Here is a 131,115-nt window from a genome sequence, read left to right as displayed (position 1 = left end):
TCAGTCAAAGCCGTCCTAAACCAGCGGCCTGAGACACATGAGAAGAGTTCAGCCAAGAGGTGCAGAGCCACCCATCCGGACCCACAGATCCACCCCTCTGGACCCGCCAATCCACCCCTCCGGACCTGCAGATCCACCCCTCCGGACCCGCCGATCCACCCCTCCGGACCCGCCGATCCACCCCTCCGGACCCTCAGATCCACCCCTCCGGACCCGCTGATCCACCCCTCCGGACCCGCTGATCCACCCCTCCGGACCCGCAGATCCACCCCTCCGGACCCGCTGATCCACCCCTCAGGACCCGCTGATCCACCCCTCTGGACCCGCAGTTCCACCTGTCCAGACCCGCCGATCCACCCATCCAGACCCACAGCTGGCTGTAGATGCATGAGTCCTGAAGAACCATCCGGCCAATGCACAGGTTGGTGAACTAGCTAAATGCTGATGGTTTGACACTGCTGAGTTTGGGGTGGCTATAGACAACTGACGCTCCATGCCTTCCAGCATCCCTCCTGCCTCAGCTCAGGCCCCCTCCTCCTCCTGGGCCTGCAGCAATGTCTGTTTCAGCCAGGATAGGCTAGTCTATATACTAAAACAGACATCCCCAAACCGAAGTGGCTCAAGGCAACCAAGTTTATTTTGGCACTTGCTCCATATGTAGTTTCATGGACAGAGGTCCCTGCTCCCTGTGGTTCCTCATGAACACAGACTGAAGCTCCACTGTCTTCTGTGGCCCCTTTTGAACACAGAGGACACAAGCCAGGGGAATTGTATCCTGGTTCTGAAATGCTTCCACTAGAAATGACACCTGTCTGCCCATTTTTCATTGGCTACGATTAGTCACACAGGTCAGCTGCGATGGTTCACACCTGTAAACCCAGCATTTTAGGAGGCCAAGGCAGGAGTATCGCTTGAGGCCAGGAGTTGGAGAACAACATAGTGAGACCCTGTCTCTACAAAAAATTAAAAAATTAACTGGGTAAGGTGGTGCGTGCCTGTAGTCCCAGCTACTTGGGAGGCTGAGGCAGGAGGATTGCTGGAGTTGGAGGCTGCAATGAGCATTGAGCTGTTATCACACTACTGCCCTCCAGCCTGGGCAGCAGAGTGACACCTCATCTCAAAAAAAAAAAAAAAAAAAAAAAGGCCAGGTGTGGTGGCTCATGCCTGTAATCCCAGCACTTTGGGAGGCTGAGGCGAGTGGATCACCTGAGGTCAGGAGTTCAAGACCAGCATGACCAACAGGGTGAAACTCCATCTCTATTAAAAATAGCAAAAATTAGCTGGGCACAGAGGTGCGTGCCTATAATCCCAGCTACTTGGGAGGCTGAGGCAAGAGAATTGCTTGAACCTGGGAGGCGGAGGTTGCAATGAGCCAAGATCCGCCACTGCACTCCAGCCTGGGCAAAAAGAGCAAAACTCTGTTTCAAAAGAAAGAAAGAAAGAAAAAGCCACATGGTCGTGCCTAAAAAAGTATAGGAAGTACAGTTTTATATGACTGGAAGTGAAGGAAAACCAGATATCCGGGATCACAGTGATGTCTCCCACAGTTCCCTGAATTGTTTCTCAGTCTTAACATTCTTTCCCGATGCAAATCAGACCAAGTCACTCTGCTGCTCATAAACCATCAATGGCTCCCTGTGGCCCACAGGATAAGGCCCAGTTTTCACATGGTGTTCAGTGGCCTCCTTGACTCATTTTGACCCTTCCAGCCTGAGTGTCACGGAGAATACCGAGTCTACTCACTAAACAGCTGGCCTTTGCCCAGGCACCCTAGTTCATTGCCGTCACTCACACAGGCCTTTCTGCCAGGAATGGCCATTGCCTATCCCTCGCCTACCTGGCTTTGGCCCAGTCCTCTGTGACAGGCCAAGTCTCAGCAGCATCTCCCCACGGAGGCCATTCCTGGCCCGTGGAACTGAACACAGTGCGTTCCAGAAGTCTGAGCACGGTTTTCCATTCTAACAACTTCCAAAGTATGAATGCCATAAACTTAACAAAAATTAGCATTTGAAATTTTGTGTGATTTTCCTTTACACTTAACTTAGTTCTGTGATTTTGAAAGACTAGATTTTAAATTTAAATTTTTTTATTTCAGTCCCTCTGACTGAAGATGGTGAATAATGACTAAAACAAAACGAAAGTTGAATTTACAAAGCTAAGTTAGTGCCAAGGGTTTAAATAGTTAGGCTTCAAAATAATTTTAAAAATAAATTAGTAAAACTATAAAGTTGGAAGATCAGGGTTGCTAGGAGTTTGGTGGGTGGGAGGGGAAAAGGGGTCAACGGGAGTCTGGGGGCACTTTTAGGGCAGGGAAGCTACAGTGTGACACTGTAATGGTGGATGCATGCCGTTATACATTCGTCAAATCCCACAGAACCTCTCACACCAAGAGTGAGCCCTAATATAAACCATGGCCTTTATTTAATAATAACGTGTCAATATTGGTTCAGCAACTGTGACAAATGTATCACACTAATGCAAGATGATAAAAATGGGGGAAACTGGCCAGGTGTGGTGCCTCATGCCTGTAATCCCAGCACTTTAGGAGCCCGAGGTGGGTGGATCACCTGAGATCATAAGTTTGAGACCCGCCTGGCCAACATGGTGAAATCCCATCTGTAGTAAACATATAAAAAATTAGTCGGGTGTGGTGGTGGGCACCTGGAGTCCCATCTACTTGGAAGGCTGCAAGGTGGGAGAATTGCTTGAGCCTGGGAGGCGATCTCACTACTGCCCTCCAGCCAGGGCGACACAGCGAGAATCTGTCTCACCAAAAAAAAAAGAAAAAAAAAGATCAGTGAGTGAAACAAGACTGAAACCTGGTTAAAGCGGCTAAAAAGTTAGTTGTTGATTTCAGCCAGACAGGGCCACTTTAAATATTCAAACGAGGTCAGCGAGCGCCCTTAGAAAACATAGGAAGTGCCTGCGGTTCCTTAGTTACACCAGCAGGTGGAACTCTCCCCCCATCTATGATCAAGGTACTCAGGCAATGGAAACAAATTTAGGTTTAGGTATAGACAATATTCTACTTCTTCCCTGGGATCCGGCAAATATAACAAGGGGCTGTATACACACCAGGTGCTCAACACATAATTGAGTCGAGAAACAAGGCTCAGATGCATTATATAGAGAGAAACTGGAAAGGACATGGATCCTTGAATGCCAGGTGTTCATGTTCATGCTCCCTGTTTCCTTCTCTGAAAAATGTCAATGATAATATTCAAAGATTTATTACTGGGAAGATTAAACAAGTTAATGAGTAAAAGAGTTTTTTAGAGTGTCTGGCACATTTAAACACTATATAGGTGTTAGTAATTATCAGTTTGTTTATTTCTTTTTAATGAGACAGAGTCTCACTGTGTCCCAGGCTGGAGCAGTGGCGCGATCTCAGCTCACTGCAAACTCTGCCTCCCAGGTTCAAGCGATTCTCCTGTGTCAGCCTCCCTGGGATTACAGGCGTGTGTCACCACACCCGACTAATTTTTGTATTTTAGTAGAGACGGGGTTTCACTGTGTTGACAAGGCTGATCTCAAACTCCTGACCTCAAGTGAAATGCCTACCTCAGCTTCCAAAGTGCTGGGTTACAGGCGTGAGCCCCTGCACCCGGCCTGAACATCTTTTCATGAGTTCACTTGACATTACATATTTTTTGTTGAAAGTGTTCATTCAAACCTTCCAGCCCACTTTATAAAATTTGGTGGTTTGTTTTATTATTGAGTTTTGATAATATTATGCATATATTCTGGATGGAAGTCTTTTAAAAATTTTTTTAATTTTTTTTTTCCAAGAGAGTCTCACTCTGTTGCCCAGGCTGGAGTGCAAGGGCACGATTCGGCTCACTGCAATCTCTGCCTCCCCAGTTCAAGCAACTTGACTACCTCAGCCTCCCAAACAGCTAGGACCACAGGCGCATGCCACCATGCCTGGCTAATTTTTGTATTTTTAGTAGAGATGGGGTTTCACTATGTTGTCCAGGCTGGTCTCGAACTCCTGACCTCAGGTGATCCAACTGCCTCAGCCTCCCAAAGTACTGGGATTACAGACGTGAGCCACCGCACCCAGCCGGAAGTCCTTTATCAAGTATGTGTTTGGCAAATGTTTTTTCCTAGACTGTAGCTAGTCGTTTTATTCTCTTAAAAGTTTATTTTGAAGAGTCATTCTTAATTTTGATGAGGTTTTATAGTTCATTTTTTTCTTTTATGTATTCTGTTTTTGATGTTATATCTAAGAAAGAGTTAACCAAATGCAATGTCAGAAAGATTTTCTCCTGTTTTTCCTTCTAGACATATTATAGTTTTAGACTTTACATTGAGGTCTCTGATCCATTTGGAGTACATTTTTGTAGGTAATTTTGGTATGTGGTGTGAAATATGGGTTGAAGTTCATTTTTTACTGTTTGGATATCCAATTGTTTCAACACCATTGGTTGAAAAGGCTAGCCTTTCTCCACAAAATTAACTTTGTGCCTTCATTGGAAAATAAATGGACCATTTCTGGACTCCCTCTCTCTCTATATAGATATATATTGAGCCAAGCTCTCACTATGTTGCCCAGGCTGGTCTTGAACTTTTAGGCTCAAGCAGTCAGCCTGCTTCAGCCTCCTAAAGTTCTGGGATTACAGGTGCGAGCCCCTGCGCTTGGCCTGGACTCTTTATTCTGTCCATTGATCTATTTGTCTGTCTTTATGCCAGCACCATACTGTAGTTTTATAATAAGGCTTGACCATGATCATAACACTGCATTACAGCCTGGGCAACAGAGTAAGACCCTGTCTCAAAAAAAAAATAATAAAAATAGAATAAAAATATATAAAGCTTGAAGTCAGAGAGCCTAAGTCCTCCAACTTTTTCTTTCCAAAGTTGTTTTCGGCTGTTCTAGGTCTTTGAATTGTCATACAAATATTAGAATTAGTTTATTAATTTGTACCAAAAAAGCCTACTAGAATTTTGAATGGGTTTAAGTCTGTCCATTAATTTAGGAAGAATTGACATCATAACCATATGAAGCCTTCTGGTCCACACATATGACAGATCTTTCTATTTAAATTTCTATTTTGTCTATTTTAAAATTTCTCTCAGCAATAGTAGTTTTTTTCCCGTCTTTTTTTTTTTTTCTCTTTGTTTTATTTTGGATACTTTCTGTTGCCATGTCTTCAACTTCACTAATGTTTTCTTCTACAGGGCCTAATTTGCTTTGTTATGAATGGAATGTTTGTGTCCCCCTCAAATTCATGTGTTGAAGCCCTAACCAAATACCAATGTGGTGATATTTGGGAATGGGGACTTTGGGAGGTAAGTAGAGCTAGATGAGGTCATGAGGATGGGGTCTTCATAATAAACTTTGTGTCTTTATAATAACAGACACCAGAGAGCTTGTGCCGTGTCTCTCTCCATATGTACACACCAAGGAAAGGCCATGTGTAGGCAGAGCCAGAAGCCAGTCTGCAAGCCAGGAAGATAGTCCTCACCAGAACCCAACCATGCTGGTGCCTGGTCTTGGACTTCCAGCCTCCAGAACTGTGAGAAAGTAAGTGTGTAAGCCGCCCAGAGTATTATTTTGTTATGGCAGCCTGAGCTAAGACATGTTCTTAATCCCATCTTGCATCAAGATGGATCAATATTTTGCATCTCAGACATTATAGTTTTCATCTCTAGAAGTTCAGCTTAGGTTTTTGTTGTCGTTGTTGTTTGTTTTTAAGTATCATTTATGTCTCGACTAAATGTGCTGAATCTTTTTTCTAGTTTCTTGAGCACATAGAATACAGTTATAATAACTTAAAATATCCTAATCCACTAATTCCATTATCTGTGTTATTTCTGGTTTGGTTTCAATTGATTGATTGCTCCCCTTCATTTTGGATCATATTTTCCTGTCTCTGCATGGATACTGCCTCCTTCTTTTCTTCTTCTTCTTTTTTTTTTTTAATTGCGTGCCAGAGTGCTATTTGTGCTTTTACAAATATTCTTGATTTTTTTTTCTAGGACACAGCTAATTTACTTAGAAATATTTTTATCATTTTGAGACTTCCTTTTAAGCTTTGCTAGATGGGGCTGGGCGCGGTGGCTCATGCCTGTAATCCCAACACTTTGGTAGGCTGAAGTGGGTGGATCGCTTGAGGCCAGGAGTTTGAGACCAGCCTGGACAACATGGTGAAAACCTGGTCTCTACTAATAATACAAAAATTAGCCAGGCATGGTGGCACACGCCTCTAATCCCAGCTACTTGGGAGGTTGAGGTGGGAGAATTGCTTGAACCAGGAAGCGGAGGTTTCAGTGAGCTGAGATCATGACACTGCACTCCAGCCTGGGCAACAGAGAGAGACCCTGTCTCAAAGGAAAAAAAAAAAAAAAGTTTTGTTAGATGGGACCAGAGTGGTGTAAGTCCAGAGCTCCTTTTGCCCTAATACTGAGGTAAAACCCTTCTGGGATCTGACTTGATGCTACATGAATTATGAAATTTTCTATTGCATCTGTTGGGATCAGGAACTACCCAGCCTTGCATGAGCTCTGGAAATTGTTCCCTTTAATCCTTTTGGGTGGTTCTTTCCCTGGCCTGGGGTTGTTTGCTTGCATGCACACGCTCAGCTGAAGACTTAAGGCAGCCCTCTGCACGTCTCAGGGCACTCTTTGCATGGCCTTCTGCTGCCTGTGCTCCATCCTTCACACTCTAGCCACATCGGCACCCCTCCTTCCCAGCTCCATCTCTTGAAGGTCAATGGACTCCCTTTGCCGGACTGTTCGTGTGCCAATGCCTGGAAACTTTCTCCAGGCAGTCAGCTGGGCAATTATAGGACACACTTCATCTCTTTCCCACAGCATGGGGATCGCTGTCCTTCAAGACCTGATAGCCAGTGTCTGGAACACCATTGCTTTATGGATTTTGAGTGTTTTTGGAGTCATTTCAGGTAAGAGGGTAAGATCAATCTGTGTTTACTCAATCTTGTCTAGAAGGTGAAATCTATTAGATTTTTATGGATACACATATATATGTATATTTATATTTAAACACATATATATGTTATATATATGTTTGCTTTTACGTTTTTGAGGAATAAATGTATATATAAATAATGGTATGGAAGGGCTTGATTGAAAAGTAGAAGTCTTCTTCTGTGCCCCATTCCCCTACTCCACACCTGCCTGACCCCCAAAGGTTTCTCACTCTGGCGCTGTTTGTTGTGTACCCTCCCAGAAGTGTTTGGGTGTACAATTCCACATATATCTGCTTAGGTGGTATCACACTTGGTTTCTTGGTTTCTTCACTTTATGTATCTTTTTTTGTTTGGTTGGCTTTTTTTTTTTTTTTTTTGAGACAAGGTCTTGGTTTGTCACCTGGGCTGGAGTGCAGTGGTATGATCATGGCTCATTGTAGCCTTCACTTCCTTTGCAGCCTCCACTTCCTGGGCTCAAGTGATCCTCCTACCTCAGCCTCCCAAGTAGTTGGGACTATAGGCGTGCACCACCACGCCTGGCTACATTTTTTATTTTTTGTAGAGGTGGAGTCTCACTATGTTGTCTCAAACTTTTGGCCTTAAGTGATCCTCCCACCTCAGCCTCCCAAAATATGTGAGCCACTGTGCCCAGCCACCTAATACAAAAGCTTTCCTTATCAGCCAATACTGGTCTGACTTACTGTTTTTTTTTTTGTTATTGTTTTTGTTTGTTTGTTTTTTTGTTTTGAGATAGAGTCTCTCTCTGTTGCTCAGGCTGGAGTGCAATGGTGCGACCTGAGCGTAATGTAACCTCAGCCTGCCGGGTTCAAGCAATTCTCCTGCCTCAGCCTCCCGAGTAGCTGGAATAATGGGTGCATGCCACCACAACTGTCTAACTTTTGTATTTTTGGTAGAGACGGGGTGTTGACATGTTGGCCAGGCTGGTCTCGAACTCCTGGCCTCAAGTGATCCACCCGCCTCGACCTCCCAAAGTGCTGGATTACAGGCGTGAGTCACTGTGCCTGGCCACTTAATACGAAAGCTTTCCTTATCAGCCAATACTGGTCTGCCTTACTCTTTCTGTGTTGCTGAGCTTTCTGTAGAATGGGTGTTCTATATTTTGTTTAGCTGTCTCTTACTTGGGGATATTTGGTCAGTTCTACTTTTTCACTGCTTGCAGTCAATGCAGCAATGAACGCGGTTCTGCGTGTGTTTTTAGCACACGTGCGTGTGTCTGCAGGTAGATTTCCTGAAAGATTATTGGATCACTGGATGCCAACCAGGGCCAGTGCTCTAAACACCAAAAAGATTTCTTCTGAAATTGAAAGTGAAAAACAAAATGCTTTGCTATAAATTACATTTTAGGTTTCGAAGGGTACAAATTGATAGCTGGGCGTGGTGGCAGGCGCCTGTAGTCCCAGCTACTGGGGAGGCTGAGGCATGAGAATCACTTAAACCTGGGAGGCACAGGTTGCAGTGAGCCGAGATTGCGCCACTGCACTCCAGCCTGGGTGACAGAGCGAGACTCTGTCTCAAAAAAAAAAAAAAAAAAAAAAAAGATGATACAGATTGAGATGGATGCTGAATTGTAAGCAGAGCAGGTTCTTTCTGGGTTTTCTCTGTCTGTTTGTGTATTTGTGTGTGTGTGTGTGTATGTGTGTGTGTGTGTCCGCATTTTCCCGGTGTTTAGAGCCACGTCCAGTCACAAATTTTGGCTTCGAGGAAGGCAAAAGTTAGACAAGATTCCTGCCTGCCATAGGGTGCACCAGTGGAACACCTGTTGTCTTGAGTGGCACTGACGACCCATTTGATCTGAGGGATTCTCCCTTTCTTCCCCTCCTCCTCCTCCATGGAGTCTCATGTTGCCTCCAGCACTTGCGGGGATCTGGGGCTAGGTGAACAGGGACGAGGGAGGCTGTGTAGCTGCTCCTGGGCTGGTTGGAGGGTGCTGAGTGCCCACTGCAGGCAGGCCCTGAGTTGGGGCCAGGTGGGGATATGGCCGGGGGATGACACCATGAAGTTCTCAACTCAAGAGACTCTGCCATGACAGGGGCTCAAAACCCAACAGATGCCATTGCTGCCGCTACCACCTTCTATGCTGAGCCCTTAGGAAACATTTCTCTAAGCACAGCCAGTCCCCTGAGTCAAACGTCAGCAAATTAAGTTTCCACCATCCTATTGTGTGGTTCTTGCTGAGGGGTTTCCTTTCCCCCTCCCACGCCGGGTTGAGCTCTCCAAGGTCGGAGTTTGTGTCTCATCTGTCTTTCCCTTTCTCGATGACTCCCATGCCTGATCTTACACACAGTGCACACACACGCACCCCGTCTGACACACAGCCTCACACCTCTCCAGGCTCACTCTCACACAACTCATTCAAACACTCTCACGCTCACCTGTATACATGCACACACGTACTCTTACACTGTCACACACACCTATCCCCACTCACACCCATACTCAGCCACACACACACTCACACACTCACATTTGCTATTTCTCACACTCACTGCGCATTCTCCCACTGATTCTTTTACAGACTCACGCATCCACACTCACATTTACACACACACACTCTCCTCTCACACACCCATCCTCTAACCTACGCACACACAATTGGCATTTGCATATACACACACTCATATCTACTCACACACGCACACAGTCATTCTCACTCCCGTTCTTATACACTCAACACACCCACACTCACAGTCACACTCCCATTTTATCACAGCTATCTGCATGCACACTGTGGCCACATCCCCTGACCCGAGACATATACTATATGCTATAATATACCCACGTAGCATATAATACACCCATATGCTGTAATAATGCCCAGCTATATTCTGCTCCTCCCCTGCAGCCATTTAGCAATACCTTTCAATGGGCTAATATTTGGAATTAGTAATACATTACCATGGTTCAAAATACAAAACGTACAAAAGAGCACACCTGGAAACTCTCCTTCTTGCCCTCTGCCAACTCCTCTGCTGTCCTCAGTCCTTCCGGTGCGATGTGTGCCTCTGCAAAGACCGCCCTCCACCCCCGTTTTCAGCCACATGACAGCGGATTGGACCCTTGCCTCTCCGTGCACCTCATGCATCCATCTGCACGGTTACCCCACATTAGCACACATAGATTTTCCAGCCCCGTGCTGTCCAGCATGATAGCCACTGGCCGCATGTGGCGATTTACATTTCAATTAAGAGTTGACTCACCCCATTTCAAGTGCTCAGTAGCCACATGTGGTTAGCACGGAACAGTACATTTCCATTGCTGCAGGAACTTCGGTCAGACAGCGCTGTGCCAGCTGTCACCTAAGACGGTCTCCAGTGTGTTCCTTCAGCAGGCAGATGGGATTCACATCAGGTTCACAGATGCGGCGTGGTTCCCTTCCAGCCCGTGGAGCTCGAGCAGCTGTCTCAAAACAATATGGGCAGGTTCCAGGCAGAGATGGCAGGAAAATGACCCGGCATCCTTGACCTGGAGCATCCAAAGTGCAGGAGGCCCAGGCTGGGGCGCAGGATCGGGAATCCTGCCCCTGGGGACAGTGAGGTCCCTGCCTCTCCCACCTCACCCACCCTCCTCCTCCACTGCCCACACAGGGTAGGATTCTGCTGGCCATCTGGCATTTCAGAAAGAGAATGTCTTTCCCATGAATATGGTTTAAGAGAGATTAATAACAATCTTTTGGTGATGGGCGAGAGGCCTCTAAGCCGTGGTGTAGCTAGGGTATTTGCATTGGAGTACATCATTTTTTAAAATGCTTTCTTTCACTGTACAACATTTTCAGTGATAGTTATGTTTTTGGTTAGTTTTATGGTTTTGTAGCAATTAAATAAAAGGAGAATATAATTCAACTTTCGTGTTTTTTTTTTTTTTTTTTTTGAGACAGAGTCTTGCTCTATCATCCAGACTAGAGTGCAGTGGTGAGATCATGGCTTATCACAGCCTCAGCCTCCTGGGCTCAAGTGATCCTCTCACCTCAGACTCCCCGAATATCTGGGACTACAGGCGCACACCACCATGCCCGGCTAATTAATTTTTTTTTTTTTTTAAGAAATGGGGTCTCGCCACATTGCCCAGGCTCGTCTGGAACTCCTGGGGTCAAGCGATCCTCCTCTCCTCCCAAAGTGCTGGGATTATAGGCATGAGCCATCATGCCTGGCCAGTGTTAAAGACATTGTTTGGAATCGGTAAAAGATTTCATGGAGGAACTAAAAATGTCACTTTCCAAACAAAAATATTACACCTTGCAAGCTGCACTCTGCTTTACTGTTGGACTCTTGACATAGGTTCTTATCTGTCTTTACAGCAGGGAAAAATGTGCATGGGTTATACACACATGCACACACGGAAGTAGAGATCATATTTTGTCCATATATATTATATATGCAAAGTCAAATATCAGAAATTTGAGATTCTTTCCTTCAAGGAGCCCCACCTTGCTTAGGAAGATCAAGCAAGAGCCCCAAGTGGATGGCAGACTTTCATGGGGTCTATCCTCACTCGACTCCCCAAATCACTCAAGCCGCTGACCTGGAGCCCAGATGAGCAAGGTCCCAGACACTTCCAGCCTGCAGAGAGCAGTCCACCCTGGAAATTAGCAAGGGACATTTTTTGGCCTCTTGCTGTCTTTTTCTAAGGTTCTGCCTTCCCCTCCACAGCAGCCCTGTCACTGGCATCAGTTTGGGGGAATCTTGGGAAGCTCCTTTCTGGCTTTGGTGTTCATGCCTGAGCTCCCCCACACCCAGAGCACCGTGATCCCAACCAACTCAAACAAGCAGGAGCCACCACACCTGAGTGGGATCTGTTGGCATCTGAGCCAGGGCCCAAGGAGAACCCTGTACGCTCCCCACAGAGACCGTTAGAGCAGGATATATGCGCTTACAAAGTGCATAGTAATGAAGTGTATAACAGGAGGTCCGCAGGAGCGAGAAATCATCAAGATGATGTATAATGGGGCCGGGCGCGGTGGCTCACGCCTGTAATGCCAGCACTTTGGGAGGCTGAGGGTGGTGGATCACTTGAGGCTAGGAGTTCAAGACCAGCCTGACCAACATGGTGATTCCCCGTCTCTACAAAAAATACAAAAATTAGCTGGGTGTGCTGGCATGCACCTGTAGTCCCAGTTACTTGGGAGGCTGAGGTAGGAGAATCACTTCAACCCGGGAGGTGGAGGTTGCCGTGAGCCGAGATCACACCACTGCACTCCAGCCTGGGCGACAGAGTGAGAGACTCTGTTTGAAAAAAAAAAAAAAGATGATCTATAACCAGTAAAAAATACACATGCTCTTCAATCCTGCAGCTTCTTCTGAAGTTCTCTCACATATGCCCAGAAGCGTATATGGAAGGATATTTATTGCTTTTCACATTATGCTAAATGAGAGTGCTAGACTCAAAAGACTGCATCTTGTATTATTCCTTTTAGGTGACATTTGTGGGGACCAAGGGCCCTATTAGTGGCAGGGGGAAGGGACAAGGAGACTTCCTTGGGTGATGGAAATGCTCTAATCTTGGTTGTGAGTGGGGGCATGCCTGCATGACTTATTCAGGGCTCAGGAGCTGTGTGCTGAAGAAGGAGAATTTCACTGTGTGAACATCGTACCTCGATAAACTTGACTTAAAGAAATCGCACGTGGAAAGATATTTATTGCAGCAATGCTGGTAGTAGCAGAAGTCAGGGAGCAACTCAAATGCCCAGCCATAGAGAATGGTCAAATAAATAACGGTATATCTGTACAATGGAGTACTACGCAGCACTAAAAAGGAAGAGAGAGATGTTTATAACTCGAAGTGGTATGGTCTCCAAGAGCATTTGTTATGTGGAAAATGGTTTGTATGGTATTAACCATTTATTTTATATATATATATATACACACACACACACACATATATATATACAGATATCATAGATGATATTCTTCATATCATAGTGTGTTAACAGTAGGGATATTATAAATATCATAGAAATGATATTCTATTAATACCATTGTGTGTTAACACTAGAGATATTATAAATATGATAGAGACAATATCCTATTAATATCATCGTGTGCTAACAACACTGGAAATATTATAAATATTAGAGAGATGATATTCTATTAATATCATCATGTGTTAACACTAGAGATTTTATAAATATACAGACAATATTCTATTAATATCATCTTGTGTTAACAACAGTAGAGATATTATAAATATCATAGAGATGATATTTTATAAATTTCATGTGTTGAACTAGGCACTATAAATATTCAGATGATGTTCTATCAACACTGTGTTAACACTAGACATAAATATTATGTAGATAATATTTTATTAATATAGTGATTTAACACTAGACATTATAAATATGTGGATGATATTTTATTAATATTATAGTATATTAACACTGTGTTAACACTAGACATTATAAATATAATATAGATTATATTTTATTAATATTGTAGTGAGTTAACACTAGACATTATATTTTCTAGATATTTTATTACTATCATAGTGTGATACACTAGACATTATAAATATCTAGATATTTTATTAATATAGTGTGTTAACACTAGACATTACAAATATAATATGGATGATATTTTATTAATATAGTGTGTTAATACTGTGTGTTAACACTAGACATGATAAAATCAGATATATTTTATTAATATGGTGTGTTAACACTAGACATTATAAATATCATCTAGATGATATTTTATTAATATCATAGTGTGTTAACACTGTGTGTTAACATGACATTGTAAATATCTAGATAATATTTTATTACTGTCAGTGTGTTAACACTAAACATTATAAATATCATCTAGATGATGTTTTATTAATATCATAGTGTGTTAATACTGCATGTTAACAGTAGACATTATAAATAGGTGATATTTTATTAATATAGTGTGTTAACAATATACATTTTGAATATAATATAGATATTTTATTAATATGTGTTAACACTAGACAGTGTAAATAGATGATATTTTATTCATATCATGGTGCATTAACACTGTGTGCTAAAATTAGGCATAAATATCTTATAGATGATATTTTATAAACATCATAGTGTGTTAACACTGGATATTATATAGATTATATTTTATTATTAGAGTGTGTTAATACTAGATATTATAAATATATAGATGATATTTTATTAATATAGTGTGTTAACACTGTGTGTTAACACTTGGTATTATAAATATCACATGGATATTTTAATATAGTGTGTTAACACTTATAAATATCATGTAGATATTTAATATAGTGTGTTAATATTTGATATTATAAATATCATTTACGTGATATTTTGTTAATATAGTGTGTTAACACTAGATATTGTAAGTATCGTGTAGATGATATTTTATTAATGTCATGGTGTGTTAACACTAGATATTATAAATATCATGTAGATGATATCCTATTAATATTATAGTGTGTTAACACTATGTGTTAATACTAAATACTGCAAATATCATACAGGTAATATATATATATTTTTTGAAACAGAGTTTCACTCTTTTTGCCCAGGCTGGAGTACAATGGTGCAATCTTGGCTCACTGCAAACTCCGCCTCCTGGATTCAAGTGATTCTCAGGCGTCAGCCTCCCAAGTAGCTGGGACTGCAGGCACACACCACCATGCATGGCTAATTTTTGTATTTTTAGTAGAGAGAGGGTTTCACCATGTTGACCAGGCTGGTCTCAAACTCCTGACCTCAGGAGATCTGCCCACCTCAGCCTCCCAAAGTGTTGGGATTACAGGCATGAGCCACTATACCCAGCTGTTAACACTGTGTTAACACTAGATATTAGAAATATCATCTAGATGATATTTTATAAATATCATAAAGTGTTAACACTAGATGTTATAAATATCATCTAGATATTTTATCAATATCATAGTGTGTTAACACTAGATGTTATAAATATGTAGCTAATATTTCATGGATATCATTGTGCGTTAACACTAGATATTATAAATATATAGATGATATTAACATCCTAGTATGTTAACACTAGATATTGTAAATATATAGATGATATTTTATTAAAATCACAGTGGTTTGACACTAGAGAAGATATAATAAATATCATAGCAATATTTCATTAATACCATAGTGTGTTGACGTTAGATATGATATGACGAATATCACAACAACATTTCATTAATACTATAATGCATTGACACTAGATATAAATATTACAGCAAAATTTTATTAATACCGTAGTTCGTTGACACTAGATATGATATCACAGCGATATTTCGTTAATACCATGGTGTGTTGACAATAAATATGATAAATGTCACAGTGATATTTCGTTAATGCCATAGTTCATTGACACTAGGTATGATATATGTGACAGTGATATTTCATTAATATCATAGTGCATTGACACTAGATATGTTATGATAAATGCCACAGAGGTATTTCATTAATATCATAGTACGTTGACACTACATATGATCAGATAAATGTCATGGCGATATTTCACTCATACCATAGTGCATTGACACTACATATGACAGTATAAATATCACAGCGATATTTCATTAATAAGATAGTGTTGACACTAGATATGAGAAATACCACAGCGATATTTAATTAATACCATAGTGCATTGTCACTAGGTATGATAAATAATCACAGCAATATTCCATGAATACTATAATGTGTTGACTTAGATATGATAACTACCATGGCGATATTTCATTAGTACCGTGGTGCATCAACACTAGATATGATACATATCACAGAGATATTTACTTAATACAACAGTGCATTGACACTAGATATGATAAATATCACAATATTTCACTAATTTCATTAATAATATAGTGCGTTGACACTACGTATGATAAATATCACAGTGATATTTCATTAATACCATAGTACATTGACACTAGATATGATGAATACCATGGCGGTATATCATTAACGCCATAGTGCATTGACACTAAATATTGTAAGTATCACAGCGATATTTCACTAATATCACAAGGTGTAAACACTGTGTGTAAACACTGGTTACTATAAATATCAGAACGATATTTCATTAATATCACAGTGTGTCACTGGATATTATCAATATCAGAGCAATATTTTATTAATATTACAGTGTGTAAACACTGGATATTGTAAATATCACAGCAATATTTCTTTTTCTTTCTTTCTTTCTTTTTTTTTTTTTTCCGAGACGGAATTTTTGCTCTTATTGCCTAGGCTCGAGTGCAGTGGTGCAATCTCGGCTCACTGCAGCCTTTGCCTTCTTTCAAGCAATTCTCCTGCCTGAGCCTCCCAAGTCGCTGGGATTACAGGCACGTGCCACCATGCCCAGCTAATTTTTTTGTATTTTTAGTAGAGACAGGGTTTCACCATGTTGGTCAGGCTGGTCTCGATCTGCTGACCTCGTGATCCACCCGCCTTGGCCTCCCAAAGTGCTGGGATTACAGGCGTGAGCCGCCACGCCGGGCCCTTCACAGCAATATTTCATTAATATTACAGTGTGTAGACATTGGATATTATAAATATCAGCGATATTTCGTGAATATCACAGTGTGTAAGTACTGGATATTATAAATATCAGAGCGATATTTCATTATTATCACAGTGTGTAAGTACTGGATATTATAAATATCAGAGCGATATTTCATTAGTATCACAGTGTGCAAACACTGGATATTATAAATATCAGAGCGATATTTCATTAATATCACAGTGTGTAAATACTGGATATTATAAATAACAGAGCTATATTTCATTAATATCACAGTGTGTAAATACTGGACATTATAAATATCAGAGCACCATTTCATTAATATCACAGTGTGTAAACACTGGATATTATAAATATAAGAAAGATATTTATATCACAGTGTGTAAACAGTAGATATTATAAATGTCAGACTGATATTTCAATATTATCACAGTGTGTAAACACGGGGTATTATAAATGCCAGAGTGGTATTTCAGTAATATCACAGTGTGTAAACAATGCATATTATAAATATCAGAGCAATGTTTCATAAGTATCACGGTGTGTAAACACTGGATAATATAAACAGAGTGATATTTCATTAATATCACAATATGTAAACACTAGATATGTATATATGAGCAATATTTCATTAAAATCACAATGTGTAAACACTAGATATTATAAATATCAAAGCAATATTTCATTAATATCATAGCATGTAATTATTGGATATTATAAATATCAGAGTGATATTTCATTAATATCACAGTGTATAAATATCCTTGAGATATTGCTGCTCATATCATAGTGGGTGTAATCCTCTGTTATGCATAATTCCTTGAGATATTACTGTTAGTATCACCATGGGTGTACACACTGTGATATTATGCATAGTGTCCTTAAGATATTACTGATAATATTACCGTGGGTTTACACACTGTGATATTATGCATAATATATCCTTGAGACATTACTGGTAATATAAAAGGGAATGTACACCCTGTGTGTGTACACCTGCTGTGATATTATGCATAACATATCCTTGAGATGTTACTGTTAAGATCAGAGAAAGAGTATACCCTGTTTGTGTACAACCCCTGTGATATTATGCATAATATATCTTTGAGGAATTATTGCTAATATCATAGGGGGAGTACACCCTGTGTGTACACCCCCAGTGATAGTATACATAAGATATCCTCGACACGTTACTGGTAATATCACAGAGGTGTGTACACCCTGTGTGTGTAAACCCCTGTGATGTTATGCATAGTATATGCTCAAGACATTAAGGCTAATATCACATGGGGTGTAAACGCTGTGTTATTATGCATAACATATTCTCGAAATATTACTGCTAATATCACAGGAGGAGTACCCCCTGTAATATTATTCAAAATATTGTAGAAAGATATTACTTCTAATATCACAGTGGGTGTATACCCTGTGATATTATTTGTCATATTTTACGGCGATATTACTCATATATCACAGAGGGTGTACACCGTGTATACACCCAGTGATATTATTTATAATATCAAAAACAGATATGACTCTTAATATCATAATGGGTGTACACCCTGTGATATTATTTGTAACATCATAAGGAGATACTACTCCTAATATCACGGTGTACACCCTGTGATATTATTCATAATATTGTAGAGAGATATTATTCCTGATATCACTGTGGGTGTACACCCTGTGTTATTCATAATATCAAAGAAAGATATTACTCCTAATATCACACTGGGTGTACATAATATGTGTATATCTTGTTACCCTTCAAACAAACAACCTAACACTAATAATTAGTACAGCCCTTATATTCGTTATCATTTTAATCCTAGGCTTAATTTATGAATGAACCCAAAAAGGATTAGATTGAGCTGAATTGATAAATAGTTGAAGTTAAAATAAATGATTTTGACTCATTAGATTATGATAGACCATATTTACCAAATGCCCTTTATTTATATTAACATATTAGCATATACCATAGCACTGCTCTGGGAATATTAATCTATTGATCCCACCTAATATCATCCCTATTATGCTTAGAAGGCATAATGTTATCAATATTTATCATAAGTACTCTTATAACTTTAAATGTACATTTTATTCTAGCATCCATAATGCCCATTATCCTCCTAGTATTTGCTGCCTTATGAGTGGGCCTCGCCTTACCGGTTTCAATCTCCAACACATATGGCCTAGATTACATACAAAATTTAAATTTACTCCAATGCTAAAAGTTATTATTCCGACAATTACACTGTTAACCAATAACATGACTCTCAAAAAACTCTATAATCTGAATTAATGTAACTATTCACAGCACATTCATCGGCCTCATTACTCTACTATTTTTTAACCAGTTAAATGATAATTCATCTAATTTCTCATTAACCTTCTCTCCTGATCCGCTAACGTCACCCCTTCTAATCTTAACAGCCTGATTACTACCTCTTATAATTCTAGCAAGCCAACATCACCTGTCCAATGAATCACTTCTACGAAAAAATCTCTACATTTCCATATTAATCTCCCTATAAATTTTTTAATTATAGTATTCACAGCCACAGAACTAATTGTATTTTATATCCTCTTTGAAACTACACTTATTTCTACCCTAATTATCATCACCTGCTGAGGTAACCAAACAGAGTGCTTCAATGCAAGCTCATATTTCTTACTCTATACACTAGTGGGATCCCTTCCCCTTCTTGTCACACTTATCTATACTCAAAATGTCTCAGGTTCACTAAGTATGCTAATAATGATGTTTACCACTGAAGAACTATTAAACACGTGATCTAATAACATTATATGACTAGCATGTATCTTGGCTTTTATAGTAAAAATACCTCTATATGGACTTCACCTATGACTTCCCAAAGCCCACGCAGAAGCCCCTATTGCTGGCTCAATAATACTTGCAGCGGTACTCCTAAAACTAGGCAGCTACAGTATCATATGGCTTACCCTTATCCTTAGCCCGCTAACAGAATATATAGCCTACCCTGTCCTCATATTATCCTTATGAGGGATAGTCATGACAAGCTCAATTTGTCTACCACAAACCGATTTAAAATCACTTATCACTTACTCCTCCGTAAGCCATATAGCACTTGTTATTATGGCTATCCTCATCCAAACCTCTTGAACCTTTACAGGCGCAGTCACCCTTATAATTGCCCATGGATTCACTTCATCCTTACTATTCTACCTAGCAAATTGGAACTATGAACGAGTCCATAGCCGAATTATACTACTTACCCAAGGCCTTCAAACATTGCTCCCACTAATAGCCTCCTGATGACTTCTAGCAAATCTTACTAACCTTGCCTTACCCCCGACTATAAATCTAGTAGGAGAACTCTTCATTACTATGGTTTCATTCTCCTGATCAAACATCACCATTATGCTTATAGGACTTAATATGCTAATCACAGCCCTTTTACTCCCTGTGTATGCTAACCACGACACAATGAGGGACACTTGCATATTACGTTAACAGTATTAAACCCTCCTTTACATGAGAAAATACACTAATACTTATACACCTTGCACCTATTTTCCTATTATCCTTAAACTCTAAAATTATTATGGGATTTGCATGCTGTAAATATAGTTTAACCAAAACATTAGACTATGAATCTAACAATAGAAATCCGCGACTTCTTATCTACCGAGAAAGTATTCAAGAACTGCTAACTCATGCCCTTGTGTCTAACAAAATGGCTTTCTCAACTTTTAAAGGATAAGAGTTATCCATTGGTCTCAGGAACCAAAAACATTGGTGCAACTCCAAATAAAAGTAATAAACGTGTACTTTTCCACTACTATAACAGTTCTAATTCCCTTAATCTTACCAGTTTTTATTACCTTGGCCAACTCCTGCAAAAAATATTCATACCCATACTATGTTAAAAATATCTATTGCAGGCGTCTTCATTGTTAGCCTCATCTCTACGGCAATATTTATATATACAGACCAAGAAGTAATTATCTCAAACTGACATTGATTAACAATCCAAACTCTTAAACTCTCACTAAGCTTTAAACTAGGTTACTTCTCCACAGTATTTTCCCGGTAGCACTACTTGTTTCTTGATCTATCGTAGATTTCTCAATATGATAAACTCAGGCCCTAACATTAATCAATTTTTCAAATACTCATTTTCCTCATCACAATATTAATTCAAGTTACTGCCAATAACCTCTTTCAACTTTTTATCGGATGAGAAGGCGTAGGAATCATGTCCTTCTTATTAACTGGCTGATGATATGGCCGAGCGGATGCTAATACAGCAACCCTCCAAGCGATTCTGTGACCGCATCGGCGACATTGGCTTCATTTTAGCTGTAGCATGATTCCTCTTGTCCTCCAACACATGGGAGCTTCAACAAGCATTTATTATAGATTCTGCCTCCAATTCCCTTCCGTTAATTAGTCTTCTCCTAGCAGCGGTAGGAAAGTCAATTCAGCCTCCATCCCTGACTTCCTTCCACCATAAAAGGCTCAACCCCAGTCTCAGCTCTACCCCACTACAGCCCCGTAGTGTAGCCGGAGTTTCCCTGCTCATCCACTTCTACCCTTTAATAGAAAATAAACTCTTAGTTCAAAGCTTTACATTGTGCTTAGGGGCTATGACCACCTTATTTACAGCAATCTGTGCTCTAACACAAAAGGGCATCAAAAAAAATCGTAGCTTTCTCCACCTCCAGCCAACTAGGCCTTATAATAGTCACAACTGGCATGAATCAACCACACCTAGCATTTCTTCACGTCTGCACCCATGCCTTTTTTTTTTTAAAGCTGTGTTATTTATATGTTCAGGATCCATGATCCATAACCTCAGTGATGAACAGGACATCCAAAAAACCGGAGATCTATTCAGGACTTTACTCCTCACTTCCTCCTCCCTAATTATTGGTAGCTTCACACTTACAGGTATGCCTTTCCTCACAGGCTTTTATTCTAAAGATCTTATTATCGAAACCATAAACACATCATATACCAACAGCCGAGCCCTCTCTATTACTCTTATTGCAACCTCCCTAAGAGCTGTCTATAGTATCCGAATTATTTTCTTCGCTCTGATAGGACAACCCCGCTTTGCAACCCTGATCACTATTAACAAAAATAACCCCTTCCTAATTAACTCAGTTAAATGCCTAATAACTGGCAGTATTTTCTCTGGATTCCTTATCACCAACAGTATTATTCCTATGTCATCCCCCCAGACAGCTATACCGCGTCACCTAAAACTAACAGCCCTAGCTGTAACCACCCAAATAAATTAAAAACACTATTAACCCCACGAAAGTTCAACACAATACCACAATCTACAGCACCACTAACAATTAACCCTAAGTGTCTATAAATAGGAGACGATTTCAAAGAAAAACGTACAAACCTTATAACCAAAAGAATACTTAATAAAAATAAAGCATATGCCATTATTCCTACATGGACTATAACGATGACTAATGGTATGAAAAACCATCATTGGACTTCAACTATAAGAACACTAATGACCAAAATACACAAAACACACCCACTAATAAAAATTAATTCATTGATTTCCCCACGCCTTCCAACATTTCCACGTGATGAAACTTGGACTCACTTCTTAGTGCCTGCCAAATTCTTCAGATTATCATAGGATTATTTCTCGCCATACGTTATACATCAGATACATCAGCTGCTTTCTCTTGAGTCACCCACATCAGCCGAGATGTAAATTATGGCTGAATAATCCACTATTTTCATGCTGACGGTGCCTCAATATTCTTCATCTACCTCTTCCTACACATTGACCGAGGCTTATACTACTGGTCATTTATATTTCTAGAAAACTGAAATACTGGTGTTATTCTCCTACTCACAACCATAGCAACAGCATTTATAAGCTACGTACTTCCATGAGGCCAAATATCATTCTGAGGTGCTACAGTAATTACAAACCTATTATCAGCCATTCCATATATTGGAACTGACCTCGTACAATGAATCTGAAGTGGATTCTCAGTTGACAAAGCCACCGTTACACGATTTTTCACCTTCCATTGCATCTTACCTTTCATCATTACAGCTCTAGTAACTGTTTACCATTTATTCTTATACGAAACAGGATCTGACAACCCTTCAGGAGTCTCATCAGACCCAGATAGAATCACCTTCCACCCCTACTGCATGATCAAAGATATTCTAGGTTTAATTTTTCTCCTCCTCCTAACAACTCTAACACTATTGTCACCTGACCTTCTAAGCAATCCAGATTATTACACTTTGGCCAGCCCCCTAAATGCCCCACCCCACATTAAGCCAGAGTGATATTTTTTGTTTGCATATGCAATTCTACGATCCATCCCTAACAAACTAGGTGGTGTACTAGCCTTTATATCCTGCTTTCTCTTTCTAGCGATTATCCCATACTTCACATGTCTAAACAACAAAGCATAATATTTCTTCCATTAAGTCGATACCTATTCTGAATCTTAGTAGCTGACTTGCTCACACTCACATGAATCGGAGGACAGCCTGTCTACTACCCTTTCATTATTATTGGACAAACAGCATCCATTATGTATTTCTCCACTATCCTCACCCTTATGCCACTCACTGCCCTAATTGAAAAATAAGCTAGTTAAACTATCCTTGTAGTATAATTCAATACTCTGGTCTTGTAAACCAGAAATGGAGAATTCCCTCCCCAGGACAACTCAGGGAAAAAGCATTCCCACTTCACCGTCAATACCCAAAGCTGAAATTCTAATTAAACTATTCCATGTACTTTTCTCAGCACACATTTTAACTACCACGTCAGTATTAATAAACTAACACTAATACATTAGTGCTTCTGTGTACTTCGTGCATTACTGTTAGTCCCCAGGAATAATATATTGTACTATATATGCTTAATCGCACATAGTGCATTCATATATTAAAGTACATAAAAAAGTTAGCCCACACACATATAAGGACGTATCAAAATTTCTTAATTAACTATAGAACATATACTATTATTAACTGGTCAGTAAAATCTAGCCAACACGAATATTCAACCATATGAAGAACCCTTAATATTACATAGGAATATTACCCCACAATATAGTTTGCAATATCCTGGGGGGAAGATGGGGGTGATATTACTCTTCATATCGGGGGAGGTGTTCACCCACCCACGATATGGTTCATAATATCCAGAGGGGGAGGTGGGGTGATATTACTCCCCATATCACGGGGAGGGGGGTGTGATATGGTTCATAATATCCAAGGGGGGACAGGGAGGTGATATTACTCCCCATATTGCAAGAAGTGCTCACCCTCCTGTGATATGGTTCATAATATCCAGGGGGGAAGATGGAGGTGTTATAACTCCCCATATTGTGGGGGTTGTGATAAAATTCGTAATATCCAAGGGCAGAGAGGCGGGTGATATTACTCTCCATATCGTGGGGGGTGTGATATAGTTCGTAACATCCAGCGGGGAGAGGGTGGTAATATTACTCCCTACGTCGCGGGGGGTGTTCTCACCCTTCCGCGATATGGTTGGTAATATCCAGGATGGTAGAGGGGGAGATATTACTCCCCACATCGCAGGAAGTGTTCACCCCTCTGCGATGTGGTTGGTAATATCCAGGGGGGAGAGGGCGGTGACGTTATTCCCCATATCGCGGGGGCTGTTGACGCCACTGCAATGTGCTTCATAATATACCGTACTGCATGGTGTATACCTTCATATGATATTGTTCATAATATCCAGGGTGGAGAGGATGACGTTGCTACCCATATTACAGGGGGTGTAACCTCCTTGCGATATTGTCGGTAATATTCAGGGGTGGAGAGGACGACGCTACTCCCCACATCGCAGTGGGTGTACAACACCCTGCGATAATATCCTTAATATCCAGGGGATAGAGAATGATGTTACTTACCATATTGTAGGAGGTGTACACCCCCCTGTGATATTGTCTGTAATATCCAGGGTGGAAGAGGATGATATTACTCCCAATATCACAGAAAGTATACACCCCCTTGTGATATATTTCATAATATCCAGGAGTGAAGAGAATATTAATCCCCATACTACAGGGAATGTCCACCTCCCTGTACCATTGTTCATAACATCCAGGGAGGGAGAGGATGATATTACACCCAATATCGCAGAAAGTATATGCCTTGTTATGACATATTTCCTAATATCCAGGGATGAAGAAGATGATATTACTCCCCCTACCTCAGGGGGCATACAGCCCCCCGTTTTATTTTTCATAATGTCCAGGGAGGGAGAGGGTGATGAGGGTGATATTATTCCCAATATCGCAGGGAATGTACCGAAGACGATATTGCTCCCCATATCGCAGTAGGTGAACACCCCCTTGTGATATTGTTCATAATATCCAGGGGGTGAGAGGATGATGTTACTCTGCATATCGCAGGGCTTGTACACCCCCCTGAGATATTGTCCAGAGTATCCTGGTGAAGAAAGGATAATGTTACTTCCCATATCACAGGGGGTGTATATAGTCCCTAATATCCAGCGGGAAAAAGGATGATATTACACCCCATATCGCAGGGAAATATTATTCTCCTAATATCACAGTGGGTGTACACACCATGTGTACACCCAGAAATATCCGTAATATCCTAAGGATATATTACTCTCCTAATAACCCAGTGGGTGTACACCACATGTGTACACTTTAAGATTATATTCATAATATTCTGAGGAAATATTACACTTCTAATATCACAGTGAGTGTATGCCATGTTTGCTCACCCTGTGATATTACTTGTGATATCCTGGGGAAATACTTCTCTTTGAAAATCACAGTGGGTGTACCCCACGTGTGTGCACCCTGTGATATTATTCATAATATCTGAGGGAGATATTATTCATAATATCATAGGGAGATATTACTGCTAATATCACAGTAAATATACCCATGTGTGTACACCCTGTGATATTATTAATAATATCCTAGGGAAATATTACTCCTAATGGCACAGGGTGTGTACACCATGTGTGTACAGCCTGTGATGTTATTTGTAATATCCTAGAGAGGTATTTCTCCTAATAGCACAGTATGCGCACCCCTTGTGATAATATTTGTAATATCCTAGGGAGATATTACTCCTAATGTCTCATTGAGTGTACGTCCTGTGACGTTATTCATAATATCTTTGGAATATATTACTTCTAATATCACAGTGAGTGTACACCTTGTGATATTATTTGTAATATCCTCTGGAGATATCACTTTTATATCACAGTGAGTGTACACACATGGTGTGTACTTTGATATTTGGTGTAATATCTTTGGAGGATATGTCCTCCAAAGATATTACACCAAATATCAAAGTAGGTGTGCACCATGTGTGTATACTCTGAGATATTATTTGTAATATCCTCGGGAGATTTTTTTTAATATCACAGTGGGTGTACACCGTGTGTATACACTCTGTGCTATTATTCATAATATTCTTGAGAGATGTTATTCCTAATATTGCAATGGGTGTAAACCATGTGTGTACACCGTGGGATACTATTTGTAATATCCTTGAAAGATATTACTCCTAATATCAAAGTGTGTGTTCAACCTGTGTGTACCCCCTGGGATTGAATTTGTAATATGATGCAGAGATACTACTTACAGTATCACAGCAGGTGTACAACATGTGTGTACACCCTGGGATAGCATTGGTAATATCCTGGAAAATATTACTGCTAATATCGCAGTGACTTGGGGAGATATTACTCCTAATATCACAGTGCATGTACTCCATGTGTGTACACACTGGTATAGTATTCATAACATCCTGGGAGATATTACCCTTAATATCACAGTGGGTGTACACCATGTGTATATATCCTATTATTGTATTCTTAATATTTTGGGGAGACATTACTCCAAATATCACAGTGGTTGTACATCATTTGTGTACACCCTGTGATAGTATTCATAATATCCTAAGAAGATATTTCTCCTAATATCACGGTGGGTGTACACGATGTGTGGGATAGTATTTGTAATATTTTCTGGAGATATTACTGTTAATATCACTGTGGCTGTACACCATGTGTACACACCCTGGGATAGTATTTGTAATATTTTGGGGAAATATTACTTTTAATATCATGGGGTATTATTCGTAAACTCCTGGGGAGATATTGCTCCTAATGTCACTGTGGATGTACACCGTGTATTTAAACCCTGAGATAGTATTCATAACATCCTGCAGAGATATTAGTCCTAATATCACAGTGTATGCACACCATGTGTGCACACCCTAGGGAAGTGTTTGTAATGTCTTGGAGCGATATTTCTCCTAAAATCACAGTGAGTGTACACCATGTGTGTACACCCTGGGATAGTATAGTATTTGTAATATCCTGGGGAGCTATTACTTCTAATGTCACGGTGGGTGTACATCATGTGTGTACACCCTTGGATAGTGTTTTTAATAAAGTGAAGAGATATTACTCCTAATATCACAGTAGTTGTACACTATATATGTAGAGCCTGGTATAGCATTCGTAATAACATTGGATGGTATTACTGGTGATATCACAGTAGTTGCGCACTATGTGTGTACATCCTGAGATAGTATTCATAATATTCTGAGGAAATATACTCCTAATATCACACACATGGTGTACACCCTGCGACAGTATCCATAATATCCTAAGTGGATATTACCCCTAATATTATGGTGGGTGTAAACCATGTGTGTGCACCCTGGGATAGTATTCATAATATCCTGGAAAGATATTACTCCTAGTATCACAGTGGGTGTACACCAGATGTGTACACCCTGGGATAGTGTTCACAATATTCTGGGGATATGTTACTCATAATATCACAGTGGTTTATGCTATGTGTGTACACCTTCAGGTAGTATTCATAGTATTCTTGGGTGATATTTCTTCTAATATCACAGGGGGTGTACACTATATGTGTACAGCAGGCATAGTATTCTTAATATCCTTGGGAGCTATTGCTCCTAATATCACAGTGGTTGTACACCATGTGTGTACACCCTGTTATAGTATCTGTAATATTTTGGGGAGATACTCCTCCTAATATCACAGTGGGTGTACATCATGTGTGTACACCCTGTACACCCTCGTATAGTATTCATAATATCCTGGGAAGATATTACTCCTAATATCATGGTGGGTGTACACGACATGTTGGATAGTACTCGAAATGTCCTCAAGAGAGATTACTCCTAATATCACAGTGGGTGTACACCAAGTGTCTATACCCTGTAATAGTATTCATAATATCCTTGGGAGATATTACCCAAAATATCACAGTGGCTGTACCCCATGTGGGTACACCCTGGGAGAGTACTTGTAATATCCTGGGAAAATATTACACTTAATATCACAGTGGGTGTACACCATGTGCGTACACCCTAGGATAGTATTAGCAGTATCCTGGGGAGATATTACCCCTAATATCTCAGTGGGTATACACACATGGTGTGTACATTATTTGTAATATGCTGGGCAGATATTTCTCCTGATATCACAGTTGGTTGACACGATGTGTGTACACCCTGGGACATTATTCATAATATCCTAAAAAGATGTTACTCCTAATATCACAGTTGTTGTGCACCACATGTGTACACCCTGGGACATTATTTGTAATATCCTGGGGAGATATTACTCCTAATATCACAGTGGGTGTACCCCGTGTCTGTACACCCTAGGACATTGTTGTAATATCCTGGGAAGACATTACTCCTAATATCAAAGTGGGGGTAGGTACACCATGTGTGTACACCCTGGTATATTATTAGTAATATCTGGGGTGATATTACTCCTAATACCACAGTGGATGTACACCATGTGTCTATATCCTGGGATAGTAATCATAATATCCTGGAGAGATACTACTTATAATATCACAGTTGGTGTACACCATGTGTGTACACACTGGTATAGTATTCGTAACATCCTGAGGAGACATTACTCCTAATATTACAGTGGATTTACACAATGTGTGTACACCCTGGGATACTATTCGTAATATCCTGGGGAGGTACTACTTTTAATATCACAGTGTGTGTACACACTGGTATAACATTTGTAATGTCTTGGGGAGATATAACTCCTACTATCACAATGCTTTGACACCATGTATGTACACCCTGGAATAGTATTAGCAATATCCTGGCAATATATTACTCCTAATATCACAGTGGGTGTACACCATGTGTGTATACCCTGAGATAGGATTCATAATTTCTGGGGAGATATTACTTTTAATATCACAGATGGGGTACACCATGTGTGAACACATTGGGATATTATTTGTAGTATCCTGAGGATATATTACTTCTAATATCACAGTGGATGGACACTCTGGGATATTATTTGTAGTATCCTGCAGAGATATTACTCTTAATATCACAGAAGAGTGTACACCATGTGTGTACACCCACTGTGATATTATTTGTAATATTTTAGGGAGATATTACTCCTAATACCATAGTGGGTGAATGCCCTGTGATATTATTCATAATATCCTAGAAAGATATTACTGTTCATATCACAGAGAGTGTATACCCTGTGATAATATTCGTAATATCCTAGAGATATATTACTTCTAATATCACAGTGGGTGTACACCCTGTTGTATGATTCATAATAGCTGAAGGAGATATTACTCCTAATATCCCAGTGGGTATAAACTCTGTGATATTATTTGTAGTATTTTAGGGAGCTATTACTTTTAATATCACAGTGGGTGTACACCTTGTGATATTATTAATAATATCCCAGGGAGATATTACTCCTAATATCACAGTAGATGTACACCCTGTGATAATGTTCTTAATATTCTGGGGAGATATTACTCCTAATATCAAAGTGGGCATAAAACTTGTGATATCATTTGTAATATCCTAGGGTGATATTACTCTATTCTTAATATGACAGTGGGCATACACCGTGTGGTATTATTCATAATATATTAGAGAGATAGTACTCCTAATATCACAGTGGGTGTACACCCTGTGATATTATTCATAATTTATTAGAGAGATGTTACTCCTAATATCACAGTGGGTGTACACCCTGTGATATTGGTCATACATCCTAGGGAGATATTACTGCTAATATTACAGTGGGTGTACACCCTGTGATATTGATCATAACATCCTAGGGAGATATTACTGCTAATATCACAGTAGGTGTACACCCACTGCGATATTATTTGTAATATCCTATTGAGATATTACTTCTAATATCACAGTGTGTGTACACCATGTGTTTACACCCTCTGATATTATTCATAATATCCTAAGGAGATATTACTTCTTATATCACAGTGGGTGTACATCCTGTGATATTATTAGTAATATTCTAGGGAGATATTACTCTTAATATCACAGTGGTTGTACACTCCGTGATATTATCTGTAATATCCTTGGAAGATATTACTCCTAATATCTAGGTAGATTTCCACTCTGTGATATAATTCATAATATCTTAGCGAGATATTACTCCTAATATCACAATGGGTGTATACCCTGTGATATTATTTGTAATATCCTACTGAGAGGTTACTCCTAATATCACAGTGGGTGTACACTCTGTGATATTATTCCTAATATCCTAGGAAGATGTTACTGTTAATTTCACATAATATCCTAGGGAAGTATTACTCCTAATATCACAGTGGGTGTACACCCTGTGATATTATTCATAATATCCTACAAAGATATTACTTTTAATATCACAGTGTGTGTACACCATGTGGGTACACCCTGTGATATTATTCATAATATCCTAGGTAGATATTACTCCTAATATCACAGTGGGTGTACACTCTATGATTATGATATTATTCATATTAACCTAGGTAGATATTACTCCTTTTGTCACAGTGGGTGTACACCCTGTGATATTTTTTGTAATATCCTAGGAGGATGTTATTTCTAATGTCACAGGTTGTGTACCCCCTTTTGATACCATCAGTAACATTTTAGGGATATGTTACTCCTAATGTCACATGGGGTGTACACTCTGTTATATTATTTGTAATATTTTAGGATGATGTTACTCCTAATGTCGCAGGGGGTGTATACCCTGTGATATTATTCATAATGTTACAGGGGAATTTTAGTCCTAATATTACAGGGGGTATACACCCTGTGATATTATTTGTAATCTCCTAGGGGGATGTTACTCCTAACATCACAGGATGTATAAAGCCTGTGATGTTGTTCGTAATATCTTAAGGGGATGTTAGTTCTAATGTCACAGGGGATGTACACCCTGTCGTATTATTCCTAATATTCTAAAGGGATGTTATTCCTAATATCACAGGGGGTGTCCACCATGTGTGTACACCCTGTGATGTTATTCATCTTATCCTAGGAGGACGTTACACCTAATGTCACTATGGGTGTACACCATGTGTGTACATTCCCTGTGATATTATTCCTAATATCCTATGGGGATTTTACTCCTAGGATGTTACTCACAGGATGTACACTCTGTGATATTATTAATCATATTCTAGAGAAGTGTTACCCCTAATGTCACAGTGGTTGTACACCATGTGTGTACATCTTGTGATGTTATTCGGCATGTCCTAGGGGGATGTTACTTCTAATGTCACAGTGGGTGTACACCACATGTGTACTTCTTGTGATCGTATTCATAATATCCTAGGGTAATATTACTCCTCTGGTCACAGTGGGAGTACACCATATGATATTATTCATAATATCTTAGGGGGATATTAATCCTAATTTCACAGTGGATGTACATCCTGTTATATTATTTTTAATATCTTAGGGGGATATTACTTCTAATGTCACAGTGGGTGTACACCCTGTGATATTTTTCATAATATCCTAGAAGGGTATTAATCCTAATATCACAGGAGGTGTACACACTGTGATATCATTCGTAATATTATAGGGGATATTACTTCTGTAATATTATAGGGGATTACACCTTGTGATATTATTCATAATGTCCTAGGAAAATATTACTCCTAATGTCACAGGGAGTATACACACTGTGATATTATTCATAATATCCTATGGAGATATTACTCCTAATCACAGAGGGTGTGCACCATGTGTGTACACCCTTCGATATTATTTGGAATATTCTAGGGAGATATTACTCCTAATGTCACAGAAAGTGTACACCATGTGTACACCCTGTGATATTATTCCTAATATCCTAGGGAGATATTACTGCTAATGTCAAAGGAGGTTTACACCGTGTGTGTACACCCTGTGCTATTATTTGTAATATCCTAGTGAGATATTACTCCTAATGTCACCGGAGGTATACACCGTGTGTGGACACTCTGTGACATTACCCGTAATATCCAAGGGAGACATTGCTTCTAATGTCACAGAGGTGTACATCATGTGTGGGCACCCTGTAACATTATTCATAATATCCTAGGGAGATATTACTCCTAATGTCACAGGGAGTGAGATATTATGAATATTTCATTAATATCCTAGTGTGTTAACACTAGATATTATAAATATCGTGGATACTTTCTTAATGGCATAGTGTGTTAGCACCCTGTGATAACATTAGCTATTATGAATATCATAGATATATTATTAGTATCACATGTGTTAATACTAGATAGTATAAATATCGTGGATATTTTATTAATACCATAGTGTGTTAATACTGGGTATTTTATTAATATCATAGTGTGTTAACACTAGATATTATAAATATCATGGAAATTTTATTAATGTCATAGTGTGTTAACACTTGATAATATAAATATCACATATATTTTATTAATATCATACTGTGTTAACACTAAATATTACAAATGTCATAGGTATTTTATTAATAGCATAGTGTGTTAACCCTGTGTGTTAAGGCTATATATTATAAATCTCATAGATATTTTATATCATAGTGTGCTAACAATGTGTATTAACCCTAGCTACTATAAATATGATAGATATTTTATTAATATCTTAGTGTGTTTTAACACTAGATAGTTTCAATATCATAGATACTTTTAATATTATAGTGTGTTAAAACTGTGTGGTAACACTAGATATTATAAATATCATAGATATTTTATTAATATCATTGTATGTTTACACTAGTTATTATAAATAGCATAGATATTTTATGAATATCATAGTGTGTTAACACAGTGTGCTAACTTTAGATATTATAAATATCATAGATATTTTATTAGTATCATAATGTATTAACCCTGTGTGTTAACACTAGATATTACATTTATCACAGATATTTTATGAATATTATAGTGTGTTTACACTGTATGTTAACATAAGGTCGTGTAAATATCACACATATTTTCTTAATACCATAGTGTGTTATGACTAGATATGATAAATATAAAGTTTTTTTTTTTTTTTTTTTGAGACAGAGTCTCTCTCTGTCTCCCAGGCTGGGGTGCAGTGGCCGGATCTCAGCTCACTGCAAGCTCCGCCTCCCGAGTTTAGGCCATTCTCCTGCCTCAGCCTCCCGAGTAGCTGGGACTACAGGCGCCCGCCACCTCGCCCGGCTAGTTTTTTGTATTTTTTTAGTAGAGACGGGATTTCACCGTGTTAGCCAGGATGGTCTCGATTTCCTGACCTTGTGGTCTGCCCGTCTTGGCCTCCCAAAGTGCTGGGATTACAGGCTTGAGCCACCGCACCCAGCCAAGATATTTTCTTAATATCACAGTGTGTTAACACTATAAACGTCAGATATTATAAATATCATAGTTTGTTAATATCATCATGTGTTAACACTAGATATTATAAATATCATATTTTGCTGATATCATAGTGTGTTAACACTAGATATAAATACAGAGATTTTATTAGTATCATTGTGTGTTAACACCATGTGTTAGCACTAGATTTTATAAATATAGATATTTGATTAGTATCACAGTGTGTTAACACTAGAATTTGTAGATGTGTTAGTTTACTAATATCACTTTGTGTTAACACTAGATATGATAAATATCAATATTTTATTAACATCATAGTGTGGTAACACTGTGTGTTAACACTTGATATTATTATAAATATTTTAGATATTTTATTAACATCATAGTGTGTTATATATGATATCATCTATATGTATGCGACATGTGTATGAATTATCTCTGGAAAAATCTGATAATATTAGTTATGTCTGGAGAGGCTACAAGAAGCCAAGGATGATGAGAAACCCTAAATTTCACTTTATACTTGTTGATGTAACACAAAAGACCTTTTTTCCCCTTGCCTCCCCCACACTTCCCTCCAAAATAATACTTTACCATAACCATTTAGTGCTTAAAAAAATACCTGAATCTTTCTCATCAATTTCTTGGCTGCCTTCTGTGTGCAGGCCTCTCCCGTACGTGACTCTTAGAAGATCCTGAGAGGTAAGGGTTGTGAACATCAGGAGGACCAGGGCCCACTTCATTTCTGATCCCACACTAGAAGATGTGGGTGTGAAGCCTTCCTTAGAGGTTTTCTGTGGGAATGAAATAAATGAGTCTATGTAAAGTGCAAGAGCATTGAAGGTTCTTACTAAATGTTATTTATCTTCACTTTCGCTGCCTTGGTCCTCTCATACCCACTCCTGATTTTAGGCGATTGGGGGAAGATTGCCATTGAACATCATACTCTACTAACAAAGACCATTTGACAGTTAGATTCATCTCTTTCCCATTTCAACAGCATGAAGAAGCCCCACAAATCAAGCAGTCCTCTTGTTCTATACCTTGTCACTTTGTTGCTACTCCCACTGGCCAAAGAGGGAGCAAAGTTTCTTGGTGTACTTAAAATATTGTTATAGGCTGGGTGGTGGTGGTGGGGTTGGGGTGGAGGGCTCATGCCCTTCCGTCTTGGTGGAGGCCAAGACGGAAGGATCACTTGAGGCCAGGAGTTTGAGACCAGGCTGGGCAACATAGTGAGACCCCCATCTCTACAAAAAAAAAAAAAAATTAGCCAGGCATGATGGCATGCATCTGTAGTCCCAGTTACTTGGGAGGCTGAGGGAGAAGGATCACTTGAGCCCAAAGGTTTCAGGCTGCGGTAAGCTACGATCATGCAACTGCACTCCAGCCTAGGCAACAGAGCAACACTGTCTTTCTGAAAACAAAAAAAATTGTTACAGAATATAGAGTTAATAACTTCTCTGGAACAAGAAAGCTCTTATTTTAGATACCCATCCATTCACTTATTCAATAGTGTTCTGGATGCCAGGAATTTAGTGGTGAGCAAAATAGACATGGTCTCTGCCTCCTGATGCTCAAGATCCCTCCCTCTATTTTTAGAAACCAAGTTTATTGAAGTATAATTGATGTACAGTAAAATTTACTCTTTTTAGTGGAAACTTCAATGGGTTTCAGCAAATGTGTAACCAACACAATTAAGATCTAGAACATACTGTCTTGCTCTTCCCAATTTTCTTGTGCTCCTTTGGAGTTAGCAACTCTACCCCAACCTCTAGACCCTGGCAGCCACTGATCTGTCCTCTGTCCGTATGGATTTGTCTTTTCGAGAATGCCATATACATGAACTAATACACAATGTCATCTTTTGAGCCTAGCTGCTTCCACATAGCTTAACATTTGAGATTCATTCGTGCTCTTTTGAGTAGTATTGCTGAGTGGTATCCCATGGTACCAATGGTCCTTCTTTTTTCTTGGAGAAAGTCTTGCTCTGTCACCCAGGCTGGAGTGCAGTTGGAGCAATCACAGCTCACTGCCGCTTCCACCTCCTGGACTCAAGTGATCCTCCTGTCTCAGCCTCCTGAGTAGCTGGGACTGCAGGCACCAGCCACTGTGCCCAGCTCATTTTAAAATTCTTTTGTAGAGATGGGGTCTCAATATGTTGCCCAGGCCAGTCTCCCATACTAGTAACTCCTGTACTTGAGCGATCCTCCTGCTGCAGCCTCCCAAAGTGCTGAGGTGACAGGCAAGAGCCACCATGCCTCACCTCAGATGGACCATTTTGATGCCATGTTGGGGACAAAGAAAGAAAGAAAGAAAACAACTTGCTTTGACCAAATTGGCCCTAGCTGATTGAATTCACTGGCTAGACTACATTAATTTTCCCCCCATGGGGCCCAGTTAGGTCTGGGAACACAGTTCCGTTCTAATAGGAAGATAAAATGTCACTTCTTGCAACCGAATCTGTGGATTACGAAACTCACATTCACTTTGCCGATCATTGTTTTGTCTTTTTGTTTTGGACAATATGGCCCCAGCTGGCCTGTAAGTGAGCAAAGGCCCCGCTAAGAGTCCCTCTCCCCAGGCTTTATGACACCAGTGCTGAGTCATAGAGGTTCTGCCAGTCCCCAGGAGAAGCACTTTCCCCTTTCCTGGTGATGACTTTGGATCCTTGAGCAGAGTTTTGCTCGAGGGGGGCTCATGGGGGAACATGGAGTTTCTTGGGACCACTCAGACTGCCAGTTACTGTGGCCCCAAGAAATGCTGTGGCTTGACCTCACTGCCAGCTGTACAGGCTCCAGTGATCCAGGAGTGCTATCAGCCCTACTACCTGCCCGGGTACCGCTACCTCAATTCATGGAGGCCTAGCCTCTTCTACAAGATATCCAACGTCCAGACCTGCCCGGACGAGAGCTCCAGCACCCTGCGGCCGCCCACCACCCTGCCCGCGCTGCGCTCAGCGCTCTTCTCTCGCTATAGCCCCCATGACTGGGACCAGTCCAACCAGCTGCAGGTGCGTGGGGCAGAGGCCTCCCGGCTGTGGGCCAGCCGGCTGACGGACGACTCCGTGAGGCTCTTGCAGGACAAGGACCAGTTGACGCAGCAGATGCAGCAGGGCACCACCCGGAACCTGGGCCAGAGACTGTCAGACATCGGTTTCTGGAAGTCGGAGCTGAGCTATGAGCTGGACAGACTTCTGACTGAGAACCAGAACTTGGAGACAGTCAAGAGGCGGCTGGAGTGCGCGGCCAATGAGGTGAACTGCCCGTTGCAGGTGAGTACAGGGTTGGGGACAGGGCTGTGGCCATGTGTTGGGGATACTGCACACTCATTCCACTTCCCTCGACTGAAGATCAAGGTGGCAGGCGCCTTGCAGATCGGTTTGAGCTGCACCACCGAATGTGATCAGTAATACAATCTTAGTCAATTCAGGATAATCCCAGTCAAATCAGGGTTTCTTGGACTCAATAGAATTTCCTTTTCTCCTTGAAGCTACATCAAAGTTGCAGGGGTTTCATGAAGATATTGTGTGCATACATATGCATGCCTGAGCATGTGTGTGTTCTGGTCCTTAAAGCACATACTTAAAATAACTGACCTATTTATTTATTTATTTATTTATTACACAGAGTCTCCCTCTGTCACCCAGGCTGGAGTGCAGTGGCTCAATCTTGGCTCACTGCAACCTCTGCTTCCTGGGTTCAAGCGACTCTCGTGCCCCAGCCTCCCGAGGAGCTGGGATTACAGGCGCCCGCCACCATGGCCAGCTAATTTTTGTATTTTTAGTAAAGACAGGGTTTTGCTATGTTAGCCAGGCTGGTCTCGATCTGATCTGCCTGCCTCTACCTACCAGAGTGCTGGGATTACAGGCGTGAGCCACTGCACCTGGCCCATAACTGCCTTATTTTTCCCCGTAATACTTATCCTCTAACATGATGTATACTTGATTGAATATTAGAATATAGGATCGTCTTCATCAAGGCAGAGACTTTTGCCTGTGTTGTCACTGATGTATTCAAGACCTGTATGTCTGTGTGGGTCCGTAATGACCAATATCGGTGCTGATTGATGTTGTTTACACTAACGTTTTGATTGTATTCCCAGCCTAGGACAGGGCGAAGCACAGAGTAGGCATGCAATAAATACATGCTGAATAAATGAGTAAATATCTAAATGTGACTGGGCGCAGTGGCTCACGCCTGGGTCTGGATACAAAGGGGTCTGGATAAGTGAATGTTTCTCACAGCACCCAGGAGAAAGTGATGGAAGGGGTTGAGTGGACACTGGGTAAGGAACCAGCAGCACCTATGGGAACTGACTTTGACCACACAGGAAGATGACTGGCTGCTCCCTGGAGTGTGTGGGGAACTCAGGACCTCTTGCCTGGAAGCCTCCTGCAGCTTCAGGGGCTTCTGTAGGAGAGATCCTGCCTCCGGATCCTCCTGGGAGACATGGCATAGGTTTCCATCACTCTGAGATGTTCAAACCCATGGAATGCAGGGAGCAGATTCCATACAATCCCAGATTCTCCCTGGGAAGGAGGATGGGCAGGGCTGCTTTTCAGAGCCCTACAGCAGCATCCCAAACCTACTGCTCTCCCTCCCACTCTCTTCTCACTCCCCCATCCTGTCTAGAAAGTCCAGCTCTGCCTGGTCACATCTGGCTTTCTCTGATCAGCCACATGGTGGCAGGGGGACCATCAACATCTCAATTCCATCTCCTGGGCTGCCCCCACAGTCCAGGCAGCCTCTCCCTGCACAATGTCAACCACCTCCTTCCTGGTCTCCCAATTCCTGCTCCCTTCCAACCCATTGTCCTCACAGCAGCCACTGATTGCCTTGATGGCCTCCCAGAAATTAACATCTTAATTCCTGAATTCCTCCATTCCTCCCCATAACCCCTGTCCCCGCTGTTGCTCCAGTCTCACTTCCTCTAATTCAGTGCCAATGGCTTCCTGTCTGTTTCTCTGCTGACCTCAGGGCCTTTGCACCTGCTGTTTTCCCTTCTAGTGCATTTCTATCCAGGTCTGCATCTCTGCTTCTCATGACGCAGTCCTTCTCCTCCTTAGAGAATTCCTCCCTGACCACTCTGCTGGTTACTCCTCACCCACTCACATCACCCTGAATATTTTCATCCTGGCCCTTCACACAGTTGGAAATGATTGAGTTCCTGGTTTGTTGTTGTTTGAGACAAGGTCTTGCTCTGTTGTCCAGGCTGGAGTGCAGTGGCATGATTTTGGCTCATTGCTTGACCTCCTGGAGTCAAGAGATCCTCCAACCTCAGCCTCCCGAGGAGCCGGGACTATAGACACGCACCACCACGCCTGGTTAATTTTAAAATTTTTTGTAGAGATGGGGTCTTGCTATGCTGCCCAGGCTGGTCTCTAACTCCTGAGCTCAAGTGATCCTCCCACCTTGGCTTCCCAAAGCGTTGAGATTACAGGCGTGAAGGAGGCACTGTGCCCAACCTGATTTTCTTATGGGAGTTGTCTCCCCTAGTAGAACACAGGCTGCGTGAGAGCAGGGACTCTCAGCCTGGTTCATTGTGCTATCCCCAGCACCTTAGCAGAGCACGACTCACAGAAGGGGTTCCGGAAATCCTTGTGGCACGGGTCAGTGACCGCCTCCCGTTTCTGAGTTCTCACATACATTTGCATCATGACATCCAGACCTTGATGTCCTGCTTCCTTCTGCTCCTGGGCCCTTTGTGACATCACGGGCTAGTATGCCAATCGCTGCTGTTCGTCAGCTTCCTATCATAGAGCACCCCTGAAAAGCCCCCTTTCCTGTCCTCTCTTCGGCTCTGCCCAGGTCTGCATGAGAGTTGTAAGACCCAGGGCTGTGTGGCAGGGTTGTCCTGACCACTTCCCCAAACTGTGCCTCCACTGGGAGATCTGCAAAGAGGGATTTTCATGCGTATTCACGGGTAATATTTATGGGCAATGTTCTCAGTGATTTACACTTGTCAAGTCGACTTCACCTGCACAATGGACCTGCGAGATAGGCACCAATGTGGCACCCATCAGCATAGGAGGAAACCAGCAGAGAGGTTAAGCAATTTGCCCAAATGCACAAAATAGGAAGTGGCCAAGCCCTGAATGAAGTCAGAAGAGAAGCTACATGGAGGATGGCAGCCAACACCATCTTATCTGAAATTATTATGAAGTTTTACTCTATGTATTATTGTATTTGGGGAAGGCTTGGGGCTGCTGATGCAATTATGGGAATCCAAATTGGTTCTTGAGATGCTACCTTGTCCTGCCTTCTCTACATGGGCCTTGCATCTCCAGATGTATTGGTCCTGTGGCAATCCACAGCTCTCATCCGGTGAGAAGGGGAGGCAGAAGCCCATCCAATGCACAGTAATGAGGTCACATGAGGCACCCAGGTTTCCGGGAGAAAGGAACAGATTGTGGCAAGGGTGGATGTGAGTGCCTTCTGCTCAGGGTCTGCATACAGCTGCAGGAAGAATAAGCTCGTCATGCTGCTTCCCACAGGTGGCCTTGGAGTGTCTGTACCATCGAGAGAAGAGGATTGGGATTGATTTGGTCCATGACAACGTGGAGAAAAACCTTATCCGGGTAAGGTATCTCTTAGGTCTGCCCAGCCCCTGGAAGGAGGTGGGACGGCCAGCAGGTCAGAGAAATTACTGAGCTACCTGTCAGGAGCAGAAGCCACATGTGTCACCCTGTGGAAAGCTAGGGCTCAGGAAGCATGGGTGGAGGCCTAGTTTGCAATTTAGGAACAGGGAGAAATGGAGTTATTTGACTCTCAGTCTTTTCATCTCCAAAATAGGCATGATAATAATATACCAATAACAATAATAAAAACTAGTGTTTATTGAGCACCTACTATATGTCATAGGCTATACCACTTCATATGCATTATTTAATGTAATGATAAAATAATCTATAAGTGAGTGCTTGGCACATAAAGTAGGTGCTAAATTTTCTTTTTTTCTGGGAGTCTATAAAAAGAAAGTAGAGCAAAAAAAAAGAAAAAAAATGGTGGAGCCTCCATAATCAACCCTTAGCTGCCTGGCCCTGGGGTCACGTGGATTGAGGCAGGGGCCCCAAATGACATTTCACCTCCTGGGGTGGAGGGTGGTCAGTGAGAGGGGAGGGGAGAAGTGAGGGCTGTGGCTTGAGAGACAAGACAGGTTCTAAGAGGCACCACTCTTTCTGACATTTTTCATTTCAGGAAGTAGATTTGCTAAAATGTTGCCAACAACAGATGAGAAAATTAGCTCAAAGGATTGATCTCCAGATGCGGTAAGGGTTTGTTTGTTTGTTTGTTTGTTTTTAATTCCCTCTCCTTGGGGTTTGTTTTGGGACTCCCAGGTTTCTGGGGGACAAGCCAGAGGGGCCCACTTGTCTCTGTGTGGTTCTTTTGGTCAGTGGTGTGCTGGTAAATGTTCAACAACCAGCTTTCTGGGGGAAAAAAAAGAGTCCTGAACGTAGGGTCAGCCAGTTTGGGTGGTGTAAATGCTACCACAATGGCTGATTTTAAGCTGCTAATATGATGTTACTGAGATGTGCACAATTGACTCTCACAAGCCGGTGCGTCACTTGTTACTCTTGTTTACAACGAGAGCCCTGGCAAGAGGCAGCTGGCCTCCTTGAGGCCCCTCTTAGCCTGTGGTTTCCCCATTTGAGTTCTAAACCTTGGGAGATGACAGAGGGTGGGTGGTATTAGGTAGCAAGGCCAGGGGCTGGGCACCTCTGCAAGGGAGCTGGTGGACGCATTGAGCCAGAAGTCTTCAAAAGAAATCAGCTTTTTGTTCTTACAAGATTATGTAACCAGTATCCCGACAAGCCTGGGGCCCCCCCTCATAATTAAAGGGAGACAAGTTTTACGGGGCTTGGGGCCCATAGCTAAGCCCTTGGCACCAACTGCCCCTGAAAGCAGCTGCCTCACCTCCACCTGTATCTGGCACTCACCTTTAACTCTTTCAGGGCACGCTGCTCTGCTGGTTTTTCCACTTCATTCACTCTTGACACAGAGACACAGAAAGCACGGGACAGGCTGGCAACCTGGCAGTGGCTGTCCGTCCCGCTGCCTGGTGCACATGGGCGGCTGGGGTGGATGCAGAGGGACCGGGCAGCTTCCAAAGCAGCCCTGGGAGCACACGTCTTGGTTTGCTGTACCCCAGAACCCACCTCCTCCTCTAGGAGCCCTCGGAGCCCCCGAAGTGGTTAGTGCTGGATGTTAGGAAGAAAGACATCACAAGCAAGTTACCCTTAGAGCAAAGAGCTTGGTCAGGGACAGACACATTGGAGACCCCTAGAAAGACATCAGGGGTGGAGGTGTATAGAGAAGATGCAAATATAGCAGGAGGGATGATGGCTGAAAGGACAAAAACAGAGTTGAAGTTCGATGGTTTGTGTGCCCCTGTCGTAATTTCTCACAATTCCACCTGTCATTGGGACTACTGTTACCTATAGTTTGTCTATAAATTGATTTGCTTAAAAAAACCTTAAGCACACCAGGGTGACTACAGTCAACAGTAATTTATTGCACATTTAAAAATAGCTAAAAGAGTATAAATGGGAATGTTTGTAACACAAAGAAATGATAAATGCTGGAGGGGATGGATACCCCAGTTACCTTAATGTGATTGTTACAAATTGCACGCCTGTATCAAAATACCTCCCACAAATATATACACCTACTGTGTACCCGCAAAAGTTCAAAATAAATAAATAATCAATTCAGTAAACAAAATTCCTTAAATATTCATATTTATTTGTTTGTTTGTTTGTTTGAGATGAAGTCTCACTCTGCTGTCCAGGCTGGAGTGCAGTTGTGCGGACTCAGCTCACTGCAACCTCCACCTCCAAGATTCATGAGTATCTCTGGCCTCAGCCTCCTGAGTAGCTGGGATTACAGGCCCATGCCACCACACCTAGCTATTTTTTTGTATTTTTAGTAGAGACAGTGTTTCACCATGTTGGCCAGGCTGGTCTCAAACTCCTGACCTCAGGTGATCTGCCCACCTCGGGCTGCCAAAGTGCTGAGATTATAGGCGTGAGTCACTGCGCTCGGCCTAAATACTCTTATTTAAACAGGCAAACTTTAACAAAGGGAGAATTGGGACAGGCCAGTGTCTTTGTTTTATTGCATTTTTCTCAGACTTTTTAAAAAATTACTTATTCATTTTTAATTGACAAAAGTGGTATATGCTGTATCATATAAAACATGATGCTTTGAAATTACGTGTATGTTTCAAAACATTGAAGTAATTTGAACTACTTAACATGTATGTTACCTCCCATACTTATTTTTTGTGGTGAGAACAGTTAAAATCTCAGTGATTTTCAAGTACACAGTACATTGTTATTAACTATGGTCACCATGTCTCTGGAACTTATTCCCCCTGACAAACTGAAATTTGTACTCTTTGACCAACATCTCCTCAATCCCCCACCCCCAGCCTCTGGTAACCACCATTCTACTCTGGGCTTTTATTAGTTCGATTGTTTTAGATTCCACATATATGGGGAGATCATGAGATATTTGTCTTTCTGTGCCTGACTTATTTCACTTTACATTATGTCCTATAGGCTCATCCATGTTGTCGCAAATAACAGGATTTCCTTCTTTTTCAAGGCTGAGTAGTATTCTGTCGTGTATACATGCCACATTTTCTTCATCCATTCATCTATTATGAGACACCTAGGGTGATTTCATGTCCTGGCTATCGTAAATTGTGCCGCAATAACTGCCCATTTTAAAGCTAGGTTGTTTTCTTGCTATTGAGTTCCTTATATATTTTGCATAGTAACCCCTTATCAGAGGTATAGTTTGCAAATATTTTCTCCCATTTCTTAGGTTGTCTCTTCACTCTCTTGATTGTTTTGTTTGCTGTGCAGAAGCTTTTTAGTTTGATGTAATCTCATTTGTCTATTTTTGCTTTGATTTCCTGTGCTACTGGGGTCATTGTCCAGACCAATATCATGGAACTTTTCCCCTATGTTTTCTTCTAGTAGTTTTACCGTTTCAGGTGTTACATTTTAGTCTTTAATCTATTTTTTTTTTTTTTTTGAGATGGAGTCTTCCTCTGTCACCCAGGCTGGAGTGCAGTGGTGCAATCTCGGTTCACTGCAACCTCCTCCTCCCAGGTTCAAGTGATTCTTCTGCCTCGGCCTCCTGAGTAGCAGGGGTTACATGTGCCCGCCACCATGCCTGGCTAATCTTTAATCTATTTTGAGTAGATTTTTGTCTATGGTGTGAGATAGAGCTCTAACTTATTCTTCGGTATGTACATTTCCACTTGTATCAATACCATTTTTACATGATATTGGGAAAGAAAGAAAGGAAGAAGCTGTCCTTTCACCATTGTGTGTTCTTGGCATCTTTGCTGAAAATCCATTGACTGTAAATGCCTGGATTTATTTCTGGGCTCTCTATTCTTTCTTCCAGTTATTTTTGTGATCTTCTATTTATGGCAAGAGAGAGTGGTTTTCCATTTGTAACTGCCATGGGATGTGACAAACCATGGCGCTGGTGGGGACAGGAGGGCTGACGTTTGGGAAGTGTTGTAGTTTGAGCTGGCAGAGTGAACCAATCACAGATTTGAAGTGGGGAGCTGGACCTCAGAGGAGAAATCCTGAGACTGGGGTCAGGAGGCTGCTTGTGCAACCCCAGATGGTGCAAGCAGAGGCTGGGGGAGCTGGGAGAACCAGGGAGACTGAGACAGATGCAGACAGTCCCAGAGACTGAGAGACACACAGAGAGAGATGAGCACTGCCATCAAAAGAGACAGACATGAAGAGATAAACAGAGACAGGGATGGGGAGTAGGGAGACAGAGGGACAGAGAGGCACAGAGTCAGATATGCCAGAAAGCGAAATCAAGAGACGAGATAGAGACAGAGAAAGGCAAAGAGATGAGGAGAGACAGATATGGAGAAAGAGGACAAGAGACCGGGTACAGTGGCTCACGCCTGTAATTCCAGCTTTGGGAGGCTGAGGTGGGTGGATCACTTGCGGTCAGGAGTTCGAGACCAGCCTGGCCAAAATGGTGAAACCCCGTCTCTACTAAAAACACAAAATTAGCTGGGCGGTGACGCATGTCTCTAATCCTAGCTACTCGGGGGGCTGAGGCAGGAGAATGGCTTGAACCCAGGAGGCGGAGGTTGTAGTGAGCCAAGATCACGCCACTGCACTCCAGCCTAGGCCACAGAGCAAGACTGTCTGAGAGAGAGAGAGAGAGAGAGAGAGATGTTTGAGCTTGGATAGAGACCGAGAGAGATGAGAGCAACGGAGACAGACAGCAAGAGCAAGAGAGAGAGAAAGCAAGCACAGAGTGAGTGAGGGAGAGGATGAGAGCAGGTGAGGGCAGCATTTCGCTTTGTGGAGACTGGAGGCTGAGCCACCCTGGATGGAGACTGTTTGTCGCTGGGCAGTGGCTGTGTGTCAGATGACTCCTGCCATCTCACAGGAGGCAGCTTGTGCTGCCAGAGGGATTGGGATTATACTGATTCACTGAGAGCTGGCCAGAGCCTCATCAGCCAGGCAGAGTCCGGTGTGTCCTCACGCGCTTGGGGAAGCTCTGCCGCTGAACTGCTCAGGTGGCCAACACCAGGCTGCTGGCTCATGGTTTTCTGTGAAGCCTGAGGCCTGCATCTAGGCAGGGTGGTGTCCTTGCCGCACCAGGTGAGAAAAGGCTCTTCCTGACAGAGGAAGTCACGTTTGGGCTTTTCCTGGTGGGCTGACAGCAGGGTGAGCTTGGCACTGGTCCGGCCCTTGGTTGTGGGCCAAGTAGGGAGGACAGGACTGCCTCATCTATCCCCAGGCCTCATGACAAGGGCCAGGCAGCTGGACACGCTGGACTCTGAGGCCCCCAGGTTTCCCTCTAATTCTCTGACATGTTTGCTTTCCACATCCTGGCCTCGCTTCACATTCCAGCTCATTCGGCAGGACAGGGCCCCATTTCTCCAGGGCTCTGCCAATTTGGAAACCCCAAGGGCCCCGGGTCAGGGGTTCCTCCTGCTCCGACGTGACCCGTGCTTCCTGATAGGTGGGAATCCCCACTACTGTCAGAATTTCACTTCCTGGCTCCTGGCCTGCTGGAAATCCCTCACCCGCAACCAACATCCATAAAAGAAAAAAAAAAAAAAGATATAGATGGAGGAGAGGGAGGGAGACACCCAGAGAGGCACACAGAGGCTGAGACAGAGAGAAACCAAGAAAGAGACAAAGGTTGGAGAGACAGAGACATAGACACAAGAAGGCAGGGAGAGAGAGAGAGACAGAGAACAGAGACACTCAGTTTAGCTGGTGTCTGACATACTCTCACTTAATGGAAGTTATTCCCTTCTCTACTCTTACAATTCTTCTAAACACTCCAAGGCAAAGTTTCAGCTGCCGCTTATGTGTCTCTAACATCAACTGATCTCTCTTATTTTAGCCAACAGGGAAACAGAAAAAGGACCAGGCTTAGAACCTTCTGGAGGAAGTAGATTCTAGCTAGGATTTAGTAAGTGCCTACTTAGTATTAATATTTATTATTTAGTGAGTGCCTACTTAGTATTAATATTTAGGTCTGAGGTGATCTTCTATCAGTGGAAAGGGTGATGGGTTTTTCTTTAAAGACAGGGATGTAAAATTTCCTTTTATCATACATTTATTTACATTTTAAAAGTGATTTTAGGCCAAATGCGGTGGCTCACGCCTATAATCCTAGCACTTTGGGAGACTAAGGCGGGCGGATTGCCTGAGGTCAGGAGTTCAAGACCAACCTGGCCAACATGATGAAACCCCGTCTCTACTAAAAAAATACAAAAATCAGCCAGAAGTGGTGGTGGGTGCCTGTAATCCCAGCTGCTAGGGAGAATGAGGTAGGAGAACCCCTTGAACCCAGGAGGCGGAGGTTTCAGTGAGCTGAGATCCTGCCACTGCACTCCAGCCTAAGCGACAAGAGGGAAACTCCGTCTCAAAAAAATTAATTAATTAAATAAAAGTGATTTTAAAAAGGAAAAATAAGTAGAGTTTGGTATTTGACAAGAATCATGGAAGTGGTTCTCAAATGTCTGGAATTTGGCAGTAATCGTTAAGTCTAAGTTTCTTAGCCAAGATACCAACCATCCCTCCTGGCTTAAGCCCTGGCCCTGATCCATTGTCCTCTCTTTACCTCGGCCCAGTCTCTGACCCCGCCCAGCCCCAACCCTACCCAATTCCTGTCTTCACCTAGCCCCCGACCCCGCCCAGTCCCTGAACCCACCCAATCCCTGTCTTCACCCAGTCACTGACTCCACCTAGTCCCTGACCCCACCCAATCCCTGTCCTAACCTAGCCCCTGACTCCGCCCAGTTCCTGATCCCGAGGTCTCTAAACACCTGGTGTTTCTAGCTTCTCTGCGTTGGCACCTGTGATGTTCTCGGCTTGGAATTCTCATTCCCCCAGCAGCAATTCACCCATAATGGCTACTCCAATTTATTGTGAAAACCCAGCTCAGACACCTCCTTGGAAAGCCTTCCCTGACCACCCTCTCATCCTCAATTAACGGTTTCCTCCTCTGTGTTTTTTATATTTTCAAACCTGCACAATGCCCTTACCATTCTGTTCTGTGTGTATATATACACACATATATAGTATTTGTATATATATATACAAATATATAGTATTTGTTCACACAAACCTGTGAGCAACTTGAAGGCAGTGACTGTGTCATCTTATTCATGTCTCATCCCTTGGTGCCCGGCATAGGGTCAGACACAATGATGGATTTACGAAGTGATTTGACTTGCATCAGACTTTGTCCAAAGTATGGGTTGATATCTTCTAAATTAGGTCAGCAAGCTACAGCTGGAGGGACAAATCTGGCCCACAATCTGTTTTTGTAAATAAAGTTTTATTGAGATGAAGCTGCAACCATTTTTACATATCTGTGACTGCTTCTGTGCACAGTTCAGTAGTTGCAACAGAGACCATATGACCCACAAAGCCTAAAATATTTATCATGCAACCCTTTACAGTAAATGCCTACCCATCCTTCTTCTAAAGGACAACAGGGGCCAGGTGTGGTGGCTTACGCCTGTAATCTCAACACTTTGGGAAACTGAGGCAGGAGGATCACTTGAGCCTAGGAGTTCAAGACCAGCCTGCACAACACAGCAAGACCGTGTCTACAAAATATTTAAAAAGTTAATCTGTCTGGTGACTGCACGCCTGTAGTCCCAGCTACTCAGGAGACTGAGGTGGGAAGAGTGCTTGAGCCTGGGAGCTCAAGGCTGCAGTAAACCATGACTGCACCACTGCACTCCAACCCGGTTGACAGTGAGACTCCGGAAAAAAAAAAAAAGAATAAAGGGCAAATCTGTTTGGACTGGAGGGAGCCTCTGGGTATGTGGTGGGGCATTGAGGTGGGAAAAGGACTGAGAAGCTACTGGGGGGCTTCTTGGGGGGCCAGGGCTTGTAACACACACCTGCCGTGTGGCCCAGGCTGGGAATTCTGGGCAGGTGCACAATCCAGGAATGACTCCTCCCTCCCTGCAGGGATAACCGAGATGCTCAGCACGCCCTGGAGAGGGACCTTGAGGACAAAAGCTCGGCGCAGTGCATCGATGAGAAGTGCTTTAACCTGAGAAATACGTCAGACTGCATCAGCTTCTTCCACGGCATGGAGAAAATTGATGGCACGTAAGTATTAGACACCCCCTCCCCATCCCTGGTGTGTTCAACTGGAGTGAGGGCTTCTGCTCCTGCCAACGAATGGCGAAGGGGCATCGTGCGCCAGCTAAGTGGGAAGTAGTGTGGTCGAACGGGGATCCTCCAGTGCAGGTGGCAGAATCCAAGTTGGGTTACCTAAAGACAAAATGGAATTTACCCGAGGGGTTATGGGGGAGCCACGAACTCAAGGGGAAGGCTGGAGAGAAAGGTCCTGGCAGGGGGAGCTGTGTGGTCAGAGTGCGTTCATCTTTCCATCCTTGCCCCACTGTTCAAGATCCAAATTTCGAGAGAGCATGCCATTGGCTTAGTGAGGGTCGCACAGCCATTGCAGCTCAGCAGTTTCACCAAAAAAGAAATTCCCAAATAAGTGACAAGCTTGGCAGGGAGGCCACCTGGGGTCAGCTGGTGCTGATAGTGGTTTAAGAGAGTGAATTCTTGCCTGGCCAGGTGTGGTGGCTTACCCCTGTAGTCGCAGCCCTTTGGGAGGCCGAGGCTGGAGAATTGCTTGAGGCCAGGAGTTCCAGGAGTTTTCCAGACCAGCCAGAGAGAGAGAGAGAGAGAGAGAGAGAGAGAGAAAGAGAGAGAGAGAGAGTGGAGTCTGGAGCCAGGTTGTCTGGCTTCAAATCCCAGCCTCTACACTAACACTGAGCAAGTCACTTCATTTCTTCGGGCCATTTGTGAATCTATACCCCTGGGAGAAAATTAGTACCCACTTCCCAGGGCTGCTGTGAGTATGAAAAAGGTGGGTGTATGAAGTTTTAAGTACAGAGCCTAGTATAGAATAATAGCAGCCAACATTTATCGAGTGCTTACTTTGTGACCTCATTTTCTCGTCACAGCAGCTACGAGGTGGTGCCTTCTGTGAGCCTGTCATGATCCTGGACATATCACAGAATTGTGAGATTTTATGCAGAATGAAAACATGCTTCCCACTTGGTAGTCTGAGGTCTGAGAGATGCTTAGGATGAGGAAGAAGGTGGGGTCTATCTTAGTTCCGCCTTCTTCAGTTAAAAAAAAAATCTCTAGTACATAGAATTGTGCTTGGCACATGTTGGTATGCAATAAATTTTTATTGAATGGAAGAATGAGTGTAAGGAGGAAGGGAGGGAAGGAAGAACCACAGGAAGGGAGGAAGGGGAGCGAGAAGGACGGTATTCCTTGGCAGTCTCCTTGGTCCAAGCCTGGGGTCACTTTCTGGATCTTACAAATGTCAAAGTGCTGAGGTGACCCTTTGGGACTTCCAGTAATGACAACTCCTGGGGACTTTCTTCCTCTTCCTGACAAGGTGCTGTCCCCCATGGCACTGGCAAGGTGAGCAGGACTTTGGGGGCTTGGCCCCCCTCATCTATACAGGGAGTCCAGAGGGTCTCTCTTCCCAAACAGATTCTTCTCCAGAAACCTGGCAGCCCCAGAGCCTCCAATTTCTACACCCAGGAGGGACCTGCTACTTGAAGTCCCCCATCTAGAGAATCCATCTGCAGAAGAGAGCTGCTGTTTGTGGCAATTAATTGCTCCCCAGATGTGCTAGCTTGGGGCTTTGTATTTGTGGTTTTCTTATGTATTTATTTATTCAAGACGGAGTTTTGCTCTTGTTGCCCAGGCTGGAGTGCAATGGTGCTATCTCAGCTCACTACAACCTCCACCTCTCGGGTTCAAGCGATTCTCCTGCCTCAGCCTCCCGAGTAGCTGGGATTACAGGCATGCGCCACCACGTCCAGCGAATATTTTTTGTATTTTTAGTAGAGATGGGGTTTCTGCATGTTGGTCAGGCTGTTCTCAAACTCCTGACCTCAGGTGATCCTCAGGCCTTGGCCTCCCAGAGTGCTGGGATTACAGGTGTGAGCCACCATGCCCAGCCTTGGGGTTTTCTTAAAGCAGGGCTATGTCTGGGCGGATGAAAGAGGATGTTTGGTGATTGTCTGAATTGCAGTATCTCTATTTTCTGGATTAACAGTGGTGATGATGATGATGATGATGGCAGTAGACACCTTGTTTTTTTTTAGACAGAGTCTCGCTCTGTCACTAGGCCAGAGTACAGTGGCACGATCTCAGCTCACTGCAAACTCTGCCTCCCAGGTTCAAGTGATTCTCCTACCTCAGCCTCCCAAGTAGCTGGGACTGCAGGCACGTGCCACCATGCCCAGCTAATTTTTGTATTTTTAGTAGGGACGGGGTTTCACCATGTTGGCCAGGAAGAGACACCTTTTACCTGGTGTCTGCTGTGTGCTAGACATTGTGCTGACAGCTTCATGTGCAACATCTCATGAATGATAAATATTTTTCGGGCGCTTACTCTGTCCAGTGCCATGATAAGGACTTCACATTTAAACACTCAGCAACCCTGGGGGTTGGTACCATTATCTCCATTTTACAATGAGGAAACTGAGGCTCAGAGAGGTGAGTTGATTGGCTCAAGCTCACACAGCAAACGACAGAGCTGTGATTCTGAATCTGCACTGAATACTGAGCCTGTGTGTTTTACCAATGGTGCCTTCCTGCCTCTCCAGCAAGGCCAGCTGTCCTCTCCATCTTTAGTGGACATAGACTCCAGAAAGCACTTCCCCCTACTGAGGCACACTGCCTGCTGAGGAGGCAGACTGTCTTTGGCAAATTCCTCCCCAGGGAGAATGTCATTAAGCGGGTTATTTTCTCTGGGGAGCTCAGCTGTCTGCTGCAGGGGAGGACAAGGGCTTAGAGGTTACTGTTCATGACATTGACAGTGTCCCCCCATTCAGAGGCCACAGAGACACTCAAAGTAAATCTGCGTGTTTCTCTCTGCTGTCCTTATCGTCTCCTCTTTCCTCGGTGTTCTGGGATGGGACGTTGTTGTGTGTTCTTGAACAAGATGCCTCACTCTCTGAGCCTCAGATCTTGGTGGGATGAAAGCTCTGAACCTGACATAGTGCCCCTCCTATCTCCAGAAGCCCGAGATGCCTGTTTATTGCTTGATTTTTAACTCCTGCAAAAGCCAGGCAAAACAATCACACACACTATATGATTTTTAAAACTTTCTGTGCACCATGCAACCTAAGTGTGCTTTAAAATGTCTGAAAAGAAGCCGGGTGTGGTGACTCACACCCGTAATTATAGCACTTTGGGAGGCCGAGGTGGGCGAATCACGAGGTCAAGAGATCCAGACCATCCCGGCCAACCTGGTGAAACCCCATCACTACTAAAAATACAAAAATTAGCCAGACGTGATGGTGCTCGCCTGTAGTCCCAGCTACTTGGGAGGCTGAGGCAGGAGAATTACTTGAACTTGGAAGACAGAGCTTGCAGTGAGCCAAGATCCTGCCACTGCACTCCAACCTGGCAACAGAGTGAGACTGTGTCTCAAAAAAAAAAAAAAAAAAAAAAGAAAGAAAGAGAGTTTTATTTCAGAAATGTGAGTTCAATTCCTGCTGCCTAAGTATAAAATTCTGCTTTATTTAAGAACTGGAGACTTCCTGGACCAGAAAAGACCTTGAGAAATTACCTAGTCTGGTTTATCCAGGACCTGAAGCCAACTCAAAGACATGCATGCGCTTGCTCAAAGCCTTCCCAGATGAGAAAACCCCACGTGGTCCATTGGTTGCTTGTTGCAGGGATTTACATGCTCTGCCAGGAAGAACTTTACTGAGGAGTTGCTCATGTGTCACCACCTCCAAGAAGCCTTCCCTGCCTGCCTTTGCCAATGTAGCCTGTGTCCCTGTCCATTGATCTCCCCAGATCCATTCTCCAGCTGCCACACTGTGTGTCCTGCACAACAGACTCTCCTCTGCAGACCTCCTCTCCTGGGCTCTCTGTCCTTTGATTTCCAGATGGGTTCAGCCAGGAGGAGGGGCACCAGCAGAAGACAGAGTGTGGGAGGGGAGAGGCTACGATTTCTTCCCCTGCTACCTCCCTCCCAGACACTGTGGTCGACCATGGTTCCTTCTCTTCTGGGGCTCTTATAACACCTACTGCTTCCTTTTCTCTTGCCCGTTACAGCTGGGATAATGACAACTTCATGCAGTTTCTTTTTACCTTTTAGTGGTGGGGATAGGGTCTTACTCTGTTGCCCATGCTGGAGTGCAGCAACGTGATCTTGGCTCACTGCAGTCCCTGACTTCCAGTTCAAGTAATTCTCCTGCCTCAGCCTTCTGAGTAGCTGGGGTTACAGGCATGGGCCACTACACCCAGCTGATTTTTGTGTTTTTAGTAGGGACGGGATTTCACTATGTTGGCCAAGCTGGTCTCGAACTCCTGACTTCAAGTGATCCTCCCGCCTTGGGCTCCCAAAGTGCTGGGATTACAGCCATGAGCCACCGCATTCAGCACTTCATGCTTTTTCTAATCCCTAACCATCTCAACACCCTTCCGAGTATTCATCTCTTCCCATTTACAGCCCTGACCAACACATAATGACACCACTCCGTTTGTCTCTTTCATCCTCCTGCTGCTGCTGCTTCTTTTGAGACAGGGTCTTGTTATGTTGCCCAGGCTGGAGTGCAGTGGTGCAATCACGGCTCACTGCAACCCCGAACTCCTGGGCTCAAGAGATCCTCCCACCTCAGCCTCCCAAGTAGCTGGAACCACAGGCATGTACCACCACACGTAGGTACTTCTTTTTGGCTTTTTTTATAGAGATGGGGGTTTCACCACATTGACCAGGCTGGTCTTGAACTCCTGGGCTCAACTGATCTGCCTTCCTCAGCCTCCCAGCGTGCTGGGATTAGAAGCATGGCTGGCCTGGCCCTCCAGTTTCTAAATCCCTTCCCAGCACATAACACAATGTGTAACTATCTCCTCGTTCACTGTCAATCTTCCTTCTCTGGCAATTAACCACCATGAGGGCATGGATGTTGCTGTTCTTGTTCATGGCTCTCTCCTAAGTGCCTGGAACAATGCGTGGCATGTGGTAGAAGTTGAAGAAATATTCCATGAATGAACGGCAGTGAAAGTAGCGTGGCCACATTCTCATTGCAGAGTTGGAGGGTCCCTGAACCCTCTCTGTGCCCAATGCCTGCTTCTTGGCTTGTCCGTGTTGTGTTTCTAGTGGCAGTGGTGTGGGTGTTAGAGAAAAGAGCTCTCTGAGGGAGCCCCTCTCTTTGACCCACTCACTGAGTGCCCTTCTGCTGACCAGCTGCTCTCTTTAGGGTTCTCTTGCCTCCCCTGTAAAATGAGGGTATTGGATCAGGACAGTGGTTCTCAGCAAGGGGTAACTGTGCCCTCCCCCAGGAGGGTACTTGGCAATGTCTGGAGCCATTTTTTGGTTGTCACAATGGGGTGGTCTGGGAGCTACTGGCATCTAGTAGGTAGAGGTCAGGGATGCTGCTAAACATCCCACAATGCACAGGAGAGAGAATAATCCCGATCCAGAGGCCAAGACTGCCCAGGCTGAGAAACCGCAGATTGTGAGGTCTCCCAGGGCTGCAGCAACTCGCCCCTGTGCCTTTGCAGGATCTCCGTACCCGAGACCTGGGCCAAGTTCAGTAACGACAACATCAAGCACTCTCAGAACATGCGGGCCGACTCCATCCGGCTGCGGGAGGAGGCGGAGCACCTCTTTGAGACCTTGTCGGATCAGATGTGGAGGCAGTTCACAGACACCAACCTGGCCTTCAACGCCCGCATCTCTGAGGTGACGGACGTGAAGAATAAGCTGCAGACACAGCTGGCGAAGGTGAGCAGATCCTCCCAGGACCCCTGCCTTCTCTGCCAAGCCCTCACCCTCCTCCCGTGAATCTGAGCAATTTCTGGGCCAAGCTGGCCCTGCCCCTGGTGCCAAACCAGTACCCTCCCTCCCCAAGGTCTGTGGTCTTGTTCTTTCTAAAAGCGGCCAAGGGCTGAGCTTCCTGGGGGGATTTAAGCATCCAGGGTCCATCCTCTCTTGCTCACTGGAGGATGGAGCCTGGAACTTAGCCTGGCTGTCCCCAAGAGGCTGTGACGCTCCCAGGACCCCTTATTCTCCATCTAAGACCCATGTGACTGAGCATGACAGGTGCAGGGAACGGAGCCCGGCAGCCCATTGTCTCTGTCACTCCGACATATCTTCTCCGCCCACAGCAGCATCTTTGGAAGTGTAACCTTTGACTTGCAAAGGCCTCAACAGAACCCTAACAGTCTAAAGGGATTTCCTGCTGAGGGATGGGGTGCTTTTTAGATCTGAGGAGTCTGCAGCACTGCCCGATTCTGTCGTCAGCCCGCTATGCCCACACCAGCTTGCCCTTTAGGCATTTTGCGTCATGTTGTTTCACACCTCGGGGCTGGCTCTTGGAGTCCTCTTTGGATGGAATCTATACTCCCTGCTCAATGCAAATTTAGATTCCCACTGGATGCCAGATGCTGCGCTAGGCACTAGGAATAAAATGAGGAGCCGTGTAAACATGGGCCCTGGCCTCTGGGAATTTGACATTCTCCTGGAAGAACAGTGGTGGCTGTGAAATTTATATACACAGAAAGAACTTGGATGATAGTCAGGTCAGAGGGAACTTGCCTTGAATTTGTATTTGCAGAACAGTACGCCTTTTTAAGGCCAAGCACAGTGGCTCACACCTGTAGTCTCAGCACTTTGCGAGGCCGAGGTGGGCAGATCACTTGAGGCCAGGAATTTGAGACCAGCCTGGCCAACATGGTGAAATCCTGTCTGTACTAAAAATACAAAAAATTAGCCAGGTGTGGTGGTGCATGCCTGTAATCCCAGCTACTTGGGGAGGCTGAGGTGGGAGAATCGCTTGAACTTGGGAGGCAGAGGTTGCAGTGAGCCAAGATCACACCACTGCACTCCAGCCTCGGCGACAGAGTGAGACCCTGTCTCAAAAAGAAACAAACACAAACAACAACAAAAAAAACTGTGCTCTTTTTTCTTGTGTCTGTATCTTTGGGGGGATTCGTGGGCTGCAGGCAGGGTTTGATGGAAATTACAGTGGTAGCTTCAGCCCACCTACATCTGCCACCCTTTAGTCTGGTACTCCAGAAGAGACAAAAAATAAATAAAGTTTGTTTTTCTTTTCTTCTCTCTCTCTGTCTCTTTTTTTTTTTTTTTTTTTTCTGAGATGATCTTGCTCTGTTGCCCAGGCTGGAGTGCAGTGGCACAATCATTGCTCACTGCAGCCTTGAACTCCTGGACTCAAGCGATCCTCCCGCCTCAGCCTCCCAAGCAGCTGAGACTACATGTATGTGTGACCACACCTGGCTAAGTTTTTTAGTTTTTTTAGAGACAGCGTTTCGCTATGTTGCTCAGGCTGGTCTCAAACTCCTGGACTCAAGCAGTCCTCCCACTTCGGCCTGTCAAAGTGTTAGGATTACGGGAGTGAGCCACCGTGCCCGGCCTCGAAACAGGAGTTTCCATGAAATCATTCCAACATTTTTATAGGAAGGAAGCAAGGGTGGGTGAGCCAGAGATTCTCATGGGACCCACACTGGGTAGAGCAGAGAAGCAGGGACATTGCCACCCAGAACAGATGAACAGGGAGTTGAGTGGCCAAAAGTTGGTGGGAAGAGGATTCCAGAGAGAGCAGCAAAGCAAAGGATGCGTCCGGGACGAAGCTGGAGGAAGGGGCAGGCGGGTCTGGGTAGGCCTGGTGAAGGGTTTGGATTCTCACCTAAGAACAATGGGGAGCCTTTGAAGGTTTTAAGCGGATAGTGTTTGGGTCCAAGCTTGTCCTTTTGTTGATTTCTTTTCTGCCTGGGTGGCAGAAGGGATGCAGCAGTTAAGAATGGATGCAGGGGCCGGACGTGGTGGTTCACACCTGTCATCCCAGCACTTTAGAAGGCGGAGGCAGGAGGATCACTTGAGGTCAGGAGTTAGAGACAAGTCTGGCCAACATAGTGAAACCCCGTCTCTACTAAAAATACAAAAAATCAGCTGGGCGTAGTGGCAGGCACCTGTAATTCCACCTACTCGGGAGGCTGAGGCAGGAGAATCATTTGAACCCATGAGGCAGAGGTTGCAATGAGCTGAGATCTTGCCACTGCACTCCAGCCTGAGCGACAGAGTGAGACTCTGTCTCAAAAAAAAAAAAAAAAAAAAAAGGAATGGCTGGAGTGGTTAGGAGGCTCTGGAAGAGGCCCAGGGAGTGGGGAAGGCTGCCTGTGCTGTGGTGGTGACATCAAGTGGAAGAAGGACTGGAAGAGGGTAAGATATCTGGGGAAGGCAAAGTTGGCATCGAGTTGGCCTGTGCACCTTCACTTTATCTTTCATGAACTATTTTCCTATTAATTCTCTAGGACAGGGTTGGCAAACTTCTTCTGTCAAGCGCTAGATGATAACTGTGTTCAGCTTTGCAGGCCATATGGTTTCTGCCCCTATGCTGCAAAAGCAGCTATGGACAATCTGTACACAAATGAGCGTGGCTGTGTTCCAATAAAACTTCACAGAACTAGGCGGTGGGCCGGATTTGGTCCACAGGTTGTAGTTTTGACAACCCCTGCTCTGGAACTTAGCTCAAAAGTCTCTTCCTCCAGGAATCCTTCCTAAACTCCACGGCCTATTTGCACTCACCATCTCTGGGTGGTCACTGTGTTCTGAGACTGTGTTTTTTGTTGCTTCTTCCATCTCATACCTTTTGGCTAGAACCACTGACCCTGAGCCACACTGCATGGGTGTGATGAATCCTCTGTAACCTTGGACAACTTTCTTAACTTCTCTGAGCCTCAATCTCCTTGTTTGTAGAATGAGGATAAGAATAACTGTCACAGGAGGCTGAGGCAAGGAGGATCGCTTGAGCCTGGGAGGTGGAGGCTGCAGTGAGTTGTGATTGCACCACTGCACTCCATCCAACCTGGACGACAGAGCAAGACCTTGTCTCAAAAAAAAAAAAAAAAAAAAAAAAAAAAGCAAAACCCAAAATGACTACCATGAGGATTATTTGAGTTAATGCAGGTATAACACCTAAAGGAGTGAGGGCACGTAGTAGGCACCATGTCTGTGCTAGTGGCTGTGATCTTACTGTACTAGTTTATTTACTTGCCAATATGTCTTCAGAGCACTGCTCCTGATTTAACCTTGTCCCCCTACTGCTTAGTAACTGCCTGGTACTGCTCACATCTTTGTGCAATGAATAGAAGGACTCTACAATGTTGAGGTGGCTTTTTTGAGACAGTCTCACTCTGTAGCCCAGGCTGGAGTGCAGTGACTCAATGTCAGCTCACTGCAACTTTGCCTCCCTGGTTCAAGCGATTCTCCTGCCTCAGCCTCCTGAGTAGCTGGGATTACAGGCACCCCGCACCCCCACCACACCCCAGCTAATTTTTGTATTTTTTGTAGAGATGGGGTTTTGCCATATTGCCCAGGCTAGTCTTGAACTTCCAGGCTCAAGTCCCCTGGTCTCAAGTGATCCGCCTGCCTCTGCCTCCCAAAGTGCTGGAATTACAAGTGTGAGCCACCATGTCCAGCCTACGATGTTGAGTTTTTTATTGAGGTTTTTTTTTTTTTAAAGAATGAAGCATGCATGAATGAATGCTTTTAATGTCTCTTTTTCTTTTTTCATGCAAAAATCCATTTTTTATGGTAAAATATGCATAACATAAAACTTAGCATTTTAACCACTCTTAAGTGTACAGTTCTGTGGCATTAAGTACATTCACACATTGTGCATCCATCATCACCATCCATCTCCAGAACTTTTCCATCTTCCCAAACTGAAACTCTGCACCCTTTAAACACTCCCTCTGCATTTCCATCTTCCCCCATATCCATGGAGATATGGTTTGGTGTGTTTCCACCCAAATCTCATCTTGAATTGTAGCTCCCATAAACACCATGTGTCAGTGGAAGGGACCCGGTGGGAGGTAATTGAATCATGGGGGCAGGTTTTTCCCATGCGGTTCTTGTGATAGCGAATAAGTCTTGTGAGACCTGGTGGTTCTATAAAAGGGAGTTCCCCTGCACGTTCTCTTTTGCCTGCTGCCGTGTTAGACATGCCTTTGCTCCTCCCCTGCCTTCCATCATGATCCTGAGGCCTTCCTAGCCATGTCGAACTGTAAGTCCATTAAATCTTTTTTTCTTTATAAATATCCCAGTCTGGCTGGGCGCGGTGGCTCAAGCCTGTAATCCCAGCACTTTGGGAGGCCGAGACGGGCGGATCACGAGGTCAGGAGATGGAGACCATCCTGGCTAACACGGTGAAACCCCGTCTCTACTAAAAATACAAAAAACTAGCTGGGCGAGGTGGCGGGCGCCTGTAGTCCCAGCTACTCGGGAGGCTGAGGCAGGAGAATGGCGTAAAAACCCAGGAGGTGGAGCTTGCAGTGAGCTGAGATCCGGCCACTGCACTCCAGCCCGGGCAACACAGCGAGACTCCATCTCAAAAAATAAATAAATAAATAAATAAAACTAAATAAATAAATAAATAAATATCCTAGTCTTCGGTATGTCTTTATTAGCAACATGAGAACACATGAATACAAGTAACCTCCATTCTACTTTCTGTCTCTGAGAATTTGACTCCTCTATGGACCTCATATAAGTGGAATTATACAGTAGTTGTCCTTCTGTGACTGGTTAATTTCACTTGACATAATGTCTTCAAGGCTCATCCATGTTGTAGCATGTGTCAGAATTTCCTTCCTTTTCAAGTCAGAATAATATTCCGTTGTCTATACCACATCTTCTTTATCCATTCATCCATTTATGGACACTTGGTGGTGTCCGTCTTTTGGCTCTTGTGCATTTTCTTTTAATGAGGCATCTCATACGGTGGATCAAATGTAGTTCGTTGTCATGTTTCATTGCCTGAAGTTTGTGGTCTGGGGATGACTTGGGAAGGCTCTTTTGGTTGGCTCTTGGTGCCTGGTTTCTCACCTGTGAAACAGAGATAAGAATTTCTACATGGTAACATTACTGTATTAATGAATTAATCTCTGGAGCTCTTAAAACAGTGCTTGACAAATGATCAACAGTCAGTAAAAGGTAACTGTAAGTATTAATTCAATTATTGATGGACAGAGAAAGGATATTTTGAGTGGAGGTGGAGAGAGCTAAACCTTTTCCCTTTCAAAATTTCTCTAGTGAGGATCCCTTGAGTCCAGGAGTTTGATGCTGTAGTGAGCTATGATCGCAGCACTGCACTCCAGCCTGGGTGACAGAGCAAGACTTTGTCTCTAAAAATTAAAATTAAAATAAGTTGAAATAAATAAATAAAAATAAAAATTCCTCCAGGGAAGTTTTGAATTGTTACTAACAACCTCATCACTGCAGACCAGAGGGTTTTTGCAACCTCATGGATTTTTATTAATAGTCATAATTTAATCACCAGCTGTTCTGCAAATAAGCTAGCACCCGTCTGAAATGCACCAAACTCCAACCCTACACTATTGACATTTTCCTGAGCAAAGATTTGTCTTCTGGTTGGTGAATTTCACATGGTGTTTTTCTAAAATAATACAGGAATTTGACTCAATGAAGATAAATATATAGCAACCATTTCACCTTTCGACAGTTTACTTTGGCTGGAGGATTTGAAATGCTCTCTTCTTTTTTTGAGACGGAGTCTCACTCCGTCGTGCAGGCTGGAGTGCGGTGACAAGATCTTGGCTTACTGCAACCTCTGCTTTCCAGGTTCAAGCAATTCTCCCACCTCAGCCTCCTGAGTAGCTGGGTGCCCGCCACCATGCCCAGCTAATTTTTGTATTTTTAGTAGAGACGAGGTTTCACCATGTTGACCAGGCTGTTCTCAAACTCCTGATCCCAGGTGATCCACCCGCCTTGGCCTCCCAAAGTGCTGGGATTACAGGCTTGAGCCACCGTACCTGGCCTGAAATGCTCTCTTTAAAAATGTAACTGTTATTAGTCGAGCTCAGCCTGATTCTCCTTGGCAAAAGGCATTTCTGGAAAATTCCAAGTGCCCATCCGTACCTGTGCTGCAAGGCAGTTATTTCCCAAGCGGTCATAGGAATCCACCTTGTAAGGCCAGATCTACATGGCTCCACATGCAGACAGTGGTTTGGGGCTGTGCAGACAGCCTTACCTGTTCACTGGGATCCTAGAGTTCTGTCACCTCGGCCACACCCCAAGCCTCCTAACTTGCCCTGGGGCCTCATCCTTGCACTTTGGGGCTCTAGGCATCACTGTATCATACTGACCACTGCTAGCAGAGGAGCTGGTGACTTCTCTGGACTAAAGAAGTTGGTGACCACAGAGTGGGTTGCTGCCTTTGAGTGCTGATTTCTCTGAGACGCAGGGCCCTGGAAACTTCTGGAAAAACAACCCCTCACTTACATGCAATTACCCACGTGAATGTGCATTTGAGTGGGGGATCTCTTCATGTGTAGGGGGAAAAGATGCACAAATATGGCTTTTGGGGGTAGGATGTGTGGGGTCAGGGATCCTTCTATGGAGAAAGTGCTTATTCTGACGTGGGAACTAGATCCTGGCAGGTGAAATATTAGATGTGTTACATGGATGTAGCATTAATATCATTGAATCATACAACGGGAAGATTATTCCTTCTTCATTGCTTCTGACTATCTCAAAGGTGCTAGAATGCCTTCCTTACCTCTTTTAACACCTGCCAATCTTCCTTTTATAATTTTTTTTTGGAGACAGGGTCCCTCTTTATTGCCCAGGCTGGAGTACAGTGGCACGATCTCGGCTCACTGCAACCTCCACCTGCCAGTTTCAAGCATTTCTCCTGCCTCAGCCTTCCGAGTAGCTGGGATTGCAGGTGTGCACCACCTTGCCCAGCTAATTTTTTTGTATATTTAGTAGAGATGGGGTTTCACCATGTTGGCCAGGCTGGTCTTCAGCTGATCCACTGGCCTCAGCCTCTCGAAGTGCTGGGATTGCAGGTGTGAGCCACCGCACGTGGCCTCACCTGTTGATAAGCATTTGGGTTGTTTCCATTTGGGGCTGTTACAAATAGAGCTGCTGTGAACCCTCATGTACACATATTTGTATGCACTCTCACAGAGTTCAAAAAATATTTGGTATAAAATGGGGATTTCACATAAAAATTTTTCAGATTTCCAGCATCTCTTGAAAAATTAGTAGCTCTAGCAATTCAGAGCCCATGTTTCTACAAGGAACAGTGACTAAGGGTTGAGTGGCTGCTGCCTCTCTTTGGGGTCAGGTGCTCCAATTAACCTCAGGCCCCACCAATCCCTATTACAGCACACTTCCCTCATTTGCATTATTTACTTTATCCTGTAGCCCTGTATTTGTGCACTCTGCTTTATATATCAGAGGAAATTCAGAGAGGCAGATAAACAGAACATCCAGGCATAGGAAGAGTTTGAACAGAACAGAGAAGGGCTATGAATTTTAACCTTGAAGGGCTTTGGTTTCATTCTGAAGTTTCTTTGGGGTTTTGACTCCCAAGCAGCCATTATTAGCATCAGCAAAACCACCCCTTCCCAGGAAGGCCTGGGCAGGAAAGTCTGGCGTCTGAGGGGTGAGGGCCCCTGCTGGTGATCTGAGGCCATGCGTGCCTACTGCCAATCCCTCTGTTTGTCCAAGGAGGTCTGGAACCCATTGTGCACTGGGAAATGCTTTTGTGCTTTGCAGCCGATTCTTTCCAGCGGCGGAGCCTGCAGCCAAGCTACTGATGGCTGGTTTCTAAAACTGGCCCAGCCCTGGGGAAGTGGAACTGGCAGTCTGGCCCTGTGCTACCCTCCTCATAAAACACCACTGCATCCCGGGGAGAAAGTCTCTGTCTTTTCTGATGGTGTCACAGAGCAAGACTCATCATGATGCCGACTTCTCTTTAACACCTGTCCTTCCTTTGCCCATCTACCTTTCTAGCAAAGGCATCAGGCCTCAGGCTTAGAAGCTTTGGAAAGCAATAGAGCCTAGAGAAAATTATTAACTTCTTTTTCCAGCTAGGCGTGGTGGCTCACATCTGTAATCCCAGCACTTTGGGAAGCCGAGGCAGGCAGATTACCTGAGGTCAGGAGTTCCAGATAAGCCTGGCCAACATGGTGAAACCCTATCTCTACTAAAAATACAAAAATTAGCTGGGCGTGGTGGCGCATGCCTGTAGTTCCAGCTAGTCGGGAGGCTGAAGCAAGAGAATGACTTGAACCTGGGAGGCGGAGGTTGCAGTGAGCCAAGATCATGCCACTGCACTCCAGCCTTGGCGACAGAGTGAGTCTCCATCTCAAAGAAAAAAAAAAGAATTATTAACTTATTTTTCCCATTTTCCCTATTGTTATGGTACCCTCTATTAGTGGAAAACAACAGTAGCTTTCCACTTATGGAAATAATTTAAAGATTTCATTTCAAATACGTACGTTAAAGGCTGAAACAGGCTGATTTGAAGAAAAATATTAAATGATTATGTAGATGGTATATGGATATGGGAAATGTGATGACAATGCTGCCCAGTACCTGAAATTTGGGAGCGTTAAGAGGAAAACTTAAGGCAGATTAAATTTAACAGAATTTAATTGAGCAAAGAATGATTCGTGAATCGGGCAGCTCCCTGCACCAGAATAGATTCAGAGCAGCCCCAAAGCTGCCACGTGGTCGGATGATATTTACAGACAGAAAAAGGCAAGTGAGGCACAGAAGGAGGAAGTCAGGTGCAGAAACAGCCAGACTGGTTTCTGCTTATTGTTTGTTTGCCTTATTTGAACAGGATTCGAACAGTTGGCTGCCTGCGATTGGCTAAAATTCTGTGATTGGTACAGGAGTCGGTTCCAGGCTGTTCACACATCCAGTTAGGTCGCAGTTCACTGTGTACGGGAGAGACCGTTAAGATATGTAAGGAAAGAAGCTGGGCGTGGTGGCTCATGCCTGTAATCTCAGCACTTTTGGAGGCTGAGGTGGGAGAATAGCTTGAGCCAGGAGTTTGAGACCAGCCTGGGCAACATAGTAAGATCTTGTCTCTACAAAAGACATAAAAATTAGCTGGGCATGGTGGCATGCGCCTGTAGTCCCAGCTACTTGGTAGGCTGAGGTGGGAGGATCACTTGAGCCCAGGAGGCCGAGGCTTCGGTGAGCTGTGGTTGTGCCACTGCACTCCAGCCTGTGCAACAGAGCGAGACCCTGTCTCAAAGAAAAAAGAAAAGAGTAAGGAGCCAGCGTTAGGCTGAATGAAGTTTAATTCGTTTCATCGGAATCCCTGGCAGAATAGTTACCCCTGCACCAGTGTAGATAGTTCATATGGGCAATTGTGCCCTGAAAGTAACTGCCATGTTTTAGGAAAACACACCCACATCAGTATTCAACTAAGGAAACAGCCGTTTGTCCTGATGGAGGGATGACCAGGTTTCAAGGGCACTTTTGACCAGACGCAATTTTCATGCCTTGTATTGACTTCAGAACAACACCCCATCCCTGGCTTCATAAGATGAGCCGCCCTTGCAGATACTCAGTAATCAACGGCCGCTGTTCCCTCCTGTGCAAGCGCTCCCCTCTCTCTGCAGTCTGCATTTTCTTAGAAGTTGCGGCCTGAGTAATTCTTCAGTGCAGTGGTTGTCAGCTGAAGGCAGTTGTGTTCCCCAGAGGACATTTGAAATGTTTGGAGGCATTTTTGGTTGCTATAGTTGGGTGAGGGGGTGCTGCTGGCATCTACTGGATAGAGGCCAGGGATACTGCTAAACTTCCTACATGGCACAGGACAGCCCCCCACAGCAAAGAATGATTGGGCCTGAATGTCAGTAATGCTGAGGCTGAGAAACCTTGTTTTAAAGGAATTCCAGGCACCACTGAGGAATGGGGGGGAGGGTTTGAGGAGGTAGAAGACCTCCAGAATTCTTCAGATCTGCGTGAGTCCTGAACTCACAGACTGTTGTCTGAAGGAGCCAATTGCCCTCTTATAAACTACAAGATTCCAGAAGGGAGGAAGAATTTGGGTGTATAAAACCTGGGCTGTCCCTACTCCCCGTGGCTTGGTGAACAGGGTGGTTCTTCAGGGCATCCACACCCCTAAATGCCATCCCTGATCTGTTTTTGTTTTGTTTTGCTTTCGAGACAGAGTCTCCCTCTGTTGCCCAGGGTGGAGTGCAGTGGCACGATCTCGGCTCACTGCAACCTCTGCCTCCCAGGTTCAAGCGATTCTCCTGCCTCAGCCTCCCGAGTAGCTGGGATTACGGACGTGCACCACCACGCCCGGCTAATTTTTGTATTTTTAGTAGAGACGAGGTTTCACCATGTTGGTCAGGCTGGTCTCGAACTCCAAGGTCCACCAGCCTTGGCCTCCCAAAGTGCTGGGATTACAGGCATGAGCCATCGCACCTGGACCCCTGTTCTATTTAAGACTAGGTTCCTGTAGGTCCTGGACTTGGTGTGAATGTGACTTTCAGAGGCTCTGCTATCTATGGTTTCCAGCTATCTCAGGCTGTAGCTCTCAGGAAATGGCTCAGCGTCATATGCATGCATAGGTAGGTCTCTACCTGATGCCCACCTTAGCACCAGGAGGAATCAATAGCCCTACCAGTGTCATGTGGGCTCAGGTCTCATCATAGTACGTATGTGACTGGACGGACCCAGCATGAGGGCTCCCTGGGAGCTCAGACATGGGAAACTCTGAGAACTGTGCCAAAAGGTGGGCTGGTCAGGGGGACTGTGTCACTGGTTATCAGTTCATGGGAACACTGTGCCAAATGGGAGAGGAGCTGCTGGAATCACGAAGGTGGAGCCAAGGTCCAGAGCTGGGGAGGTAGCCGACAGATGCAGGAAGTTGGAGGGACCAGACAGGAGATGGAGAGAACAAACACGGGAGAGGGCAGCACAAATGAGGCTGTTTCTAGCTCATTTTGTGAGCACCACCTATGCTCAGGGACGCTAGTACTTCCTTCCTCCCATGGCTGGCTTCAAATGGTGACAGCCAATCGTATGCTTTGCCTGGAAGCCCTGGGAAGGACAATCACCGGGATTGGTTCCTGGTGAGATGAGAAGAATATAAGGTGCAGCCTGGCCAAGGCAGAGGGTTGCAGTGGCATCTCGCGGGTACTGTTACACCTCAGCAGTCCCCTGATTTTTTCCAAGTCATGCCTCGTCCACCTTTGTGTCTTTGTCTGCTTGCTAGCATGGGACCTACTGGCTAGCCTCACCTATGCTCCAGCTTTGACATCGGCTGGCCTCCTCCTTGGTCCAGCCTCCCCTTCCATCTCCACCTTCTGTGTCCTCACAGGTAAGACCCATAGTGTATTGCAGAGGGCTGGGCTCAATTCTGGCTTCAGCACTTTCTGGCTGTGTGACCAAAGTCAGGTTCCTCTACCTCTCTGTGCCTCAGTTTTTTTCCTCTGTCAAATGGGAATAATGATGTTTGACAAGCAGTTGTGAGTATAACAGCAGCTGTGCCCATCCCTTAGTGATCAATGACTATTAGTTATAAAAATAGTACAAAGCTATGGTCTGCTTTTTGATCTGCTGAAGTGAGAAGGATGACAAAGTAACTGAAAGAACCTGGCACCTGGTTTGAATTTTGGTATGATTAAGGGGTCTTGAGGAAGTAACTAACCCTTCTGAATCTGTTTCCTAATCTGTAAGAAAGGAACAATGCTACCAGCTGTGAGGAACAAGTGAGAAGGTGCAGGTGAGCCGCTCTCAGCCTTAGTGCCGCATTGGAATCTCCCAGATACCTGGGCCTCGCTCTAGGGATTCTGATTCAATTGGCCAGGGTGTGGCCTGCAGCAGATCTTTTTAAAGATCTCCAGGTGACTCTAATGCACAGCCCAGGACTGAGGACCAAAAGGTCTTCAGACCAGTGGTTTTTAAAGTGTGGTCCTTGGACCATCAGCATCAGCACTACCTGGGAATTTGATAAAAATGCACATTCTCAGGCTCCATCCGGGACCCACTGAATCAGAAAGTCTGCACTTTCTGATCCAAGTGATCCAAGTTTTAACAAGCCCGCTAGGTATATCTTCCGGGTGTAGACATGCAACAATTATCTGTTGTTCCCTCCCTCCCTCTTCCTTCCCTCCCTGCAGCAGATATGTACTTAGCCCATCCTATGTGCTAGACTGAGTGGGACGCTGGGGATACAACAGTGAACAACAGACAAGATCCCTACCCTCAAGGGACTTACATTCTAGAGGGGGAAATAGAGTTTAAAAAAATAAGCAAACACACAATTAATTAGGAACAGTAATAACTCTTTAAGAAGGAGGCCCTCAAAGGCCTGAGATGGTGAATTACCATCAATTTTTTTAAGAACACATTGGTCTCTCAGGCAAGAAAGCTTCTACCCATTTCTAACCCCATTCAGGACTTTCAGGACCTCTGACCTCAGACAGCCTCTCAACAGCTGATGCATGTGTTGGCTTGACATTTTCTGAAAGCAGCTGGGCCACCACTTGACAGAAACAGCTGTGAGCAGGACCTGCTCAACATTTATCTCCTGGAGTACTGGTTCCCAACCAGGGTGAATTTGCACCCCACTGGCATTTGCCAATGTCTGGAGACATTTTTGGTTGTTACAACTGCTGGGGGTGGAGAATGCTATTAACATTTAGTGGGTAGAGACCAAGGATGCTGTGCTAAACAGCTCCCAATGCACAGGACAGTCCTCACAGCTGAGATATATCTGGGCCCAAATGTCAAGAGGGTTGAGAGTCCCAGCTCTGGGACGTTCATGTTCTGAATCCCTGGCCAGGTCCCTCCGGAGTGCTCTTCTCCTCTTTCTCTCTCTCCTTGCTCCTGAATTTGGCTGAACTTGAGAATCTTCCACCATTTGACCAGAAAAGGATTTCAAGCTGCCTTCCCCCTTCCTGAGCTGGGGATCTGCACTGAGCTAAGCATCTCCTTGGAAACTCCTTGGCTTCGTGCACTTTGGAAAACAATAAATTTGCAAGGTTGCACAAAACATCCAGAAGCCTAAAGCTGGCTGGAACTGCTAAATCCATTTTTTTTCCCTTCCACATCAAAAATAATTTCTTGGCCTTAGAGGCTTTCTCCACTGTCACAAGACACAGGCAGATAGTTTTACATGGCGAACAACCCTGCCAAACATATCTCTGCTTTCAGAGCTGCTGGGTGGATTTCTAGTCCAGCCAGGACTATCAGCACACTTTTCCACCGAGCCAAGGTTGGTTTTATCTGAGGCAGACCTGGTAATTGCCTTTCACACCCCATGCATGGCCGGAGACCATTCCCAGTGCTGACCTCAACCCTTTCCATATTCTGGGTGTAGGGTTGAGGGTGAGTGGGTGGGTGGGTAGAGTGGAGATTTGCTTCTGGCTTCTCCTCTACAGGAGGTGAGAGTGGGTGATCATAATCGAGTTTTCCATCCTGCTGCAAGCAGAAGGAGAAGGAAGAAGATAACTTACTGTAACAACAAAAGACATATTAGCCTTACTGAATGCTTTACTTAGGTGAGCTGATCTTTCCCTCCCATGAAGAAGGGGTTATTATTAGACCTATTTTACAGATGAGGAAACTGAGGACTCATCACAAAAAGTGATTTACCTGAAGTCTCCACCACTAACCACTCCAACTAGGAAATGGCAGAGCTGTGATTTTACTCCAGGTGGTCCTGTCATGGGTGCAACTGACTGGGGCCAGTGTTGTGGGTGGTAAAAGAATTTACCAAGATGGTCATGGGTAAAGAAAGGCAGATGTATTGGAGAAAGTACAAGGATACGTTGCAAGAAAGCAATGGGTAGCACAGCACAGAAGGGGCTGTCTGCAAAGAGGCAGGAGCTGGAAGGAAGTTTTACAGAGTTGTGCTGCTGGGGGTACGTGCCAAACAAGGTATTTGGGAACAGAATGCTGTGCAAGTGAGTTGTTTGTGGTTAACCGTCTCTCAGAACAATTGTTCTCCCCAACGTGGGGCCCCCTCCTTGTTGTTGCTAACTTATTAGAATGCCACAAGTCCAGCTCTAGATTCTGGGCTTCAGGTTAATAGGGATGCTTCCCCCGCTACCCAGCCTAATGATAACAATAACAGGTCAACATCTAAAGCAGTAGTTCTCAAACAAGGTGATTTGCCTCCATTTCCCCCAGGGGCATTTGGCAATGTCTGAAGACATTTAGTTGTCACAAATGGCGGTGCGTGCTACTGATGATTGGCATCCAGTGAGTAGAGGCCAAGGATGCTGCCAAACATCCCACAGTGCACAGGACAGTCCCCACCCCCCACCATGGAGAATCACCCAGCCTCAAATGTCAATAGTGCTAAGGCTAAGAAACCCTGATCTGCTGGCATTAAGGTTTAATTTAAAAAGACAGAAAGGAAAAAAGATAGTAGATAGGTAGATGGCTAGGCAGATGGAAAGATAGATAGTGTGGAGGCTGAGGGACCCAGGGCTCTGGAAGGCTTGCTATATGCTGGCCGCAGGGCTGAACACATTACACGGGTTACCTAGATCCATCCTAGAAGTCATCTTCTGGGATAGGTGTTATTATCATCCTCTTTATACACATGGGGAAACTGAGGCTCAGAGAGATTTGGTGATTTTCCAAGGCCACACGCTTGGCAGTGGCTGGTGGCTCCCCAACCTCTCTTCTAGAAGGTTCCTCTGGATGGTAGTGAGGTGGGCACACTGGAACCCGAATACCACTGGCCTCTCCTCACTCCACACATTCCATAAGTTCTCAAGTCCTTCCTACTTCAACTTCTGGATACTCTGGTGACCTCATTCCTTCTGCAATTGTCCACACTGCCTAGGTGTGAGTCTTCTTGTCTCTCAGCTTATCCAGATTGTCCCCTCTGTCCGTCCTCCAAATGGCAGCCAGAGAGATCTGCATAAAACTACAAACATAATCATGTCTTTCTCTTGCTTTAAAGCTTTACTATGCACATGAATAGCTTGGGAGTTTGTAAAAATGTAGATTCTGTGCTGAGATCTGGGGTGGGGCCTGGGTTTCTAACAAGCTCTTCAAGTCCAAAGATGCTGGTCCATGGACCACACTTTGAGTAGCGAGGCACTGGAGAAATTGTTCTCTGAACACAGAAACCCCAGAGGAGCAGCAGACTTGTATGAGATGGGCGGCTTTCGGGGATCATGATTTCCCCTGGAATAGTTTATAACAGCGGTTGCAAACTCACAGCCCCAAGGGCCAAATCCCCGCCCCGCAACCTATTTTTATAAATAGTTTTATTGGAGCACAGCCATGCCCAATACATTTTCTTGTTGTCTGAGGCTGCTTTTGTGCTAGAAAGGCCAAGTTGAGTAGTTTCAACAGAGATCATAAAGCTGTATATTGAGACTTGCAGCAATTTAAAGAGGATGGACTTGAAGAAGTAAAAACAAAACACAGCCAGGCATAGTGGCTCACGTCTGTATCCCAACACTTTGGGAGGCCAAGGTGGGTCAATCACTTGAGGTCAGGAGTTCGAGACCAGCCTGGCCAACATGGCAAAACCCTGTCTCTACTAAAAATACAAAAATCAGCCAGGTGTGATGTTGTGGGCCTGTAGTCCCAGCTACTCAGGAGGCTGAGGCAGGAGAATCTCTTGAACCCAGGAGGTGGAGGTTATAGTGAGCCGAGATTGTGCCACTACACTCCAGCCTGGGCAACAGAGCAAGACTCCATCTTCAAAAAAATAAATAAAAACAGACACACACACACACCCTTGCACTCCTGCTGGTAACATTCTCAGACTAGCTTTTGAAGGAAGTGGCTCCAGGCATGTGTGGGAATTTGAAGATGGAATTCTTAGAGAACATTACCTGGCCACTCTCTGTTTCCCGGATAAGGAGATAGCGGCTCAGAGCAGTCAGGGGTTCTGAGTGGGAGTCTGGGCCCCATAGTTGGTTTGTGTTAGGGCTGAGATGGGAACCTGGGCCTCCTGACTTCCTACCTAGGGTTTCTACCTCCAGGACGCCCTGCACAGAATTCTGCCAGCAGGTGGGGGTGGGGTGGGGGGAGTTACTTAACACGAAAACCTTTGGTCAGCCAAAGGTGGGGGCATGTGGCCCAAGGAGCCACCTGCCACCTGCCTTGGGCAGGCTTTTTTCTGAGCCACATTCCAAAGACTGTGGAGAGCCCTTTTCCATCACACAGGCAACCCCTGTCTTGACCCCTTACACTGGAATAAGTGGGTTGATGGAGGCTAGGCTGGGGTGGGGGGGCGTTAAATTGGAGCCCATACCGGAGGTCTGGGGATCTGCTTCTCTCCATCTGTGACCTCATCACGTTGCCCTAATGTCTCAGAATGTTGCCTGTGATATCCAGGGAACTGGATTAAATGCTTCTGAAGGTGGATTCCTTTTACATTAAAATAGTAATAGGTATTGGGGGTGGTGGAGACAAAAATGAGTTTTTTCCTTTATTAAGGTGAAATTCACATAACATAAAATTAACTACTTTAAAGTGAACAATTCGCTGCCATTTAGTATTCATAATATTGTACAACCACCATCTCTACCCAGTTCCATTTCCGTCACCCCAGAAGAGAACCCTGTGTCCATTGAAATCTATCCTCCCCAAACTTCACCCATTCACCTTTCACCTTTAAGCTATCTTAACACTAATAATGAGCATACAGGCCTTTCATGGTCTTCTTATCTTGAATGTAAACCATTGATTTGTTTTCTCTGCAGTTGCCTTATTAAAACTTTTTTTTAAAGTGAGGTATTGCTGGGCGTGGTGGCTCATGCCTGTAATCCCAGCACTTTGGGAGGTCGAGGTGGGCAGATCACAAGGTCAGGAGGTTGAGATCTTCCTGGCTAACATGGTGAAACCCTGTCTCTACTAAAAATACAAAAAATTAGCCAGGCGTGGTGGCGGGCGACTGTAGTCCCAGCTACTTGGGAGGCTGAGGCAGGAGAATGATGTGAACCCGGGAGGCGGAGCTTGCAGTGAGCCGAGATGGCGCCACTGCGCTCTAGCCTGGGCGACAGAGCGAGGCTCCGTCTCAAAATAAATAAATAAATAAATAAACAAACAAACTGACATATAACACAGCAAAGAACACAACTGTATTAATCTTCAAATTTAAAAAAATGTTTAGTTATTATGGGGATATAGTTGTACATATTCATCAGGTACATGTGACATTTGACTGCATTAATCTGTGTACAGCTTGAATTTGATTTTTACATGTGTGTGCACATGTGTAACCAGTACCTAGTTCAGTGGCTGTCAGTCATGGGGTGATTATGCCCCTCAGGGGGTATTTAGCAATGTGGTTGTCAAAACTTGCGGGCTGGATGCTACTGGCATTTAGTGGGTAGAGGCCAGGGATGCTACTAAACATCCTTCAATGCACAGGACAGATGCCACACACAGAATTATCTGGTCCCAGACCAGGCACCGTGGCCCACATCTGTAATTCTAGCACTTTGGGAGACTGAGGTGGGTGGATCACTTGAGGCCAGAGGTTTGAGACCAGCCTGACCAACATGGTGAAACCCCATCTCTATTAAAAATACAAAAATTAGCCGGGTGTGGTGGTGCATGCCTGTAATCCCAGGTACTCAGGGGGCTGAGGTACAATGATTGCTTGAACCCGGGAGGCAGAGGTTGCAGTGAGTTGAGATGGCACCACTGCATTCCAGCCTGGGTGACAGAATGACTCTGTCTCAAAAAAAAAAAAAAAAAAAGAAAAGGAAATATCTGACCCTAAATGTCAATAGGTGATGAGGTTGGGAAACCCTGTTCCAGATCAAAGCCTAGGACATTTCTAGTTGCAGGAGCCCCTCTCTTGCCCCCTCCCAGTCTACACCCTCTCCCAAAGGAGCCATCATTCTTACTTCTATCACCAGCCATTAGATTTGCCTGGTCTTGAAATTCATGTTGATGGAATCATGCAATATGTTCTTTGCTTGGTGCTTGGCTGCTTCCACTCAATATAATATCGGTGAGGGTCATCCATTGTATTGTTGTGTGTGTGTTAGAAGTTCTTTTTTTACTGCTGGATAGTAGTCTATTGTGGGACTATTCCACAAATGATCCATCCTCCTGATGACAGATGTTTAAGTTGTTATGAACATTCTTGCACAAGTCTTTTGGTGGACATATGGACTCCTTTCTCATGGGCGTTCCCAGGAATGGAATCCCTGGCTCATAGAGTGGGTGTATCTTCAACTTCAGTAGGTTCTGTCAAACGGCTTTCCAGAAGTTGACAAATATTGACTTCCACCAGCTGCATATAAGTGGTCCAGTTTCTCTGCATCCTAGTCAACACTTAGAATTGTCATCTCTTTCATTTAGATTACAAGACAATAATCAGATTCAAAGACAGGGGATACAAACTTTCTTTTGTGGGTGGGTAATGAAAATGTTCTAAATTAGATTATAGTGATGGCTGGACAACTGTAACTATACTGAAAACCACAGTACATTTTAAGTGGGTGAACTTTTTGGTAAATTGTATCTCAATAAAGATGTTGAAAAAATTGAAAGGGGAATGACTTTCCTACAATGTGACTTATGTTATCATTTACCACTTAAAATCACTTTGGAAGTCATTGGTTACAGCATTGGCTTCACTCCTATTTCTCTACTGTCTTATCCTATTGATTCCTATCCTAAATACAGTTGTTTAAAAGCAGCTCTAGGCTGGGCATGGTGGCCCACGCCTATAATCCTAGCACTTTGGAAGGCTGAGGCAGGTGGATCACCTGAGGACGGGAGCTTGAGACCAGCCTGGCCAACATGGTGAAACCCCATTTCTACTAAATATACAAAAAAATTGGCTGGGCATGGTGGTGCACGCCTGTAATTCCAGCTACTCAGAAGGCTGAGGCAGGAGAATCGCTTGAACCTGGCAGGCAGAGGTTGCAGTGAGCCGAGATCGCGCCACTGCACTCCAGCCTGGGCAACAATAGTGAAACTATCTCAAAAAAAAAAAAAAAAAAAAAAAAAAAAAAAAAGGCAGCCCTAATTTTTGGCTTTATATACAACTAATTGTCCATGAATCTGAGTCTAGGCTTGAACTTCAAGTCAAAAAGGTAGGCTGGGCGCAATGACTCAGACCTGTAATCCCAGCACTTTGGGAGGCTGAAGTGTGGGGATCACTTGAGCCCAGGAGTTCAAGACCAGCTTGGACAATCTAGCAAGACCTCATCTCGACACAAAATAATAAATTAGTCAGGCATGGTGGTGTGCATCTGTAGTCCCAGCTACTCAGGAGGCTGAGGCGGGAGGGCCTCTTGAGCCCAGGAGATGGAGGCTGTAGTGAGGAGTGATTGCACCATTGTACTCCAGCCTGGGCAACAAAGCCAAGACACTGTTTCAAAAACAAAACAGGCCGGGCGCGGTGGCTCAAGCCTGTAATCCCAGCACTCTGGGAGGCCGAGGCGGGCGGATCACGAGGTCAGGAGATCGAGACCATCCTGGCTAACACGGTGAAACCCCGTCTCTACCAAAAAAAATACAAAAAACTAGCCGGGCGAGGTGGCGGGCGCCTGTAGTCCCAGCTATTCGGGAGGCTGAGGCAGGAGAATGGCGTAAACCCGGGAGGCGGAGCTTGCAGTGAGCTGAGATCCGGCCACTGCACTCCAGCCCGGGCGACAGAGCGAGACTCCTCAAAAAAAAAAAAAAAAAAACAAAAAAAAAAAACAAAACAAAACAAAAAATAATTTGCATGTACCCAGTTGAATACTTTTCTGGAGAGATCTGTATAACCCAAATGTTTGTGCCTTTGATTACCTTTTCCTCTTATCAGTTTATTATATCTCAGGTGTTTGTTCATTTCTAGGGGTTCACTTCCATAGGCCTTACCTCTTTGGCTTCCAAATTTCTCAGCAAATAAATCAAGGTGGCTGGGCACGATGGCTCACACTTGTCATCCCAGCACTTTGGGAGGCCAAGGTGGGTGGATTGCTTGAGCCCAGGAGTTAGAGGCCACCCTGGGCAACAAAAAATAAGAATAATTAGCTGGGCGTGGTGGCACATGCCTCTAGTCCCAGGTACTCAGGAGGCTGAGGTGGGAGAATTGCTTGGGCCCAGGAGGCATAGATTGCAGGGAGCTGAGATCACGCCACTGCATTCCAGCCTAAGTGATGAGCAGGACTCTCAAAAAATAAAAATAAAAATAAATAAATCAAAGGCAGTGGTTCTCAACACGGGGCAATTTTTTCTTCTAGGGGGTAGTTGGCAATGTCTGGAGATGATTTTGGTTGTCACGCTGGAAGCGAGCACTACTGGTATCTAGTGGGTAGAGACCAGGGATGCTGCTAAACATCCTTCAACGCACAGGACGGCCTCCTCCACAAATTTTATCAAAGAGTCTATCAAAATGTCAGTAGTGCTGAGGTCAAGATACCCTCATCAGGGATGATTTGCTATGAACTCTTTGGTCATATATGACAACTCATTTGGGATTAGGTTCAGCCACACGTAATAGAAAACCTCAAATAGCACCAGTTTAAGTAAGTTAGAAGTCTACTTTCCTCTCACATAAAATAAATCTTGGGTTGGCAAGTTGGCTTCATGGTGTTATCAGATGCCCAGGCTGCTATTTTTCCACTTCACCATCCAAGCATTTATTTTTCACACTTAGATCTCATGGTCCAAGGGGGCTGCTGGAGCTCCACCATCACATCTTAAGTTTGAGCTAGCAGGAAGATACCCGAGAAAGAGAAGGGCACAACCACCCCCTTTTAAAAGAGACTTCCCAAGAGTCCTGGACAACATTTTGATTCCTTTCTACTGGCTGGAATTAGTCACATGGCCTGGAGCTACAAGGGAGCCTGGGAAATGTAGTCTTTTATAGTGTTCCACAGGTTAAGAGAAAATGGGTCTTAATATGGCCCTTTCTATGTGTCAAGTAGCCACAATGCCACCCACATATAAACATATGTAATCTTACATAACCCTCACAATAATCCTATATGGCAGGCATTAAAAATATTTCATAATTAAAAAAAAAATACTGAGGTTTAGAGAAATAAGGTAATTTGTACAAGGTTGAATAGGGGGTAAGTAGTGGAACTGGGATTGGAACCCAGGAGTTCTGCTGGGTTCTGAAGGCCTACTTTTTCCAATGGACTACACTCCCTCCATTTAGACTGGGAGCAATAAGAATGTGTAAATATGGTTGGAGGCTGTTTGTAAAGGCAACATTTTTTATGTAATCAGCTTTCGAGTTACCCGTTCAGCATTTGTGTATATGTAAAAGAGATAACAATTCTTGAAGGATAAATTTAGTCCTCAATTTTTTTTTTGGGGAAAGGTAGTTATTTCTCCAGCAGTAAATCTCTCTTCCTGCATTACAGAATTTAAGTTGCTTGCAGAGACAAATTCTTTCAAGCGAATCTGAATTTCCTATTGTCTTACATTAAAAAACACACATACACACAATGATCCCAAATGAAAAAATCTCATCACAGACTGTGGGGGGTTGGGGAAGGGAGGGTGGGGAGCAGGACAGTCCATGGCATGGTGGCAGACACTGGACTAAGCAATGCACACACTGTTTTAGGGGTCTCCAGAGAAACAGAAGCAATAGGATGTACAGAAATATATCTGAGAGGAGATTTATTATAGGAATTGGCTTGTGAGGTTATGGAGTTGAGAAGGCCCACAACCTGCAGTGTGCATGCTGGAGACCTGGGTAACCTGGTAGTGTCATTCAGTTCCAGTCCTAAGGTCTAGGAGTCAGGGGCTGAGGCTGTAAGCCTCAGTCTGAGTCTGAACCAGCAACTCTGATGTCCAAGGGAAGGAGAAGGTGGATGTCCCAGCTAAAGCAGAGAGAGCGAATTCACCCTTCCTCTACCTTTTTGTTCTATTCGGACCCTCAGTGGGTTGGGTGATGCTTGCCCACATTGGACATGGCCACTGAGTTCATCCATTCAAATATTAGTTTGTTCCAGAAACACCTTCACAGACACCCCTCAAAATAATGGTTTACCAGCTAGCTACCTGGGTATCCCTTTAAATTAACATATACAATTAACCTAGTCAAGCCAGTCAAATTGACATATAAAATTAACCACTGGCTGGGTGCAGTGGCTCACATCTGTAATCCCAGCACTTTGGGAGGCTGAGGTGGGTGGATTGCTTGAGCCCAGGAGTTTGAGATCAGCCTGGCCAACGTGGCAAAACCTCATCTCTATGAAAAACACAAAAATTACCTGGGTGTGGTAGCATGTGCCTGTAGTTCCAGCAACTCGGGAGGTTGAAGTGGGAGGATCCCTTGAGCCTGGGATGTTGAGGCTGCAGTGAGCCGTAATACTGCCACCGCACTTCAGCCTGGACAATGGGGTGAGAACCTCTCTCAAAAAAATAATAGAGCAGCCACCACACACACACACACACGTGCACACACACACAGTTTTACTTAGTCCCCCCAGTAACCTTGTGGGCAAGTGTTTTTGTTTTTATTTTTTTGAGACAGAGTTTCACTCTTACTCCCCAGGCTGGAGTAAAATAGGTCAGTCTCGGCTCACTGCAACTTCTGCCTCCCAGGTTCATGCGACTCTCCTGCCTCAGCCTCCCAAGTAGGTGAGATTACAGGCACCCGCCACCACACCTGGCTAATTTTTGTATTTTTAGTAGAGACGGGGTTTTGCCATGTTGACCAGGCTGGTCTCAAACTCCTAACCTCAAGTGATCTGCCCGCCTTGGCCTCCCAACGTGTTGGGATTACAGGCATGGGCCACCACACCTGGCCAGGCAAGTTATTATTAAGCCAGTTTTTATAGACAAAAGAACAAGTGCCCTACACAGTGTCTGGCAGCTAGAAAGGGCTCAATTGTTGTTGAGTGCAGATTGCATGAGGCACAGAGAGGTTGTGATCCATGCAAGGTCACACAGCAGGAGGTGGAATTGAACCTACATCTGTGCAACTATAGAGAGGCTCAGGAAGGTGAAGTAACCTGTCCCCAGGTGTATAGCACGTGGGAGGCTTAGGACTCCTGCTCCCCAGGCTCGCCTCATCTCCACTGGCAGGCAGCCTGCTATATGCAGAGCACAGAGTTTGGGCGGGAAAGGGAGTGAGGTGAGTCCTCTACTCCACCGCCCTCTTCCCACCAGAGTTCCAGTTCCCAGGCAGGGCTGGGCGGGGAAGGCAGGGCTGGCTGCCAGACACAGGATGCCAGGACTCCTCCCATGGGGTGACCCCCTGAGCCAATCCCCAGCAGCCTCACCCAGCCACTAGGATATGCCAGGCTGTGCCCCAGAAGCCTCTTTTCCCCAGATTCCTCCAGCTTCGTGGGAACAGGAAGGTTAACATCCCGGCGGAGGGGGCCTGCAGTGGGGGAGCCCCTCAGAGCTTGGGGGATGGGCAGAGAGATGCCAGCTCTGTCTGTGCATGTGTGTGTCTCTGCCTGTGTATATAACAGATCATTCTACCTGACCTGGAGAGGGTGGGGGTGTGTGTGCGTCTCTGCTTGTATATACAAGGGATAGTTCTACCTGACCTGGAGAGGGTGGGGGTGTGTGTGCGTCTCTGCCTGTATATACAAGGGATAGTTCTACCTGACCTGGGGAGGGTGGGGGGGTGTGTGTGTCTCTGCCTGTGTATACAAGGGATTGTTCTACCTGGCCTGGAGAGGGTACAGTGTGTGTGCGTCTCTGCCTGTGTATATAGGGGATCGTTCTACCTGTCCTGGAGAGGGTGGGAGGGCAGGTGGGGAGAGGAGCAGGACTTTCCTTTGGCATTTTTCAGATTGTGTGGGAGAAAAGCATGCGCTGTGGGAAGAGCTGCGTGCCACCTTTGCTCTGTGAACAGAGAAGTGTCTGCGTCTGCCAGCTCTGTGTGCCAAGGCAGTGAAGGGGTCCATACCTGCTAAGGTTTTCAAGAGTTCCTTCTCCCAGGCCCTGTGCTAATCACGTTGCTGGATTGTCTCACTAAACCTCGCCTCCAGCCCATGGACTAGGAATGATTATGACCCCTGCTGTAGTGGAAAGGCTCAGAGAGGGTAGGACATTGGCCCAAGGACACCCAGCTTGGATATGCTGGAGCTGGGATTCAGACAGTCTGGTGCCAATGCTTCTCCTCTTGTCTTTTTCATTTTTTGGAGTCTTGCTCTATTGCCCAGGCTGGAGTGCATTCGTGCCATCTTGGCTCACTGCAACCTCTGCCTCCCGGGTTCAAGTGATTCTCCTGCCTCAGTCTCTCAAGTAGCTTGGATTACAGGCGCCCACCACCACACCTGGCTATTTTTTTTCTTTTTGTATTTTTAGTAGAGATGGGGTTTCGCCATGTTGGTCATGCTAGTCTCGAATCCCTGATCTCAGGTGATCCTCCCGCCTCGGCCTCCCAAAGTACTGGGATTACAGGTGTGAGCCACCGCACCCGATTGTGTACTCTTGTCTTAAACACACACCCCATGGTGTGTATTTATCCATCCAGAGAGACAGTGTTCACTGAGCACCTACTAATTGATTAATATATGCAAAGTCCTTGGAAAAGTGCCTGGTACACAATAGCAGTATGCTAAGTGTTGCATATCATCATCATCATCATCATTATTATTTACTGTGTTACTGACATTGATCCCATGTAGGTACTGGGAATTCAGAAGTGAGCAAAACAGATCAAAACCCCTTCCCAGAGGAAAAGCTTGCTTTTTGGTTAGGGGAATTAACGACAAAATTAATGAGTAAAACATACAGTATGTCAGGGATAAGGGCTAGAGAGAAAATGAAGCCGGGGAGCAGGCGATTGGGGGTGCTGGCTGGTTTAGGGCTGCGATTTAAACTGGGATGTCAGGGAAGGGCTTCTTGGCTTTTTAGCCATAGCCTGAAGGAGGTGGGAGAATAAGGCATGTGGATACCTGGGGAGGTACATCCCAGGTGGAGGGGCAGCTCCCCTATTTGATCTTGTTGCATTGGATTGCCCTGTAGAAAGACCATGTCGCTAAACTGTCCCTCCAGCTCGGGATGAAGGTCCCCTGGGCTTCCTCCTCAGCATGAAGCTTCAACCTGCTTTGTCTCCAGCCCCTGCCCCTGGCCAGCCCATGCAGCCATCTGCCTCTCCGGCGTTGGGAGTCCCATTCCTCAAACTTCTGGAGGCTCTCATGGTGCCCCAGTGTTTCTAGTGCACAAGCAGGGGCTGCCCCCCAGACAGAGTGGGTGTGGCTTTTTTTTTTTTTTTTTTTTAGTTGGAATCTTACTCTGTCACCCAGGCTGGAATGCAATGCCACAATCTCGGCTCACTGTAACCTCTGCCTCCCAGGTTCAAGCAATTCTCGTGCCTCAGCCTCATGAGTAGCTGGGATTACAGGCTCACACCACCACGCCTGGCTAATTTTTGTATTTTTAGTAGAGACTGGATATCACCATGTTGGCCAGGCTGGTCTCAAACTCCTGACCTCAGGTGATCCGCCTGCCTTGGCATCCCAAAGTGCTGGGATTACAGGTGTGAGCCACCTACCTGGCCAGATTTCTTCCCTTCTAATGAAGATGACCCTGGCCTTGAGTGACAGAGTCTGGACAAGATGTTAAGGGGCATGTTTTTTGGCAGAGGGCACACCCACATGGACAGATTTACGTTGGGTGTGAGTCATTGATAGGTTCTAGGGAAGCCAATTCTGGAAGACCTGCAGACAGGCCCTGTAAAGAAATGGGAGGGGGACCAGTCGCAGTGGCTCACACCTGTAATCCCAGCACTTTGGGAGGCCAAGGTGGGCAGATCACCTGAGGTCAGGAGTTCAAGACCTGCTTGGCCAACATGGTGAAACCCTGTCTCCACTAAAAATACAAAAATTATCCAGGCCTTGTGGCACACACCTGTAATCCTAGCTACCAGGGAGTCAGAAGCAGGAGAATTGCTTGAACCCGGGAAGCAGAGGGTGCAGTAAGCTGAGTTTGTGCCACTGAACTCCAGCGTGGGCAACAGAGCAAGACTTAGTCTCAAAAATAAAAATAAAAAAAGAAATGGTGGGGGGAGGAGGAGGGGACAACAGGGGGAGGAAGAAAGTGGAACGGGGTGGGGGTGGTGGAGAAACAGGCAGCTGTCAGTTCCAGTCTCAACCTGGGAAGGATATGGGGTGGGAACAGGCTCTGCAGTGGTCTCTGCCCCTCAATGTCCTCCTCCTAGCTCTGCTTCAATTCTCTTTCACCTGTGTTATCTATGTACCAAGTGCAGGAGTGCCATATTCTCAATTTTACCGTATTCATGTGCCACCTGGACCATTACTGACTGTGTATTTCTATTTAAATTGAGTCACCTAAAAATTTCAAAAAATAGACCGAGTGCAGTGGCTCATACTTGTAATCCCAGCACTTTAGGAGGCCGGTGTGGGAGGATCACTTGAGCCCCAGAGTTCGAGAGCAGCCTGGGCAACAAGGCGAGACCCAGTCTCTACAAAAAAACACTAAAACTAGCTGAATATGGTGGTGTATGTCTGTAGTCCTGGCTACTCAGGAGGCTGAGGTGGGAGGATCATTTGAGGCCTAGAAGGTCGAGGCTGCAGTGAGGAAAAATGGTGCCACTTCACTCCAGCCTGGGTAAGAGACCCTGTGTTAAAAAGAAAAAGAAAATTTAAAAAAAAATGTTATTTAAAAGAGACACAGCTGGGTACATTGGCTTATGCCTATAATTCCAGAACTTTGGGAGGCTGAGGCAGGAGGATGGCTTGAGGCTAGGAGTTCAAGACCAGCCTGGGCAACATAGCAAGACCCCATCTCTACAAAAAATTAGCCAGGCATGGTGGCACACACTTGTAATGCCAGCTACATAGGAGGCTGGGTTGGGAACATCACTTGAGGCCAGGAGTTCTAGGGTGCAGTGAGATACGATAGTGCCACTGCACTCCAGCCTGGGCAACATAGTGAGACCCAATTTCTACAAACAAAATAAAAATAAAAAAATAGCCAAGTACGGTGGCATGTACCTGTAGCACCCGTTCCTCAGGAGGCTGAGGCAGGAGGATCACTTGAGCCCAGGAGTTTAAGGTTGCAGTGAGCCGTGATCCTGCCATTGCACTCCAGCCTGGAAAACAGAGAGAGACCTTGTCTCTAAAACTAAATATAATTAAAAATGAAAATAAAAGAGAAACTTCAGGTCACTTCAATAAATGGAAAACCATCAGCACTTGCTGTAACCTGAGGGTAGCTAGAAAATAAATATAAGGAAAGCAGAGCCAACCATTCAAATGCAGTCTGAGCCTGTGGCCTGCAGAAACTGCTCCATGCTGAAGCTGCTGTTTGTGAACCATGCAACATGGCCGAGGGCTAGAGAGACAAAGATAGGCTGGCACCACGTGGGGCCTCATGCCTGGAAATGGTCAGCAGGTTTGAAAAAAAACTGACAAGGTGGTAACTGTCTCACTTCTCTCATCTAAAAACCAGGGAATGCAGGCAGGGTGCGGTGGCTCATGCCTGTAATCCCAGCACTTCGGGAGGCCGAGATAGGCGGATCATTTGAGGCCGGGAGTTTGAGACCAGCGTGGCCAACATGGCGAAACCGTGTCTCTACTAAAAAAATAAATAAATACAAAAATTAGCCAGATGTGGTGGCACACGCCTGTGTCCCAGCTACTCAGGAGGCTGAGGCAGGAGAATCACTTGAACCCAGGAGGTGGAGGTTGCAGTGAGCTGAGATCCGGCCACTGCACTCCAGCCTGGGCGACAGAGCGAGACTTCGTCTCAAAAAAAAAAAAAAAAAGATAAATAAAATAAAAATAAAAGCCAGGGAATGTTGCTAGAACCTTCTGCATAGGATTGGTTTGGTCCTATAATGAGATGATTCATGTGAGAGTCTTGGCGCAGGACCCGGCCTGGAGTAAACACTTGAGAAATGGTCGTGTGTGGCTGTGCCCTTGTTCCTCTGCTTACACAGGAATTCCAGGAGAACTAACATGGTGCCTCTTTTTGTGGCCCTGTCCCCCATCCATGTGCTGTACATCAAAGGCATCTAATAAACGTTTTTAACAGGAGGTGGAAGGGACTTGAGTTCCTGTGATGCTGGAAGTGACCATTTGTCTCACTTGTAGCATGCACTCATATACGCTTAACAAGTGTTTGTTGCATAAAAAGCAAACAGAGTGTAAAGTCCACCCGAATGTCCACTCCACAAGGACAGGGTTTTCCAGCTGTTCTGCTTACTGCTGGATCCACCGCCTGGAACAGTGCTTTGCACTAAGTTGGTGCTCAATGAACATTTGTTACGTTGACACATGAATCAATGACTCTGAATGAGTGAATGAATAAATGAATGAATGAATGAAGAAAGGATTGAGCTTATGAATGAGTATTAGCTCTTCCTTTCCCAGACCCAGGAGACAGGCCTTTTGTAAAGTTTCAGGTCCCCATCAGAGGCTGGCTGAGCCCTGAGCATGGTGACCAGGGAGTGGAGAAAGTGAACAAAGAAAGAGACAAAGTGGGCTCAGGTCACTGGCCTGTGGCATCTCTAGATTTCTCTAGCAGCAGCACCTATTGGTGGAGAGGAGCATCCTGGGAGCTGCCCTGGATGGGCTCAGGGTGAGGCAGGGCCGGTGCGTACCACAGGCAGCTGCTGCTTTTTATTTTATTTTATTTTATTTTGAGACAGGGTCCCACTCTGTCACCCAGGGTAGAGTGCAGTGGCGTGATCACAGCTCACTGCAGCCTCGACATCCCAGGCTTAAGCGATCCTCCTGCTCAGCCTCCTGAGTAGCTGGGACTACTGGTGTGCACCACCACGCCCAGCCCACTGGCAGCTTCTTATCACCCGCTGAACTCTCAGTAATGTCCTCTCCACCCCAGTAATAGGCTCTTCAAGTAAGGACGCCTAGATGGTAGGGGCCGTTTTCCATGACAGGGCAAACACTGGGCAAAGTGGCACCAAGAAGCATTTTTCATCTATATAAGGCTTCATTTTCTTCTGCGCTGGGCTGAAGTGGTGCATTCTAAGGGTTGTACATCCCACCCACTGCCCCCACAAAGGGGAGGTTTCTGAAGAAAATCCCCAGGGCTTCCAAGAGAGGTGTTCCCCCATTGAGTGTTTATATGCCACTCACTCGCTGGGCACAGAACATTCTCATGGGATAATGTTTAACCTGCGTGTGGGCTGAGTTGCTGTGGCTCACGGAGGACCAGGTGAGGGGCCGGCCTCCTTCCTAGGTGGGCTCCGGAGGAGGCTGGGCCTCCCTGCCTCCCATAACCCAGCTTCCTGTCTTGACTCCACCAGTAGGAAACAGGCATCCTTTTGTCGTCTTTAGGGAGCAAACTGCTATCTGTTTTTTCTGGATTTTTTCGTAAGCTAATAGAGAAGCCAGGACTTTTATTCTTTGAAAAAATTCTGTTTTAAGCAATTTCTTGGTGTCCATAGGGTATGGACCCAACCTCACTAAAACAGTCATTCCTGCGTATGAAGATGTGTGAATGTTTTACAGCTTATGAGAAAGGAAAAAAACAAAGTGATTGTAAAATCCTTGAAGGCAGGGACTGGGTGTTATACTTGCAATCCCACCTTGTTCAGGAGCAATTTACTGTGTAATCAGTTTTCCCCTATCTTAAAAGCTGAGATGGGCAGGACTCTATAATTTGGAGGGCAGGTTGTTCCCAAATTTGAGTGTGCATAAGAGTCACTGGGGGGAAGCTGGTTAAAAATCTAGACTTCCAGATCCCAGTGTGATTCATTCATTCAATTAATGTTTATTGAGCTACTACGGTAAGTAGGGTTTCCAGATTTAGCAAAGACAAATACAGGATGTCCATTTAAACTTGAATGTCAGATCAACAAAATTTTTTTTTTCTTTGAGCCAGAGTCTTACTCTTTTGCCCAGGCTAGAATGTAGTACAGTGTTGTGATCATAGCTCAGTGCAACCTCGACCTTCTGGGCTCAAGCAGTCCTTCCTCAGCCCCCCAAGTAGCTGGGACTACAGATGTGCACTATATGCCTGACCAATTTTTCATTTTTTTTTATAGGGATGGGGTCTCACTATATTGCCCAGGCTGGTCTCAAACTCCTGGGCTCAAGCAATCCTCCCACCTCAGCAACCCCCCAAAGTGCTGGGATTACAGGCACAAAGGCACCATGGCCGACCGACAAATTATTTTTATTTTATTTTATGTATTTTTTTGAGACAGAGTTTCACTCTTGTTGCCCAGCCTTGCAGCCCAATGCAATGGTGTGATCTTGGCTCCCTGCAACCTCTGCCTTCCAGGTTCAAGCGATGTTCCTGTCTCCGCCTCCCGGTAGCTGGAATTACAGGTGCCTGCCAACACGCCTGGCCAATTTTTGTATTTTTAGTAGAGGTGGGGTTTTATCATGTTGGCCAGGCTGGTTTTGAACTCCTGACCTCAGGTGATCAGCCTGCCTTGGCCTCCCAAAGTGCTGGGATTACAGGCGTGAACCGTTGCGCCCGGTCAAATTATTATTATTTTTCGAGACAGGATCTTGCTCTGCTGCCCAGGCTGGAGTGCAGTGGTGCATCATGGTTCACTGCAGCCTTCACCTCCTGGGGTCAGGCTAATCCTCCCACCTAAGCCTCCTGAGTAGCTGGGACCACAGGTGCATACCACTACACCTGACTAATTTTTTTGTATTTTTTGTGGAGATGGGTTTTCACCATGTTTCCCAGGCTGGTCTCGAACTCCTGGGCTCAAGCAATCCTCCCACCTCAGCCTCCCAAAGTGTTAGGATTATAGGTATGAGCCACTGTGCCTGACCTACAAATTGTGTTTTAACATCAGCATGTCTCATGCAATAACTGGGGCTTGCCTCCGTGCATTCATGCTACTATAACCAAGTACCATAGGCTAGGTGGCTTGTAAACAGCGAAATTTATTTCTCACAGTTCTGGAGGCTGAAAGTTCAAGGTCACGGTGCCAGCATGAGCGGGTTCTGGTGAGGGCCCTCTTCCGGGTCGTAGACAGCCTTTGTTTATTCTTCACCTGGCAGAGAGCAACGTAGCTCTTTGGCCTCTTATAAAGGCACTCATCCCATTCACGAGAGCTCCTCTTCTCACCTAATCACCTCTCAGAGGCCCCACCTCCAACACATTGGGACAGATTAAGGTTTCGATATAGGAATTTTGGGGGAACACAAACATTCAGACAGTCCGTTATAGAACATACATGAGAAAGTGCTTTGCTGTTTATGTGAAATTCAATTTTAACTAGGAGTCCTATAGTTTAACTGGTAACCCTAATGCTGCACCAAACACTGTTCTAGGCGATGGGAGAACAGCGTGAACAAAACACAGCCCCTGATTTCTGACAGCGTATGTTCTAGTGAGGAAGCAATTTCCTGGTGACCCCATAGGGTCTGGAGACAGATCAATCCACACAGACAAATAGATCCAGGAAGGAAGGGGGAAGCCAGGTGAGGGGTGGAGTGATAGAGGTGGCTGTCCATTTTTAATAGAGTAACAGGGAGGCTCTTTCTTTGAAGGTGACATTTAAACAAGGACCTGGGGAGGTGAGATTTAGATGCAGTAAGTATGTAAGGCTCAAGGATCCGCATAGATAATAAGCCCTTCTGGAAGATTCCGATGTGGGGGTCTGTGAACGCCACTCGGGGAAAAATGACTTTAGGGTTTCAAGGCTCATGTCCACCTCTGATGATGCACTGAGCTGTTTACTGCCCTTCTCTGGGCCTCAGTTGACTTCATATGTGCAGTGGGGATAGTAGCCACTGACTAGCTTTCTCACAGGGCCGTTGTGGGTATCAAATGACGTAAAAGATGGGAAAGGACTTCATAAACTGAAAAGCGCTCAGCAGGGTCTCGACTAGCGCTGTCCAATAGAAATACAATGCAAGCCCCTTGTGTAACTTTAAAGTGCCTAGTAGCTGCTTGAAAAAGCAAAAAACTGAAATTTATTTTATTTTATTTTATTTATTTTTTGAGACAGAGTTTTGCTCTTGTTGCCCAGTCTGGAGTACAGTGGAGCGACCTTGGCTCACTGCAACCTCCTCCTCCCGAGTTCAAGCGATTCTCCTGCCTCAGCCTCCCCAGTAGTTGGGATTACAGGCACCCACCACCAGACCCGGCTAATTTTTTTCTTTCTTTAGTAGAGACGGGGTTTCATCATGTGGACTGGGTTGGTCTGGAACTTCTGACCTCAGGTCATCCACCTGTCTTGGCCTTCCAAAGTGCTGGTAAAACAGGCGTGAGCCACCCCGCCCAGCAGGAAATTGATTTTATTATGTTTTATGTAATACATAATACTTTGATAATATACCAAAGTGTTATTTTTACATGTTGTCAATGTAAAAATTACTACAGAGATATGTTATAACAATTTTCTTGTGCTAAGTCTTCAAAATCTGGTGCATGTTATATGCTTACGGCTCACTTACGGCTCATCTCGATTTGCACTAGCCACATTGAAATGCTTAACAGCCATGTGTGACCCTTGGCCTCATGTTGGACAGCACAGGTTATATCATGAATATTATGTGAAGAGCCAGCCTCATTGTGTTAAAACACAGTGTATTAGTGGAAATTTTGAGGTATAATCATACAGCAAATTTTTAAATATTTTTATATTTTACTTTTCCTTTTTTTTTTTTTTAAGAGATGGGGCCGGGCGCAGTGGCTCACACCTGTAATCTCAGTACTTTGGGAGACCAAGGCGGGCGGATCGCAAGGTCAGGAGATCAAGACCATCCTGGCTAACCCGGTGAAACCCCGTCTCTACTAAAAATACAAAAAATTAGCCAGGCGTGGTGGCAGGCACCTGTAGTCCCAGCTGCTCAGGAGGCTGAGGCAGGAGAATGGCATGAACCCAGGAGGCAGAGCTTGTAGTGAGCCGAGATGGCGCCACTGCACTCCAGCCTGGGCGACAGAGCGAGACTGTCTCAAAAAAAAAAAAAAAGAGACAGAGTCTCGCTCTGTCACCCAGCCTGCAGTGCAGTGCTGCCATCACAGCTCACTAGAGCCTCAAACTCATGGACTCAAGCCATCCTCTCACCTCAGTCTTCTGAGTAGCTAGGTCTATAGACATGAGCTACCAGGCCCAGATAATTTTTTTTTTTTTTTTTTTAAGAGATGGTGTCTCACTGTGTTGCCCAGGCTGGTCTCAAACTCCTGGTCTCAAGTGATTCTCCTGCCTTGGCATCCCAAAGTGCAGGGATTACAGGCGTGAGCCACTGTGCCCAGCCTTTATTTTATTTTTTAAATTGACACAATAATTGTGCATATGTTTTGATGCACACCATGTATAGTGATCAGGGTAACTTGCATTTCCATCATATCAAACATCATTTCTTTGTGTTGGGAACATCCACTATCCTCCTTCTAGCTATTTGGAGCTTATGTCATAGTCATCCTACAGTGGCATAAAACACTGGAACTTATTCCTCCCACCTCGCTGTAACTTTGCATCCTTTAAGAACTCACTCTCTATCCCCTGCCCTTTCCCTTCCCCTTCCAGGCCTGTAGTATCCTCTGTTCTACCATTTACTTCTATGAGATCAACACTTTAGATTCACATATGAGTGAGAGCATGCGGTGTTTAACTTTCTGTCCCTGGTTTACTTCGACGGTAGAATATTGAACAGTAAAGTGAAACAGACCAGTGACACAACAATATGAATGATTCTTACAATAGGCTAAGTAAAAGAAGCCAGACTAAGGGCAACAGATCAACAGATGATCACCATTGAAAAGACAGTTCCCAAGAAGAGGGGGCATTCCACACCACAGGGGTCCACAGGGGGAGCACTGGGGTGGCTCAGGAAGGAGGGAGGGAGGGGGAGAATTGTGGGCAGGAGCCTTTGTTATGGTTTCCGTGGGAAGGACAGGGTGGGGCAGGGTAAGAGGCTTAGGAATGGCTAATTAGGATCATTTCAATGGGCTCTGGGGAATAGGGACTGTCCCTAGTTGAATAGTACCTGGCCTGGGGTGATTAGAGCAGGTGTACGGTGGCCTGGTGGACAGTGAATGCCCAGTAAAGGAAGTGGTCGGACTGTGGGCTGTAGGTTGGTTGCTTTGCATTTGAAGAGTGTGCTCCAGGGTGACTTGTCTGCTTATCTCTAGGAACTGGCTAACCCTGGGAGGGCCAGTGCCTGTAGGGTCAGCAAGGCCTCAGATATCAAAGCTCCAGAACACAAAAGATAAGACGTGTGTCATGCACTCATACAGCAAGAGGTTTGGCCGGGGGCATGACAATCCAGATTGGTTTGGGTGAATGTCAGTAGCTCTGTCATTTCTCGGCCCTGAGAGCCTGTGGCCAGCCCCTTAGCTTTTAACAGGAAGAAAGATTTCAAGGAATTGCCTGAACTGAGCTTCTTCAGAGCTTGTTTCTTGTGCTAGAAGTTTTGAAGGCTTTGCCTAATTCCAGTTGAGACATTCAAGGGACAGGATCCCTTTCTCCTCCTTTCGTGTGATTATTTTTCTTTTTTTTAGACAGTGTCTCACTCTGTCACCCAGGCTGGCGTGCAGTGGCATGATCTCAGTTCACTGCAGGCTCGATCTCCCCTGCTCAAGTGATGCTCCTGCCTCAGCCTCCCTTGTAGCTGGGACTACAGGCATGCATCACCATACCTGGCTAATTTTGTCTATTTTTTGTAGAGACAAGGTCTCACTGTGTTGCCCAGGCTGGTCTCAAACTCCTGGACTCAAGTAATCCTCCCACCTCATCCTCCCAGAGTGCTGCAATTATAGTCATGAGCTACCACGTCAGGCCTCTATGTGATATTAATGCCCAACTCCAAACATGGTGGGGTCTGGGGGAATCTAGGGGTTTCTAGTGCCTGCTGATAATCACCCAAGTGTATTGGGAGATGAGGAGTGGTATTTTCCTCTCCCTTGGAAATACCAGGTCCCTCTTGGCTGCAACATCTCAGTGGTTGGTGCTTGCGGACCACGGGAGGAGAGTGTAGGGATAGGAGCCTCTTTCGGTTAATATCTCTGATGCCCACCCCTCAGGCCCCACCCCAATCCACCTGTCCACCTGTACCACCTGGGCTAATCCACATGCTTCTCTGAAGACCTGCTCTTCAAAGAGACAAGCACAATGCAAATGAAAACCATAACATACCACTACATTCACAAGAACAGCTGAAATTAAAAAGACTGACCACACTAAGTACTGGCGAAGGTGTGGAGCAACTGGCATTCTTGAATACTGCTGGTGGGAATGAAAACTGGAAACTTGGGGGAAAACTTTGACAATTTCTTAAAAAGTGAAACATTGACCTAGTCTATGATCCAGCTATTCCACTCCTAGGCATTTACCCAAAAGAGATGAAAGTACACATCTCCCCAGAGACTCAAATACAAATGCTCATAGCAGCTCTTATTTGTAATAGCCCCAAAGTGGAAACAACCCACATGTCCATCAACAGGTGGCTGGATGAAAATTGTGGTGTCGGCCAGGCACGGTGGCTCACGCCTGTAATCCCAGCACTTTGGGAGGCCGAGTCGGGCAGATCACGAGGTCAGGAGATCGAGACCATCCTGGCTAACACGGTGAAACCCCGTCTCTACTAAAAATACAAAAAATTAGCCGGGCGTGGTGGCGGGCGCCTGTAGTCCCAGCTGCTCAGGAGGCTGAGGCAGGAGAATGGCATGAACCCGGGAGGCGGAGCTTGCAGTGAGCCGAGATTGTGCCACTGCATTCCAGTCTAGGTGACAAAGCGAGACTCCGTCTCAAAAAAAAAAAAAAAGAAAGAAAATTGTGGTGTAGCTATGCAGTGGAATATTGTGCAATGAAATGAAACAGATCACTGATACATACAACAACATGAATAATTCTCAAAGTAATTATGCTGAATGAAATAAACCAGACCCACCCCCCTCCAAAAAAAAAAAAAATATATATATATATAGAGAGAGAGAGAGAGAGTCAGATTCTGATGCTAGAAAGGCAAACTAATGCATTGTGACAGAAGTGTTTATCTGTGATCAGTGGTTGCCTAAGGTAGGAGGGAGGGATTATAAACAGGTATACAGAAACCTTGGGGAGTGATGGATTCATTCATTATCTTGATTATGGTGATGGTTTCATGGGTATATACATAAGTCAAAACTCAGCTAATTGTAAACATTAAACATGTGTAATTTATTATATATCAACTCTACCTCAAAGCTATAAAGGTTTAAAAAAAAAATCTGTGTTTTAAAAAGTCATGTACAAGCCAGTCATGGTGGCTCGCATGCCTGTATTCTCAGTGCTTCAAGAGGTCGAGGCAGCAGGATCACTTTAGGTCAGGAGTTTGAGACAGGCCTGGGCAACATAGCAAGACACCCTCTCTAAAAATATAAAAAGAAAGTTAACTGAGTGTGGTGGCATGCACCTGTAGTCCCAGCTACTGAGGAAGCTGAGGTGAGAGGATCCCTGGAGCCTGGGAGGCAGAGGTTGCAGTAAGCCATGATCCCGCCGTTGCTCTTTAATCCGAGCAACAGAGACCCTGTGCCACAGAGGAGGAGGAGGGGAAGACGGGGGGAAGAGGAGGGAGGGAAGGAAGGAAGGAAGGAAGGAGAAAAAGAGAAAGAAAAAGGAGGAGGAGGAGGAAGAGAAGGAGAAGGAGGAAGAGAAGGAAGGAGAAGGAGGCAGAGAAAGACTGAGGAGGAGGAAGAGGAGGAAGAAAAAGAAGAAAGAAGCATGCGTAAGCTTTAGGGGTGGGCTGGCGGGAGATCAGACTGTGAGGCAATGCCAGCCTCCAGTCCCAAGGCAGATCTGGGAGCAGGCGCTAGGATGCAGAGAGGACACAGAAGGGGACAGGTGGGCCTGGACCCTCCCCCAGAGTGGCTCACACTCTGATTGGGGGACCCAACCTACCCTGCTGTGAACCAGTCTGTCTGAGGTATGTTAGTGGAGACACAAACCTTTGCTTATGCCAGAGATGTGATTTGTTTCAATTGGGAGGATGGGATGAGGCTTCTTGGAAACAATGGTATTTCAATGTATTGGTCTCAAATTTGAAAAATAGGGCCGGGCGTGGTGGCTCAAGCCTGTAATCCCAGCACTTTGGGAGGCCGAGATGGGCGGATCACAAGGTCAGGAGATTGAGACCATCCTGGCTAACATGGTGAAACCCCGTCTCTACTAAAAATACAAAAAACTAGCTGGGCGAGGTGGCGGGCGCCTGTAGTCCCAGTTACTCGGGAGGCTGAGGCAGGAGAATGGCGTAAACCCGGGAGGCAGAGCTTGCAGTGAGCTGAGATCCGGCCACTGCCCTCCAGCCTGGGCGACAGAGCGAGACTCCATCTCAAAAAAAAAAAAAAAAAAAAAAAAAAAGAGTGTGATCATTGGAATAGCTGGCCTCTGATGAGCACTTAGTATGTGCTAGGGACTCTTGGAAAGCTGTACATGCAGTATTCCATATTATTCTTGTCACACACTTACTGTGTGGACACTTTTATCACCTCCACATAAGGACATGGATGCCCAAGGTCTTATAGATATAGGTCTTATAGGTATAGTGGTGATACCAAGATTTGGCCCCTGGTGGTCTAGTTTCCAATTCAGCACTCCTATTATTCCCAATCTGCCTCTAGTGTGTGCGTGTGTGGATGGAGAATATATTGGAATGTACAACTGTTTGAGTTTTTTGTTTTTTGTTTTTTGGAGATAGGGTCTTGCTCTGTTATCTGGGCTGGAGTGCCATGGTGCAATCATAGCTCACTGCAACCTTGAACTCCTGGGCTCAAACAGTCCTCCAGCCTCAGCCTCCCAGGTAATTGGGACTACAGACTTGCGCCACCATGCCTGGCTAACTTTTAAAATTATTTTGTAGAGATAAGGTATGTTGGTATATTGCCCAGGCTAGTCTCAAACTCCTGGGTTCAAGCAATTCTGCCACCTTGGCCTCCCAAAATGTTGGGATTCCAGGTGTGAGCCACTGCACCCAAACTTGAGTTTGATTTGAAGGTGCGTTTGGGACCCTTCAGTTGTAAATCATTATCACTTATCACTAGTCTAAAATGGAAAAGGTAGACGGTATTGAACAAATGTTGAATGAATTACCCCACGTCACTTGCAGATAGTACTTTTTGTTTTACATCATAGTCTTGTCTGTCTCTTTCCCCAAACCCCCATGGTTTTGATGATGAACTTTCAAGTAGGGCTTCACTGGTTGTTTCTTTGAATTATCCTCTTCATTAATTACGTGAACAGGGTAGAAATGCTCAAAGATGTTGACTTCCCATGGTCTTGTATCAAGGTAGCAATCACATTCACAAAGCAGATGCCCTTGTATGGAAGAGCAGGTGCATCTCCAGCAGTGACCCCATGAAGATGTTCCTGGTGGAGCTGATGAATGGCTTCTCTAGGTGGTATAGAGTCTCTGGGAAAATGAAATTGAACTCTTCATGGTCATCAGTTGCTCAGGCATATCCTTCTGAGCGCTGGAGGCCATCATGGCAGGACATCACTGCATCATTTCTAGGCTTCTCAGGGACTGAGCACATGCAACCTCGCCATTGTGTTCTGCTGAGTCTGGGAAGGGGTGTCAGGACAGCTTGTCCTCAAAGGGCCTTGTCACAGGAGAGGGACACCGTGACCAGCAGAACTGCTCACAGGTCGAGGGCCACTGGGTGACAATAGGGCGGAGAGTGGATGTTTCAGTCATGGGGGTGTGACATCGTTTAGTGCCAGTGTCTCAGTTCTGGGTGTGTTTGTGGTTGGCCAAGTGCGCAAGGACAGGTTCCTTCTGGAATAAATGCATAGACTTTTGAGCCTATTCTTTGTTCATGCTCTCATTCTTTTATTTTCTGTTGTGGAAAGTTTCCAGTACACAGAAGTAGAGAGAATCATATCAAAGACTCGCAGCAGGTGCTGTGGACCACACCTGTAATCCCAGTACTTTGGGAGGCTGAGGCATGATGGCTGCTTGAGCCCAGGAGTTTGAGACCAGTCTGAGCAACATAGCGAGACCTCATCTCTTGAAAAAAAACTAAACAATTAGCCAGGTGTGGTGGTGTGTGACTGTAGTCCCTGCTACTTGTGAGACTTAGGCGGGAAGCTCATTTGAGCCCGGTAGGTCAAGGCTGTGGCGAGCTGTGATTGCACAACTCCACTCCAGCCTGAGTGACAGAGCAAGACCCTTTCTCAAAAAAATAAAATAAATGAAAGACTTTCATATACCCAACACAAATGTTGACATTTCACCAATCGTGCCTTGTATTTGACTTTTTCTGATTTTCATTGAATTTTCTGTTGAGGCATAACAGTCAGTAAAGCTCACAGCTTGATGGATTTTGAAGATGAATTTTCATCTATGTTTATATCTGTGCAACCTTCAGATCAAGATGTAGAACATTCTCAGACCTCAGCAGGCTCTTGCCTGCGTCTCCCTGAGATCTGCATTTTCATAAATTGTAGGATACAACAGTGACATCGTATTGGGAAAAATATTTTGACAGATAAAAACTTGTTTTCCTTCTTGCCTTCCTGCCTTATTTTCTCCCTCCCTTCCTCTCCCCTTTCTCCCTCTCCCTCCCCTCCCTCCCTCCTTGCATTCTTGTTTCCTTCCCTTCTTCCTTCTTTATTCACTGATTTAGTTGCTAAGAGGGTAAACTCTGGATTTGTTTAAAAAAAAAAAAAAAAAAAAAAACAGACGGGTGTGGTGGCTCATGCCTGTAATCCCAGCACTTTGTGAGGCTGAGGCAGGTGGATCACTTGAGGTCAGGAGTTTGAGAAAAGCCTGGCCAACATGGCAAAACCCCATCTGTACTAAAAATACAAAAATCAACTAGGTGAGGCAGCAGGTGCCTGTAATCCCAGCTACTTGAGAGACTGAGGCAGGAGAATCACTTGAACTTGGGGGACGGAGTTTGCAGTGAGCCCAGATCATGCCGCTACCTGGGCTCCAGCCTGGGCGACAGAGCGGGACTCCATGTCAAAATAATACTACTAATAATGGAAAATACATACAGATCCAGAGTTTACCTTCTTAGTAATTACCTTCTTAATTACTAAGAAGGTAAACTCTGGGTCTGTTTGAATACATACATACATATATATATTATGGAAAAACCCAGATTAAGTGAAACTGGCTTAGAGATTGGCTTAGAGATTGTTTTAGATGAACAGTCTCTGTCAATCTGAAAGGCCTGCCTTCCTCCTTCCCTTCCTCTCCCTCTTCCTCTCCCTCACTCCCTTCCTTTGCTTTCTTCCTGCTGAGCACTGACAGGCAACTCTAATGGCTATTGGAGATTCAGAACAAAACTAACCATAGTACTGGCCCGTCTTCCATGTCCACAGTGCCCCGGTGACTAGAGGGTACCCGAAGCGGCTTCTCAGGGTTTCTAACCCATTTTTTTTTTTTTTCCTGAGACGAAGTCTCCCTCTTGTCCCCCAGGCTGGAGTGTGACGGCGTGATCTCTGCTCACTGCAACCTCCACCTCCCAGGTTCAAGCAATTCTCCTGCCTCGGTCCCCCGAGTAGCTGGGATTACAGGCGCCTGCCACCATGCCCGGCTAATTTTTGTATTTTTAGTAGAGATGGGATTTCACCATGTTGGCCAGGCAGGTCTACGACTCCTGACCTCAGGTGATCCACCCGCCTCGGCCTCCCAAAGTGCTGGGATTACAGGCATGAGCCACCACGCCTGGGGCCTCAGGGTTTCTTAGGAAGGGTGAGCTCCCTGCCCCACAGGTACTCAAGGCCAGGGAAGGGGTATCATAAGTGCCTGGCTGGAGGCTGACCTAGTTGACTTGAGCTGCCCCCAGGTCCCCAGTCAGACGAGGTCAAAAGGGCCTGGTGGGTGGTGACACCTGTGTTCCCTCGCAGACGCTGCAGGAGATCTTCCAGGCCGAGAACACCATCATGCTGCTGGAAAGGTCCATCATGGCCAAGGAGGGCCCGCTGAAGGTGGCCCAGACGAGGCTGGAGTGCCGGACCTGGCGCCCCAACGTGGAGCTGTGCAGGGACATCCCGCAGTTCAAGTAAGTGAGGGAGGCCAGAGGAGGCAGGAGAACCCCTGGCAATCCAGGAAGGTGGAAGGGTGGGTCTCAGGAGCTCCCAGGTGCACTGGGTCTGAAAAACAGACCCTCCCTCAATCAGGACATCCAGTCCCACAACTCAATAGAGTGCAGGGTGCGGGTGGAGTTCTGAGATGCAGCTCGGGCTGTACCACTGCGTGGCTTCCTCATCACTGGGACCCCCACCCTGTGCACTGTGGTCTTCTCACTTGCCTAAACTAGCGGTGGTTTTGTAACTCGGTTGTGCTCTAGAAACCCTCCTGTTTCCCTTGAAAGCCAAGGCAATGAATGATAGCCTCCCAGGCGGTGGCTTTACCTTCTCTCTCCAGGCTCCCATGAAAGAGGCACCTGGCTCATTCCTCACTCATTTCCCACCTCCTGCTTTGTAAAGTTCTCACCATGAAGCCCTGGAAGAGCCTCATGAGCTCCTGGCTGATGGATTCCACCCATCCTGCTGTGCTAAGGAGGCTGGTGTCTGTTGACGAAGGGCTTTCTCACAGGACAGGGGGTGAAAAACTAATTCCTGCCTAGAAAGGAGGTTTGTGGGGGGCAGGGGGCGGGGATTGTAATAGGATGATGGCCAGGCCAAGAAGGAACAGGTCATCAGACTTGGGGATTATTTCCCGTGAACGTGCTGTATGACTTGGGGCAAACCACCTGGCCACTCTGTTCCCCTATGCTAGGGGCATTATCTTAGTTGTCTATTGCTATGTAATAAATTACCCCAAAAGGCAGTGACTTGAAAGAACCACATTTGTTATCTCAGTTTCTGTGGGTTAGGAATTGGGCTAGGTTCCTTGCTAGGTTCCACATGCCAGGGTCTTCCAGAGGTTGCAATCAAGGTGTCAGCTGGGGCTGTGGTCTTATTCCAAGGCTGGACTGGGGAAGGTTCCACATCCAAGCTCACTCCCATGCTTGTTGGCAGAAATCAGTTCTTTGCTGGCTGTTGGCTGGCAGCCACCCTCACTCACCCATGGGTCTTTCCAGCACGGTGGCTTGCTTCAACAAAGCATGCAAGCCAGAAGAACAATAACAGTACCAGGAGCAAGGACGTCGCAGTCTTTTGTAACCTAACCATGGAAGTGACACCCATCACTCTTTCTGCATGCTCTTCTTTAGAACCAAGTCTCTAGGTTCAGCCCACACTCAAGGGTGTGATACCAGGAGGTGGGGATCATTGAGGGTCATCCTTGGAACATCCTTCTATGGGCACTAACAGGGTTTCTGGTGGAGTGGGAGGAGACTGAGTTTGGCCCCATTGCAGCTGCTCATTTGCTCCATAAACCTTATTCTGCATTAACTGTGCCCAGGGCTGTGCTCACCGGGTTTCATAGCAGTACTTCTTTTGACAAGATACTGAGTTGATATCCCCCATGAGAAGAAGATGGAAAGGACCATCCTCAGGCTTCCTTGTGCACATTATTTCAGCCCTGGCCTACAGCAAGGGAAATTCACCCTGATGTCTAACTGCAATTCCTTGAGCTTCTTTTAAGTTCTGTCCTTTTCAGTCTTACTCCTAGGGGAGTTGAGAAGTCTGTTACTCCTACTGTTGTCAAATGGGAAGATAAATTGAGGTCCAGAGAGGTTGAAAAAACTGTCACAGTCACACAGCACGAAGCCAGGGCTTCACTGGGCAGGGAGTACAGGTCTTGGTCCAGCGATGGACCGTGCTTCCTCCATCCTGGTGTGGAGACCCCACTGCTAGAAGTGAACAGATGTCAAGAAGAAAGCTATCAGTTAGGAGAAAGAGGATAGATAATCCAGAAAAAGTGTTGGGTGGTGTCCAAGCGATGATTTTTGCCCAGCTTCAGTTACCGCCTAAGTAACCATTTAGGAAATGGAAAAAGCAGGGTATGTGTTGGTGTGGGGTGGAGGGGCAGGCAACATGATTCAAGGCTTTGAACTTGAGGGCCTGGGGTCCCTCCCACTTTGGGAGGCTGAGGCAGGAGGATCACTTGAGGCCAAGAGTTTGAGACCAGCCTGGACAACATAGCAAGACCCCATCTCTAAAAAAAAAAAATACAAAAATTAGCCAGGGATGGTGGCATGTACCTGTAGTCCCAGCTACTCAGGAGGCTGAGGCAGAAGGATTGCTTAAGCCCAGGAGTTGGAGGCTGCAGTGAGTTATGATTGCACCATTGCACTCCACCCTGGGCAACAGAGCAACACCCAGCAGGCCTGCTTCTGGCTTGCTAGGTCTTCAGCTCTGGAAGTGGGCTGGATGGGGTCTGGGTCCTGGGTGCAGAACAGTGGGGGCTGGGCTCTGCTGACCTGTCTTCCACCTGCCCCTGCTTCTTCGATGCTCAAGCTGAACCCCAGCACCTCCTGGAGTGGAGGGCTCAGGTGATCCCTTCACCTCCCCAACAGGACTATTTTTTTTTTTCTTTAAATTGAGTCTCACTCTGTTGCCCAGGCTGGAGTGCAGTGGCACGATCTCGGCTCACTGCAACCTCCACCTCCCAGGTTTAAGAGATTCTCATGCCTCAGCCTCCTGAGTACATGGGATTACAGGTGCCTGCCACCATGCTCGGCTAATTTTTGTATTTTTAGTACAGACAGGGTTTCACCATGTTGGCCAGACTGGTTGCGAACTCCTAACCTCAAGTGATCCAGCCACCTCCACCTCCCAGAGTGCTGGGATTACAGGCATGAGCCACAGTGCCCGGCCCCTACAGGGGACTTCTACAGAACAGGGCTTCTGGGGGAGTTGCCTGGAGGACCTACCGCTTTGGGGCAAGCTCTCTGCCTTCCCGTTTCCTGTTCAACAGTCATACCACTGAGGAGGACAGACAGAGAGCAAGAAGGTAGAGCATGTTTGGTTCAGGAGTCGGGCCGTGTGTGTGTGTGTGTGTGTCTGTGTGTCTGTGTGTCTGTGCATGTTGTGTTTTGGTTTGTATGCATGGCTGTCTTGGGAACTGAGCAGATGATAGGATTCAGGCTGTCTCCCTTCTGCAGTGGCTACATTGTCCCATCTACGCATGATCTTCCTTGTCCCCATCCCCTCCATTCCTGCCTTTGGGCCGTCTTTTTCCTTTTCCTCCTGCAAGTGGTCTCTCTTCTCCTGACCTACTCCAATCACTGGGGTCCCATCCATGCCTATCCCCCAGAAAGTCCATTTAAAATTGAACTTTAAAGGCTAGGTGTGGTGGTTCAGACCTGTAACCCCAGTACTTTGGGAGGCTGAGGTGGGAGGATTGCATGAGGCCAGCAGTTCGAGACCAGCCTGGACAACATAGCAAGACCCCATCTCTACAAAAAATACAAAAATTATCCAGGCGTGGTGGTGTGCCTATAGTCCAAGCTACTCAGGAGGCTGAAGCAGGAGGATTGCTTAAGCACAGAAGTTGGAAGCTGCAGTGAGCTATAATCGTGCCACTGTACTCCATCCTGGGCAACAGAGCAACACCCTGTCAAAAAAAAACATAAAAAACAAAAAACAACTTAATTTTAATTAAAATTAAATAAAGTTAAAAATTCATTTCCTTATTCACACTAACCATATTTCAAGAGCTCAGTATCCACATGTGGCTAGGGTCTACCATATCAGATAACATAGCACAGAACATCTCCCTTGCTCTAGAAAGTTCTATTGGACAGTGCTGGTGGAAGTTTCCAGGCTGCTGCTGTCACTTGTCTTCGCTTCTCTCTACCCCAGGCTCACCATGGGGAAGTTCACCCAGCTTCATGTCCTCCGGTCCTGAGCACGGTTTCATTGTCTCTTCTCCGCACAGGTGGGACCCCCAGCGCAGTCCCACAGCCAAGCCACCATCACAGCTCAGCTTGCTGCCTTCATTTCCCAGGGCTGCTATCACAAATTACTACAAACTGGGTGGCTACAGAGAACATAAGTTTATTCCCTCACAGCTTTGGGGGCCCGAAGTTCCAAATCAAGGTTGCTCTTCCTGGAGGCTCTGAGAGAGGCTCTGTCCCCTGCTACTCTCCCGGTTCCGGGGGACTGTCAGCAATCTTTGGCGTCCCTCAGCTTGTACCCGCATCGCTACCATCTCTGCCTCCATCTCCACATGGCCTTCTCCCCTGCATGTCTCCGTGTCTCAAACCTCCCTCTCCTTTCTCTTACGAGGAGATCAGTCATTGGATTTCAGTGTCACCCTAAATCCAGGATGATCTCATCTTAAGATCCTTAACTTCATTACGCCTGCTAAGACCTTATTTCCTAATAACATCACACGCCCACCAAGGCTTAGGACTTGAACATATCTTTCTGGGGAACACCATCCAATCTGCTCCGTGTGGATTCACAATAACCTCCTAACCTTTCTCCTGCCTCTACTCTTGCCCCTTCCAATCTCATCTTACACAGCCGCCTGGAGGTTATCCCGAAACTCCAATCAGCATGTCATTCCCTGTTTCAACCCCCCCGCCCCCACCCCATGGCTTCCCACAGCGCTGAGAACAAACCCAAGCCCTTAATTTTGCATGTGCTTTTCTCTTTTTTTTTTTTTTTTGAAATGGAGTCTTGCTCTATTGCCCAGGCTGGAGTGTAGTGGCATGATCTCAGCCCACTGCAACCTCTGCCTCCCAAGTTCAAGTGATTCTCCTGCCTCGGCCTCCTGAGTAGCTGGGATTACAGGCACATGCCACCACACCTGGCTAATTTTTGTATTTTTTTTTTTTAAGTAAGGACCAGGTTTCACCATGTTGGCCAGGGTGGTCTCAACTTCTTGACCTCAAGTGATCTGCCCGCTTCAGCCTCCCAAAGTGTTGGGATTACAGGCTGCAACCTCTGCCCCCTGGGTCAGCCTCCCAAGTAGCTGGGATTACAGGTGTGCACCACGACACCTGACTAATTTTTTTGTGTTGTCAGTAGAGACGGCGTTTTGCCACCATGTTGGCCAGGCTGGTCTCAAACCCCTGACCTCAAGTGATCTGCCCGTCTCAGCCTCCTGAAGTGCTGAGATTACAAGCGTGAGTCACCACGCCCAGCCAAAATTTAAATTTTAAATTAAAGTAATACAATTAAAAATTCAGTTTCTCAGTTCATTAGCCCTGTGGGGCTGGTGGGTACCACATTGGATGGTGCAGATATAGACCTTCCCATCTTCACAGAAAGTTCTACTCCACAGCACTGCCAAAGCCCACTTTCCCTCTTGGCCTTCACACGTCCAGCTCAGTCTCATCTTCTTCTCTGGTCAAAGTCATCTCATGGGAGGCTGAGGGAGGAGGATCACTTGAGCCCAGGAGTTTGAGACCAACCTGGAGGCAAAAAAAAGAAATCCCATCTCTATAAAACCTTTTTTTTTAAATTAACCAGGTGTGGTGGTGCATGCCTGTAGCCTCAGCTATTTGGGAGGCTGAGACAGGAGGATCTCTTGAACCCAGAGGTTTGAGGCTACAGTAAGCTATGGTGGCACCACTGCACTCCAGCCTGGGTGACAAGGGAGACTTTGTCTAAAAAATAAAAATTAAAATTAAAATCAGCTGGGTGTGGTGGCTCATGCCTGTAATCTCAGCATTTTGGGAGGCCAAGTCGGGCAGACTGCTTGAGCCCGGGAGTTTGAGACCAGCCTGGGCAACATGGTGAAACCTTGTCTCTACAAAAAATGTAAAATTAGTCAAGTGCGGTTTTGCACACCTGTAGACCCAGCTACCTCAGAGGGTGAGGCTGGAGGAACGCTTAAGCCAAGGAAGTTGAGGCTGCAGTGAGCTATGACTGCGCCACTGCACTCTGGCCTAGACAAAGTGAGACTCTGTCTCAAAAAGAAAAAAAAAAAAGTCCTCTCCTCGGAAAGTTCTAGAAAAGCAAAGCCTCAGAAGGAGGGGGGTGGGGAAGTAGTACGGGGCAGCTCAGCCCCAGCTGATCCTGCAAGGGGCTCTAGACCGTGAAGTGCATCATGGAGATGTCTGCACCAGAGACCCTTTGTACCTGAGTCAGCCAGTCATTGCCTGTGGCCACTGGCAGGGACTCTCCTCCCAGGTGAGATAGCTCTGATTGGCTGAGCAACATAATTCTCTGGAGAAGTGCACACCTGTGGGCCACTAGCATAGCAGCTGGGGATGGTGCCCTGGCCAGTAACGAAGACTGAGTGAGGCTCTTACCTAGACGAGGCTGGCCCTGTTATCCTGTTTAGGAAAGAATTATAGAGCCAGGTACAGTGGCTCCTGCCTGTAATCCCAGCATGTTGGGAGGCTGAGACTGGCAGATTGCCTGAGCTCAGGAGTTCGAGACCAGCCTGGGCAACACGGTGAAACCCTGCCTCTACTAAAACACAAAAAAATTAGCTGAGTGTGGTAGCAGGCTTCTGTCATCCCAGCTATTTGGGAGGCTGAGGCAAGAGAATTGCTTGAACCCGGGAGGTGGAGGTTGCCGTGAGCCGAGATTGCACCACTGCACTCCAGTCTGGGTGACAGGGCGAGACTCCGTCTCAAAAAAAAAAACAAACCAAAAAAAACACAAAAAATTGTGATAAAGTACGCATAACACAAACTTTACCATCAGTGACATTTGGTACATTCACGGTGTTTGTGCAACCTTCACTACTCTCTAGTTCTATGACATTTTCATCAACCCAAAAGGAAACCCTGTACCCATTAAAGAATATTCTACATTATCCCCACCGCCTGACCTTTGGAAGACACCAGTTAACTTTCTGTCTGTGTGGCTTTGCCTATTCTGGACGTTTCTTATGAATGCAGTCATGTAATATTTGTCCTTTCGTGTCTGACTTCCTTTGTTTAGCATCATGTTTTTCAAGATTCATCCATGTTGTTACAGGTATTAGTATTTCATCACTTTTTTTTTTCTTTTTTTTGGGACGGAGTTTCGCTCAGTCGGAGTGCAATGGTGCGATCTCAGCTCACTGCAACCTCCGCCTCCCGGGTTCAAGAGCTTCCCCCGCCTCAGCCTCCCAAGTGGCTGGGATTACAGGCACGCGCCATCATGCCTGGCTAATTTTTTGTATTTTCAGTAGAGATGGGGTTTCCCCATGTTGGCCAGGCTGGTCCTGAACTCCTGACCTCAAGTGATCCACCTGCCTCGGCTTCCCAAAGTGCTGGAATTACAGACGTGAGCCACCACACCCAGCTGTATTTCATTCCTTTTTATTATAGCTGAATAATCTCCCATTTTGTGGCTTGATTACATTGTGCTTATCTACTCATCCATCCATCCATGGACATTTGAGCTGCTTGCACCTTTTGGCTATCGTGAATAGGGCTGCTGTGAACATTCATGTACACGTTTTGGTTTGAACACCTGTTTTCCGTTCTTTTGGGTATATACCCAAGAGCAGGACTGCTGGACTGTATGGTAAGTCTATGTCTAACTTACCAAGGAATCTCCAGATTGGTCTCCTGTTCCGTTTTACCATCCTGTCTTATTTCTTCCTTTGTGTACATTACCCTTGACAGTTCTCTTGTGTATTTACTCGTCTACCTATTCTGCCTCTGCCTTCCCAGGGAGGGCTGATGAGCCTTGCCTGTCTTGCTTGCTGCTGTCAGGCACAGTTCCCAGTGCACAGTGAGTACATCTACCTTGAACCTAATAACCTGTGCCAGGCTGGGCACCGTGGCTCACACTTGTAATCCCAGCACTTTGGGAGGCCAAGGCAGGTGGGTCACTTGAGGTCAGGAGTTCTTGGCCAGCCTGACCAACATGGTGAAACCCTGCCTCTACTAAAAAAAAATATATATATATATATACAAAAATTAGCTGGGCGTTGTGGTGCATGACTGTAATCCCAGCTACTTGGGAGGCTGAAGCAGAATTGCTTGAACCCGGGAGGCAGAGGTTGCAGTGAACCGAGATCATGCCACTGCACTCCAGCCTGGGTGACAGAGTGAGACTCTGTCTCAAAAAAATAAATAAAAATAAATGAATAACCTGTGCCTTCTCCTCTTCCCTCACCCCAGGCTGGTTAACGAGGTATTCACCATCGACGACACCCTGCAGACCCTCAAGCTGCGGCTGCGGGAGACACAGGACATGCTGCAGCTGCTGGTCATGACCAAGTGCCGGCTAGAGCACGAGCTCGCCATCAAGGCCAACACCCTCTGCATCGACAAGGAGAAGTGCATGGGCATGCGTAAGACCTTCCCCTGCACCCCGCGCCTGGTGGGCCACACCTGAGCACCGCCCTGGCGCCTCGTTCCACGCTGGCATAAAATTGGAAAAGGCTGAGAAACAAAGTAAAACAGTATTTTGTTTGGAAGGGGCCGAATTTCTCTTTTTCGTACCTATTTGTTATCTGCATTTTTCTCTCTCTCTCTTACTCTCTCTCTCTGTTACCTGTTTGTCACCTTAGGAGCACATTGTAGACCATGGTGTTTTAAGATTAGACTTGATAGCTCAAAATCTAGAGCCCAGCACTGTCACTTAGGACCTGTGTGGCCTGGAACAAGTTTCTCACCTGTGGTCCTCATCTATTGAATGAGGAGAGTCCGAGGTGCGGGGGATTGCCAGCAGTGTGGGGCAGAGAGAGAAAAAAAAAAAAAAACCACAAAAATAACCAGGATTTGGAATCAGAAGTTCTGGGTGTGAATCCCAGCCTTGGTAGATGGACTGTTTGTTTATGTATTTATTTATTTGACATGGAGTTTCACTCTGTCACCCAGGCTGGAGTGCAATGGTGCAATCTCGGCTCACTGCAACCTCCACCTCCTGGGTGCAAGCACTTCCCCTGCCTCGCTAGCTGGGATGACAGGCATCCACCACTACGCCTGGTAATTTTTGTATTTTTAATAGAAAGATAGGGTTTCACCATGTTGACCAGGCTGGCCGCAAACTCCTGACCTCAGGTGATCCACACGTCTCGGCCTCCCAAAGTGTTGGGACTATAGGCGTGAGCCACCACGTCTGGCCGATGGAGTATTTTAGAAATAGCTATGGGAGGCCAGGTGTGGTGGCTTACACCTGTAATTCCAGCACTTTGGGAGGCCGAGGTGGGTGGATCACTTGAGGCCAGGAGTTCCAGACAAGCCTGGCCAATGTGGGGAAACCACATCTCTACTAAAAATACAAAAATTTGCCAGGTGTGTTGGTGCAAACCTGTAATCCCAGCTACTGGGGAGGTTAAGGTGGGAGAATCGCTTGAACCTGGGAGACGGAGGTTTCAGTGAGTCACGATTATGCCACTGCACTCCTCAAAAAGTAGTTAAACATAAAACTGCCCTATGACCCAGCAATTTCACTCCTAGGTGTTTACCCAAGAGAAGTAAAAACGATCCTCATATACTCGTGCACGAATGTTCACAGCAGCACTGATCACATTAGTCAAAGGGTGGAATGACCCAAATGTCTATCCATGGATGGATGGGAAAACAAAGTGTGCTGAGTCCATACCAAGGAGTCTGATTTAGCCATAAAATGGAATGAAGCACTCACTGATCCACGGTGCAACGTGGATGAACCTTGAAAACAGGATGCTAAGTGAAAAAAGCTAGACAGAAATCCCACATAGTGTATGATTCTATTTATATGAAATGTCCAGAATAGGCAAATCCATAGAAATAGATACGGTTGCTGGGAGAGGGGAACGGGGAGTGACGGCTTAGTGGATGCAGGGTTTTACTTTGGAGTGATGAAAATGTTTTGGAACTAGAGAGAGGTGGTTGCATAACATTGTGAATACACTGAATGCCATAGAATTGTTTGTTTATTTTTGAGTTGGAGTTTCTCTCTGTCACCCAGGCTGGAGTGCAATGCTGCGATCTTGGCTCACTGCAAACCTCCGCCTCCCGGGTTCAAGCGATTCTCCTGCTTCAGCCTCCCAAGGAGCTGGGACTACAGGCGCCCACCACCATGCCCAGCTAAATTTTTGTAATTTTAGTAGAGATGGGGTTTCACTGTGTTAGTCAGGATGGTCTCGATCTCCTGACCTCAAGATCCGCCTGCCTTGGCCTCCCAAAGTGCTGGGATTACAGGCATGAGCCACCGCACCCAGCCAGGCCTCAGTTTCTTAATATATCTCTTCCATAGGGGATTTCACTCCTTCCCCTCTTATTTATTTATTTTATTTTTTTCTTTTCTTTTGAGATGGAGTTTCGCTCTTGTCACCCAGGCTAGAGTGCAATGGCATAAACTGGGCTCGCTGCAACATCTCCCTCCCTGGGTTCAAGCGATTCTTCTGCCTCAGCTTCCCAAGTAGCTGGAACTACAGATGCACACCACTGTGCCCAGCTAATTTTTTGTATTTTTAGCAGAGATGGGGTTTCACCATGTTGGCCTGGCTGGTCTCCAACTCCTGACCTCAGGCGATCCACCCACCTCGGCCTTGTAAAGTGCTGGGATTACAGGCATTAGCCCAGCGTACCTTCCCCTCCTTTTAATCCCATTCATCCCCCCACTGACTCCCAAATTTCTGGCTTCTAAATCCAGGCTCCTGAACTCAGCTCCTGACGACATTTCTAGCTTTACCTGCCCAGTTCCAGGCCACCCTCTGTTCTTCCCCAGCTGATCCCCAACCTTAGAGTCATCCTTGATCCCTTTCTCCCACACCCCACATTTAATTCATCAAAAAGTCACGTGCATACTACCTTCCGAATCTTTCCTGAACTTGGCCACTGCTCGCCTTCTCTTCTGTTACCATCTGAGATAAGCACCTATTATGTCTCACCTGGGCAACAGGTACAGTGGGGAAAGAAGATGAGTCAACTTGGACTGTGGCCCCCCTGGCGCTTATAGGCGCTACAAGGAGACACAGGGACTATACACCACCAGATGCAGCTACATTTAGGCAGACGGGGGCCAGTGATCTTTCAGGAAAAACCAACCTTGAAGTCAGGCGCTTGAGTTGGCAAGGTTCCTGCACTTCAGTGAGCCTCAGTCGCCTTGTCTGTATAATGGGTCCCCCAACATGAGGATGTCTAGGAAAACCTCAGCATTATTGGGACAGAATCCTTGAGCCCATGTGAGCACCAAAACATGGGTAGAAAAAAAGTAGATCTCCAACGCTTTTTAAGCTATGATTGAAATGTTCGTGGATGCCATTGGGTTCAACGAATACATTATTGAATTGATACTAGCCTTCTATTATTGTAGATTTTCTTTGACAAATCCTGAAAATATAAAGAAGGAGGCCACCTAATCTCATGTGGAGAAGGGGTTCTCCTTCTCTGTCATTATTTAAAAGAGGTGGTGGGATGACACCATGGTCAAGAGCAAGACCCTTCCTTCCTCCCTCCCTCCCTCCCTCCCTCCCTTCCTCCCTTCCTCCCTTCCTCCATTCCCCGCTTCCTTCCCTCCTTCCTTCCTACCATGGTCAAGAGCAGGACCCTCCCTCCCTCCTTCCCTCCCTCCCTCCCTCCCTCCCTCCCTCCCTCCCTTCCTTCCTTCCTTCCTTCCTTCCTTCCTTCCTTCCTTCCTTCCTTCCTTCCTTCCTTCCTTCCTTCCTTCCTCAGGGTTTTGCCATGTTGCCTAAGCTGGTCTTGAACTCCTGGCCTCAAGCGATCCTCCCGCCTCAGTCTCCCAAAGCACTGGGATGTCAGGTGCTAGCCAGTGATCCTGGCATGAGCAGAACTTTCACACTAGATCTAATTTGACTCCACTCCCCACTAGCTGTGTTGCCTTGGGAAGGTCACTGAGTCACTGAACCTCAGTTTCCTTATCTGTCAAAGGGGGCCAATATTCATTTCCCCCATTCATGGGTGACTGTGAGGACTAAGTTAGGATGATAGGACTAATACCTCCATATCTAAGGGGTATTCAGTAATATTTTAAGAATAACAGCTCATATTTATTGAGGATTTGCTCTGTGCCAGGCAATTTTAAAAGTACCATCTCATTTTAATCATCACCAGCCCTGAAACATGGAAATGGAAATTAAGGCACAGAGAGGTTAAGAAACTTAGCCATAGTCACACCGTCTCCTTATCTATATAATGGTCCCCCTAAGTGAGGATTTGCAAATAATAAATGACTGAGACAGTTATGTCCAGTTATGAGAATCCTGGGTCTGAACTACTACTGACCACAGCTTCCCAAAATAAAGAAAAAACTATTGTTTAGGGTGGACCCACAGACCAAAAAGGGTCAGGCAAAGGCCGACCCCACAGGGGCATCTAAAGGAGCAGAGGATCCCACAGCCTTGCTCTCAGAGGGGCCGATTTGATTAAACATTTCTTCATTCTCTGGAGAAGACAGTAATGATAACAGTAACAATTGGAGGCCAAGGTGGGAGGATTCCTTGAGGCCAGGACTTCAAGACCAGCCTGGGCAACATAGCAAGACCCCATCTCTAAAAAAAAAAAAATTCGCTGGGCACAGTGGTGTGCACCTGTGGTCCCAGTTGGGAGGCTGAGGCAGGAGAATCACTTGAGTCCAGGAGTTTAAGGCTGCAGTGAGCTATGATGGTGCTACTACACTCCCTCCTGAGTGACTGAGCAAGACCCTGTCTCAAAAAAAAAAAAAAACTGGCACTAACAGCTTGAATGCTTGGGAGATGCCAAGTGCTCTATCTCAGATAATCCCCATGCTCATCCCCACTTTACAGATAAGGAAACTGAGGCACAGAGAGTCTAGGTCCCTTGCCCACAGTTACACAGCTAGGATGGGTTGGCCCTGGCCTTCAGTGCTTATGCACCCACCCAGGTGGCCCCCCGCTGGCGCTTTTGCCCCCACTCCTCTACTCCCAGCCAGTGTCAGTGACAAGGCACTGCCTGGGAGGGAGGCGGCTGCATTTTTTGCCTGGTCCAGAAATGTCAGTGTGTCACTATCACACAAAGTCCTGGCTGTTCGCTCCTGTGATTTCCAAGGCACTCTAAACAAGTGTCCCTGCTCCCAGGGTGAGGGGCGGGAGGAGGAGCAGGAATGGGAGACAGGTTTAAAGCACACAATTAAAATTCCTAAGCCGCGATATGGAGTCTTATTCCACATGCAGAACATTCTTGGTCTCCGTATGGCACAGGGGGCTGGGCTATAAGCCTCTTGCCACACCTTCTCCCATCCCATGTGACCCCAGACATGCTCCCCGGTGGAATTCTCTGTGTCCCCCGAGACAGCCGGCCCCTGCCTCCACCCCCCACCCAGCAAGGCTGCTTGGGATTCCTGGCGCTCCTCCGGGGGCAGGCACGGGTGTGGGCACCCATGGGCCGCAGAACCCTGGACAGCCTGAGTCGGGGATATCTGAGGGGCTGCTGGCCCAGGCCACACGCCTGGTAGGTCAGCACCTGGCAGTGTGTGCGTGTGCTGGGAGTGTGTGTCTGCAGCTGCCTCTGCTGGGCCCTGGGCTGTGGGTGGTCTCCGAAGATAAGGGAGACCCTTCGGCTGAGGGTGTGAATGAGAGAGGCCTGCCTTCCCCAGGGGTGTGGACCTCCTCTGCTGATAAGGGGCTGCCCTTATCTAGGAGCTGAGAGCAGATAAGAGGCTGTGGTTATGGATGAACTGAAAGGCAGATCAGGGAGGACCAGGGCGAGGCAAGGCCGGCAGGACACTGGGGGCGCAAAATCTAAGAAGTCTTCACTTCGGGTCACTTCAAGTTTTTTTTCTCTTTTCTTACTTTTTTTTTTTTTTTTTTTTTTTTTGAGACAGGGTCATAGTCTGTCCCCCAGGCTGGAGTGCAGTGGCGTGATCTCGGCTCACTGCAACCTCTGCCTCCCAGGTTCAAGCGATTCTCATGCCTCAGCCTCCCAAGTAGCTGGGACTACAGGCCCACGCTACCCCACCCGGCTAATTTTTGTATTTTTTGTAGAAACAGGGTTTCACCATGTTGCCTAGGCTGGTCTTTGAACTCCTGAGATCAAGTGATCCACCTGCCTTGGACTCCCAAAGTGCTGGAATTACAGGCGTCAGCCACTGAGCCTGGCTTTTTTTTTTTTTTCCAGACAGAGTCTCACTCTGTCACCCAGGCTAGAGTGCAGTGGTGTGATCATGGCTCACTGCAGCCTCCAACTCCTGGACTCAAGCAATTCCCTGCTCTCAGCCTCCAGAGTAGCTGGGACTATAGGGCTACAGGCACACACCACCGTATCCAACTAATTTTCTTTATTTTTTGTAGAGAACAGGGTATCACTGTGTTGCCTAAGCTGGTCTCCAACTCCTGGCCTCAAGCGATCCTCCTAAAGAGCCTCCTGAAGTGCTGGGATTACAGGTGTGAGCCATGATGCCTGGCCTCATTTCACCCTTAATGGTCTGGGAGAAGGGACTGGGGAGCAACTGCCCAAGGGTACATGGTCTCCAGTTGGCAATGAAAATGTTTTGGAACTAGATAGAGCTGATGAACATTGTGAATTCACTGTGAATACTCCTGAACACTTTAAAATAGTGAATTTTATGTTATGCTAATTTCATCTTTTTTTTTTTTTTTTTTTGAGACAGAGTCTCACTGTGTTGCCCAGGCTGGAGTGCAGTGGTGCAATCTTGGCTCACTGCAACCTCTGCCTCCCGGGTTCAAGCGATTCTCCTGCCTCAGCCTCCTGATTGCAGGTGCATACCACCGTGCCCGGCTAATTTTTGTATTTGTAGTAGAAACGGGGTTTCACCATGTTAGTCAGACTGGTCTCGAACTTCTTGACCTCGTGATCCGCCTGCCTCGGCCTCCCAAAGTGCTGGGATTACAAGCGTGAGCCACCGCGCCCAGCCTTCACCTTGACTTTTTAAGAAAGAGAAAGGATTCGTTATGGCTGGTGCAGCCCATTCTCTTCCTTCCTGTGATCTTATTCTTAGACCTTTCTTTTTTTTTTTTTTTTTTTTTTTTGAGACGGAGTCTTGCTCTGTCGCCCAGGCTGGAGTGCAGTGGCGGGATCTCGGCTCACTGCAAGCTCCGCCTCCCGGGTTCACGCCTTTCTCCTGCCTCAGCCTCCCGAGTAGCTGGGACTACAGGCGCCCGCCACCTCGCCCGGCTAGTTTTTTTGTATTTTTTTAGTAGAGACGGGGTTTCACCGTGTTAGCCAGGATGGTCTTGATCTCCTGACCTCGTGATCCACCCGTCTCGGCCTCCCAAGGTGCTGGGATTACAGGCTTGAGCCACCGCGCCCAGCCTTCTTAGACCTTTCTAAGGAAATTTCTGCACGGAAATTTCCATTAGATACAAGAAAACTTAGTGATTAAAAAATTGGAAAATATCTTGAAAATTTACGTAATAAATCTATGTACACATAAGAAGGACCTGCTCTCATGGCCTTTCAACTAAAGGGTCTGCATTGGCACAAACCCAAGGACCTCATCACATTATATGCCTCCCTTGGCTCACCTTAGTCCCGATTCAGGCCCCTGTCACCTTTTAAGGGTGCTCTGTGCTTTTGCAGCCAGTCACCCTATGTCCCTCCCAGCACAGATGACAGCTTTTCACCCTCTTTGTGGTCAGCACTTGAGTCGAAAGCACCCACTCTTACGTCTGAAGCCCCTCTGCCTGGATTTAAATCCGAGTTCTTCAGCTCCCCCTCTGGGGGCCTCCGCAACTCACTTACACACTCCAAGCCTCGGTTTTCTCATCTGTAAAATGGGGACAATGACAATAGTCTCTACTCATAAAGGCTTACTTAGCAAGGGTTATTTGAGTGAATGTATATGAGGTCGAGGTCACAGAGACTGGCACATAGCGGGCACTCAGTAGCTGGTCCTGCTGGCCTACGAGCTGTTAGGGACACCCTGCTTCAAAATGGAAAGCGACCCTGCAGGGGCCTTTCCCACGTAGAACTCGCTGACTGGCACTCAGATTTAGCAAGACAGTGGTGCATGCTGGGTGAAGGGGCTTCTCACTCAGCGCTGCCCCTGGAATAAGAGGAGGAGGAGGAGAGAGTTTGAGGACCCCAGGAGTCTGGGGAAGAGAGCAAATGACCCTTGTTGGGATATGACCCCCTCCCTGTCGCACCTCCCCATACTGGTTTCTCAGAAATGCCAGTGGACTTGATTTTTTCCAGAAATGGAAACGGGAGCAGTGTCATCAGTTTGCAGGGCGGGGTTCATTCTGTCCCCAACCCCCATCTATCTTCCCTGGATTCCAGGAATTTGGTTCAGGAGCATTAAATTTAATCAAAGAGGAGATAACGAGGCTGGGTGGGGGGAAGTCTGGCTGCTGCGGAGGTGGGGAGATCGCAGATCAAGAATTATGGTAGGCAGCATGGCCCCGCCCCTCACAGTTGTATGCAAACGAAGCCACTCTGTAACCCCGCCCCTCGGCGCGCACCACACCCGCCACACCCCTACACAGACCTCGGGCACCTGGCCAGCTCTGTTCCAACCCAGCCCAGCTCACCGTGGATACTGCCCCCCTGCTCCCCTGACTGCCACTGCCTCCTACCCACCAGCTTCTGCGGGATTGAGAAGCGGCTGGGGATCCCCCTGTTCCCCATTTGCTCCCCAAGACTCTGGAGCATATGAGGAGGTGGTGGTGGGAGCGCGGGGCTGAGTCAGGTGCAGGGATGAGGACTCTGCCCAAGGGGCCGCATGCCTGCTCCTCTGAGCTCCCCGTGGCCCATCTGTTAGTGTCTTGGCAGGTGACCCCTTCTGGTCTGGAGGAGGGGTGGAGTGTGTGTTGGGGGATGGGGGGTAGTCCTGACATCACCTTCTGGAGAGCAAAGGGGTTCTTGGCAGTAGGGCCAACGGGTTCCCTAAGGGGTGCCCACCCACCGCTGGGTCTGGGGGGATGCTGAGGCAGACACAGCCGGTAGGAGATGCCAAAACCCAGTCTATAGCTTTCTGTCTGCCAAGACAGGGAGAGGAGCGGAGCTGGGGCCTCCAGGCCACTTGGGCTTCCCCTCCTCCCTCTGCCAAGGCCTGCAGAAGCGGGGCTAGCCAGGGCCTGACAGGGAGAGGGAACTGGGAGAGAAGCCTGATTCTGCCAGAAGCTGGCATGGGGCCTGTATGGCTCAGTACAGGCATCTGCTGAATGAGAAACCTTTTCAAAACAACGATCACAGCAGGCCTTTTGCACAAAACCCTCCCAGGGCTCCCCAGGGCTCCTAGGATACCCCATCTCTGTCTCTGACTCCAACTCACAGCCATCTCTCCAGCTCCCCATTACCCCCAAGCTGCATTTACCCACATCAGGGTCTTCGCACGCGCTGTTCCCTCCTCCTGGAACGTTGGTTCCTGTCCCTCCCTTCTTTCCCCAGTTCACAGCCTTGACCTGTAGTCACAGGTCACAGCTGTCAGTCAGTTTCCCAGGAAAGCCTTACCAGATGTCGCCGAGGGGTCCTCTCAGCTTCTTTTTTTCCCCAGTCCAGTAGATTTCCTTTCCTTAGGATGCAGTTTCCCGAACTGCCTTGAAAATAGTCATGTGAAATATACATGTTTTAAAAATACGGATTCCTTGACCCTTTCCTATCCCTAGAGTCAGAAGCTCCGAGAGAGGGAGCTGGGTGATGCTGAACCACCACCATGGGCTGGCAGCAGAGGGACGTCCCTACCCCAGGTTCTGAGCACCAGGAAGTGAGCACCGCCGTTTCTTTACCGTTGCAACCCCATCTCCAGCACAGCGTCTGGCGTGGGATCTGGCTCAAGACATATTAAGTGGATGGATGGCTATAGAATGAATGAAATTAGTCACAGTAACTAACTGTGATTCAATTCTGAGCATACTGTACTTCTTACCCGGCCTACACAAGACTAGTCCACAAGAAGAATGCCAAGGTGGATGATGTGGGCGCTGGCAATCAGAGCTGAGACAGAGTGAACAGGATGTTAATAAAACCCAAATGGGGTCCAGGATTGAGGCGAGTATGGGAAGAGGACTCTGCCTGTGCAGTGAGCCCTGAGCAGAGGACAGGAGTACCCACCCTGATGTAGCTGGACCCACCTCCTGCTGGGACGGCATCTCTCCCCCAGGTCAGGTGGAGGCAGAGAATTGGTTACACCTGTGGGGAGCTGATGACCCAGACAGGACAGGGTAACAACGACAGCAATGAAGATGTGCCTTTTGGGCATCCGGATAATGCTAGGCACTGCTTTGAGCATTTTGCACTTCAGGTCATGCAATCTAGTAGCTGCACCTGCTCCCTTGCTCCCTCTCCCTCTCCAGTTCCTGCCAGGCACCGCTTTCCTCTCTTTTCCCTCCCCTTCCAGTTCCTCCAAGTGTTAAACTTGGAATTGAAGTATTCCTTCCACCATGGCATGTCCTGGATTTCAAACAGCTCCTCTCTCCCTGCCAGTCTCTCCACCGGAGCCCCTCTCCGTCTGTATTTGCTGATTTCGGGTTCTGTGAACATCGCCCCTGCTCTGGAGGCCAAGCGTAGTGGTGGGGCTCCTCCATCTGCTGCGAGAGTATAGGGGTGAAGGGAGGAGGGACTGGGGGTAGCAGAAGGAGCCAGCCCCTTTCCCCAGCTCTCCTGCCTATTGGCTTCCTAACCTGCACCCACAAGAGGCTGCAGCCTGCATTTCAGGATTTCTAGCTTGGCAGGGTGCTGGAGGGGGCAGGAAATGGAAAGAGAGGGCGGGAGGAGCCAGAGGCTTTCCCAATGCCCTGCCCAGGCTGGGATGAACAGTATCTTTGAGATCAAAAACCAACTGGCCCACACCCTGCAGAGCTGGCCTTGTCCCTGCCGCTTGATGGGAGGGGAGGGCTGGATCTGCAAAGTAGGAGGAGTGGGAGGTGGGGGTGCTAGGGAGCGGGTGGCCCCTGCAGTCACTGGGCCCCAGGGGTTACTGTCAGGCCCCACCCCCGGGAGACAGAAAGTACGCATTTCAGAGCTGGGTGGGCTGTGCTGACACTGAACGCTTGTTTGTCTGCCGCCCACACTCTCTGGGAATCGCCTGTGTGGCCGGGCACCCCAGGGGGAGGTTGCCGCTAACACCAGGCCTGTGCCCATCTGCTCCCCCTCCCCAGAGTGGCAGCTCTGAGAGTGCCCCAAAGGACAAGGCACTGGGACCCTGGGTGGTGACCTTTGGGGCAGGACAGGGAGAGACCAGGGTAAGCCAGAGCCCTGGACTTTGCCAGGCCTGGTAAACAAAGTACCCAAAAGGTTTTAATAAAAGGCTCTGAAGACTCTGCCAACCTCCACCCCCACCCCCCTAGGAGAGTGTGGCCAACTGGGTGACTTGAGGGTGAAGGGGGAGTGGGTGAGAGTGTTGGACAGGCCAGGACTCGCTCCTGCTGCTGCGGGCTCCCTGGAGCAGGCGTCCCAGGAAACCAAAAATTCTCAGCCCACTCCTGAGCGCATTTCTCAGAAGCAGTCTGAGCTCTGCCCTTCCTTTCTCCAAAACTGGCCTCCAGCCCAGGGGAGCCCAGCCCCCAGCGCCCCGGAAATCCTGGATCCAGGATTTCACAAGACAGCCAGCATTAGGGCTCCACAGAGCATTTGCTGGAGTTCTTTTTTTTTCTTTTTTTTTTTTTTTCTCAAAATGTGCACCTGGGCTGGGATTCCCTGGGGGCAGAGAGGTGAGATGTGTTCACAGCCAGGAGGTCACGGCCCTCCAGACTCAAGTGGGGTGGAACAGACTGGGTAGTTGGCATCTTGGATTCTGACTTTGCCCTCTTAATCTATAGTCTTATTCACGGCTGGCTTCATGGACGTTCTACCTGTACTGTCACACAGAAGTACCATCTTAAAATTTCTTATAATATTGAACAAGGGACTCTGTGTTTTCATTTTGCACTGAGCTCTGAAAATTATGTAGCCAATCCTGATCTTAAAACACAAGGGGCCGGGTGCAGTGGCTCACACCTGTAATCCCAGCACTTTGGGAGGCGAAGGCGGGTGGATCACCTGAGGTCAGGAGTTTGAAACCAGACTGACCAATATGGTAAAACCCTGTCTCTACTAAAAATACAAAAATTAGCTGGGCGTGGTGGCATGTACCTGTGGTCCCAGCTATTTGGGAGGCTGAGACAGGAGAATCACTTGAACCCGGGAGGCGGAGGTTGCAGTGAGTTGAGATTGCGCCACTGCGCTGCAGCCTGGGTGATACAGTGAGACTGTCTTAAAAAAAAAAAAAAAGGAAACATTAGTGGCTCCAAAATTTCTATTTAGGAGAAGCTTTGAAGTAAAAGGCTCATTAGGAGTGAGGTCTAGGCAATTTATTCTGAAGCTGCACTTGGATAATAATAATAACAATAACAGCATATTCTTATAGCACTTATGTATCAGTCACTATTCTAAATGCTTTATGTGGGACCAGCTGCGGTGGCTCACACCTGTAATCCCAGCACTTTGGGAGGCTGAGGGGGGCAGATACTTGAGGTCAGCAATTAGAGACCAGCCTGGCCAACATGGTGAAAACCCCCGTCTGTACTAAAAATACAAAAATTAGCCAGACGTGGTGGTGGGTGCCCATAATCCCAGCTACTCTGAGGCTGAGGCAGGAGAATAGCTTGACTCCAGGAGGTGGAGGTTGCAGTGAGCCGAGATTGTGCCACTGCACTCCAGCCTGGGCGACAGAGTGAGATTCCTTCTCAAATAAATAAATGCTTTATATGAGTTAGCTCATTTAATCTCCTTTCTTAGTGTATCAATTATACTATTTTTCATCAGAACTACTACTATTCCGATTTTATAGAAAAGGAAACTGAGGCTTATTAAAATTAAAGAAGTGGCCAGGTGTGGTGTTTCATGCCCGTAATCCCAGCACTTTGGGAGACTGAGATGGGAGGATTACTTGAGCCCAGGAGTTTGAGACCAGCCTGAGCAGCAGAGTGAGACCCTGTCTCTATAAAAAAAATCAAAAAATTATCCACGCATGGTGGCGTGCACCCGTGCACCTGTAGTCTCAGCTACTTAGGAGGCTGAGGCAGAACGATTGCTTGAGCTCAGGAGGTCAAGGTTGCAGTGAGCTGTGATTGCACTGCTGCACTCCAGCCTGGGAGACAAAGTAAGACGCTGTCTCATAAAAAGAAAGAAAGAAAAGAAGGAAGGGAGGGAAAAGAGGAAGGGAGGGAAAAGAGGGAGGGAGGGAGGGAGGGAGGGAGGAAGGGAGGAAGGAAAGGAAGGAAGGAAGGAAGGAAGAAAGTTAAAGAAGTGGTCCAATAAATCTTGGGCAGTTTGGCTCCACCGCCCTTCACCCTCTGCTAGCACTCCTGTTTGTATTTAAAGTGGGTTTCCTGTGGACAATACATAGTTGGGTCTTGATTTTTTTAATCCATTCTGAGGTCTCTGTCTTTAATTGGTGTATTTAGAGCATTCACATTTAAAGTAGTTGGATTAATACCTACCACATTTGTAACTACTTTGCATTCAGTGCACTTGTTTTTACTTTAAAAAAGTCTCCTCTTTTTCTGCGTTCTCTGGTTTTGAGTGTTTTATGTGATTCCATACTCTCTCCTTTCTTAGCATATCAATTATACTTCTTTTAAGCAACTTTTTGGTGGTTGACCTAGAGGTTTTGTAATATACATTTACTATACATTTACAAGTAATCTGAGTCTACTTTCTTTTTTGTTTTGTTTTGTGGGTTTTGTTTTTGTTTTTGTTTTTGTGAGATGGAGTCTCCCTCTGTTGCCCAGGCTGGAGTGCAGTGGCACAATCTCAGCTCACTGCAACCTCTGCTTCTGGGGTTCAAGCGATCCTTCCACCTCAGCCTCCCACAGGAGGAGTAGCAGGATTACAGGTGCTCGCCACCACACCCAGCTAACTTTTGTAGTTTTAGTAGAAACGGGGTTTTACCCTGTTGGCCAGGCAGGTCTTGAACTCCTGACCTTGAGTGATATTCCTGCCTCGGCCTCCCAGAGTGCTGGGATTACAGGCGTGAGCCACCGCATCTAACCCTGAGTACACTTTCAAATAACGCTCTAGGGTTTCACTGAGTATCTGCAATTCCTCCCTCCCCTCCTTTATAATGTTGCTGCCATTCATTTCACTTCTGCAAACGCTGTCATCACCCATAACCACCCAACACTTTGTTGCTGGTATTGTTGGTTTACTGCAGTTACTCATGTCTTGAATCCTCACAACAATCTTGTAAGGTGGAGACAGTCCTCAGCCTCATGTCACAGGGGTCTATGGAGCCACAGGAAGTCTCTACAAGTTACTGGGTCACAGTCAGCGAGTGGCAGGGATGAGCTTTGAACTCAAGCATTCCTCACACTGCAGGCAAGCAGCTTGCTTTTGTTTAGTTGAAGTGCTACCTGTCTTCCAACAGAGCAAAGTTTACTAAAGAGAGTTTTTATTCCTATGCCGCTTTTATTTTCAGGCAGAGTTTCACTCCGTCACCCAGGCTTGAATGCAGTGGCATAATCTCTGCTCACTGCAACCTCCACCTCCCAGGTTCAAGCAATTCTCCTGCCTCAGTCTCCTGAGTAGCTGGTATTACAGGCACGTGCCGTCATACCCAGCTAATTATTATTATTATTATTATTATTATTATTTTGTAGGTATGGCATTTCATCATGTTGGCCAGGCTGGTCTCAAACTCCTCACCTCAGGTGATCTGCCTATCTCGGCATCCCAAAGTGCTGGGATTACAGGCATGAGCCACTGCACCAGGCCTAAAGAGAGTTTTAATTTCCATTTTATATGATGTTTTCACTTCACTATTGTTCTGCTTAGCATGTTATTATTACGGGGCCTTTGTAGGGGTTGATGGAGATGGAGGGGGCAACCACAAAAATTGGGGTTCTGACCTCATCCACTGACTGCTCCCAAATCACATCCTGATTCCCTGAGGGCTCAAGAGTGAGAGGGAGGGGCTCACCGTGCCCACCTTGTGGCATGAGGCGTCAAGGGCTGGGGCATCCCCGTGTAGAAACACAGCCATCTGTTCTCTCAGGTCAACACTCCGGGTCTGCAGTCTGGCCTGTAAACCTTTCTCTAGAGCCTGATCTCTGGATTCTAAGGCTGTCCTCTGGTGACCCAGGGATTGGCTGTGGGTCTTTGGCAAGAGGCCAGAAAGGGCATTCCAGGGACCCTCCCTGTAGTAGCTAAGCAAGGCAGCACTGCTCCTGGAGGTGGGCAGGACGGAGCCACCTTCTGTTTGTAAACAGCATCCACATCCTACTGGCATCCTTCCTTCCTCCTGGCCTTCCTGAACTCTGCTCTTTTTGGCAGAGAGAAGCAACATGGACAAGGTCCTGGGGCAGGAGGGGGCAGGACTGTCCTACCCAACCTTGCTGGGCTGATTTTCTAGGCTAGTGGGGATCCCCCTGAAAAGGCATCTGGAATCAGACCTGAATTTCCCTTCCCTTCCCTTCTCTTCCCTTCTCTTCTTTTTTCTTTTCTTTTCTCTTTTCTTTTCTTTTCTTTCTTTTTTTGAAACAGAGTCTCATTCTGTCGCCCAGGCTGGAGTGCAGTGGCACAATCTGGGCTTACTGCAACCTGCACCCCTGGGTTCAAACAATTCTCCTGCCTCAGCCTTCTGAGTAGCTGGGGTTAGAGGCACACGTCACCACACCCGGCTGATTTTTGTGTTTTTAGTAGAGATGGGGTTTCACCATGTTGGCCAAGCTGATCTCGAACTCCTGACCTCCAGTGATCTGCCCACCTGGGAGGCTAATTTCCAGCCTCCCAAAGTGCTGGAATTACAGGTGTAATCCCACCATGCCCAGCCTCAGATCTGAATTTCTGGGGCAGACACAACTCTAGCTGATCTTTGAGATGGAAACCTAGATAGAGCAGAGGGGATGTGGACTCCCGAGATGCCTACAGAGCTGGGGCTGTGCGGCACCCAGTGTCAGGCTAAGAGGGCAGCTGCATTGTGGTAGGCAGCATTTGGATTGAACAGCATCTGTTCTTTCTGTCGACAGCATCCTACTTTCCCCTTGAGTATCTATCCTTCCCCCTTTCTCAAGTGATACTTCCCCTCTCCTCCTGAGGAAGACAGGGGGATCAGATGTGGCCAATCAGCAGATCCTGTTCTCCCATTGGTTCCATGTTGGTCTAGGCTGTCCAGTGGGAGTTAGTTCTAGGACTCTATTGCCAGGACCATTAGAGAAGAGGAAACCTCTTTTTGCTGAGCTTGTTGAGCTGATCAGATGCAACCCTGGAACTGCTAGAGTCTTACTTCTCTGCTGACAAAGAGAACATAGACCCTAAAGATGATTTTTTATTTTTATTTATTTTTATTTTTTTAATTGATTTTTTGTTGTTGTTTGTTGGTTTGAGACGGAGTCTGGCTCTCTCACCCAGGCTGGAGTGCAATGGTGCAATTTCGGCTTACTGCAACCTCTGCCTCCTGGGGTTCAAGCGATTCTCCCGCCTCAGCCTCCTAAGTAGCTGGGACTACAGGTGCACACTGCCACGCCTGGCTAATTATTGTATTTTTAGTAGAGACAGGGTTTCACCATGTTGGCCAGGCTGGTGTTGAACTCCTGACCTCAAGTGATCTGCCCGCCTTGGCCTCCCAAAGTGCTGGGATTACAGGAGTGAGCCACCATGCCCAGCCCTAAAACTGATTGTTTTAAATGGCATTTTACATTAGTGGGGAAAGAATGGATTATTCACAAAATAGAACAACTGACTAGCATTTGGGGGGATGGAAATTAAGTTAGACCCCTTCCTCGTATCACGAAACAATTCCAGTTAGATGAAGGAAGTATTAAAAAGTGGACACAGTGAAAGAAAATGCAGGATAATACTTTTTCATACACATGAGAGTGGGCAAGACTTTCCTTAGCATGCCACAAAGTCCAGAAGCTACAAATGGAAAATATTTGCAGCCTGACTTCCTGAAAACAGAAACTTGTATAGCCAAAGATAGCATAGAAAAAGTTGAAAGGCCAACAATGACTGGGAGAAAAGATTTACAACATTGCAATGGACAAAGGTAAATACTCCTAATTACAGAAATAATTGAATTGAACACCAATAGAACAAAAGGAAAAACCACTTATGCTCAAATCGGGCCAAGGACATCAGCTACCAAGTTACAGAAAAATAGATCATTGTTCACTCCTAGAAACACTCATCAAAAGAAGCATCCGGGGGAAGGGATTAGAAGTGATGTCATGCACAGAACTGTTGAAGGAATGGAGACTATTTAGCATGGAAGGAAACGCGTTAGCGCAACACAGTGCAATAAAAACATAATGCCAGGGGCCAGGCGTGGTGGCTCACGCCTGTAATCCCAGCACTTTGAGAGGCCAAGGCAGACAGATTGCTTGAGTCTACGATTTCAAGACCAGCCTGGGAAACATGGCAAAACCCTGTCTCTAAACAAAACAAAAATTAGCTGGATGTGGTGGTGCATACCTGTTGTCCCAGCTACTCTAGAGGCTGAGGCGGAAGGATCGCTTGAGCCCTGGGGATTGAAGCTGTAGTGAGCTGTGACCACACCACTGCAATCCAGCCTGGGTGACAGAGCAAGACTGTTGCAAAAAAACCAAAACAAACAAACAACCACCAAATAGCTAGTATATAGAAAAGGAGTTAAGCCTGCTAAGCACAGTAGACAAAAAAAAACAAAAACAAAAACAAAAACAGATCAACAGAACAGGTAACAATAGCAGGGAGTTAGATTTTAATTCAGCACAAGAGAAAACTATAATTTGCACTTGTACTATCCAACACAGTAGCCATGAGCCCCAAGTGACCACTGAGCCCTGATCCAGCTAGTCTGATTGAGAAGTGGTGACGTGTAAAATACACACCAGATTTCTAAGATTTAGTACAATACATATGAATGTAAAACATCCCATTAAATTTCTAACTTTTTTTTTTTCTTTTTGAGACTGAGTCTCGCTCTGTCACCCAGGCTGGAGTGCAGTGGTATGATCTGAGCTCACTGAAACCTCCACCCCCCAGGTTCAAGGAATTCTCCTGCCTCAGCATCCTGAGTAGCTGGGATTACAGGCGTGTGCCACCACGCCCAACTGATTTTTGTATTTTTGGTAAAGACAGGGTTTCACAATGTTGGTCAGGCTGGTATCGAACTCCTGACCTCAGGTGATCCACCCACCTTGGCCTCCCAAAGTGCTCAGATGACAGGTGTGAGCCGCCGTGTCCGGCTTACATTTCTGAATATTGATTACATGTTGAAATGATCGTATTTTAGATCTATTGGGAAAAAGAAAATACATTATTAAAATTCATTTGACTTGTTTCTTTTTACTTTTTAAATATACTTTAAAAAGTAATGTTAACATGTTTACATTATATTTCTATTGGGTAGCACTGATTAAAACCTCTGTTACAATGGAATAGAATGGTTTGTGGAGTAGTGAGTTCCCTGTCCTGAGAGCATTTCAAGGTGAAGGTGGATGATTGCGAAGTAGGGACAACATGTGATGACATCAGAGTTGAGAACCCATTCGGCTCCTGGGTCTCCTCGATGTGTAGGGCCTTCTGGGACCACAGCTAAGTGCATAGCTAGAGAGCAGCTCATCATCTTCCTGGAAGTGGCCTAGAAAGCAGCTCTCATTCTACACAGCAGGAATCATCTCTTCTTAACAGGAATCCAGAATGAACTACTGTTTGGTTCAGGGTGAAGGATCGGCAGAAGGAGCACCGGACCCTGCCTGCCTTCTGTGCCCTTGTGGCTTAGCCCAGCTCCAGGGTCAGCCCCATGAGGCCCCCATTTTCTCCTGCTCCCAGACAGTGTGCAGAGGGAGGACCCCTCATGGCTGTCTGCTCAGTTCCAGGTCCTGGGCAGAGCTCCCACACGAAGGAAGCTCTTGGCTGCCTGGGTGTGGAGAGGCCCTTAGAGTAAGTAGCTTAGCAGATGCAAAGCTGGAAATAGCTGCTTCCCACTCCCTACTGGCCAGACTGTTTCCTCCTTGCAGTCTGTGTCTCATCAAGCGAGGATCAATCCAGCACCCCAAGAGTGGGCTGGCCAGGCCCTGATGCATGCTGTGCAACAAAGAAGAAGCGTGCATTTTGCTTAATAATAGAAACCCACGAGCGGCATGATGGCGTGGCCATGGCTCGGAGCCTGGAAGCTGTATTCTGGCCCTGGTGTTCCCCATTTACCATGAGACTTTGAGAAAGTCCCTTCTCTTCTGCTCACTCATCAGACAAGGGAGGGGGACACCAAGCGAGCTTCCCGGCTCTGAAATCCTAGGATTGTTTGATGCATCGATATCAGCTCTGTTTTATGTGCATTTGACTCACTCAGTCTTCCTGACCACTTTATGAGGTAGAGACCATTATTATTTCTGTTTTACGAAGGCGGAAACGGAGAACTATCAATTCCTTATGTAAGTTTCTTACCCTGCCATAACACAGCACCTCAGACTGGGTGGCTGAAACCAGCGGTCCTCAACCTTTTTGGTACCAGGGACTGGTTTCATGGAAGGCAGTTTTTCCACAGATGGGGGTTGGGGGATGGTTTGGGGATGATTCAAGTGCATTCCATTTATTGTGTACTTTATTTCTATTATCATTACATTGTAATATATAGTGAAATAATTATGCAACTCACCATAAGGTAGAATTAATGCGAGCCGTGAGCTTGTTTTCCTGCACCTAGACGGTCCCCTCTGGGGGCGATGGAGGACAGTGACGGATCACCAGGCGTTGGATTCTCATAAGGAGCATGCAACCTAGATCCCTTGAATGTGCAGTTTACAGTAGGGTTCTCGCACTGATAAAAAAATTTTTTTTTAATTTTTTATTTTATTTATTTATTTTTTTTTGAGACAGAGTCTTGCTCTGTCACCCAGGTTGGAGTGCAGTGGCACGATCTCGACTCACTATAATCTCCGCCTCCCAGGTTCAAGTGATTCTTCCACCTCAGCCTCCCAAGCAGCTGGAATTACAGGTGCTTACCACCACGACCAGCTAATTTTTGTATTTTTAATAGAGACAGGGTTTCACCATGTTGGTCAGGCTGGCCTTAAACTCCTGACCTCAGGTGATCTGCCTGCGTTGGCCTTCCAAAGTGCTGGGATTACAGGTGTGAGCCACCACACCCTGCCAGCTCCTATAAGAATTTATTGCCACTGCTGATCTGACAGGAGACGGAGCTCAGGTGGTAATGGAAGCGATGAGGGGTGGCTGTAAAAACAGATGAAGCTTTACTTGCCTGCCCATCGCTCACCTCCTGCTATGTGGCCCGGTTCCTAACTGGTTCCCTGGGGAGTTGGAGACCCTGGCTTAAACCACAGAAATGTATTTTCTCATAGTTCTGGAGGCCGGAAATCCAAGATCAAGGTGTCAGCAGAGATGGTTCTTCCCTCCTTAGCTAGTTGATGGCCTTCTTCTCCCTGTGTCTATACATGATCTTCCCTCTGTACGTGTCTATGTCCAGATTTCCTCTTCTCATAAGGACACTGGTCATACTGGGTTACAGGCCACTTGAGTGGCCTCACTTTAACTTACCTCTTTCAACTTACCTCTTTCAAGACACTCTCTCCGAATACAGTCACATTCTGAGATACTGGGGGTCAGGACTTCAGCATATGCATTTTGGGAGTGATGTAATTCACCCTATAACACCTCTCTGAAGTAGGGAGAGCCTCCCCCTTCCCCTGCACCCCTTGCAGAACTGGGTGGGCGTGCAATAGAGATCCTTAGATGATCTTTGGTAAAAGTAAAGTTTGAGGAAGAGGGGGGCAGGGGAGGATCTAAGGTTAAGGAGTTCTCCTCGGGGTTCCCAGGTCCACCTCATAGTATGCAGCTGGGGGCTCAGACCCCTCCCTGCCCTTGTGTGGCGCTGCCAGTCTCGATGAGGGAAATGGTTAAGTGAACAGAAATGTCCTCCTCACCCAGGAAGAACGCAACCCCACTGGGGAGTCAGGAGGCTTCCTGGAGGCAGTTTCATAGGAGGACTAGAATCCAGCAAGGTGAGAGCGCTTTTTGAGCAGAAGGAACAGCTGATGGGCATGAGAGAGTGTGTTCCGTGAAGGGGGCTCCAGGCAGCATGAAGTTCAAAACTGGAAAGAAGGTGGCAGTCAGCAGGGGAAACCAGGAAGGTCTTGAATGCTAAGGAATGTGCTTAGGAGCTAGGGATGCTGTCGAGCATGGGAGTAGAGCCCGGGGATTTATCATGAGCAAGAGCTTTGTGATGCAGTGTGGGGGCTGCACCAGGTGGGTGGACCAGCCAGAGCCCAAGCTGTCACCAGCTTGCTCTCTGTTCCCTGCCACGCCGCTAACTCACTCATGTCCCTTTCTTCCCCTTCCTCTGGGAAGCCAGAGGCCCCCTCTCATCTATTGTTCAGCCAAGAACCTGAGCCATTCAGCTTCCCAACCATTGGTCCTGAACAATCACTTTGCAAACATGATTTGGAGGCACAGTGCTCAGGAGGCTACGTCCCAACCACACCAAAACCAGGATGTAATCTCTGTCTTTACAAGGACTGTGTGTGCCTTGTTGGGACCCCCACTTTCTGGTGGGGGTGGGTCAGGAAGAAGGGTCTCCTCTGGCTGAGTCTCCATAGGGAGGGAGAGAACCCAACAATGCAGTAGGAAGCCTGCAGGAGGCTCCGAGTGGTCTAAATTGAGAACATCCTGTAACACAGAACATCCCCCCTTCAAGCTGCTTTGGCTAACAATAATAATAACAATAACCGCCAATCCTTACTGAGCACTTACTTTGTGTAAGTGAATCACAAAATTCATTTAATCTTCATAGCAACCCTATGCAGTAGGAGCTATCATTATCTCTCTTTTACAAATGAAGAAACTGAGGCATAAAGCCACTAAGCCACTTTCCGAAAGTCACTGGTTGAACTACTCGAATAAAGGATAATGGGAGTCTTTTGCTGAGTACAGAAGATAAAATCTGTCTACAGCTTGGAGAGAGTTACACCATCAGTTTTTGGCCAATTGTTTCATAAAAATTAGTGCAAACTGGTTATCTTCAGTTTTTCCACACAAAGCTTTAAAATTAGATGCTGCTGTTTAAATTGAGATATTTGGGTAGGGAATAGTGTCTCACATCTGTAATCCCAGCCCACTGGGAGGCTGCAGAGGGAGGATTCGCTTGAGCTCAGGAGTTTGAGGCCAGCCTGGGCAACATAGCAAGACTCCATCTCTACAAAAAATTAGCTAGTCATGGTGGCATGCACCTGTAGTCCCAGCTACTTGAGCTGAGGTGGGAGAATCACTTGAGCCCAGGAGTTTGAGGCTGCAGTGAGCTATGATTGCACGACTGCACTCCAGCCTCGGTTACAGAGCAGGGAGCAGGACCCTGTTCTGAAGAAAAATGAATACATTAAAATAAAATAAATTGAGGTTTTTTTTTTTTGAGACAGAGTTTCGCTCTGTCACCCAGGCTGGAGTGCAATGGCGTGATCTCAGCTCACCGCAACCTCAGCCTCCTGGGTTGAAGCGATTATCCTGCCTCAACCTCCCGAGTAGCTGGGACTACAGGCGCGTGCTACCACGCCCAGCTAATTTTTTGTATTTTTAGTAGAGACGGAGTTTCATAGTGTTAGCCAGGATGGTCTCGATCTCCTGACCTCGTGATCCGCCCACCTCGGCCTCCCAAAGTGCTGGGATTACAGGCGTGAGCCACCAGCCTCTTACTGTATTTCTGTTGAGCTCACTTCTAGATTAATGAGTAGACTCACTCTATGGGCAAATGGAGAAATCTCCAGTTAAAGAAAGGTGGTTTGGAGATGATGGGCAGCTAGAAGTAGGAGAAAGGCCCCCAGCACACCACTCTACAGGTGAGAAAACGGAGGCACAGAGAGGTCGAGTAACTTGCCCAAGCAACACAGCTAGAAATGGTGGAGGTAAGATTTGAATCCAAGCTGCCTGGATACAGAACTGACATCTCTTGGTTGGGAAGCGTTTGGACAATCCCTGACCCATAGATCGGGGACAGTGTCTCAATTCCTTCCTTTGCCAAAGGCCCATGAGCTGCTTATGCAAAATTTCCTAACTGCAATCCTCACCACCCTTTTTTTTCTTTTTTTTTTTTTTTTGAGATGGAGTCCTGCTTTGTCGCCAAGGCTGGAGCACAGTGGCGCAATCTCAGCTCACTGCAACTTCTGCCTCCCGGGTTCAAGCAATTCTCCCACCTCAGCCTGCAGAGTAGCTGGGATTACAGGCACATGCTACTATGCCCAGCTAATTTTTGTATTTTTAGTGGAGACAGGGTTTCATCATGTTGGCCAGGCTGTTCTCAAACTTCTGACCTCAAGTGATCCGCCCGCCTCAGCTTCCCAAAATGCTGGGATTTCAAGCATGATCCACCACGACCGGCTGTCGCCACCTTTAAATTACACATCACAGTTACAATTATGTTTAAACACGGCCAGAGTGGCCGTGTGGGGTCATGTCCCTATGTACAGAAAGTTGGGATACTAAGGGAAGATGTCAGTTCTGGGCTGCAAGGCAGTGGATTCTAAGATCTGCCCGGCGAAGTTCACCATGGCTGCCCCAGGGAAGTGACCAAGAATATAGGAGCCACATGCAAGGTCTGCCTGTGTCACTAACTAGCAGGGACCTAGAAATCCCAGGTCCACTCCAGTTAGGTATTTCTGGGACTGGGGATGTGCCCCCGTGTCCAGAGCCTCAGTGCTTCTCGGTCTCCATCGAACTTCCCAAGGGGAAAGGGGCTGCTCCCGGCTGCAGGAGTCCCGGCTACCGTAGCATCTCCTGTAGCAAACAGGTCTTGTTTCGGATGCTGCACTCAGAGAATGGAGCTCTTTGCCATATGGGTCAGATGTCCTGGTTTTATTTTGGGGAGTTGAGTGACTGACCCTGGGACCTAGTGCAACCCTGGGGTTCTTGTGCTTCTTAAAGGAGAGGGAAGGTTCAGAAGAGCAATTTGCCTCCAAGTGAGGCTGTGTTCTGGGACACAGGCAGAGGACACTGTCCGCAAACCATAAAGCTGGACACCCTAGACACAAGGAAGATATTCAAAGAGCTGGGCTGGCTGCCTCTTGACTTCCCACCAAGCCTGTAGGAGGGTTTGATCTTCACACCACCACCACGAGGTAGATATTACTATTGTCCCCCTGCTTTGTTAAGGGTCTTGGTTGCAAATAACAGAATTTTAGCGAATTTAAACAGCAAAGGCTTTTTAAAAGTAGGCAGCTCTCTGAATTCAGGGTGAGGAGACAGAAAACTGGGTCTGGGTGGTAGGTAGTGAGAGATAACACCCAACCACTCTACGGAGGATGCTTTAGCAAATGTGCAACTGCTTCTACAGACACACGAGTTCAGCCATTGATGTCCCCAAAGATCCAATTGTTCCCGCCACCATGTTCACCAAAGAAAAGATAGTGCTTGAGCTAATGATCTGTCTCTCCATGGAAGTCCTACATGGTTGCACCAGATTGATGATCAAACAGGGGCTGGGAAATTGAATTCTGACTTCTACATTCATGAGTACAGACTCATACTATGGACAAATGGAGAAATCTCCAGTTACAGAAAGGGGATTCCGAGATGATGGGCAGTCAGAAATAGAAGAAATGCCCCCAACATGCCACTCTACAGGTGAGAAAACAGGCAGAGAGAGGTTGAGTAACTTGCCCAGGCAACACAGCTAGAAATGGTGGAGGTAAGATTTGAATCCAAGCCATCTGGAGACAGAGCTGAGATCTATGAGTCGGAGAGGGTTTGGACAGGTGGAGGTGGGAGGTGGAGGGACTCTGTTCAAAGGCATAGGAGGAGGGGCAGCTCCTTGCAGAAGGAGCCATTGCTCCCCATATCCTGCCAAATAAAAGGACAAGGAGGGAGGGGAGGGGCTGGAAGTCGTGGGTAGAGGTATGAGGCCCTGTGGAACTCCTGCTGGCTGCCACCCATCTGCTTATGCAATTCTGGGACCCAGAGTGACAATGTGCCTGGATTGGGGTCTGTAACGTAGGGGATCCTGAAGGGAGCTGGGGGGCCCAGGTGTGGCCTGCTCCCATCTCTCAGCCTTGTGTCCCCTGCCAGCCCCCAGAAGGCCTCTGGAAACTGGATGTTCTCCCAGTCAGATTGACATTGACAGTAAACAGAGACATTCCAAACCTGTAGGAATTGGAACAATGTGGCCAGGGCCTGAAGGCTACTGAGGTGACCCTGGGGAAGGCCACTGGGCTGGGGCTCCCTCCAGGCCAGCTGAGGACCCTGCATGTGCTTAGCAAATACTCTAAGTGCCTACTGTGTGCAAGACGGCGGCGGGGGCGGGGGGGATGAGGCATTCCTGGGACCCCACCCAGAAACGGAGGGGGCTGGGTCAGCCCACTCTTGATGGAGTGGAGTTTTGATCTCACTCTCCTCTCGGCTCCTTGAGGGCCGGGGAGGGGCAGGGTGGGGCAATCTGAGATGCCAGCTCCCTGAATGCTGGGCTGGGACGGTATCACCACCCCACCCCTGTCAACAGCCTGAAGTCTGGCAGATGGAAGCCAGCTGTCCCCAGGCTGGGTGCAGAGAGATGCAAGGCCCTCTGACACTGCCTTCATGTCATGAGCACGCATTCCTCCTGGACTGGAATCTGCACTAGAAGGTACAAGGCAAACATCTCTAGAGGAGTTTAATGACTCCGGGCCAAAGTGGCATGGCGATGACAAGTACGGAGTGGGGCAAAACTGCTCCCTCCCCCAAAGAAGGTTCCCCTGAACTGTGAGAAGGACCAGGAGGCATGGACCCAGCTGGAGGAGTTCCCCACTCCTGCCTGCCTGTCTCCTGTGGTTTGAGGACAGAGGAGATTCCTTCTACTTCCCAGCCCTGGCTCTTTACTGCTGGGGGACACAGGCTTGCACATCAGGTCCCCGCCTCACCCGCACATCCCACCCCGCCCTTCATCCCTCCAACACCCAGCCTCTGGGCAGGTGTCAGGGCCCTTGTAGCTGGCAACACACACCCACCCATCCTGGGCCTTGGCGTATCCAGATCTGTACAGCTCAAAGTGTGGCCTGCAAGCCGTTCACACTTATCTGTCCTCGAAGAGCTGAGTGCAGTTCCCAGAGGAAGGGTTTGGAAACCTACATAGCAATTAGCCATTGCTGCGACATGTAGGCACAGGGGGATTTTTATGGTAAATTGTGAAAGTATTGGTGTGTGATGAATCAGCAATTGAAAACAGATGCACAAACTGGTCCTTCACCACAAATCATTTGAAAAACACCGAGCTAAGGGACCTGCGGGAAGAGAGCAGGGAGTTTCCCCTGGGAGCTGTCAGGATCACCCTGCCTCACCTCCTTCCCTCCATGTCTCTGAGCTCAGACCCTCCAGGCACTTCCAGGGGACCTGCCAGGGCCTCCCTGAAGGGCAGGGAGTGCGCATGGCCTGGCTGAAGTCTGGAGGACCCAGGAATCCCTCAGTGGATCCCAGGATCCTGGGGTGGGATGCATAAGGCAGCTGGCTCAGGGTCAATTCTTTGCCCTGGGCCTCTCCCCTCCCTCCCAACCCTCTCCCTGAAACCCCCTCAGTAGCCCCACAGATCTGGCTGGTGCACTGTGTTAGGCTCCAGATCCACAAGGTCCCTGCCTTTCTGGGTTTGGGTTCCTGTGACTGCGAACTGGGGCTGAGTGCAGACAGTGAACACATGAGTCAATGAAACAGATGGTCTCAGGCGGCGTTACGAGCTGTGGGGAAATACAACAGGGTGATGCAAAAAGGGATCAAGGAAGGTGGGCTTGGTGGGGTGCAGTATGTCAAGTGTGGACTGGGGTCAGGGAAAGTCTCTGGGACTTTTGAGTCAAGGAAAGGAGTGAGTGGGCAAAGCTGTCTTTTTGAGAAACAGCCTCAGAAGGTGGGTCACGCCTTTGTAGGGGAGACTGGGTGCAGTAACCTGCATGCATTTGACTATACTTACCTGGCCACAGTGGGGGACCATGGGCCACCCACCGGAAAGGGTGGGTTTTTTTTGTTTTTTTTTTTTGTTTTTTTTGAGATGGAGTCTCACTCTGTCGCCCAGGCTGGAGTGCAGTGGTGCAATCTCGGCTCACTGCAGTTCAACCCCCTGGGCTCAAGCAATCCTCCCATCCTCAACCTCCCGAAAAGCTAGAGTGATAAGTGTGTGCCAACATGCCCAACTAATTTTTGTATTTTTTTGTAGAGATGGGGCTTCGCCATGTTGCCCAGGCTGCTCTTGAATTCCAAGGCTCAAGCAATCTGCCCATCTCGGCCTCTCAAAGTACTGGGATTCCAGGCATGATCCACTGTACCTGGCCATACTCTGCTTCTATACGGCTTATGTGATTAGATTAGGTTCACCTAGATAAGTCCCTTTTGATGAACTCAAAGGCAACTGATAAATCCCTTTTGCTAAGTAAGGTAATAGAGGTAATATAGTCACAGGAGCGATAGCTTAGTATATTCTCAGGTCCTACCCATCCTCAAAGTGGGGATTAGAGAAGGGTGAGGGTCACGGGGGCTGATGGTTACAATCACAGCAGGCAGTGGCCCCTAGACCTCCTCCATCAGGGCTGTGCTAGCCTGGGGGTCTAGAGTGTTGGGTTTGAACTCCACTAGCTGCTCTGTGGTCCTGGACAAGTTGCCACGTTCCTCTGGGCCGCAGTTTCCATATGTGTACACCTACGAGACTGGACTCACAGAGCTTCCCCACCTTGCCTGCCCTTGGGAATCACCTGTGAGAGCTCTTTAACAATATACTGCCCAGACGCCATCCTCAGGGATCCTAGCTTAATTGGCCCCGGGTGCAGCTCAGACGTGAGTTCATAATAACATCTACCCAGGTGATTTACGACGACCATTCAAGGCCGGGAACTGCAGGATTGGAAAGGCTTTGAAGCAGTGGCTCTCAACCTTGGCTGTATGTTAGGATCCCCCGGGGGGATCTTTCTTTCTTTTTCTTTTCTTTTTTTTTTTAAGACCAGTGCCAGGGCCCCACCCCAGTACCCGACTGAATTGGTCAGAGGTGGGGTCTTGGCAGCAGCACTTTTAAAAGTTCCCCAGATGTTGCCAGTGTGCAGCCAGGCGATTATAATTCCCAACTTCCAACCCTCTTCCTTATCATGGGGCAAGATGGGGACAAGAAAATGCCAGAATGAAGGAGGAAGTGGAGACAGGGAGAGTAAAGAGTCATGGGTCAGCCCCAGAGACCCCTCTGTGGAGCTGTCATCTTCCTCCGGAGCCCCCCAAGGCACTGAGAGGAGCTTGCTTTGGGACAGGACTTTAAACCCATCAATACCCCTGGGCTCTGCTCTTTGAAATGAGGATTTACTATGCCCCCACTTCCCAGGACTGAGGATTAAAAGTGATCATGCCCCTTCACGTGAGGTCAGGAGTTCGAGACCAGCCTGGCCAACACGGTGAAACCCCATCTCTATTAAAAATACAAATATTAGCCAGGTGTGGTGGCAAGTGCCTGTAATCCCAGCTACTCGGGAGGCTGAGGCAGGAGAATCGCTTGAACCTGGGAGGCATAGTTTGCAGTGAGCCGAGATGGCACCACTGCACTCCAGCCGGGGTAACAACAGCAAAACTCCATCTCCAAAAAAAAAAAAAAGTGATTATGCCTCTGAGTGCTTAGCGCATTGCCCCAAGAATGGCATTACACGCAAACTCTTGGAAGCTCCTCGGGGCAAGGCAAAGGGTGCCGAACCGGATCTGATCTTCACAGTCCCGGGAAAGGCCACCAAACGTCTCAGCCACTGAAATCTCAGCTCCAGCGCTCCCAGCTCAGCCCTGGAAATCAGGCCCCAGCCCTATTTTAAACGTGGCCACTGCTCATTCTGCACCATTTCCTTCCAAACAAACGGCTTCCCTTTGGGGAGGTTATCGGTGTGCAGCCCAGGGTGGGCAGGGCCGGATTTCTGCCCTGGGCACTCCCCGGAGGTTGGAAGGAAGCCAGAGCCAGGGCCCTAGCAGGGCTGCTGGAACAAGACTGATTCCTGGCCGGGCGCAGTGGTTCACGCCTGTAATCCCAGTGCTTTGGGAGGCTGAGGCAGGTGGATCACTTGAGGTCAGGAGTTCAAGACCTACCTGGCCAAGGTGGTGAAACCCTGTGTCTACTAAAAATATAAAAATTAGTTGGGTGTGGTGACAGGTGCCTGTTATCCCAGGTACTCAGGAGGCTGAGGCAGGAGAATTGCTTGAGCCCAGGAGGCGAAGGTTGCAGTGAGCTGAGATTGCACCACTGCACTCCAGCCTGGGTGACTGAGCAAGACTCTCTCTCAA

The 131,115-nt window shown here is 46.2% G+C and overlaps 1 protein-coding gene and 1 long non-coding RNA gene across 2 annotated transcripts; one reads left to right on the top strand and one right to left on the bottom strand.

Moving 5' to 3' along the window:
* The first annotated feature begins 32,863 nt into the window (after window positions 1-32,863).
* TEKT5 (tektin 5) lies at window positions 32,864-102,506 on the top strand. Its single transcript, XM_045381764.3, has 7 exons — window positions 32,864-36,395; window positions 39,618-39,701; window positions 40,321-40,391; window positions 47,619-47,762; window positions 53,214-53,436; window positions 94,148-94,302; window positions 102,208-102,506. Exons 1-7 carry the CDS (start codon window positions 35,832-35,834, stop codon window positions 102,422-102,424), a joined length of 1,458 nt encoding a protein of 485 aa, XP_045237699.2. The 5' UTR covers window positions 32,864-35,831; the 3' UTR covers window positions 102,425-102,506.
* On the bottom strand, window positions 94,297-111,713 carry LOC141409315 (uncharacterized). Its single transcript, XR_012429232.1, has 3 exons — window positions 111,409-111,713; window positions 99,390-99,552; window positions 94,297-96,039 (listed from the first exon to the last, which is right to left on the bottom strand). It is a non-coding gene; the product is annotated as an uncharacterized lncRNA (long non-coding RNA).
* Window positions 111,714-131,115: the final 19,402 nt, after the last annotated feature.

This window comes from Macaca fascicularis, chromosome 20 (assembly GCF_037993035.2).
Source record: "Macaca fascicularis isolate 582-1 chromosome 20, T2T-MFA8v1.1".
Taxonomy (NCBI): Eukaryota; Metazoa; Chordata; class Mammalia; order Primates; family Cercopithecidae; genus Macaca; species Macaca fascicularis.
Note: the sequence above shows the minus strand (reverse complement) of the source record. Positions and strands in the feature narration are given on the sequence as shown.

Excerpts from the sequence above, each read along its gene's own strand:
- TEKT5 (XM_045381764.3), top strand. The coding sequence starts at position 35,832 with ATGGAGTTTCTTGGGACCACTCAGACTGCCAGTTACTGTGGCCCCAAG. Across the intron at positions 47,763-53,213 it reads ATGGAGAAAATTGATGGCAC|GATCTCCGTACCCGAGACCT; the intron begins GTAAGTATTAGA and ends GTGCCTTTGCAG. Across the intron at positions 94,303-102,207 it reads AGGGACATCCCGCAGTTCAA|GCTGGTTAACGAGGTATTCA; the intron begins GTAAGTGAGGGA and ends CCCTCACCCCAG.